The sequence below is a fragment of the Triturus cristatus genome, chromosome 11, assembly GCF_964204655.1.
Source record: "Triturus cristatus chromosome 11, aTriCri1.1, whole genome shotgun sequence".
Lineage (NCBI taxonomy): Eukaryota > Metazoa > Chordata > Amphibia > Caudata > Salamandridae > Triturus > Triturus cristatus.
In genome coordinates this window covers 105,764,589-105,867,829 of record NC_140594.1, presented here as the reverse complement: position 1 = coordinate 105,867,829, position 103,241 = coordinate 105,764,589, and the positions used below count along the sequence as shown (strand labels likewise).

The window sequence follows — 103,241 nt, the reverse complement described above, 5'->3', positions numbered from 1 at the left end:
GTTGAAGAAAGCACCCAGCATGCTTTAAACTGTCTGTAAAGCACCCTCCTGACATGGGACAGGTCACAGAGAGGGAGCTTCGTGATAGAAGGGAGGGACTTCTAATGGTGCACTAAACAAGCGCCTCGACTTACTTAGTGCAGTGTTCTGCGCTAGCTGGAGCCCCTTCCACAGAAGTTCATCTTTGTTCATTATTTGGTGGAATGGAGGGCCTTCTAATGAACACTAATCGGGCGCCCTGGCTTGGCACAGTGTTCTGCACCGGTCGAAGCCAATAACACAAAAGGGCAGCTTTGTTCACTGTGCATTTTCAGTGTCCAGGGGTAGGACTTGACTGGCGATTCCATGCCGAGTGATGAGGCCACAAATTCAAACTGCAGGTAAGAGGACCCCCAGGCTCACCGTGATCATATGTTGAGGATAAGAGCAATGGTCATAAATCTAGTATATGAGCCATGATCACATAATGATGACAAAAGCCTTTATTATGTATGGAGAGAGGAACAGGCCATGAATTAGGCAAGTCTTCTCAAGTCAAACTTTATTCGGCTGTGTCGACACCCATAAAAGTGCACAAGCAATATATAAAAACAGAGCAAAATGTCATAAAATCAGATAAAATATATATCCAAAACAGCAGCAAAATCACTATTCTAAAATTAATAAAAATAATGACAACCGTGTGAGAAGTTGGCCTGATGTATGCTGTCCACTAGTTTTAGTGGGCACCTTGTATCAGTCCAAACAACCCCTTATGGTGAATAGGTTGAAGACAACCTTTATTGAAAGCTATCCTAGTGGTAGCTATGGAGAGCAGCCTTCAGACTAAGTCTTGAAGGAATGTAAAGCAGCTTGTTTTACCAGTCTATAATCTCTTGAATGATCAAATGAAAGGACAACCACACCAGGTATATATTTAAAGTATATGTATTTAAGATAAAACACACCCCTCTAGTCTCTTTATGAGACTGGAGTTCGAAGTACTTAATTTACAAGTTAGCAATCAACAGTAATAGCACAAATACACGTTTGGGCCCTAGGGGCGTACCAAACCATATACCAAAAAAATGGTATAAGAACCACGACTGAACTAGCCACAAGGCCTAGAGCCTGTAGAATCGCTGGGACTCCAAGGAACCACCCAAGGTAGTGACACAGGGGACCCACGGGTGCCGTGTGCAATGTGTAAACACAACCGCGGTTTCCCGTTAGCTTCTATGGGCAATGTCGTGGTTGGAAATTTAAAGGTTAGGGACACTTAGAATCGAGTCAGGACCAAACCCTTTTGGAGTTAAGAAGTTCTAGGGCTAGCACCCACGTGAGCACCGGAGTACTCGTGTTACCTCACACAGGGAAGCCGGGTGCATAGGTGTCTTTTGGTGTTGGGTCGTGTCGTCGATTACAATGGAAGCTGGCGAAGAACTGCTGCTGCCCTGAAAAGGAGAAGTGTCAGAAGGGATCCAAGCCTTGATCTAGGATGGAAGGAGCCTGAAAGCAGAGGGGACAGAGTCTGGGTCACTAGCTAGTGACCGAGGGCAGGATGGACCAATGCCCACAGATGTCGGGTGCTTCAGATGAGTTGATGGGTGTCTTGACTCTTCAGCCACAAGGTCCAGGAGGTGCCGATGGCAACCAGGAGCTGGATTCAAGCTGTCCCACGAAGTCTGTCGAGTGCTACGGTGTCAGCGACCAGATTGGACCCAACAAGCCTTGGCAACGGCAAGTCACTGGAAATCAGAGAAAGGACTGCGGTGCAGACAAGCAAGGTCTGAGAGACTCACCCAGCAAGGGTATGTTGGGGCACATCTGGAGCAACCAGGAAAGCCCAATTAGAAAAGGAGTTGCCTTTGTGGAGACCTACTAGCCAATGGGCTAGCGATCGCGAAGGAGCCTCAAGCGGTCGCACTTGACACTGGCCCACGGGTCACTCGTGGAGTGGAGGCCAGCAATCTTCAGTGCAGGAGGTGCTCAAGGCTGGGGCTACTGGGAAGTCCAAAGCACAACTTCGAGGAAGACCAGGAAGATAGTGTTGCTGCAAAAGTTCACGGTGTCCAGGGGTCACGGTTCCATGTCACTCACGATATCCGCGCACCTCAGCTTTGCTGTGGACTCAGGGTAGCCTCGGGAAAGTCTGGAAATCCACCACTGGTGATGCAAAGGCTTCAGCGTCCGGCGGGAGCTTCAGCAATGCAGACCGGTCAGTTGCTTCTTTGGTGCCTGCCAAGCAGGGGACTCACTCCTTAACCCCAAGGGAGATTTCTTCAGTCTTCTAGTCAAAGTAGAACGTCGAAGGTCCAGGATATATGTTGCAGAGTTTCGTCCAGGGTAATCTAAAGTCGCAAGGACTGGGTTCCCATACTTAAACTAAGTTTGGGGGTTGGACATACTCTAGGGACCCACCTATGGGAGGGTTTGGAAAGAGGGGTGGTTACACCCATTTCCTTTGTCCAGTTGTGCGCCAGAGCAAGGGCAGGTAGCCCCTGCAACCAATTTGAACTGGACTATGCACAGGGACACCAAGTGTGCCCCCAGTGCAGGACTTCAAAGCACCAGAGAGTGCTCCCGCCCAGCCCCAATACACACCTGCATGTCTGGGGAGGTGGTTACACCTCCCTAGGACAGGAAACCTATTGTCCAGGCCTCCCCTGCTGGAGTTTCGGTCAGCAGCAGGAGGCCAGACCGGTGTCTGTGGCAGAGGCATCCATTTTGTGATGCCAGGGCTTTAGAAAGTCCTACCGGGCTAGACCAGTGTGAACATGTCTCTCCTTCTAGAAGGGTGGAATGCTACCCCCGCTGCCAGAATTGGCGGGGGGGGGGTAGTATTCCAAAGCGTTTGACACCAAACACAACAAGTTTCTGTGCAGCCATCCCAAAGTTAGCATTTACCGCGAGGTTATAATGCACTTAAGAGTATATGGTCAAGCTGCACCACAAACAGTATCAGAGGAGGTACTCCGAATGCTGCAGAGGGGCTCTGCTCAAGCAGGGGCAACCTCTCACATAAAAACCAAGCACTCTGCCTTCAGGATTGTTAAAGCCTGCCATCGGAGTGACTTATAGGTTTTTTATGTGTGTGCAATGGTAGTGATATAGGTAGCCTATACCACTGTAAGGGTGGCAAGCACACCCTTACCCAGGCTGCAGTAGCAGACCTGTGGTGCCATTTTGGAGTGCTTCCCAGGGGTGGCATAATACATGCTTCAGCCCCTGGTAGGCCTCTGAGGTACCTATGCCCTAGGTACATAGTATACCATATACTAGGGGCTGATAAGGCACTCCAGAATCCAATTAGATATGTACCTAATGTACATGGAAACCATTTTAGAGAGGAAGCAGCTAGGATGGGGTCCTTATTAGCAGGGCCACAGCCAGACTAAGGTCGAAAAACAGTGAAACTCCAGCAAAAAGTGGGGGTACCCATGTGAAGTAGATCCTACTCTCACAATCCCACAATCAAGATCTCTTCCTAGTCTGCAGACAACATGAGATGCAATTTAACACAGCGTAACACCACTCAGGAGTACCTAATTATTGCACGCGAGAAAAAGCCTCCTTAAGAGACCTAGCAGAAAAACTGGTAAAAGGGGCATAAGAAAACGCTTCCTGTGAGTTGTGTAAAGAGCACAGAAAAGGATAAGGTGCAACGTGCTCTGTTTAGATTTACCATCACATGGACTGGCGGGGAGGGCCAAGAACGATGATCCTCGAGTGGGGAACGCCACTGAGTGGTGAACGAGATGAAAGCGTAACCTTGTGAGAAGAAACCTACTCTATTCTTAGAGATAATTTGGAGGTACATCTCAGGACGGGGCTCCCAGTAGTACTCCCGGATCCCTCACCCACAGTTCTGCCCTATAAAACACTTTTTAAAAAACAAGCTTTTAACCACATCAGGACCTGGGTGTTGAGAACTCTCTGGGTTTAAGTAGGGTTCTGGAACCCCTAGCTTAACACATGTCAACTATGGTATTCTGGTAACATTATCTAAGGCAAGCCAATCCAATAACATTTCTTTGGTGACGTGGGCTTCTGGTTTTCTCCAAGCTCTTAACCATGTTAGAAGGGGTTTCAGTTTAATGTAGTCTTCAACAAAGCCCAACCCCACCTCAGCATGGCAACAGACAGTGGGCGAGGATTGTGGGACTGCCAGGAGCCTTCTTATAAATCCATGCCCAATCTTTTGTATGGAGCTAACATCTGCGTACCCCCAAACTCCTGCACCAGAAGTACCAACCAACAAACATTTGCTTTTATATATATAGACTATTTCCTTTACTGGTTTGTGGCCAAGCCTCCTAGCAAAACAAAAGACTCAATCAATAGATCTTTGAAATTGGAGTGCTCTGATTTTTAACAAAAATCTCCAGTTAGAAGTTGCATTCAACAAAATTACCAGATAGGTTAAATTAGGGACTTTAGCCACCTCTGTACCCGAGATTGTAAATGCCCAGGATTTAGAAAATTTGGGACCACATTTCATGATAAAGGATTTGGAGAGGTTTGTCTTCAGACCCAGATCAACCACAATAGGGATAAAATTAACCCAGTAGTATCTGTAGCCCATTAGCAATCCTAGCTAAAAGATCCACGTCGTCCGCGTACAAACAGACCGGAAAGAGGCGGGAACAGGAAGTCTTCCGAACCATTAATTTAAAGTAAAAAACGGAAAAGGTGCTACACACAGCTTTTATGTACCCCAACAGAAGCATGCATTTTAGGTGATAACTCTCCCTCTGCACTATATAGAATCTTGGCAGACGTATGACAGCGTAACAGGCGAAGCAGGTCGACAATACCCCTCTCGCACCCCACGCATTCCATAAAATCTTCAAGTTTAGGCCGTTGCATTGAATCAAAGGCACAGGTGAGATCCACAAATATTAGATGCATAGTTTCTCTCTTGGATCTATAATATTTTTTTGTAATAAGTTAGAGGTTAAGACTCTGATCCACAGTGCCAACTCTGGAACGAAACCCCCAGTCTTCAAGTTTCGACAATACCACCCTCCCCAAGATTTTAAAAGTGCTGTCCCGCAGTGAGATAGGGTGATAACAACTAGGTGGGGTCTTGTCTCCCCTTTTAAATATGGGGACAACTACCGCTTCCTGCCATCATGGAGCCAATGGGCCTATGTTGGCCGTTTTTGAAGACATTTGTATTGATGGGAGCCCAGAAAGAGAGATGCTCTGTACATAAGTGTTTTCCCTGAGAGGCTGCTTTCAAGGGCAAGTTTGACATCATTTATATCAATTGATGACTCAGGAGAGCAGCAGCCTCATGATCATGAGTAGGTGCCTCACTGGGGCTGACCCCCTAATTCTCACTACTGCCTGGGTCGAAGATCTTAGAGAAATGTTCGACTCAGGCAGAAACTGGCATAACATTATCAATATATGGTCTATCGCAACTGCAAAAGAAAGAGTGATTGACTACCCTTCAAAGAACACCAGAGTCCTTCAACTTTCTTGCGGTCTCCAGATCTTCCCATGCCCTGGTAGTTTATTTCTGTTTTTCTGGCTATGATGCCTACCTTATAAGCCTTCCAAATTGAACTCACTTTTGTCATGTCCGGCAGATGATCCCGTAAAGCTAATTTATGAGCAGAGGTGCATTCGCGATGAAACCGACCTGCATCATCGGGGCAGGAACATCTTTTCATAGACAATGTTTGCATGATGTAAGCACCAAGAGACATAAATGCATCAATAACAGCCCAGGGTCACCCTCCTGTGTTACACTATGTTGGATTGACACCTGGAACTCATTCCTTCATAAATTGGACCTCATACACCTGGTGCCACTTAATACGGACCCCCTCTTCTTTGGAAATTCAATGGCCTTGCATGAGGTGCCACTATCTGCAGTGTTAAGAAACTGATGCTGATGCAAAGTAAGGGATTATGATCGCTAATACAACAAATGACTACTTCAAGTTTAAAAAAAAGGGGGACCAAGTTAGAGGAAAACAAAATGCGATCAATAACAGTGCATGATCTTGAGCCATGAAAAGTCAGAGGAGAATTAGTAGTAGAAGTCTTAAAATCCTGAGCAAAAACTTAATTGTTAGTTAAATTATTCTATTTAAAGCATTCCCATTGGGAGTGTGCTTAAAGTGCGTACAGGGTAAATCCGGGTCATAGTAAAGCACCTAGACTACTGAATGATGAATTTTCCAGGTTTGTTATCACTAAGGGCATCTTACCCATAACTGGTAGAACCTTCTTTAGAGGGTCACGGGTAAGCAGAGGTTAATGGGCCCAAGAATGGGGGGCAGAGGGCTTTTACTCCTGCTGCCTGAATTTCTATGGGCCCTGAGTAACTGGGCCAAGTACCACCCCTTCAGCACTTGACTCTCAGTGGAAGCACAGGTCGAGCAGTCCAAGGTCCTTCAGGGGGCAGTAGATGCAAGGTAACTCAAAATACCCACTGTGGCCCCAATAATATCTTTGTCCAGCCCAAAACTTTTTTGGGGTGCAAAAAGCGGTATTTATTCTAGCACCTTAGTCCTGAATTGGTCCATGTTCCCCTTGTGGGTCTTCCCCCCCTTCCTCTACGCTAACCAACTTGTCTCTAGCAGATCTTTGCAGATGACCACACAGGTGCTGCCCACACTAGCGATGTGCATCAAAGTCTGGCTGCGTCCTTGAAAGTTTCATTTCTTCGGACTTTAATCCGCTGAGCTCATGCAAGCCCAAAGTCTTACTCACCCACGGCCTTCAGAAGACTTCTGGAGCCAAAGTGTCTTCCTGCACTCCAGTGAGGGGCAGCTCACTTTGCATCCTACCGCGGTTAGTGGGATGGCTCACTCAGGTGGTCGCAGGCAGTGATGGTTTCCAGGTGCAACAGCTTCTTATTCTTTACAGTTGCTGCCGGTAAGTTAATAGAGCAGCGGCAGTGCTGAAGGACAGCTTCTGACCTTGCTTCCAAGTCTCTCGTCTAGTTATAGGGACTCAGCCGGCACAGGTGACGGCCCCAAATGGTGCTAGGTGCCGCCTCATGGCATATATGAGTCACTGGCATGGGAAACAGTACAACTAGATTGGATGCACCAGGCGATGGCCCAAGCAGTCCTTGTAGACCCTCTCTGGCATATGGGGGTAATGGGAAAGTCAACAGCCTAGACCTTCTCAATTGCAATGGCCAACACCCCTAGCAGGTTCAGTGGCAACAGGTGGCAGTCCCAATTGACCAACCTCTGGTATATGGGGATACCACACATGGGCAATGGCCCAAATGCTGTCTGCTACACTTCATGAAGGCATGCAATTTCATGGTAGCCCCAACAAGGGTTACTGACTTCCTCCAGAGGGTTGACAGCTCTCTAGCAAGACTGGTCCCAACAGGACTAGTTGCCTCGTGCTCTGCTCTCTAGGATTCACTTGACAGGATCCCCGCTTGGCCTCATTGCCTCCAGGTTCTCTTCTCCACCTCATACGGAACACTGCACTGGCCTAAGCAGGCAGACACAAGGCTGGTGCTCCAGGCAGAGGACAAATGTTTTTGGCTTCCTGGGTGATGGCCCCTCACCCAGCTTGGAGACTGGCAGATCTTGGTCTCTAGTCCAGGTTGCAACAGTTCGAAGTCTTGGCAACCTTCTTTCTCCTGATGAAAATGTTGGACTCGGGGTCCCAATTTTATTGTCCAAATCCAGACATATATGTAATATAGTAGTTGAACCTCTGGAATTTGGGTGTTGGTGTCAGCCTTTTTTCACACGTTTCTTTCTCTGATCTGTCCATTCTCAAGAGAACCGTCGACTACAGCAGGAGTAGCTTTAATTCTGAATGACCCACAACACATGCCAAGGGAGTGACCGGGGATCATATCTAGCTGTCAGCCTCCAGTGAATGATGCCTCATAAAGCTGAGAAGGTGCTGTATTCTGCACCTTATAACTTAACATAACATAGCATGCATTTGTAAAAGCGCACATTCACCCAAGGGTATCTTGGCGCTGAATAACAGATGTTTATTGTTACCCAACTCCATGGTACTCATTTTATCGACCTCAGAAGGATGAAAGGCTGAGTGGACCCTCCGGGATTTAAACCTGTGGCCATTAGGTCAAACACAGGCCCCTACAGTGGACACTTTAGTCTGCTAAGCCACCAGACACGGCCTATGTTATGGAGGGTTGTGGAATTTAGAATGTTGGAGGGTATCATGAGAATTTGTGGTGTGAGAGTTGGAGCTGGTGTTGCTGAGCGGCTGTTTCCGTGTCTGCTTCTATTATTTTGGAATAAACTTACCTGCCACCAGACGTCCGATGTCTCTTCTTCACAAAGGGCCTAAACCTTCCTCTCTATCAAGATTCCCTGGTCGACAGTGCCAGCCCTATCAGTCCCCTCATCTCCCTGACAATGAGCCCAGGCCCCACTGACCAGTAACTCCCACTGGAATCAAAGAGAGCTTTGAAGTGCACAGCAGATACTCTGCTCTCTGCCCCCAGTGTGTGTGTTCCCATCCTAGCCATTAGGAATATCAGCAATGCACACCTCTTGTCTAGGGGTTGCAGTCCTAACTTCCACTAGCCTCTCAAGACCCTCAACTTCTAAAATGCAACCCACAGGCATACATGTTATGTACCATCCACATTCACACATAAATCTCAGCACACACACACAGAAGTATCAAGTGCTGTTTAGTGCTATGCACAATCCATGCAGACCAAGGGTGAGTTAAATACACAGCCATGGAACTTTACCCAAGTGGACTGGTGGGCACCACTCCAGTGATGCAGGTAGAAAGACCTGTTCACACTACTGATTCCTATGAAACAGAAAACAGATATGCTGCCACCACCGTGCTTGTGTCACTTAACTCCAGGTAAAGGGGACAGTGCTTGGTGCATCCCACCCGGTCTAACAAGACCACATCACCATGAGATAAGCTTAGGTCAAGATGCACACACACGCATTATCCGTATTCGCCTATGACCAAAATTCGGTACCAGGGATCCAGATAGTCAAGCAGCTGGGGTACTTAGGGCAAAGATGCACGTCCATTACCACGCAGGAAACTTTTCCATACCAACACTAACATTAGAACTTCTAAGGAGGTAGCTGATGTTTGGTTCAAAGCAGGGGGAAATACCATCTATGTGCATATGGAAAGTCTTTCCATAGCATTAAAAATTCTAGCCAAAAATAAAAGTGATACATACGCTTTAATTTCTATAGACAATTTTTTTTAGTTGTGTTTGTTCAGTCACTTTGCTAACTTAGGGGCATATTTACAATGAAATGTCAGAGTGCGGAGCTGCGCCAAATTTGGCAGTGCCGCGCTCTGACTTTCCAAAACACAGGGATGCCCTGAATTTACAACAATATGGCGCACCCCTATGTTTCCCTAGTGCATGCATTAAAATTAGCTGTCTAGCACCAACCCGGGCACTCTTGCACCATACTGCAAGGGCGCTTGCATTGCATGGAATGATTGTTTATGCGTAGGAAGGTGTCCATTCCTGCACATAAACAATCTATAATGGTGATTTGTTACTTCTATGTGTGCTACAGAATGCAGCACACATAGAAGTAGCAAATCGTCATTATATAATGAATGTTTATGTGCAGGCAGGGACACATTCCTGCACATAAACAATCATTAATGGTGTTTTGCTCTTTCTACGTGTGCTGCAGAATGCAGCACACATGGAAAAAGCAAAAACGAGGAGAAATAACAGTATTTCTCCTCATTTCGCCATTCTAACACCTCCTCCTGCATGGCATTAGTTTTTGGCGCTGCCTCAGATTTACACATCCTTCTACAACTGAGGCAGTGTCAATAGCAATGGGTGTTGCAGTGGAACACCCACAGCAACACCCTTTGACGCCCCTTTCACGCTAAGTGATGCGTGTAAAGGGAACGTATTCATAAGGCAGTGTTAAGCCACAAGAGGTGGCTTAATGCCGCTTTAAAAATATGGAGAAGGGCATAGCGTCACCAGAACGTCACTAAAAGTGACATCCTAGTGGCGCTATCCCCTTGTAAATATACCCCTTAGTTTTTAGCTATTGTTTTCAGGGGCCACTGAGTTTGAATGATTTTATTAACCCTGGAATACGCTTTAATTGTATTTAGATAGTTTTAGTTTATGTTATCTGTAATTTGATTGCTGGTGAAAATTTGTGCACAAAAGCATTGACGTTTTTTGTGTTGTGGTGGTTTAAAAAAAAAAAGAACCAATAAACTAATTCACGTTTAAACAACAGTATCAAAGGGTTCTATGATGGAACCACGCATGCCTATACCACACATGCCTTTGCAACACATCCATTACAACGCATGCATCTTTACCATAATTTTATTTTACCACACATATGCCTTTACCACGAATGTGTCTACCACAAAAATGTAAGTATATATATATATATAAAAGGTTTATACTTACCTGTAAAATACTTACATTTTCATGGTAGAGACATGCGTGGTAAAGGCATATTCATGGTAAAAAAAAAAGTGTGGTAAAGACACATGTATTGTATTGGATGTGTTGTAAAGGTAATGTGTGGTTCCGGCCGAGTTGTAAAGTATAAGTATAAGTATAAAGAAGCTTGTAGAGCGCTTGAATGCCAGGCGGCGTCTTGGCACTAAAGTGTGTGTGATCGGTGATGGAGGAACAGTACTAATGGATATTAAACAGCTGAGACTTCAGGGCCTTCCTGAAATATATGTAATTCTGTTGGAGTCGCATACCCACTGGTAGCTTATTCCATAGTTTGATTGCACAGTTGGCAAATGAGCGACCGTCCCATCTTGCTAGTCTGAATCTGGAGGTGCAGATGAGGCCAAGACTGGCTAAACGTAGATCACGAGAAGGGGTATAATGCCTAAACCTATCTCTTCTGTCAGTTGCACCCACGCCGAATCGTGCCCGGTGTACCAGACAGAGTGCCTTAAACTAAATTCTCTGCTGAACCGGGAGCCAATGTAATGATCTTCTTCCCTTAGAAGTGAGATGTCCCCTAAGTAAATTCAGAATGACACGGACCGCCGCGTTTTGCAGAGACTGGATCTTGCCAACCTGGTATTTATCAATACCCAGGAACATAGCGTTACAATAGTCCAGTCTGGACATAAAGAGAGCGGCCATCACCGTATTCTGCAACGCCTGCGGGATGAAGGGGAAGATTTTACGCAGTGTTTTGAGCAGAAGAAAACATGAGGAGGTTAAACTGTTGACCTGAGCTGACATATTCAGTTTATCATCAAAAATCACCCCCAGGTTCCTCACCTTAGTGACCGGTAAGGGACATTGCCCAGCCTCAGGTGACCACCACAGAGTGTTCCACAGCGGAGGACCCTTACCAAACTCCATGACTTCTATTTTCTCTGTATTTATTTTTAGGAAACTCTGGCGCATCCATTCCATCACATCCGTTAGACATGCATGAAATTTGGCCGCTATTAACTCAGGATTGTCCGTTACTGATATCACCAATTGTGAATCATCAGCGTAAGACACAAGAGTAAAGCCATGTTTCCTAACTACTCTGGCTAATGGCCTGACATATACATTAAAGAGGGTCTGGGAGAGAGCAGAACCCTGTGGGACGCCACACGGCAAAGTAAAATTAGCTGAGTGTAGGCCCGACCAGTTTAGGCTTTGCTTTCTATCATCCAAGAACGAGGAGAGGAGGGCCAAGGCCCGCTCCGTAATCCCTACCTCTTTTAATCGCTGTACCAATACCGCATGATTGACGGTATCGAAAGCGGCAGATAGGTCAAGGAGGACAAGAATTGCCCTCCATCCTCCATCAACTACTGACCGAATACCCTACGCTACCGTTATTAGGGCCGATTCAGTGGAGTGTTTAGGCCGAAAGCCATGCTGGGACCGATCAAGCAGACCATGTTTATCTAGGTGGTCAGTCAGACTTAAATTTATAGCCCTCTCCGTAACTTTAGCTATCAGTGGTAGGCCCGAAATGGGTCGATCATTTTTAAACTCTGACGGCTCCAAAGAAGCTTTTTTAAGAAGAGGCTTGATACTGGCCGTCTTCCAGGTAGCTGGATAGGTCCCCGCTGCCAGTACCTGATTGATCAGGGATGTGAGGGTGGGAGCAATCTTTTCAGCCACCAGATGCATGATGTGCGGAGGACAAGGATCGGTAGCTGAGCCTGATTTTATAGATCTTAACAGATCCCGTACCTCCTCTTTAGACAGAGGACCAAAGGAGGTGAGACTGCACGCCAGGTTCTCCTCCGTGCATGGTATCGGCTGCTTACAAGACGCAGATATTGAACTTGGTGAATTGGCCAAGTCATCATAGATTGTCAGCACCTTGTTTTGGAAGAAGGCAACCAGCTGATCACAAACAGCCTGGTCGGGACTAAACAAATTGGCCTGCTGGGGTTTGGCCAGGAAAGACACCGATTTGAAAAGTTCTTTGGCAGAGTTGCCAGCAATCGAAATTTTCCGAGTAAAATAGGCTTTTTTGGTGCTCAGAATAGACTGCTTGTATTTGTTCAGGGCATCATTATAGGCTGCCTTACTAACCCTACTATATTCCACTCTCCATTGTCGTTCGCGCCTTCTACACTCTACCTTCAACTTTTTAAGCTCTGGTCCATACCAGGGGGCACCCGGTGGGCGTCTATTACGTGTAGCAACCTGAAGGGGAGCAACATGATTAATTGCTCCCAAAATCCAGTCATTGAACTGAGTAGCTGCCACCTCGTTGTTGCTGTTCAAAGTTGGGGGAGAGTGGCCCAGAGCAGTCGTTAGGTCAGTGCAAGTAATCTTATTACATCGCCTGAACGTGATCTTAGTAGATTACTGTTTCCCGTGTCAAAGTAATGATTTTATATCGTGCAACAGCTAAAGATCTGCACACTTCACCCTTTGGCTCAAGCAATTTCTATCAAACAGTTGTTGTTGGCCATGTATTCCACTACAAGCTCTCTTTCACAAATTCGGAAAGCTTCCCTGGGAAAGCATTCTGCCTATTGCCTACCATTGGCTTTGTGTTTTGTAACTCACATTTGCTTGCTTTCTATTTGTTGGCTTTATTTGTTTTAGGCAGTCCAGCTTGAGTTCGCCCCGTCTGTGGCCCATACCTTATTTACTGTATTCTGACACCAGTACTCGCTTTCTGTAAACCGGCTTTTAAATCCTGCTCTTCTCTTTTCACATTCGCTGTTCCTTCAAAGACAGAGTTCAAATGACAGGCTCTGTAAGGTTTGGTAACGCTGGTGAAGGCACAGAACCTTCCAGAGTCAAGCGGGGGGAGCTCCAGGGAGGTGTCCTTGCTGCGATTCTCTTTTTCTCTATACAAAAGATCTGGAGAGGAAACTTATATCCGTCTGGGAAAATGTTCCATATGCGGAGCAAAAGGCCGTGCCTGCGTGTAGTAAATTAGGATCTGCTTCTTATGGTTACCCCCACTTTTTGCTTGATGTAACACTGTATTTGACTTGTCCGACTGGGATCCTAATATTCAGGACCCCAGTCTATCTGCTTTCTCCCTAAACTGTTATGTTATCTACTTAGGTGCACTCTAGATTGGATACTGGGGTACCTTTATCAGTCCCTAGTACATGGTAAACATGTACCCAGGGCATAGGTACCCCAGAGGCCTCCCATGGGCTGAAGCATCTATTATCCCACCCATGAGAGGCCATGCAAAATGGAACTACAGACCTGCCGTTGCAGCCTGTGTAAGTTGGTGCATGCACCACAACCATAAAACATAGGTTTACTATATCTAAGGGTCACTGCACTTAAAACCTATACGTTACCCATATAGCAGGCCTTTACAATATAGAGGGCAGGGTGCTTGGTTCTAAGTGAGAGAGTGCCCCTGCAGCCTATGCAATCCATTCGCCCGGATTGACAGTGAAGCAGCCATATTTTACTATAGAGGGGCATTACGGGACAGCGTGATGACCAACTCTAAAACGGCTAAAACAAACCCTATCGTGTTTGGTGTCATACATGTTGGAATCAGACCTCCCACACTGGTAACCGCTGTGGGAGGTATGATTCCACCCCTCAGAAGCGTGCTTTGTGAGGTCCCTGGTGTTCCCGTTACCAGCCTTCTAGCTCTGGACAGCACAAAATGGTTGCTGCCGACCAGAGACACATTTCTGCCCTTCTGCCAAGCTATAGCATGGGAAGGCAGAACAATAGGCATCCTGTCACAGGGAGGTGTGACCAACTCCCAGACAGGATTTAGTGTATTAGGGCTGGGTTAGGGCTGGGTGGGTGCACTTGCCAGCGACTGAAACTCTGCATGACGGGCACATTTGGTGTCCCTATGCATAGTCCAGTTCAAACCAGTCCTGGGAGCGTTGGCTCCCGCTCTGTCGCGGAAGCCAAAGGACTTGGGAGTAACCTCCCCTGTCCAGACCATCCCTTTTGAGGGTCCCTTGAATCTTCCCAACCCTCTCCCGTGGGTACTTAAGAGCTTACCTGGTTGTAGGGCCTTAGATTCATCATGGACAAGATTTACAACTGAAACCACTGCACTTCGACCGTCTGGGCACTCTGGACTTCGCTGGACTTCGTTTGGGCCGGACTTTGTCTCGCTCTCATGTTGCTGCATCGTCTGTGACTGTGCACCATACAGGATCCCTGTTGGACCTGTGGGGCATCCAAGACACCTGAAGACAATCTACCTTGGAGTGAAGGAGTAACTCCCCTGCATTCACAGGCACCGCAACACTGCTGACCGGTCTGCTGATCCTGAGCTCCTATGGACTCCGAGAGGCTCAGCAACACAGAAGGTGGGTTTGTGCATCCCTCAAGGTCCAAGCTGCCCTCTCACTGAGTTTGAGGTCAGGTTACCTCGTGGGGGCTGCAATACCCGAAACCCTGTGCACCATGTACTTTTGCAAGTGCATGTGCTTGTTGGCAATTCCTTAACAAGTGCATTGGGCTCTGTTGCCCCTACGTAATGGTGGCCGATGCGCCAAAGGCAAGCCCGTCTGCGCCCATACACAACCCGACCACGGCCAGCGCCAGGAACCCTGGACTTACCACTACCCATCGCTACGACACCACCACCCTCCTCGCAATTAACCCTGGAACACGACCCACGGCCAGTTCTCTTGCCTCCACTTCCGCCAGACCCTCACCGCCACCCCGGCCTCCAACACCGCCGACGCCAGCGCCGGTGACACCCTAAAATGCATCCTCCTCAACGAACACTTCGTACACAAACACGCCATAAAAATCTGGAACCTACTCGACTCTCTCTCACCCGACATCGCCTTCTTCACAGAGACCTGGACCAACGCATCTTCCGCCCCGACATAAGCACCGCCATCCCAGACGGATACAAGATCCAGAGGAAAGACCGCCCCAACCACCCAGGAGGGGGCCTCTCCATCACCCACAAGAGCACCCTCCACCTCACCACCTCCAACGAAACCTTCTCCTCTGCCGAACACCTGCACTTTCAGATCCAAACCCCCTACAAAGCCACACTCCGAGGAACCCTCATCTACAGACCCCCCGGCCCCCGAACACCCTTCGCCACCACCATCACCGACTTCATCGCACCCCACGCCATCGCCTCAACAAACCACATACTCATTGGAGACCTGAACTTCCACCTCGACAACCCCAGCGACCCTAACTCCACTATCCATGGTGACAACCTCGCCGGCATCGGACTTAAACAACTTGTCAACACACCGACCCACAGAGCAGGACACACCCTCGACCCCATCTTCGCGGCAGGAAACAGCATACATTTCAACAACACAACGCTGCCGCCATGGACTGACCACCACTGCGTACACTTCGCCATCAACAAACCCAAGGCACCCAAACCAGCCCTATGCCCACCACGAAGGAACTGGAGCAAGGTTACCAACGAGCAACTTAACTCCACCCTCACCCGAGACAACTACACCTGGGCACCCGATGCAAACAACACAAACGACGCAGACAGAGAACTCCATACCTGAATCTCCAACTGCGCAAACGAGCTTGCCCCGCTACGCAAACCCGACAGACAACGCCCCAGGAAAGCCGCCTCGTTCACCACCGCTCTCCAAGAAGCCAGACGCACCTGCAGATGCCTGGAGAAGAACTGGAGAAACACCAAGACAACCGAAAACCACACCACCTACAAGGACGCCATGACGGACTACCACAACCAGATCAGAGCCACCAAGAAGAACTTCATCCACAACAAAATCCTGGCCAACTCCACCAACTCGAAGGAACTTTTCAGTGTCATTCAAGAATTCACCAACCCACGCAGCGAAGCCACAGATATCACCCCATCCCAAGACCTCTTCGACAAGCTTGGAACCTATTTACACCTCAAGATCAAAAACCTCTTCGACAACTTCATTGACCGTCTACCAGGCGCCCCCCCCCCTCCCCAGAAACACCAGCCAATCACCCATCTCCAACTGGACACCGATCACGGCCGAAGACACCGGCTCAACCATGAAAAGCATCCACTCGGGGGGCCCCCACTGACCCCTGCCCCCCTCAAATTTACCACAGAGCCGTGGCCGCCATCGCACCCGAACTACAATCCACCATCAACACCACCTTCAAAACAGGCACCTTCCAAGACGACAGGAAGCGCGCATAAGTCAAACCCCTGCTCAAGAAGCCCACAGTTGACCCCACGACCTCAAGAACTATCGGCCCATCTCACTCCTCCCCTTCGCAGTTGCAGAGAAAACAGTCAACAGGAAACTGACATGATTCATTTAAGAGAACGCTGTCCTCGACCCATCCCAATCCGGATTCCAAAGCAACCACAGCACAGAGATTGCCCCACTCGCCACCACAGACGACATCCGCATCCACCTGCACCAAGGCCACTCCACAGCCCTCATCCTACTTGACCTATCAGTGGCCTTTGACACCGTCTCCCACCGCACACTAGTCGCCAGACTACATGATGCAGGCATACAAGGAACAGCCCTGGACTGGATCTGATCATTCCTCACCAGAAGAAGCCAAAGGATCAGACTCCCACCCTGTCTCTCCGACCCCAAAAAAATCACCTGAAGAGTCCCACAGGGTTCATCACTGAGCCCCACCCTCTTCTTCATCTACATGGCCCCCCTCATAGCCATCGTCCGACTACATGACCTCAACATTGTATACTACGACGATGACACCCAGCTCATCCTCTCCCTCACCAAAGACCCCATCACTGCCAAACTCAACTTCCAGAAAGGAATGCAAGACGTTGCAGTCTGGATGACCAACAGCTGCCTGAAGCTCAACGCTGAGAAGACAGAAGTCCTCGTCCTCTGTACCACCTCTTCTGCATGGGACAGCACCTGGTGGCTGACTGCCCTCAGAAGCCCACCTACCCCATCAGACCATGCCAAGAACCTTGGCATCGTAATCAACTCATCATGAACCGACAGGTCAACGCGGTCACCTCCAGCTGCTTCAACACCCTCCTCATCTTCCACAAGACCTTCAAGGGGATCACTTCTGAGTCAAGGAAGACAGTCACCCACGCACTCATCACCAGCAGACTGGACTATGGAAACGCACTCTATGTCAGCATCAACAAGTCCCTACTCCACAAACTCCAGACAATACAGAACACCGCCGCCACACTCATCCTCGGCATTCCCCGACACAAACACATCAGCCAACACCTACGAAGTCTCCATTGGCTCCCCGTAGAGAAAGAGTCACTTTCAAAATCCTCACTCACACCTACAAATGCCTACACAACAACAGACTCAAATACCTCATTGATAGAATCAACTTCCACGTACCTAAAAGAAACCTCCGAGCTTCCAACCTCGCAGTGGCCGAAACCCCGTGCATCAACAAAGCCAGAGCAGGCGGAAGATTCTTCTCTCACATTGCAGCCAAGACCTGGAATGAGCTACCGGCAGACATCAGACCCTCAAGACCTGGCTCATGGGTGAGTAGCGCGCTTACAATTCCCTGATTGATTGATTGAGTAGCCCTGACTGTAGTGATGATACCTATCTCCCTATGTACAATGCTAGGTTAGCACAACTGCGTTAGATGTTAGAAAGCCATCTTGCCGCTTTGCTGCTTTTGCACGCGACACTGTTGTCCCATGTTATTAATTGAGAAATGCTTACTCGACTTTGCTTCACATGAGAACTGTCTGTTGTTTAACATCCTTAACAGTAAGCAGCGACCTTGGTCTGTACATTGTGTAGAGAACCAGTCTGGGTCACTAGACGGTGCATGTTTTTGTGTTCAGGTTGATCGTACCACTATTTAGCCATAACATGCACACAGCTGCAGATACCTGAAAGACGAGTGCTTTTTAATATTGCAGTGCAGCATGTTTTAGAGTCAGTCGGCAGAAGAGTGTTCCCAGGAGAGAGCCTAGCTGATCCTGTGATGTGATTCCACTAAGCTGATCTATACGGTATGGGGTTCCCCATTCAAGCCTAGAGACCTTCTATTAGTCTAATAATAATACTATTAGTTTACTAGCGAAAGGAGGGTGGCTGATTTCCACTGTCATTTTATTATGATTGCTCCTTTCATTTTCTATGGTATTGTAACAATGCTGATGGTTCTGATCTTAACCATTTGTCTGCTTATGTTAGCCAAAGTACTGCATCTTAGAACACGAGGTTTATAAAATAAACTCTTTAAACTTTAACCGTGTCTCTGTTTATTCTGTTGTGGATTGATATGAGAATAATAACGAAAAGGTATTTCTGATTCCCACCATTCCTGAGAATATTCTAAGTCGCTTGTTCTGGGTTGTCTATACATTGCGACCGCCGAGCTAGATCTCGGATAACGAATGGGACACTAAGCTAGTCGGATAAGGGGTTCTGGGTTCTGAGGGGAGTTTTTGGTACACCACAATTCTCTGAGGTCCTGGGTTCCTGCGCATAGTTCTGTGCATAAGCAGAATCCCTGCAACATGGCGCACCTAACGTTTGGTCTATTATTTGAGATGCCTTAGTAGTGCTTATATTAGTCCACAACACCCTCACTCTGGTTTCCGGTTGACGGGAGTGACGGTTTAACCTACCTAGGTTTCGACTAATAGGTTCCTTCAAGCTTGATCATTAAAAAGGTTAGTTTTCCTGAACCCCAGTGCTACACTTGATATCGTTGTTACGCTTTAGTGTGTCCTGATGGCGGTGACATAGCCGCGCATAGTTGTGTACCTCTGCGCCGTCATTTGACGACGTATGGGGTGCCGGATGAAGGGATGGCTGTTATTTTTGTGGTCAGTGCTGATGCGTCATACCCGTATGAGTTGTTCTACTCATGGGTGACTTTTCTGGCGGTGGATGACGATGATACGTTTCACACCTATACTCCCACTCAGCTTCCTGCGGTCTATACCCCATATAGGACACAAGAAATTCCAATCTCTGCCTGGCAGCATACTATTTGGTTTAATGGCGCCCTTCCCCATGCGGTTACACCGGCGAGAATGGGCCCATTGTCTATTGCAGGGGCCACATGGCCGGTGCTAGCCGGATTTACGCCTCATCCCCGCTATCTGACGGTGGCTGAGTTGCATGTACTCCACACTGCCCTTATTACAGTGCATAGGGCTCTGGTGCAGTACGTGTCACGCACCGTGCAGGCGGGGGCACCTGCTGTTGCGGGACAACCTACAGAACACCACGCAGTGGTTATTAGTCCTGTTATGGTTAATTCGGTGGTTGGCAAGCACCCCACCAGTAAGGATGAATTTCCTTATTGGCTTGCTGAGAAATTTGATCAACTGGAAGCAGTTTTTCCAAATACTACTCCTGTGGAGAAGCACAGGATACTCACTATTACTTTTCCTAAAGACCTGGTCCCGGATATGGCCGATTGTGACAACTGGGGAAAGGTCTTTGCGGCGACCTATTCGAAGAGCTATGGCACTCCGTCTATGGCTGTACTATCCTCCGTCATCAAGAAGGTTCAAGAGAACCATGGTGCGGAGGCAGCTATTGAATTGGGGATGAGGCTTGTCGACAGCTTCGATGTGGTTTGTTCCATGGTGATGGGCAACCTCAAAGGAGATGCCATGCAGTTCCAAGTTGGTAATATGCTGGAACTTGTGGATGTGAACGACAGGCCCAGGGAATTCGCAAAAATTATTGCGAAAGCCTACAGAATGGTGGGCCGTAGCGCCTTGGGTGTGAAACCCACCGTGATCATTCCTGATGTAGTACAACAAACTAAGGTGAGTTCGTCTACTAAATACGAAAAACCCAACTTTCCGAAGCAAAGTAGGAGAGCGAAAAAACAGGGGAAACAGCAACAGAAACTGGGTTCTCGTTCTGCCTCACCCGATCGGTCGACCAGTGACCGCATGTATGATCTGCGCGATCGTTCTCGTATTAAGTCACCTGATAGATTTCAGGTTTCTGAACAACGCTCTCCTCGTTCTTCACAGGAAACATCGGCTTCACAATCCGGTGGCGGAGACCGTGGGAAAGGAAGGGGTGCTCAAGGTCGTGAGCAACCTCGCCAGACCGACGGTAAAGGCAAGCAGGACGAGTCTGCACGTCAATGGCCCCCGTTTCAGAAAAAGAAAGTTGCTGCGCTAACGGCGAGGTATGCCTCAGATGGTACGGACACAGCTTCTGAACCTGACATGGGCGCTAACGCTGCTAGACAGCGCGGCGGAAGTTACAGTAGTGCGGCAAGCACTGCGTCCATATCTGGAGGTGACAGCAACTGATACATTTGTGAGTGTTGAAACTGCTGATACCCGCGTAGCTCCCCCTGAAAGACTGTTTGAAATTGTCCTTTTAATTGAGGGTGACATACAACGCAAAATTAGAGTGGTTTTTTGGGATAATCTGACCTCCACCTATGATATTCTTTTGGCGGAGGCTGATTGGCCCTCGAGGGGAGGTCGTGATCCTCCCGTCCTTTGGGCACTCAGTGCCGACGGAACATTCTACAAGGTTGGCCGGGGAGTGGGCGCAGGTGCTTGCGCCTGCGTTGTATCGTAATCAGGTCGGCTGGGATAAATTTTCTCCCAACCATGAGATTCCGTTGCGGTCCACGCCCCAGCCACAACCCCAATATCCCATGCGTCGTGAGGCACGACCTGACGTCGCTTTCATCCTTGAACAATTGGAATATCAGGGAGTAATTGAAACATGTGTGTCACCTATGAATAATCTTTATTCACTGTGACGAAGCCTGACGGATCGTACCGCCTAGTTTTGGATTACCGGCACTTAAACTCACACTGCCGGACGTGCGCGGTGCAAAATACCCATGGTTCGGCTCTCGTCGATAGTCTCGTGAGAAAACGGTTTAAAACCACACTTGACATTTCCAATGGCTTTTATAGTCATAACCTGGCCCCTCTCAGTTATGAGTGGACAGCGTTCACCTCGGGTGGCATTCAAAAACAATTCAAAAGGCTCCCAATGGGCTATAAAAACAGTCCTGGGGTCTTTGCTGCTCGAGTGGTCTCTCTCTTAGAGATGGTAGACCCGGAGGCGTACTCGTATGTCGATGACATCTATCTAACGGACGACGAGTTGCTTCCACACCTTGCTCGTGTGGATAACATAATAACTATGTTTGCTGATTACGGTTACAAGTTTAACTTTGCGAAGTCCCACATTGCCGAGTATACAGTGTTGTTCTTGGGGTACGAACTCAACAATGAAGGTCGAGGATTGGCTCCGCACTTCCTTGAGAAATGCGCACGCCTCCGTGCTCCTACTACACTGAAAAAATTACAATCCCTGCTGGGCTTTCTGAATTTCGGTTGAACGTATATTCCTGACTATGCCCAGCGTATCAAGCCACTTTATGCCTTGGTACAACCTACTTTTTCCAAATCTTGCTGGCTGCCGGAGCATTCAGCTGCATTACAGTTATTGCAAGCTGACCTTCTTGCTTCCAAATACTTACAAACGCGTGATAATCACACTAACCTGTTCATTAGAATTGTACCGGGCGCAGTGGGTTTCACTTACTTAACGTTCAATGAGGGCGACACCGTACCCATTGCATACAAATCACACCTGTACACTTCGGCTGAGCTGCGCTTTTCCGCTGTCGAAAAAGTACTGACGGCAGTTCAGATGGCGATCCTGAAAGAACGAGCGCTATCACAAGGGAAACGTATGCTGGTGGTAACACCATATCCTGCCCTCGAGGCAGTGACGAAAGCTAGTGTACCAAATTCTAAGGGTTTGCATCCAAGGTGGATACAATGGGCTACTTCCTTGGCTTCGCCGGACGTCACATATATCTTTGACGCAGCATTTCAGACTCAGGAGTTCTTGAAATATGAATTCGTTCATCCGGCTCTTCTGTCTTTGCGCCCGCTCGAGGATTACCATTGTGTCATTTACACTGACGGGTCTGCGCAACCCGCAACTGGATCAAAGCACGCCTATTCAGCGGCTTGCGCAATTGTGGTTGGTACATTCGTAAATGGTGAATTCCAATCCGATGCTGTGCATACACAGTCATTGGGTGATTGTACCGCGCAGTTGGCGGAGCTTCGTGCTCTGGTGCTTGCACTGGAGTTTGCTGATCCTCGGGTCACGACTCTTATAGTAAGTGACTCGTTTTATTGTGTCCATGCATACAACGACGATCTTCATTTTTGGTCTCAAAATGGCTACCATGATTCCAAAGGTAGCACGATTAAGCATAAACTGCTTTGGGTTCGAGTGGCAGATCTTAAAGAACGTCTGCCTCTCGTGAATGTAATTCACACTCTTGGTCACCAACGTGTTGGCGTCCATGCTGTCAGTAACAGTTTGGCTGACGAGGCAGCAAAAACCGCAGTGGCGACATACTTAGTAGCAGCAGTTACAAGATCCAAAAGTAAGATCGATGATGACATCTTGGCAGCGGTTGCTGCTACAGAGACGGGAAAAGGTTATCCGAAAGGTTTCCCTTCTCGTTACCATTATCACTTAAGTCCTGATAACGTCTCGTTAGTGAGGATTAACGACGTTGGTGACAGATTGATTCCCAACGCGGACTGCAGACCATCTTTGATATCAGCAGCCCACTAGGACATTGCGTCCGCGCATGCCGGCGTTTCGGCTACGGTATCTTTATTACAGCAGCGTTACTGGTGGTTCGGCTTGTACAAACAAGCACACGCCGATGTTCTTAATTGTGACATTTGCCAGCAGATAAAACCTTCCTCTGCGGCGCGTCCACCACAGACGCAGTTGTATATATCTAATAAACCACTTGTTTATTTAGATCATTGCGGTCCATTTACCTCTGATACTGCGTACAAGTACATCTTAGTTGCAGTGGATTCGTGCACACGTTTTCTGGGGGTGTGGCCACAAAGGAGTGCTGATGCCCGTACTGTCATCAAGGATTTGCGTGTCTTTGTTGGAAGTTTTGCGTGTGGTACCTTTCATTCTGATCACGGCCCTGCGTTCGCCTCTAAGGCGTACAAAGAAGCCATGAGAAATTTGGGGGTCCAAGTCAAATTTTCGTCTCCATACCGGCCTGAGGGCAATAGTGTGGTGGAGCGAATGAACCGTGACTTAAAGCAATCTTTGACAGCCAGGGTTTTAGGTACTGGTCGGAACTGGCTAGCCCACTTGTATGACGTCCAACGTGCACTTAATAATCTCCCTAGAAGGTCTCTGGGTGGGCGGACCCCATACATGATGCTCTTTGGCATACAAATGTTTGTCCCGGACCTTGATGGTCTAGACATGGCGGCGTCGGCGGCACCCTTTGACCTAGATGATCACTGTGCTGTATTGCAGAATCTTCAAGAAGCCAGAGACACTCTAGCGAAGGAACACGTACCCTCAACACCTGATGCTGCACTTCAGATTCCGGTAGTCGGCTGGCTACCTCGAGTTGGTGACCTGGTCCGTGAGAAGGTGGAGAACAAGAAGGAGTTCGGCCCCTCTTATCGTGCACCAGTTCCAGTGCTTGGAGTACAGGGTACACGTACAGTCATTTTACCTCCACTTCCTGGTCGCAAGGATAACAGGTACATCTCTATTGACAATGTCAAGCTACAGCGAGTGGCCGATACTTCTTAGTATGACACCAGCGGTTTCTTGCCCTTCGATGCTGAGAAATTCTGTTGTGGCCCCAGCTTCTAACACCTTGCCTGATGTTGCCGTCGAGATGCATTCAGTTACTGGTCCTTTACTGCCACCAACGGCTGGTGGTCTGCCTGAAGATCCTGAGTATGCTTATCCTACAGAAGTCCCGGTGCCTCTTTTACAATCAACCGCAATTAACCAGTCACATTCTTCCTTTGACAATAATTCCATGACTTCTATTGCCCCGTCAAAAGTTTCCATTTTTGTTGCCTGGTTCAAAAGACATTTTTTAATTCCACCTTGGACTTACATTTGGCTGGTGCTCATATCTGTTTTTTTGTTTATGTCCATTGGCTTTGTGGTAGTGTTTTTTAGACTTATCAATGGACACTACCTGAAAGAAAGATCTACAATTCGTTTAATTGATGGAACTTTGGCCCCTCACTCCTCATCACATATCATGAAAAGGGACCAGACATTTGTGAACATTACCGCCTGGCCTGTACGTGATGGAAATGCTTGGGATGCTGTTAAATTTCAAATTCATGGCCCCACTGAAGTGATTAATGTGCCTAATGTATTTCGTGTTTCTATGGGTGATGTGGTTAAACAGAACATCCACTCAGATGATTGGGATGTCAAAGCCATTGAAGCACTGTTTTCTGATTTGAAATATTATGCTGCATTTGATGCTGAGGATTTGTATTTAGATACTGCAAATTTTGATGAGCAATTCTGCTATCAACATTATGGCACACACTTCCTGCACAAAGCAAATACGTTTAGAAATTTTGTAAATTACACGCAATGGGAACATTGTCCCGCCCCTAGGCTGGGTAGCTCAGCCACATTGGTGAACAAATACACTTATTTTTCAGATTTCAGTGTGTCAAATCCGGCCTCCTTTTATTTTAAGGTAGCGCCTGAGTCTGCTTCTAAAGTTAGACTGACACACACCAAATTGTTGTATTCCAAGTCCTTTATGGACGAGTTGGCAATTGGAGGATATGATCTGTGGAAAGCTACTATCGATCTTAAGTCCCTTTGGGGTACTAAACCATGGCAGGTACAGGGAACGGAAGCTGTGCATCGTGTCTGTCTTATCCCGAATCATATGTTATTTTTAAATTCTTCAATTTTTCAGACCACCTGTTTTGGATTGGGTACTACTAAAAAATTAAATTCTCCCTCAATTCCGGATCTGGGTGCTTACCCTGGTTGGGGTAATCATACAGATCTTCCCCTCTCTACGTTGCAGACATACGTGTCCAACACATCCTTCAACATTACTGATTTGAATCCGGAAGGGTGGTTGGTATGGCAGACGAGTTCAGATGTCTGTCAACATCGTTTTCTTGGTTTCGAACAGGGGTATACACAAGTTCGTGTGGACCCACGTTTTGAATCCTCTCATAGTGTAACTACCTACTCCGTGGGGAAGTTATGCCAATCCTGGCTGCAACATTCCACTTTAGCGTCTGTTAAACTGCATTTATCAAAATTAAACGACAAAATAGATTTGAATGATTTTGTTAAGGGTCCTGTTACAGGCAGGTCCAAAAGATGGGTGTATGCTATTTACAACAAAGTTTGGAAGCTGTCACAGATTGAGGCTGCGTCCAGGTTACGAGCTATTGACCAAGCCAATATGGAGAAGGTATTGGCTGTAATAGATAATAGCATTAACACCCTGTCTTCCAGAATTTATACCTTAGATAATATTGTATCGTCTGTGTTAGACATTGTGCAGGATGATTTGTCTGTATTGTATCATGGTCAAAATCAGTTACGTTCTATTATGCAGTTTGCGTGGACTTTGCAAACGTTAAAGGCAGGGAAAGTCCCCTGGGATTACATGAATGTTTCATCATTGTTCCGCCCTTTTAATTTAACCCCTTCCATGCTGGACGGATTCCCCTGCTGTGCTGATCTTTTCTGCGCGGGCGTGGTCATGACGGAACGGTTCCGTCATGAGCACAGCTCAACCGTGGCTCATGACGGAACCGTTCCGTCATGAGCACCGAAGGGGTTAACTGCAAAACAACAGTTTATGTTCATGAAAGATGCTACTTATTCACTACTGCACATTGAGAAATTAGAACCGTTACCTTTCTCTGTTGCTGAATTGAATTCTGCCGTGTGGCTTATCCACGGGCTGATCACGTTACCTTTTCCACTGTTTAAGTTTAGTTTGTGCATGAAACATTATGCTCTTGGCAGATATGAACAACTTGGTACTCCCTTCCTGCACGAAGTTTTGTCACTCCCATTTACTTATAGATGTGTGAGAGACGGTACAGAGGTTTACTTGAAAGGGGAGGAGTGTACTTCCACTCCAGATCACTCTGTGGTGTGTAGACACATTCAGTTACATGGTGCTTGTAATATACATGCCCCTAATTTAGCTTGCATCCTGAAAGGGATTCCGGTGCCAGTTATAACACCGTCCTTTACGCTGCTTGCTAACGGTAGTTATTTGATATTAAATAATGAAGCTTGCTGTGGGATGTTAGGGGGAATTCCTTACATAGTAACTGTATCACAGCGAGTAGTTTGCTGCAATAACGTCCTTTTCCCACCCCCGCATGGCCGGCTCGATGTCTCGATCTAGCCTTCTATTCCAACCTTGAAAGCAGAGTTCAACAAGATGAGCAGAATAAGGGCTCTTTTGTCTCAGAAAGAAGTTGCGTTGACTTTATCCCGTGAAACATTTGTCCTTCATGTAGCTAACACACGCACGGAAGTACAAGCCCTTTTGAATACTGATCTCCCCCTTCATTTTGGAACCCTGATTCAAACTATCTTTAATGCCTCGTCAACAAGTGGCTTGGTTCATTTTTTTTTAAATTGTGGGCTCCGTCCTCGTGACCTCCTTTCAAACTATTTTTGGTGTGATCCCCGCATTTCTTCATTCTATTTTTTCCAGCGTCTTCAGAGGTCTCCCTTTGCTTCTCGCCCTCGTTGCTGGGGTACTTCTCTTGATTTGTGTGCTGCGCAATGGCTGCACAACTTGCGTACCAAGCCAGCATGCCCCGCCTGCACCATCTGCGTAACCGGATGCTTGAATACTATGTCATTTTACCGTTGGCGACCTTAAGCAGCGCCTATGGATTGTCATTCCGGTTTCCCTTCTTTACTTGTGTGCAACCTGTCTTTCATTGCCTAGATTGTCCATTCCAATGGGCTCTGGATTTGTGCTTGTCGTCCTCGGTGTCTCCTGCCCCGGATTATGATCAGCTAATGAGCCCCTTAGTGGTTCATGAGTTGGACTGTTCTGGAATCGGGATTATGGCCTGTGCGGCTGCGCATGGAGTCCTTGGAAATTGGGACATCGGAGAGGCTGCTGCTGACTTCTTGGAATAAAGTTATCTTGAAGTGCCCGCCTGTTGTCCGCGCATGGTGCTTGAGGCTCCATTAGTCGAGGAACACGTGTGTTCCTTCCCTTTGCTTAACTGGATGGCAGATAATTTTGCGGAACGTTCCAATGATTTCCTCTTGGAAGCTGTTGCAACTTATTGTGCCTACACCTTGATGGATTGACTTTTTGCCCTCTTCCTTTCATGGTGCATCCATTGATGTTAAAAAAATTTCCCGTTTGTGAGGTTTTTTCCCTATAACATCATTTTCTTTTTTCTTTTTTCTTCGAACTTTTTCATTTACCTTATATGGACTTCCAGTTCATGTCCTTGGTTCCGTTCTATCAGACTTGAACTCTGCGTTCTTGAATGTGCGCCCCTAGTGGTTAGTGGTCCGATCATGGGGGGGTGTAGTGATGATACCTATCTCCCTATGTACAATGCTAGGTTAGCACAACTGCGTTAGATGTTAGAAAGCCATCTTGCCGCTTTTGCTGCTTTTGCACGCGACACTGTTGTCACATGTTATTAATTGTGAAATGCTTACTCGACTTTGCTTCACATGAGAACTGTCTGTTATTTAACATCCTTAACAGTGAGCAGCGACCTAGGTCTGTACATTGTGTAAAGAACCAGTCTGGGTCACTAGACGGTGCATGTTTTTGTGTTCAGGTTGATCGTACCATTATTTAGCCATAACATGCACACAGCTGCAGATACCTGAAAGACGAGTGCTTTTTAATATTGCAGTGCAGCATGTTTTAGAGTCAGTCGGCAGAAGAGTGTTCCCAGGAGAGAGCCTAGCTGATCCTGTGATGTGATTCCACTAAGCTGATCTATACGGTATGGGGTTCCCCATTCAAGCCTAGAGACCTTCTATTAGTCTAATAATAATACTATTAGTTTACTAGCGAAAGGAGGGTGGCTGATTTCCACTGTCATTTTATTATGATTGCTCCTTTCATTTTCTATCGCATTGTAACAATGCTGATTGTTCTGATCTTAACCATTTGTCTGCTTATGTTAGCCAAAGTACTGCATCTTAGGACACGAGGTTTATAAAATAAACTCTTTAAACTTTAACCGTGTCTCTGTTTATTCTGTTGTGGACTGATATGAGAATAATAACGAAAAGGTATTTCTGATTCCCACCATTCCTGAGAATATTCTAAGTTGCTTGATCTGGGTTGTCTATACATTGGGACCGCCGAGCTAGATCTCGGATAACGAATGGGACACTAAGCTAGTCGGATAAGGGGTTCTGGGTTCTGAGGGGAGTTTTTGGTACACCACAATTCTCTGAGGTCCTGGGTTCCTGCGCATAGTTCTGTGCATAAGCAGAATCCCTGCAACATGACCTATGACAAGCTTTTCCACAAAGATCTTCAACCACTTCACACTGGTTTCTCCGTGGCCTGTTGTTTGGTGAAGCTGCTTGAGGTCCTCTCGCGACTCCAGTGACTCCGGCCTATAGGTCCTATTGAGGGTCAACTTTACTTTAACTGGGCTCCCCTGGTTGCTCCAGGCATGCTCCAACTCCCCTGGCTGTGATGAGTCTCCTGGACCTTGCTGGTCTGAAACGTACACTTCCTTGACCTTCTGCTTGGGTTGGTGTTGTCAAGGCTTGTTGGTGCTCCTGCTGGACACCGAACCCTCAGCACTCGACATCCTTCATGGGGCAGCTCACATCTGGCTCCTGGTCATCCTCAACATCACCTGGTCCCCGCAGCTGCCGAGTCAAGGTCACCGTCAACTATCCTAAAGCACCCGACATCGGTGGGCATTTGTCTACCGAGCCCCTGGTCACTCTCAAGTGACCCAGACTCTGTCCCCTCTGCTTTCAGGTACTCTTCGACAAGAATCCACGTTTGGATTCCAACTGACATTCCTTTCCCTTCCAGCAACTGCTCTTCTTCAACTTCCTCCATTGGGTTCGACGGCGGTTTCCGACGCCTCTTCACACCTATGCACCAGGCTTCCCTGGGTTAGGTAACTTAGGTACTGCAGTATCCACGGGTGGGGTGGCTCTCCAACCTTCTGTCTTCCACGGGGTTTCTTCGTAGTCCACTAAAAAGGGTCCCTAATCTCTAAAACTCCAACCGTGACTTTCGCATAGAGTTGTACGGAGCACGCATTCGTGTTCCCACACTGCACCCATTACCCGTGTGGTCCCTATCTACACACCTTGGGTGGTTCCTTGGGGTCCCAGTGATTCTACGTCCTCCCAACATCTTCCTGACTCGAGTTGTGGTTCTATTACCATTTTTGTAATATATGGTTTGGTCCCCCCTGGGGCCCACTGTGCATTAGTGCTATTTACTGTCATTTCATTGCTTAAGTATTGTGTGCTTTGCCCTGAAACATACTAGAGATTATTATATAATAAATACATATTTTTATACATACCTTCTGTGGTTCTCTTTCATTTAATCCATACTATAAGAATGCATTCTGGTAAAAACAAGCTGCTTTACACTCTTCTAAGACTAAGCCTGAAGGCTGCTCTCCACAGCTACCACTTGGATAGCTTTCTAAGGTTGTCTGAGACCTCTAAAATCACCGTAAGGGTTTTCTGGACTGGTGCAAGGTGCCCACTTGCATTAGTGGACAGCATATGCCAGGCCAGCCTCTCACACCGCGCTTCTATATATGATGACGCAGTTCTCCTGGCAAGGACGGCCAATGGCCTCAAGAGCCTTATTTTTAGCTATGTTAGATTTATGAGAGATTTGGACCTGGAGACAAACCTAACGGAAACATTTACTATTGTATGTGACCCTAGAAATACAAAAACCCGTACCTTAAATATTGATGGTAAAACACTAGACAGGGTAAGTTCGTTCTCATAACTGGGTTTGGAGTTTGACAACAGGTGAACTTGGTCAATCAATCAATCAATATAAAACTTTATTTCGGTTTTGATTCAAACCATAAAATTATACATATAAACATCACAGTTAAGAAAAGCAGATCTAAAATTCCGTGCAGTGAGTACATAATTAATAAAGTGCAAATGGCGCAAGGCATAATATAGTCCATGTAGGTTCCTGAGATAAATGAGGCCGCAAAACAGCCTCATTGGTCCAAACAGTTTCTCAATTTAACAGACAATTTTAAAAATTCAATTACATGGAGAACACTGTCTTTGTGCAAAAGTTGTAGATACATAAGTGCTGGTCTGATCTGGTTAAAATTAAATTTCTTTAAAAGAGCTACCAGATAGCGTTTGCGCGGGTATTCATAAAATTTACATAAAAATATAAAATGCAGCATATCCTGTGGAGACTTTCCGTCGCAGCCACAGGGAGCTGCAGCCTTGTTAAAAATATCTTTTTTGGGTCTAATTAACAGATGATGAAAGATATTTAACCTAAACCTTGTCAGCAAGAACTTCTCGTGGGAACTAAATACGCCCATCAAATATGGCTCCATTGTCTCACAGGTTTTTAACATGACATATTTCCTGATACTGGGTTTCAGGAGCTCCTCTCCCTCTCGTTGAGCCCTTCTCCCCATATAAAAGACACGCTTAATTGCCGCCACATCCCCTTTTACAATCCCGCTAGGATTTTCAAACAACTCCAGACAACCAAGTCGAGAAAAACAGGATTTCAAATATTTTAACCAGGGGGTGCACATTGCCTTATCATGGGACAAGAGGTCTTTCACAATCAAATGGGTTAGTGGAATGTTCTGATTCAACCACAGTTTTACCCAACAAGTCAAAGGGCGTAGAGAGAATATGTCACATAAATATTGTGCCCCCAATTCTTCATGTACTGCCAAGTTAGATGTGCCAATTGGAACACATAGAAGACGCTTCATAAAAGCATTTTCAGCCACCTGTAGCTGTTCGACAGCCACATAGCCCCATAATTCACTGCCATAAACAGCAGTTGCCACTGACTTTGCATTATAAAGTTTCATCATGGCATTGTTGGGCTTGTTCCCCAATTTTGTTGCAAAGTTAAAAATAGTAGCATTAACCCTTGCCAGTTCCCCTTTCTTTTTAGCCAAATGGGGGCCCCAACTTAGTTTGGTGTCAAAAAGGACCCCCAGATACGAGAACGATTTTGTCACGGGGATGGGTACATCGTCTAATTTAAATACAAAGTTCCTTTTTGGCTGTAGGCCCACTTGCATAATAAATGATTTAGAATTGTTGACCATTAGGTCTCTGTCTGTCATAAACAATTTAAAAGCATTTAATAAGGCTTGGAGACCCTTCTCGGTTCTAGAAATTAAAACCGCGTCATCTGCATATAAAAGAACAGGAATACCCCGCCTACCAACTCTGGGACAGTCAGCCTGTACCTTTTGTAAAACGGTATCTAGCTCGTTAATATAAAAATTAAAAAGAAAGGGGGCAAGAATACAGCCTTGTCGCACACCCTTCTTAATGTCAAAATTGCCAGTGGTACACAGATCCAACGAGTACCTAACATTAGCGCTAGTGTTACTATGTAGGTCTACCAAAAAATTAACAATCCCACTATTCACACCCTTCTCCCTCATGGACTGCCACAGCCTTCCCCTGTTAACACAGTCAAAGGCTGATGACAGATCCATGAAGGCGAGATGGACAGTGCCCTTCTGAACGACAGTGTATTTACTTAATATTAAGAAAAGATTAAGGCACTGGGTTATAGTGGAACGACACTGCAGAAGCCATACTGGGAAATAGACATGATGTTGTTTTCAAGCGCCCAGTGTGACAATCTCTGCAACAGAATTCTCCCCACAATTTTGACCATAGAGTCAATTAATGAAATTGTCCTATAACAAGAGGGACTACCCCTATCCCCCTTCTTAAAGACAGGGACAATTGTTGAAACTCCCCATGAAGGGGGACAGCCAATTTCAGCAGCAGCGTTAAAAACAGACTCTAAAATGGGAGCCCAAAAACTAGGTTCAGACTTATATAAGTCTGGTGGGATCCCATCAGGGCCAGGAGCTTTCCTGGCTGTTAGTCCCACTATGCCCTCCATAACCTCGCCTCTATCAAATGTAATAATTCCACCATTATTACCAGGGAACAGATTTACATTTTCAATCGCCACACAACTATACAATTGTTTGAAGTGTGATTCCCATTCTTCTTTTTTTATGCAGCATTCTAAACCATCACCCGGATCCTGGACCAAAAATGTTTTTTTTACTAGCGTCCAGAATCTAGAGCTACATTTTAAAGTAGAGGGATCGAGAATCTCATCCCAAGCCTCCGCTCTTAACAACTCCTTGCATGAAGCAATGGCAAACTTATATTCTTTACGACACAACTTAACATTCGTTTTTATTCTAGCATTAGCTGCCAAGGCTATCCTTAGATTACGTGCTGCCTTAGAGCAAGCATGATTAAACCATCTCGGGCCCTCATTCTCTATGGTCTTTGCTGAGACCGTCATCAACTCAGACACCTTCTCCGTCAAGCTTTGAAAAGCACTAAGAACCTGATTTGGGTCTACCCCATCTTCAATACAGTTCTTAATATCCTGCGTGCAGTTCTCCCTAATATTTTTTATATAATAGGTCAGGAGTAATCATTGACCATCTTAGGCGCCGTCTCCCATCGATTGTGCTCAACCAGCCATTGAAGCATTTCCGATTTTCTTTAATCATCCAAGGACCCTTCAAGTGAACAGTGAGTGGGTTAGGATCACTGAATTCACTTTGTTCGATAGTAAAAGAGTCCACAAATGACTGCATAGGCAAAGAGAGTAACACATAGTCAATAAAAGTGCCCCTGCCATGGCCATTAAAAGTTGGGGTGTCAAAACGCTTTGTGGGATCCCTCAAGGCCATAGCCAAAGAAAGATCTAAACAGCACAATAAGTCATTAAAGAATTCCCCTTCTATCGTATGTTCCAAATGCAAACCGCCGAGGCGGTCACACTGCAAATCCATTAAACGTTTTGATAGGGGATCACCGCAAGGATGAACATTAAAATCTCCCATGATTATAAGGTTATGGAGGCAATCCCTCAATGAAGAGTTAATAAATTCATTTAATGCAGATATTTGGTTAGAACCCATGTTGGCATTGACAGCATTATAAAAATTGACCAAACCAGCCAGACAATTTTCTCCATTCAATACTAAACCTATAAGTCCAGTATTTGCTGTTAAAATTCTACGAATTTTGCAGGATAGTGTAACGGAAATAAAAATCACCAGGCCCCCCTTAGGCCTACCTCTACTTGATGCTATTGCAGGAACATAAAAGGCCTTATACCCTTCAAGGAACAAATCACATTCCACTGACCATGTCTCCTGCAGACAGATGATCATAAATTGCTTAATATACATAATCCAATTATCATCCGTCATCTTTGATGCCAGGCCTGCGATGTTCCAAGAAATAACATTATTACAACTAGCTTTAACCTGTATGGTCTTAATGGGTGATATTTCTGCTGGTATTGCATTACCCACACCCACAGACGCCTCACGTCAGTCGCATGCCTCCAGGCCAGACAGAGCATCAAATCTATTCTGTATATCCACGTTAAACCTATTATTGCAATGGCCAGCAACATTAAGTCTATTTTGTGTTTCTACAGAGAGCCCATACCCACCTTGATTAATATTGTACACATATGGTGCATCCAGTGCAGGGCTCTGAATTGAATTTGCTGGCCTAGTTCTCATTTGAAGACGCGGATCTTTATTCAGATATGCATAGAAATAGCCCAGTGGACGAACACATATACTATTCTTATTGCATAATAATAAGGATGCTCTTAATAAAATTGTTGCCACGTGTTGGGGATGCTTAAAATTGACAACAATACAATCCCCACTGCTTAATTTTCTGGACGGACCAACCCAATTCACCCTCCTTACTGCTATTATCTGATCCGAATATGCAACAGGAAAACCACAGTTTTTGGTGAGCCATGCAACTGTGTTGTTTTTTAATGAGGTATGGGATTCCCCATATGGTAAAGCTAGATGGTCATCACAAGGTGGTACATTAGACAGCACCACCACGTATGGTGCACACTCAGGAGGGAGATTAGGATAGTGGCTATTCCTCATATGTCTGGAATCATGTCTACCCTCCAGAGTTATTGTGGGACATGTAGACAGGGGAGGTATGGCTAGTGTCACAGGAGGAACTGTTACTGCTGCAGCGACATGCTGAGAAAGCTGCTGTACATTCTCTATCGTGATTTCCTGCCCCTTATCCACAACCTTAGCTCCAGCCATAATAGCTGGTGCCAAGTGTGTGGTTAACAGACCACCAAGTCTATCTATTTCCAATGCCAAAATGTCAAGCTTAGTTATCAAAGGTCTTAACATCTCCTCTAGTTTGGCCTCTAACTTTGCTTCCAAGGTGTTAATCAGTAAAGTAAATTGCTCTAGATTTATATTGGCATCGCCCTCACTATTTCTGCTAAGAGTAGAGGATTTTGAGCCATTACAAACTGGCTGAGTTGAATCAGATCGTTTTTATTATGCTTCCCAGTCCGTTTCATTTTTGCTTTCCTACAGGATCGCACCGGCCTTGGGACTGATGGTATCTCCTCTATTTCCTCAGTCGAGGTGTCCATTGTTTCTACGTGTGGATCTGCATGCACCTGGGCAACAGCCGGTATCTCAGCCCTCTCTCTAGTTTCCTGATCAATGCCCCCCATCCATGTCGGCGACCGGCAAGGGCATGACTTCTTCTACCACTAAAGTGCTCCCCAATCCCAAAGAGGTCCTACGATTGTTATTTATACGATTTACTTTTTGCACCAAGTAATTATCCAGGGTCCCCAGCACGGGAGCAGTTTTAACTGGTTTCAATTTAGACATTATATCGACTATATCACATGTAACTTAATGCAGGAAACAAATAACACTATACATTGAAAATAGGTATAAACAGGTAGAATCTCTCTTTACGAGTGAAGTCCGGCACTACAAACCCAGACTCTCCGGCCCAGTCCAGTCTCTTCAGGCCTCTGAGGGCCACAGAGGCCAAAGAGGCCATGCCCTTTGCCCGGGCATGGCCCGGCGCGTCCCGCACGCGTCCCGCAAAGCGGGCCTCAGCGATTCTTAAACGCTCCTCCGGGCGCAGCCGTGACGTCAGCCAAGCGCGCTGCCGCAAAGGACCTCGGGATTTGTGGTCCCGTAGCGGCGGCGCCGATGTAAGAGGCAGGGGCTCCCACTGAGCAGAAGCGCGCTATACAAGACTCTTGGCAGTGTCGGCAATAACAAGGGCTCCACCCGGTATCAAGTTCCAATGGCCTTTTGACTCCCCGCGCTCCGCCGGCCTCAGCGATTCTTAAACGCTCCTCCGGGCGCAGCCGTGACGTCAGCCGTGCGCGCCGCCGCAAAGGACCTCGGGATTTGTGGTCCCGTAGCGGCGGCGCCGATGTTAGAGGCAGGGGCTCCCACTGAGCAGAAGTGCGCTATACAAGACTCTTGGCGGTGTCGGCAATAACAAGGGCTCCACCCGGTATCAAGTTCCAATGGCCTTTTAACTCCCCCCGCTCCGCCGGCCTCAGCGGTTCTTAAACGCTCCTCCGGGCGCAGCCGTGACGTCAGCCGAGCGCACCGCCGCAAAGGACCTCGGGATTTGTGGTCCCGTAGTGGCGGCGCCGATGTTAGAGGCAGGGGCTCCCACTGAGCAGAAGTGCGCTATACAAGACTCTTGGCGGTGTCGGCAATAACAAGGGCTCCACCCGGTATCAAGTTCCAATGGCCTGTTGACTCCCTTGACTTGGTCAACTTGTATCAAAAACAGGATATTTCACTATACTCGAGCAGTAGGCATTACATCCTCGCTCGCCATGTCCATTGGTAAAAAAAAACTATTGCACCAATCCTGGAGATATATAACTGGAAATGCCTGCCAATACTAACCTATGAAATGGGCATTTGGGGATTTAGGGATGTTGACGCTATGCAGACAGAAGAGAATAGGTTCTGCCGCCGGTTATTAGGCGTTCTTCCCTCGACCCCGCATTTTTACCTGCACCAGAAGATAGGTATGGAGTATGTGAAGGATACTATTAATTCCACCCCTCAGGTTCTTTGGTGCTCAATTTGGGCTAATAAAGAACCTAATCGGGAAGATTTTAGAGATAGGGTTCACTGTGCCACTGGAATCAAGCTATTCTGGCTGAAGAGGGGTGAAACCCCGAAACCGGTCCTAGGATGCTTGTTTCCGGTCCAGGTAGGACCTGGCTTGGCAGTTCGGGCTGGACTGTTCCCATGAGGCACAGGGTCAAGACTGATTTGCATATGGCCAGGTCTAAACTGGGGTGGCATGGTGAGCAAAAGAATGATGGATTTAACCCAGATCTCTTGACAAAATGTTTTGATTTGTTCTGCATTCCGTCCATTAATTGTTTGTCTTTTACTATAATCTACTCAGCACCACTGCATTCAGTCAACTCCACTTCACTCTACGACACTGTACTCTATGCCACTGCACTCACCCTGCACACTCCATTCGACCATTCACCATTCTATTCTAGGCTACTTCACTCTGAAACAATCAGCTCTGGGCCACTCCACTCTAATGCTGCACCACTCCACTCTGCTCTACTCTAATCCACTCTGCACCATTCTGTGCTACTGAACTCTGCACTAACCACTGCACTCTATGCCAATGCAGTCTACTCCATTTTACTCAAAATCACTGCACACCACTGCGCTGTACACCAATATACTCTGCAACACTGCACTCCAGGGAAAAAGTGCACAAGAAGAGGGTGTAGAAACGCTGCAGTAAGGAGGCGGAGAGAGCACAAGCAGCGAGGCGAAGCAGGACACCGAGGTGAGGCGCGGCAGGCTTCGCTCCCTCCTTATCAACCACGGTCACCGCCTGCCTATTATTCTGCGGATTGGAGGCATCGTTGTGAAGCGGCTAAAACGTTCGCTGCCACTTCTGCAGCGGGAAATGAAAAAAGAACAATTGATGGACAGAATGCAGAGCAATGTCATACATTCATCCCAGTAAAGAGATCTGGGCTTAAATCCATCGTTTTTTTGCTCACCATGCCATTCCAGTTTGGACCCAGCCACATGAAAATCAGTCTTGACCCTGAGCCCAATGGGAACAGTCCAGCCCGAACTGCCAGGTCAGGTCTTCCCTGGACTGGAAACAAGCATCCTAGGACCGATTTCGGGCTTTCAGATCTCATCAGCCAGGATAGCTTGATTCCAGCCAGGATAGCTTGATTCCAGTGGCATGGAGAGCACAGGACCCATGTCTGGGCATACCCGTCCCACTCGGGGTGACAAATGCAAAGAGAACAATTGATGGACAGAATGCAGAACAATGTCATACATTCACCCCAGTACAGAGATCTGGGCTTAAATCCATAGTTTTTTCCCTCACCATGCCATTCCAGTTTGGACCCAGCCATATGCAAAGCAGTCTTGACCCTGCGCCCAATGGGAACAGTCCAGCCTGAACTGCAAGGCCAGGTCCTCCCTGGACTTGAAACAAGCATCCTAGGACCGGTTTCGAGCGTTCAGCCCTCATCAGCCAGGATAGCTTGATTCCAGTTGCATGGAGAGCACGGGACCCACGTCTGGGCATACCCGTCCCACTCGGGGTAACAAAGGCAAAAAGAACAATTGATGGACAGAATGCAGAGCAATGTCATACATTCACCCCAGCAAAACACACAAGATGATGGACGGAATGTTGCACATTGGCAAAACATTCATCCCCAGTCACAGATCTGGGTTTAATCCATCGTTATTTTGCTCACCACGCCACCCCAGTTCAGACATGGCCATATGCAAATCAGTCGTGACCCTGTGCCTCATGGGAACAGTCCAGCCCGAACTGCCAAGCCATGTCTTCCCTGGACCGGAATCAAGCATCCTAGGACCAGTTTCGGGGTTTCACCCCTCTTCAGCCAGGATAGCTTGACTCCAGTGGTGTAGTGAGCACGGGACCCACGTCTGGGCATACCCATCCAACATAGGGCGAACAGCAAAACACACAACATGATGGACGGAATGTTGCACATTGGCAAAACATTCACCATCACTAACAGATCTGGTTTTAATCCATCGTTAAATTGCTCATCACGCCACCCCAGTTCAGACATGGCCATATGCAAATCAGTCTTGAACCTGTACGTCATGGGAGCAGTCCAGCCCGAACTGCCAAGCCATGTCTTCCCTGGACCGGAATCAAGAGTCCTAGGACCGGTTTCAGGGTTTCACCCCTCTTCAGCCAGGATAGCTTGACACCAGTGGCACAATGAGCACGGGACCCACGTCTGGGAATACCCTTCCCACATAGGGCGAACAGCAAAACACACAGGATGATGGACGGAATGTTGCGCATTGGCAAAATATTCACCCCAGTACAGAGATCTAGGCTTAAATCCATCGTTTTTTTCCTCACCATGCCATTCCAGTTTGGACCCAGCCATATGCAAATCAGTCTTGAACCTGCGCCCTATGGGAACAGTCCAGCCCGAACTGCCAGGCCAGGTCCACCCTGGACTGGAAACAAGCACCCTAGGACTGGTTTCGGGCTTTCAATCCTCCTCAGCCAGGATAGCTTGATTCCAGTGGCATGGAGAGCACGGGACCCATGTCTGGGCATACCGTCCCACTCGGGGTGACAAATGCAAAAAGAACAATTGATGGACAGAATGCAGAACAATGTCATACATTCACCCCAGTACAGAGATCTGGGCTTAGATCTATCGTTATTTTTCTCACCATGCCATTCAAGGTTGGACCCAGCCATATGCAAATCAGTCTTGAACCTGCGCCCAATGGGAACAGTCCAGCCCGAACTGCCAGGCCAGCTCCTCCCTGGACTGGAAACAAGCATCCTAGGACCGGTTTCGGGCTTTCAGCTCTCATCAGCCAGTATAGCTTGATTCCAGTGGCATGGAGAGCACGGGACCCACGTCTGGGCACACCCGTCCCACTCGGAGTGACAAATGCACAAAGAACAATTGATGGACAGAATGCAGAACAATGTCATACATTCACCCCAGTACAGAGATCTGGGCTTACATCCATCGTTTTTTTGCTCCCCATGCCATTCCAGTTTGGACCCAGCCATATGCAAATTAGTCTTGACCCTGCGCCCTATGGAAAAAGGAACTGCCAGGCCAGGTCCCCCCTGGACTGGAAACAAGCATTCTAGGACCGGTTTCGGGTTTTCAGCCCTCATCAGCCAGTATAGCTTGATTCCAGTGGCATGGAGAGCACGGGACCCACGTCTGGGCACACCAGTCCCACTCGGAGTGACAAATGCACAAAGAATAATTGATGGACAGAATGCAGAACAATGTCATACATTCACCCCAGTACAGAGATCTGGGCTTAAATCCATTGTTTTTTTGCTCCCCATGCCATTCCAGTTTGGACCCAGCCATATGCATATCAGTCTTGACCCTGCGCCCAATGGGAACAGTCCAGCCCGAACTGCAAGGCCAGGTCCTCCCTGGACTGGAAACAAGCATCCTAGGACCGGTTTCGGGCTTTCAGCCCTTATCAGCCAGGATAACTTGATTCCAGTGGCATAGAGAGCACGGGACCCACATCTGGGCATACCCGTCCCACTCAGGGTGATAAACGCAAAAAGAAAAATTGATGGACAGAATGCAGAACAATGTCATACATTCACCCCAGTACAGAGATCTGGGCTTAACTCCATCATTTTTTTGCTCACCATGGCATTCCAGTTTGGACCCAGCCATATGGAAATCAGTCTTGACCTTGCGCCCAATGGGAACAGTCCAGCCCAAACTGCCAGGCCATATCCTCCTTGGACTGGAAACAAGCATCCTAGGACCGGTTTCGGGCTTTCAGCCCTCATCAGCCAGGATAACTTGATTCCAGAGGCATGCAGAACAGGAGACCCACGTCTGGGCATACCCGTTCCACTCAGGGTGACAAATGCAAAAAGAATAATTGATGGACAGAATGCAGAACAATGTCATACATTCACCCCAGTACAGAGATCTGGGCTTAAATCTATCTTTTTTTGCTCACCATGCCATTCCAGTTTGGACCCAGCCATATGCAAATCAGTCTTGACCCTGCGCCCAATGGGAACAGTCCAGCCCGAACTGCCAGGTCAGGTCCTCCCTGGACTGGAAACAAGCATCCTAGGACCAGTTTCAGGTTTTCAGCCCTCATCAGCCAGGATAGCTTGATTCCAGTGGCATGGAGAGCACGGGACCCACGTCTAGGCATACCCTTCCCACTCCGGGTAACAAATGCAAAAAGAACAATTGATGGACAGAATGCAGAACAATGTCATACATTCACCCCAGTACAGAGATCTGGGCTTAAATCCATGTTTTTTTGCTCACCATGCCATTCCAGTTTGGACCCAGCCATATGCAAATCAGTCTTGACCCTGCGCCCAATGGGAACAGTCCAGCCCGAACTGACAGGCCAGGTCCTCCCTGGACTGGAAACAAGCATTCTAGGACTGGTTTCGGGCTTTCAGCCCTCATCAGCCAGTATAGCTTGATTCCAGTGTCATGGAGAGCATGGGACCCACGTCTGGGCATACCCGGACCACTCGGAGTGACAAATGCAAAAGGAACAATTGATGAACAGAATGCAGGACAATGTCATACATTCACCCCAGTACAGAGATCTGGGCTTAAATCCATCGTTTTTTTGCTCCTCATGCCATTCCAGTTTGGACCCAGCCATATGCAAATCAGTCTTGACCCTGCGCCCTATGGAAACAGGAACTGCCAGGCCAGGTCCTCCCTGGACTGGAAACAAGCATCCTAGGATCGGTTTCAGGCTTTCAGCCCTCATCAGCCAGGATAGCTTGATTCCAGTGGCATGGAGAGCACAGAACCCACGTCTGGGCATACCCGTCCCACTCGGGGTGACAAATGCAAAAAGAACAATTTATGGACAGAATGCAGAACAATGTCATACATTCACTCCAGTACAGAGATCTAGGCTTAAATCCATAGTTGTTTTGCTCACCATGCCATTTCAGTTTGGACCCAGCCATATGCAAATCAGTCTTGACCCTGCGCCCAATGGGAACAGTCCAGCCCGAACTGCCAGGCCAGGTCCTCCCTGGACTGGAAACAAGCATCCTAGGACCGGTTTCCGGCTTTCAGCCCTTATCAGCCAGGATAATTTGATTCCAGTGGCATGGAGAGCACGGGATGCACGTCTGGGCATACCCGTCCCACTCAGGGTGACAAATGCAAAAAGAACAATTGATGGACAGAATGCAGAACAATGTCATACATTCACCCCAGTACAGAGATCTGGGCTTAAATCCATGTTTTTTTGCTCACCATGCCATTCCAGTTTGGACCCAGCCATATGCAAATCAGTCTTGACCCTGCGCCCAATGGGAACAGTCCAGCCCGAACTGACAGGCCAGGTCCTCCCTGGACTGGAAACAAGCATTCTAGGACTGGTTTCGGGCTTTCAGCCCTCATCAGCCAGTATAGCTTGATTCCAGTGTCATGGAGAGCATGGGACCCACGTCTGGGCATACCCGGACCACTCGGAGTGACAAATGCAAAAGGAACAATTGATGAACAGAATGCAGGACAATGTCATACATTCACCCCAGTACAGAGATCTGGGCTTAAATCCATCGTTTTTTTGCTCCCCATGCCATTCCAGTTTGGACCCAGCCATATGCATATCAGTCTTGACCCTGCGCCCAATGGGAACAGTCCAGCCCGAACTGCAAGGCCAGGTCCTCCCTGGACTGGAAACAAGCATCCTAGGACCGGTTTCGGGCTTTCAGCCCTTATCAGCCAGGATAACTTGATTCCAGTGGCATAGAGAGCACGGGACCCACATCTGGGCATACCCGTCCCACTCAGGGTGACAAACGCAAAAAGAAAAATTGATGGACAGAATGCAGAACAATGTCATACATTCACCCCAGTACAGAGATCTGGGCTTAACTCCATCATTTTTTTGCTCACCATGGCATTCCAGTTTGGACCCAGCCATATGGAAATCAGTCTTGACCTTGCGCCCAATGGGAACAGTCCAGCCCAAACTGCCAGGCCATATCCTCCTTGGACTGGAAACAAGCATCCTAGGACCGGTTTCGGGCTTTCAGCCCTCATCAGCCAGGATAACTTGATTCCAGAGGCATGCAGAACAGGAGACCCACGTCTGGGCATACCCGTTCCACTCAGGGTGACAAATGCAAAAAGAATAATTGATGGACAGAATGCAGAACAATGTCATACATTCACCCCAGTACAGAGATCTGGGCTTAAATCTATCTTTTTTTGCTCACCATGCCATTCCAGTTTGGACCCAGCCATATGCAAATCAGTCTTGACCCTGCGCCCAATGGGAACAGTCCAGCCCGAACTGCCAGGTCAGGTCCTCCCTGGACTGGAAACAAGCATCCTAGGACCAGTTTCAGGTTTTCAGCCCTCATCAGCCAGGATAGCTTGATTCCAGTGGCATGGAGAGCACGGGACCCACGTCTAGGCATACCCTTCCCACTCCGGGTAACAAATGCAAAAAGAACAATTGATGGACAGAATGCAGAACAATGTCATACATTCACCCCAGTACAGAGATCTGGGCTTAAATCCATGTTTTTTTGCTCACCATGCCATTCCAGTTTGGACCCAGCCATATGCAAATCAGTCTTGACCCTGCGCCCAATGGGAACAGTCCAGCCCGAACTGACAGGCCAGGTCCTCCCTGGACTGGAAACAAGCATTCTAGGACTGGTTTCGGGCTTTCAGCCCTCATCAGCCAGTATAGCTTGATTCCAGTGTCATGGAGAGCATGGGACCCACGTCTGGGCATACCCGGACCACTCGGAGTGACAAATGCAAAAGGAACAATTGATGAACAGAATGCAGGACAATGTCATACATTCACCCCAGTACAGAGATCTGGGCTTAAATCCATCGTTTTTTTGCTCCTCATGCCATTCCAGTTTGGACGCAGCCATATGCAAATCAGTCTTGACCCTGCGCCCTATGGAAACAGGAACTGCCAGGCCAGGTCCTCCCTGGACTGGAAACAAGCATCCTAGGATCGGTTTCAGGCTTTCAGCCCTCATCAGCCAGGATAGCTTGATTCCAGTGGCATGGAGAGCACAGAACCCACGTCTGGGCATACCCGTCCCACTCGGGGTGACAAATGCAAAAAGAACAATTTATGGACAGAATGCAGAACAATGTCATACATTCACTCCAGTACAGAGATCTAGGCTTAAATCCATAGTTGTTTTGCTCACCATGCCATTTCAGTTTGGACCCAGCCATATGCAAATCAGTCTTGACCCTGCGCCCAATGGGAACAGTCCAGCCCGAACTGCCAGGCCAGGTCCTCCCTGGACTGGAAACAAGCATCCTAGGACCGGTTTCCGGCTTTCAGCCCTTATCAGCCAGGATAATTTGATTCCAGTGGCATGGAGAGCACGGGATGCACGTCTGAGCATACCCGTCCCAGTCAGGGTGACAAATGCAAAAAGAACAATTGATGGACAGAATGCAGAACAATGTCATACATTCACCCCAGTACAGAGATCTGGGCTTAAATCCATGTTTTTTTGCTCACCATGCCATTCCAGTTTGGACCCAGCCATATGCAAATCAGTCTTGACCCTGCGCCCAATGGGAACAGTCCAGCCCGAACTGACAGGCCAGGTCCTCCCTGGACTGGAAACAAGCATTCTAGGACTGGTTTCGGGCTTTCAGCCCTCATCAGCCAGTATAGCTTGATTCCAGTGTCATGGAGAGCATGGGACCCACGTCTGGGCATACCCGGACCACTCGGAGTGACAAATGCAAAAGGAACAATTGATGAACAGAATGCAGGACAATGTCATACATTCACCCCAGTACAGAGATCTGGGCTTAAATCCATCGTTTTTTTGCTCCTCATGCCATTCCAGTTTGGACCCAGCCATATGCAAATCAGTCTTGACCCTGCGCCCTATGGAAACATGAACTGCCAGGCCAGGTCCTCCCTGGACTGGAAACAAGCATCCTAGGATCGGTTTCAGGCTTTCAGCCCTCATCAGCCAGGATAGCTTGATTCCATTGGCATGGAGAGCACAGAACCCACGTCTGGGCATACCCGTCCCACTCGGGGTGACAAATGCAAAAAGAACAATTTATGGACAGAATGCAGAACAATGTCATACATTCACTCCAGTACAGAGATCTAGGCTTAAATCCATAGTTGTTTTGCTCACCATGCCATTTCAGTTTGGACCCAGCCATATGCAAATCAGTCTTGACCCTGCGCCCAATGGGAACAGTCCAGCCCGAACTGCCAGGCCAGGTCCTCCCTGGACTGGAAACAAGCATCCTAGGACCGGTTTCCGGCTTTCAGCCCTTATCAGCCAGGATAATTTGATTCCAGTGGCATGGAGAGCACGGGACGCACGTCTGGGCATACCCTTCCCACTCCGGTTAACAAATGCAAAAAGAACAATTGATGGACAGAATGCAGAACTCTGCCGTACATTCACCCCAGTACAGAGATCTTAGCTTAAATCCATGTTTTTTTGCTCACCATGCCATTCCAGTTTGGACCCAGCCATATGCAAATCAGTCTTGACCCTGCGCCCAATGGGAACAGTCCAGCCCGAACTGCCAGGTCAGGTCCTCCCTGGACTGGAAACAAGCATCCTAGGACCAGTTTCAGGCTTTCAGCCCTCATCAGCCAGGATAGCTTGATTCCAGTGGCATGGAGAGCACGGGACCCACGTCTGGGCATACCCTTCCCACTCTGGGTAACAAATGCAAAAAGAACAATTGATGGACAGAATGCAGAACTCTGCCATACATTCACCCCAGTACAGAGATCTGGGCTTAAATCCATGTTTTTTTGCTCACCATGCCATTCCAGTTTGGACCCAGCCATATGCAAATCAGTCTTGACCCTGCGCCCAATGGGAACAGTCCAGCCCGAACTCTGGGCCAGGTCCTCCCTGGACTGGAAACAAGCATTCTAGGACTGGTTTCGGGCTTTCAGCCCTCATCATCCAGGATAGCTTGATTCCAGTGGCATGGAGAGCACGAAACCCACGTCTGGGCATACCCGTCCCACTCGGGGTGACAAATGCAAAAAGAACAATCTATGGACAGAATGCAGAACAATGTCATACATTCACTCCAGTACAGAGATCTAGGCTTAAATCCATAGTTTTTTTGCTCACCATGCCATTTCAGTTTGGACCCAGCCATATGCAAATCAGTCTTGACCCTGCGCCCAATGGGAACAGTCCAGCCCGAACTGCCAGGCCAGGTCCTCCTTGGACTGGAAACAAACATCCTAGGACCGGTTTCGGGCTTTCAGCCCTTATTAGCCAGGATAATTTGATTCCAGTGGCATGGAGAGCACGGGACCCACGTCTGGGCATACCCGTCCCACTCAGGGTGACAAATGCAAAAAGAAAAATTGATGGACAGAATGCAGAACAATGTTATACATTCACCCCAGTACAGATTTCTGGGCTTAAATCTATCTTTTTTTGCTCACCATGCCATTCCAGTTTGGACCCAGCCATATGCAAATCAGTCTTGACCCTGCGCCCAATGGGAACAGTCCAGCCCGAACTGCCAGGTCAGGTCCTCCCTGGACTGGAAACAAGCATCCTAGGACCAGTTTCAGGCTTTCAGCCCTCATCAGCCAGGATAGCTTGATTCCAGTGGCATGGAGAGCACGGGACCCACGTCTGGGCATACCCTTCCCACTCTGGGTAACAAATGCAAAAAGAACAATTGATGGACAGAATGCAGAACTCTGCCATACATTCACCCCAGTACAGAGATCTGGGCTTAAATCCATGTTTTTTTGCTCACCATGCCATTCCAGTTTGGACCCAGCCATATGCAAATCAGTCTTGACCCTGCGCCCAATGGGAACAGTCCAGCCCGAACTCTGGGCCAGGTCCTCCCTGGACTGGAAACAAGCATTCTAGGACTGGTTTCGGGCTTTCAGCCCTCATCATCCAGTATAGCTTGATTCCAGTGGCATGGAGAGCATGGAACCCACGTCTGGGCATACCCGGACCACTCGGAGTGACAAATGCAAAAAGAAAAATTGATGGACAGAATGCAGTACAATGTCATACATTCACCCCAGTACAGAGATCTGGGCTTAAATCCATCGTTTTTTTGCTCCCCATGCCATTCCAGTTTGGATCCAGCCATATGCAAATCAGTCTTGACCCTGCGCCCTGTGGAAACAGGAACTGCCAGGCCAGGTCCTCCCTGGACTGGAAACAAGCATCCTAGGATCGGTTTCAGGCTTTCAGCCCTCATCAGCCAGGATAGCTTGATTCCAGTGGCATGGAGAGCACGAAACCCACGTCTGGGCATACCCGTCCCACTCGGGGTGACAAATGCAAAAAGAACAATCTATGGACAGAATGCAGAACAATGTCATACATTCACTCCAGTACAGAGATCTAGGCTTAAATCCATAGTTTTTTTGCTCACCATGCCATTTCAGTTTGGACCCAGCCATATGCAAATCAGTCTTGACCCTGCGCCCAATGGGAACAGTCCAGCCCGAACTGCCAGGCCAGGTCCTCCTTGGACTGGAAACAAACATCCTAGGACCGGTTTCGGGCTTTCAGCCCTTATTAGCCAGGATAATTTGATTCCAGTGGCATGGAGAGCACGGGACCCACGTCTGGGCATACCCGTCCCACTCAGGGTGACAAATGCAAAAAGAAAAATTGATGGACAGAATGCAGAACAATGTTATACATTCACCCCAGTACAGATTTCTGGGCTTAAATCTATCTTTGTTTGCTCACCATGCCATTCCAGTTTGGACCCAGCCATATGGAAATCAGTCTTGACCCTGCGCCCAATGGGAACAGTCCAGCCCGAACTGCCAGGCCAGGTCCTCCCTGGACTGGAAACAAGCATCCTAGGACCCGTTTCGGGCTTTCAGCCCTCATAAGCCAGGATAGCTTGATTCCAGTGGCATGGAGAGCACGGGACCCACGTCTGGGCATACCCGTCCCACTCGGGGTGACAAATGCAAGATCAACAATTGATGGATGCTCACTTTGCCACTGGATTCAAGCTAGCCTTGCTGGTGATGGCTGATTAGCCAGAAACTGGTCCCAGGATGCTTGTTTCCGGTCCAGGGAAGACATGGCTTGGCAGTTCGGGCTGGACTGTTCCCATGAGGCACAGAGTCAGACTGATTTGCATATGGCCATGTCTGAACTGGGGTGGCGGAGTGAGCTAAAGAATGATGATGGATTAAGCCCAGGTCAGTTGACTGGGGGTGGGTGCTTGCAGTGTTCAACACTCCCTCCATCATCCCTTTTGGTTTTGCTCACATCTGCAGCGGGAGGCAGCAGCAGGTAACCGGGCGAATGGCAAGCGTGGCCGCAATTTGCGGGTGGCAAGAGTGAGCCATCGGTAGCATCACAGATGCTGCCCAACTAGGCTTGGGTGCGGCCTGTTATTGCGCCCTGCAAGCCCTGCTCGCCCTTACCCTTTGGGGCCTCCCGGTAAGGCTCCCTTCCTTCCTTCTCTCTACCTGGTCCCTTCCATCATCAACTGCCATCCGCCACTGCACTCTACGCCACTTTACTATACACCATTGTTCCCTAGGTCACTGTATTCTATGCAACTCTATTCTACTCTGCACCACTGTACTCTACACCACTGATCACTATGCCTCTCTACTGTGCAGTATTATACTCTATGCCACTGCACTCTACGCCTCTCTACTATACACCACTGAACTCAATGACAGTCTACTGTGCAACACTGCACTCTCTGCCACTGAACTCTATGCCACGGCACTCTACACTACACCACTATACTGCACTCTACTCTACACTACTCAACATAATTCCACTCTACCCTGCACCACTTCACTCTACACCCCTTCACACTACTCCACTCTGCTCTGCACCAGTGTATTCTACTCTGCACCACTCTATGCCAATGCAATGTAAATTACTGTACTCTACGCCACTCTGCATTGCTCCAATCTATGTCAATCCACTCTATTGTACTCTGCACCACTGCACTTTATGCCATTCTACTCTTTTCCACTGCAATTTCTGCCACTTCGCTCTATTCTAAAACAATCCACTGCACTCTGTCACGCTATTCCACTCTGCACCATTCCACTCTATGCCACTCCACTCTACGCCACTGCAATCTAACCTGCTCCACTCCACACCACTCTATGACACTGTATTCTATGCCACTGCACCATACTCTGGAACAATCCACTCTGTACCACTGCACTTTACACTACTCTATTCCACTCTATGCCATTGCACTCTACACCACTGCAATCTAACCTGCATCACTCCACTTCACTGTACTCTGCACTACTCTATTTTATGCTATGCAGCTGCACTCTACCCCACTGTACTCTATGCCAATGCACTTTACTCACAACCAATACACTCTACACCAGTCTATTCTGCACCACTGCTTTATAAGTCACAATACTCTACTCTGTCACACGCCAGTCTACTTTACAACACTGTACTCTACATCAGTGAACTCTACTCTGCACCCCTGTTCTCTATACCACTGCTCTCTATGCCACTCTGCTCTATGCCACTCTACTCTATGCCACTGCAGTCTGCACCACTCTACCCTACACCACTGTGCTCTATGCCACTCTACTCTGTGCCACTGAACTCTACTCTGCACCACTCTAATGCACGTTATGCCAGTGTACTCTATGCCTCTCCAATCTACTCTGCACCACTGCACTCCACGGCATTACACTCTACGCCACTCTAACCTACAGTGCACCACTGCCCTCTATGCCTCTCTACTCTACACTATGCCAAAACACTCTATGGCACTCTGCTCTACAAAACTGCACTCTATTCCACTGCACTCCCAGCCAATGCACTCTACTCGGTACCACTCCACTCTACGCCAGTGTACTCTATGCCAGTACTTTATGCCACTCTAATCTACCCTGCACCACTCAACTCTATGCCACTTCACTCAATTCTGAAACAATCAACTCTTCGCCACTGCACGCTATGCCACTGCACTCTACACCACTCTACGTCGCTGCACTCTATGCAACCGCACTGTATGCCACTGCAGCCTACGCTGTGCCACTTCACTATACACCACTCTCCTCTACTCTATGCCACTGCACTCTACACCACTGTCACTGCACTCAAGGCCAATGGACTCTACACCACTTTACTCAAAACCAATGCATTCTCCGACAATCTACTGCAACACTTTACACCTCTTCACTGTAGGCCACTCTTCTCCACTCTATGCCACTCCACTCTACAACACTCCATTCTATGTCACTCTACGGCGCGATATGCAACTCTCTCTATGACAATTTACTCCACTCTAGTCTATCACTCACTACTCCACTCTACTCCACTACTCCACTCTACGACAATCAATTCCAGTTTCACCACTCTGCTCTACAACACTCTATGCAATACGTTCTATGCCACTTCACTCTGCTCCAGGACACTCCACTCTATGACACTCTGTCATTTTAGTCTGCCTCACTCTACTTCCCCTCAACTTACTGACTCTCTACTCCACTCTACACCCTTCCCTACACAACACTCCACAACACTCTACACCACTCCATGACACTTTACTCCACACCACTCAACTTTACACCACTCTAAACCACTCCATGTCGCTCCATAACAATCCACTCTACTCCACTCCACGCCTATCTTCTTTAGGCCGTACGCATCTGACCATGCTGAACTGCAGCCACGTTGGTGTACAACAGCCCCTGGTGCTTGCTTGTGTGAGACATATTTACTGGCTTTGCCAATACTTGTTTTTTGTTGTTGCAGTTTTGTGAAGGGCAACCTCAACCCGAAGATATTGGAGCTCTTTACATGAGTACCAGATACACTACACAAGGACACATTCAATTTTGTTATTTAAGGCATGGCGAAATTAAGCCATGTGCCCAGAATCACAGGCTGTTGAGGCGACGCTGAGACTCGAACCTGGTTTCCCAGTTCCAAAGTCAGCCGATCTGGCAGTAACAACACATACGCTCTATGATTCAAGAGCCACTTGATAGCCTAGAGGCCAGCTGAAAGTGGATACCGAGAGCCTCGTTGGAATGTGGCTCACCAAGCTCAAAGGCATTGTAGTGCTGTGTTGAAACAGAAAAACTAGGAAAACCACAAATACGAGTTTTTTGAGTGAATGTAAAATGATAAGCAAGGGGAAGAAGTCAGCAAGAGAAGTGAGGACGAAGCAATGGGGATGCTTTCTTACAAATAAGCGTGGTTGTAGTTTCCAGTTTTGGGGGTGTAGTTTGCGACTAATGGTCGTAGAGCAAACCAGAAAGTCCTGGAGACCAGAATCTGCCAGCACTGAGCTGGCAGGAGCTCCAAGCTGAAAGACACAGTGATTTGCAAGTCAGAGTTCGAATCCTGACAAGGCCGATTCAGCCTCCGCCCTATATTGGTAAACTAAGAACCATTACATTGGGTAACAGAAACACTTGGGGAGGGATTTACTAAGCTTTTGCGCCGTGTTTGCGTCACAAGAGTGACGCAAAATGTCACCATTTTTTTTTTATTATTTACTTTTCAGCGCTAAACTTGTTCAGCGCTGGAAATAACGTAAAATGAATGTGAAGCAGCACATTGCATTGCTTCGCGTTACTTTGCGCCATAGGGGCGTACCGAGGGTGCTGCATGGGAGTTCCCATGCAACCACCCAAGGTTTCTCCCGCTAAACCCGATTTACTAAAAACAGTAGATTGGCTTTAGCGTGAGAAAACTGCGCCCTTTTCAACTAGGCTCAAGGAAGGAGAAATGCCTTCATTTCTCATTCCTTTTCTGACTTTGCATGCGTGCTGCACTGTGCAGCATGCATACAAAGTGGGAAAAGCTTTCCCTCGTGACTAGCCATAGTATTTTGTACAGGAACAAAACCTATGCTGGACTCATGCACACACCCTAGCGCTGGGGCGCTAAGGTGTGCGCATGGCCACACCCTAGCACTGGGGCGCTAAGGTGTGTGCATGGCGCATGGCAGCTGTAATCAGTGCCAGCGCAAGGGAAAGGGGAGGAGAGAGCCATGTCTTTGAAGATATGGCGCTCTCCTGCTCCCTCCCTGACGCGCAACGCAGCGCAGCCTCGCGGGGGGCTGCGCTGCGTTGCGTGACATTTTCTTAAATCTCCTCCTTGAGGGGAAATTTATGAGCCCTTTTGCGTTGCTCTTCCACCACGCAACATGGTGCAAGAGCGATGCAAATAAAAAAAGAGATTTCTGAAGCCATGCATGGCCACCTTGCGTGGCCTTGAGTGGCTTCATAAATTTCAAGTAATGCAACCAGTGCTTAATTTGTAAAAAACATAAGTGCCAGGGCCCTCGTCAGGAGGCTACCGCAGTTTGCACCACACATTTCCAATGTTCTTACACAACTAATGACCATCAGACTGCTACAAGTGTGACAATTCAGACTGTTCGAGGCCGCCAAAGCTTTAAGAATGGCTTAAGTGGCCGGTATTTTTAATGTATATTAAATTAACAAGCAACTATTTTTCTATAAATTGCAAAAACAGTGCCACCATGTGGCAGCGGTCATAAGTGCAAGTTCCAGCAATTAAGTGCGGTGCTGGCAATTAAGTGCCGGTGCTGAGCACCGGAAACCACTGGCTTAAATTAAGCACTGAATGCAACACAGCACAAATTGCTGAGTTGCATTATTCTGCACCAGGGAGGCGTTTCCATGGGCATTGCGTTGGTGTTTCTACGCAACATCCATGGATTTTGACCCATTCCCAAATTTACTAGAAGTGGGAGACCTGGGAATGTGCCAAAACCTGCGCCTCCCCAGGCATTTCGCAGCATACAGAGAAAGATGAAAAAGCCTCCTGGATTATTATTGTGCAGGAAGGTGCGCCTTCCTGCACAAAACTATCCTGTTTACAATGCAGGTATCCTGGCACCAATGTGTAAGGGTGCTTGCGTTGGGGCTAGGCAGCCAAAAGGGTGCCAACGAGGGGGAAAAGGCCAGGAATGCACCGTATTGACTTAAATCGGATGCATTCCTGCCCTTTCTCTGCCATGTAGTGCAGCTCAGCAAGGTGACATGCTGCACAGCATGACTTGGCCATAAATATGGAGCATGCTGTTTTACAGCACTTGTCATCATCACCCTTATTCGGCTTAAAAGAGCATAAAAGCCAAGTGCAATAACAGTACAAATCCGGCAATCAGTGACTGCACAACACAGCTCCCTCCTGAACTCTGATTATAAGACCCTCAGCAGGGTTCTGGCTAACAGGCTGGTTGTGGTACCCCAAACCCCAGTGCATCATGACCAGAACGGCTTTATACCTGGTAGAAACACCTTCCTAATCCGGCGTAGACTTTTTATGTTGATGGACTAGGCTCGTGCAACAGGTGAACAGCCTTGGGTCGCCTTGCTCTATATTGGGAAGCTTTTGACACCTTGGGGTGGTGCTATTTGCAGAAGCTGCTTACTAGGTTTGGATTTGGGCCTCAGTTTCTTAAGTGGATCTCCTTATTATACCACTCACCAGTGGCACGGCTGAAACCCGGGTTTACAGGTTCGAGTCCCTTTCCCATTGAACAGGGCACCCGGCAAGGATATTCCTGGGCCCCTAATATTTTTGGGCTGGTATTGGAACCACTTGCTTGCGCGCTCCGACAGCAGGCCACAAACCGGGGAGTACTGGCATACAACCAATGGCACACAATATCATTATATGAGGACGACGTGCTGATACACCTGGTCGGAGACGCAGTGATTCCTCCAGGACTTATGGCATAACTGGAGTAGCATGGGCGCGTATCAGGCCTGAAAGTGAACTGGAATAAATCCCTCCTATTCCCTATGACTTGATTAACTCCTGAACGAAAGAGCACGCTCCCACCCATGCCACTCCCACGGTCGTGCCACTCCCCGGGAATCCCGGTGTATCACTCACCTGAAGATTGATTGGACAGAAGCCTGGGGAAGGCGACAGCCAGCGCTCAGTCCTCTTTACCTTTCTGGACTGAGTTACCACTCTCCCCATGGGTCGTATAGCCATATCTAAAATATTGGTCCTGCCTAGATTGTTATATTTGTTTGCTGCCCTTCCCATCTTGTTTATCAGAAATTATTTTGGGATCTTAAAATGTTTCTGACTACCCTAATATGGGGTAAGAATAGAAAGCGGTTTCTATTACGAATTAAAACCTGCTCTGATCTCACTCGGAGCTCCTTCATCGTTGGGGAGCATATGTATTGCCTCTGTTTTATGTGCAACAGTGCTGCGAAATAATATTGATTTAGGAACCCTCTTCCCACTTCTGTAACATGCCTTGGATTTTAGTAGCAACTGGAGGTGAAGGTAACCTACAAAACCTTGTGGGAAATTCACTGCAGGGGAGACACAGAGCAGGTAAATGCCCTGTCCTGGGCCTCAGAGCCAGAGCAAAAGCTAAGCATCCGCTGATGGTGAAACGAAACCGATGATACTGCGGCAGTAATTAAGAGCCTGCCCTTAGGATTTATGGATAAAGTGTGTTACAGGTTCACCTTGAGCATCAATTGTGCAAAAGTTGGTCGCACACTGCTCGTCACACCAGCAAGTTGCCCCAAAGGACTGTGGTAAATGTAGTGGCGACGGCGGGTACGCCTATGCCACGATGTGTAAAAAGAACAGTATGTGTTGCGTTAGCCATCCCTGGACACGTGTTTCGAGGTAGTTGCCTCTCGTCAGCAGGGAGCAGGTCGGTGTAAAGGGGTGCCGTGTGGACTGCCAAAATGTAATTAAAAACAGGTCAAGTACCTCTCATGGCGCGCAGGTGCAGATCCAAGGCTCGTCAGCCCGTTGGCTCAAGGGAGCCATAATAAATTGTGCAAAAGTTGGTCGCACACTGCTCGTCACACCAGCAAGTTGCCCCAAAGGACTGTGGTAAATGTAGTGGCGACGGCGGGTACGCCTATGCCACGATGTGTAAAAAGAACAGTATGTGTTGCGTTAGCCATCCCTGGACACGTGTTTCGAGGTAGTTGCCTCTCGTCAGCAGGGAGCAGGTCGGTGTAAAGGGGTGCCGTGTGGACTGCCAAAATGTAATTAAAAACAGGTCAAGTACCTCTCATGGCGCGCAGGTGCAGATCCAAGGCTCGTCAGCCCGTTGGCTCAAGGGAGCCATAATAAATTGTGCAAAAGTTGGTCGCACACTGCTCGTCACACCAGCAAGTTGCCCCAAAGGACTGTGGTAAATGTAGTGGCGACGGCGGGTACGCCTATGCCACGATGTGTAAAAAGAACAGTATGTGTTGCGTTAGCCATCCCTGGACACGTGTTTCGAGGTAGTTGCCTCTCGTCAGCAGGGAGCAGGTCGGTGTAAAGGGGTGCCGTGTGGACTGCCAAAATGTAATTAAAAACAGGTCAAGTACCTCTCATGGCGCGCAGGTGCAGATCCAAGGCTCGTCAGCCCGTTGGCTCAAGGGAGCCATAATAAATTGTGCAAAAGTTGGTCGCACACTGCTCGTCACACCAGCAAGTTGCCCCAAAGGACTGTGGTAAATGTAGTGGCGACGGCGGGTACGCCTATGCCACGATGTGTAAAAAGAACAGTATGTGTTGCGTTAGCCATCCCTGGACACGTGTTTCGAGGTAGTTGCCTCTCGTCAGCAGGGAGCAGGTCGGTGTAAAGGGGTGCCGTGTGGACTGCCAAAATGTAATTAAAAACAGGTCAAGTACCTCTCATGGCGCGCAGGTGCAGATCCAAGGCTCGTCAGCCCGTTGGCTCAAGGGAGCCATAATAAATTGTGCAAAAGTTGGTCGCACACTGCTCGTCACACCAGCAAGTTGCCCCAAAGGACTGTGGTAAATGTAGTGGCGACGGCGGGTACGCCTATGCCACGATGTGTAAAAAGAACAGTATGTGTTGCGTTAGCCATCCCTGGACACGTGTTTCGAGGTAGTTGCCTCTCGTCAGCAGGGAGCAGGTCGGTGTAAAGGGGTGCCGTGTGGACTGCCAAAATGTAATTAAAAACAGGTCAAGTACCTCTCATGGCGCGCAGGTGCAGATCCAAGGCTCGTCAGCCCGTTGGCTCAAGGGAGCCATAATAAATTGTGCAAAAGTTGGTCGCACACTGCTCGTCACACCAGCAAGTTGCCCCAAAGGACTGTGGTAAATGTAGTGGCGACGGCGGGTACGCCTATGCCACGATGTGTAAAAAGAACAGTATGTGTTGCGTTAGCCATCCCTGGACACGTGTTTCGAGGTAGTTGCCTCTCGTCAGCAGGGAGCAGGTCGGTGTAAAGGGGTGCCGTGTGGACTGCCAAAATGTAATTAAAAACAGGTCAAGTACCTCTCATGGCGCGCAGGTGCAGATCCAAGGCTCGTCAGCCCGTTGGCTCAAGGGAGCCATAATAAATTGTGCAAAAGCGCACACTGCTCGTCACACCAGCAAGTTGCCCCAAAGGACTGTGGTAAATGTAGTGGCGACGGCGGGTACGCCTATGCCACGATGTGTAAAAAGAACAGTATGTGTTGCGTTAGCCATCCCTGGACACGTGTTTCGAGGTAGTTGCCTCTCGTCAGCAGGGAGCAGGTCGGTGTAAAGGGGTGCCGTGTGGACTGCCAAAATGTAATTAAAAACAGGTCAAGTACCTCTCATGGCGCGCAGGTGCAGATCCAAGGCTCGTCAGCCCGTTGGCTCAAGGGAGCCATAATAAATTGTGCAAAAGTTGGTCGCACACTGCTCGTCACACCAGCAAGTTGCCCCAAAGGACTGTGGTAAATGTAGTGGCGACGGCGGGTACGCCTATGCCACGATGTGTAAAAAGAACAGTATGTGTTGCGTTAGCCATCCCTGGACACGTGTTTCGAGGTAGTTGCCTCTCGTCAGCAGGGAGCAGGTCGGTGTAAAGGGGTGCCGTGTGGACTGCCAAAATGTAATTAAAAACAGGTCAAGTACCTCTCATGGCGCGCAGGTGCAGATCCAAGGCTCGTCAGCCCGTTGGCTCAAGGGAGCCATAATAAATTGTGCAAAAGTTGGTCGCACACTGCTCGTCACACCAGCAAGTTGCCCCAAAGGACTGTGGTAAATGTAGTGGCGACGGCGGGTACGCCTATGCCACGATGTGTAAAAAGAACAGTATGTGTTGCGTTAGCCATCCCTGGACACGTGTTTCGAGGTAGTTGCCTCTCGTCAGCAGGGAGCAGGTCGGTGTAAAGGGGTGCCGTGTGGACTGCCAAAATGTAATTAAAAACAGGTCAAGTACCTCTCATGGCGCGCAGGTGCAGATCCAAGGCTCGTCAGCCCGTTGGCTCAAGGGAGCCATAATAAATTGTGCAAAAGTTGGTCGCACACTGCTCGTCACACCAGCAAGTTGCCGCAAAGGACTGTGGTAAATGTAGTGGCGACGGCGGGTACGCCTATGCCACGATGTGTAAAAAGAACAGTATGTGTTGCGTTAGCCATCCCTGGACACGTGTTTCGAGGTAGTTGCCTCTCGTCAGCAGGGAGCAGGTCGGTGTAAAGGGATGCCGTGTGGACTGCCAAAATGTAATTAAAAACAGGTCAAGTACCTCTCATGGCGCGCAGGTGCAGATCCAAGGCTCGTCAGCCCGTTGGCTCAAGGGAGCCATAATAAATTGTGCAAAAGTTGGTCGCACACTGCTCGTCACACCAGCAAGTTGCCCCAAAGGACTGTGGTAAATGTAGTGGCGACGGCGGGTACGCCTATGCCACGATGTGTAAAAAGAACAGTATGTGTTGCGTTAGCCATCCCTGGACACGTGTTTCGAGGTAGTTGCCTCTCGTCAGCAGGGAGCAGGTCGGTGTAAAGGGGTGCCGTGTGGACTGCCAAAATGTAATTAAAAACAGGTCAAGTACCTCTCATGGCGCGCAGGTGCAGATCCAAGGCTCGTCAGCCCGTTGGCTCAAGGGAGCCATAATAAATTGTGCAAAAGTTGGTCACACACTGCTCGTCACACCAGCAAGTTGCCCCAAAGGACTGTGGTAAATGTAGTGGCGACGGCGGGTACGCCTATGCCACGATGTGTAAAAAGAACAGTATGTGTTGCGTTAGCCATCCCTGGACACGTGTTTCGAGGTAGTTGCCTCTCGTCAGCAGGGAGCAGGTCGGTGTAAAGGGGTGCCGTGTGGACTGCCAAAATGTAATTAAAAACAGGTCAAGTACCTCTCATGGCGCGCAGGTGCAGATCCAAGGCTCGTCAGCCCGTTGGCTCAAGGGAGCCATAATAAATTGTGCAAAAGTTGGTCGCACACTGCTCGTCACACCAGCAAGTTGCCCCAAAGGACTGTGGTAAATGTAGTGGCGACGGCGGGTACGGCTCCCGTGAGCTATCGGGCTGACGAGCCCTGGTTCTGCACCTGCGCGCCATGAGAGGTATTTGACCTGTTTTAATTACATTTTGGCAGTCCACTCGGCACCCCTTTACATTGTCCTGCTCCCTGCTGACGAGAGGCAACTACCTCGAAACACGTGTCCAGGGATGGCTAAATGCAACACATACTTTTTTCTTTTTACACATCGTGGCATAGGCGTACCCGCCGTCGCCACTACATTCACCACAGTCCTTTGGGGCAACTTGCTGGTGTGACGAGCAGTGTGCGACCAACTTGTGTTCACCTTGAGCATCACTTAACCCACAGGACACTGTGCCAACCGGATCACAACATCGAGTATTACAATCTCCCATCCATGATAAGGACTAAGACGCCTACCTCGGCGTTGGTGCAAGATCTCTTTAAATCTGTGCCCACAGCGTTAACAATTTCACGATTAGAAACATCAAAGCAATTATGATAATAATTGATGGGCAGAAGTTCCTTGGACTGGTACTCCAGCCAAACTCGTTGAAAATGACCGGAAGCAAGATCCGCCCTAATCACAGGACCAGGAAATGTGGCGGGTATCAAGGCTGATAACCCCCCCTTGGCCCTGCCAGCATCCCCGGGCTGCAGGTGTAAAATAAGACATGTGACAGACCAAGTCAACCTGTGTCCAGAGCAAAGGTTGGTCTTCGGTACCCCAGGCTAATAAGCCTCCTCTGCATGGTCAGCATGAGTGCGCATGTGCGTTTAAAAGCCTCTTTCAAGCTGGAAGCATTTCACGGGTTAAAAATAAGCATCTTAAAATTAGTGGCTCAAAATATAAAATTCTTATTTTCAGTGGCAGCTCCCGCGCTCTGGCGGAAGGCCATCGCCCACTGCTAATATGGTAATACCTTGAAGTTATTACCATTTTATGGGGTTTTTTGCCGTTGGGTGGGTGGGGCTACTCTGCTTACAGAACAGGGCAGGAGAGGAGTAGTTTGCCCTCTCCTGAGTGCGCAATGACTGTTTGGTCAGCTTTCTTGTGCCGCCCGAACCAGCTATGCGCACTTTCCTCTTCTGCATGCAGACTGCATTGCAGCCTGATTGGAGAACATGCCCACCCCTCCAACCCCTGGCTGAGCGCCGTGTCACGGGGCTCAGACCAATCACTACGCTGCAATGCAGCATTGTGATTAGCTATGGGGTGGGAGCCTGGATGTCTGCTTTTTGTTCCGACCTGGAGTCAGACACAGGCGAGCAGGAGAGAAGACGCGGGACCTCGCAGCGGCAAGATAAGTGTTATTTTTGTATTTATTTTTTAATGCAGCAGCGCAGCCGAATCCCCCCCCCCCCACATGCCCGCCCCCACACATGAGCAGTGCCGGACGCCCCTGCTTATTTTTTAGAAAGAGGAGTTGATTACTTTCAGTTGCAACCCCGTGTGTCTGAAAGACTTATCACCTACAAGTGTTCCTTCAAGCAGCGCCTTATAGCTGCACGGGAGCATAGATTCTACGCATACCATAAGCTTGCTAAGGGACTTGAGGGTTTGCTACAGAACTCGCATTAAAGTACACCTCCCCTAATCGCTACACAAAAGAAATGCTTAGTTAAAGTAAATGCTTCAGAGTATATTTAGTATTTTAAAAAGTTAGTCAGACTGAAGTGTCTGAAGTGCATATTATTCTATTGCAAATTACGTACTAAATCTGGAGTTTGATGGACATCGTTTTCATGATGCTTGTGCACAGGCAAGAACAAGGGGAAAGTGCCAGGGCAGACACTCAGTTACTTTTATATCATTTCCTTAGTTCAACAGTGACAGACACAGCCCAAAATAAACAAGCATTTGCAATGCAATCGGTCTCGGAATTGTGAAAGTTAGAGCTATCGCTTTGTAAATGGTAACGTTTTTACTTATGTTATTTTGTTTGCAGTGCAGTAATTTTTTGGAAAATTAGAGTTAGAGTTTTGAGGCTGTAAATCAAGTGATCAGAGTTCAGGAGACAGCGGCAAGGGAAGTAGTTCAGGGTGGAGGAGGGGTGGGGAGATGAGAGGCTGGGACAGGAGAGCAAGTTGGATTAACAGTGAACACCGGGAGGGAGGTGATTGGGGAATGGGAGAGCAACACCGGTCAGCTCAGCGCCTTAAAAAAATTAAATAAATTGGTTTGCCAGTGTGAAAATGAAATGCAAAAACGCGTAGTGAAAGCAACTCGTTCTTAAAAAATTAAAGGGGAGCTTAAAGTCAAAGCAGCCCCATTCATAAATAAATAGAGGTGCGAGGCCATGCTACGTGTTTAAGTGCAGCGCTCATCTCTGCAACATCTTACATTTCATTTGAAAGTGGTACCATGAAGAAAAAATAAAGAAAGACGTACTGCAATGCCGGTGCTGTGCAGAAATTTAGAAAAGCATGTGGCATTCTGTGTAAAGCAGCAGCAAGCCACCAAACTAGATGCAACCTAATAAGAAAAGAGTTCTGGCAGAGCACCATGAATAACAGTGAAACTAAGAACACATGTAGCAGGGGCAGTCCTTTTGGGAGGATACAAAAGTGTAAAAGGAGGGGGCATGGCTATGCGGCGCAGGGTGATGGCCGCCGTTTAGTGTAGCTCCGGTGAACCCAACCTAACCCGCATATCCGTCAGACTAATCTGCTAAACAGAAGAGGGAACTGTAAACCGGAAGATACCTGGATCATCATCCACGAGAAACGGAGTCCGTATCTCCTTCCAGGACCGAGAAAGTGCGACCGATGAGTTGGGGCCTGCAGGGAAGTGAGAGCCGGGACCTTGAGTGAGGGCGAGCGTCAATTGCGTGCTGACGCAGGCGAATGGATCTGGTGCCCGGCTCCGGCCGCATAACCCGATTTCCACATTGCTGTTTACCCGCTACGGAGCGCGACCGGACTGCCAGCTTGGGGGTTCCAGAGGGGAGGCTGTGACGCTGGAGCCTCGATACGGGGCGGACCGGCCAGAGGTGCCTAAGCTCACGGAGTGAGTGCCCGGATCGTACGTTTGGAGGGGGAAGTGCCTGGGGGCCGGTGCCGGCTTGAACAGTGGTGAGTGGGGCCCCCCCTTCCCCCGTCGGCGCCATTGTGCAGACTGAACTGTCTTCTCCTCCGCATTACCTGTTTTGCTCCCCCATGGAGTCTTGAACGTTGCCACCACGTCACATCAATAACACCTCATAGTGTGTAGAACGGAGATCCGGTGACAAGAGCGGTAGTGGTGAACCGGGAGGGGGAGGCCCCAGAAGACAAGCCATAAACTGCCCTACGACTGTTGAAACGAGGCACATATCCGCCTGCACAAGATCCTGTTGAGGAGCAGGTCGGATTGAGGGACCTGAGGTGTGGGTGCGCACTTACCGTTTCTGGTCTTCCTCCGGTGCTGGGAGTGTGGTACATCTTTTTTTTTTTTTTGAAACCTTTATTACAAATTTCAATAGATATACAGGTATGGGCCTACAACCTCCGGGCCGGCCGCTAGAAAACAATAAGGTCATAAACATATAGGTATAAACACAAGCAGCAAGCAGTGTAGGTCCCAAGGATCCGAAATATCATTTGCGGCTATAGGCCTTGACATCCCACATGACGGTTTCATTTTAAATGAAAAAAGAAACAAACCCCACAAGGCGGCAAAAGTCCAGGTGACATTATGCGCTCCCCTCGGGAGGGGCCTACCAAACTACAATGGAAGGAGGGGGGGAAGGGCAGGGGGCAGAGACAAAGTTATCCCGATAACACAGAATCCTGGAGATGCGCAGACTAGGGAGACAGGGCCTCAGCAGAGTCACGCGTTAGGGGCGGGGCGCAAATCCCGCCACGATAGGAGTTCCAGGGGCCCCACACCTTTACCCATTTCCCAGGCTTGCCTCTCGCCACATACACAGTCTTTTCTCGGAACATACACCAATCCATATTTTCCTTCCACACCGAGATCGTGGGTGACCTCTGGGAGCCCCACAATTGTGCTATGTCACGCTTGGCCACCATATATCCCAATGCCACCCACCACGTTTGCGCCGCCGTGTAATCAGTCGGCTCCCAAACATTCAACAAACACCTCCTCGCCTCGGGGAACAACGCAACATGCGTGACCGCCTGCAATACTGCATGCACGCCACGCCAGAACCGAGTCACCTCCGGACATTCCCACAAAACATGGAGGAAGGTCCCAATCATACCACACCCACGCTTACACATCCCATCCACCGCATATCCCATACGCATCAGGCCAGGACCCGTAACGTACACCCTGTGGAGTATCTTGAGCTGGACGAACCGAAGGCGGGCCGGTATGGCCACCTCTTTCGGGGAGGCCACCGCAGACACCCAATCCTCGTCATCCAGCTCCAATCCATCAGCGACCCATGCCTCACGAAGGGCGGCCAGCAGCCCCGAGCGATCATTGACGAGCTTTTTGTAGATTAATGAAATAGTGCTATCCGGCACATACCCATCTAGTACTCTATCTTCCAATGGGGAGCACTCCGGGATGGACGCGACCTCCGGGAATACGGAGAGCAACGCATGACGAACCTGCGCATACCGAAAGTACTCCCTGTCATGCAGTTGGTACTCCGCTTTCAGCACATCGAACGTTTTAAATCCCCCCTTCGTCCAGAGATCCCCTACCCTGCTAATGCCGATCGTGTCCCACTTCTCAAAGCCTTTCGTCGTCCACAAACAACCCAATCGCTCGGAAGCATACAATGGCGTCGCCCGGGTCAACCGATCCTTCCACCCCATCGCCGAGTTTGCCGCGTGCCACACACGTACCGCGACCCGTGTCGGACCCGTCAACCGCGCGTCGAGCGATCTGGAGTAGAGCGCCCTATTGTAGTCGCCACCCGGCAACAACAATTTGTCCATCTCAAAAGCCGGATTAAGGGCAGGCCCATAAAGCCCGTGATTTATCGCTGCCAGCTGGGAAGCCCAATAATAACGTTTGATATCGGGGAGGGCGACCCCCCCGTCGTACCACGGGAGCGTCAGCTTCGCGAGGGCGATCCGCGGCCTCCCATCCCAGAACAGTTGGCGCTGCAGACCCTCCACCTCCCTAAAATAGCTAGCCGGCACGACATCCATTGTGTTTTGTAAGGCGTATAAAAACCGCGGCAATGACATCATCTTAAACAACGCCGCCCGGCCAAGCGGCGAGAGCGGCAAGCGCCGCCAACGCGCCACATCTGCCTTCAAACGTTGGAGAGGGGGGAGTAAATTCTGTGTGTATCGGGCCGCTGAGTCCAGGGTAATAAAAATTCCCAGATACTTGAATCCCTGGTGAGCGACCCGGATAGGGCAACCCCGCGGGAGGATAGGAGCCTCTCCAAAAAGAACATAAACACAGGACTTAGCCCAGTTGATGACTAGGCCGGAGTTACGGCCAAAGGAGGACAATACATCCACCAACACAATCAACGATTCACGCGGGGAAGCGAGATACAAAAGAATATCGTCCGCATAGAGAGAGACTCGGTCCTCATACTCTGGGGTCCATCGGAGACCACGAATCGATGGGTGCCACCGCAGCCACTCCGCCAGGGGCTCCAAAGCGAGCGCAAAGAGGAGAGGCGACAGCGGACAACCCTGACGCGTGCCCCTGCCCAACTCGAAGGGAGCCGACACTCTACCATTCACCACCACCTGCGCCAGCGGTCTAAAATATAGCAATTTCACCCAACCGATGAATCCCGGGCCAAACCCAAACTTCTCCAGCGTCGCCCAAATATATGGCCACTCAAGCGTATCAAACGCCATAGTGGCGTCCAGGGACGCCAAAATGGCCGGCTCACGTATAAACGGAACCCTCGCGAGCACCCCATGCAGACGCCGTAGGTTAAGCGCGGTGTTGCGATGAGGAATAAAACCGGACTGATCCTGATGGATCAGATCGCACACCACGCCAACCAGTCGATTAGCCAGCACCTTAGCAAGGATTTTCGGTTCCGCATTCAAAAGCGAAATGGGCCTGTAGGACGTGACTCGATCCCGCGGCCTCCCCTCCTTATGAATAACCACGATGGTGGCGAGACGTTGGTCCAGCGGGAGAGAACCCGCCGCCCGAGCCGCGAGAAACATATCATGAAGATGAGGCGCTAAGGTATCCGGCCGCAACTTATACAATTCAATGGGAAGGCCATTAGGACCCATGGCCTTGCCAGAAGCGACTGAGCGTATGGCCAGGGCGATCTCCTCAGACGTCGGAGTCGCGTCCATCAACAATTTATCCTCCTCCGAAAGGGAAGGCAACCCAATATCTTTAAGCAGCATGCGGGAATCCTCCTCTGGGCGAGAAGAGACCGGGGAGTACACCCCGCGGAAATACTCTGCAAAGCAATCAACAATTTCCTCGGGATCAGTAACACACACACCATCCACTCTCTCAACCAGCGGCACAACTCGACTCGCTCTCTCCTTTTTATCCAGCCACGCAATCAGTTTTCCAGCCTTATCCCCCATATCATACAGTCGCCCCTGTTGCTCCCTACTCATGCCCTTGGCCGCTTCAGTGACCAGGGCCTTGTAGTCTGCTTGTTTGAGTCTGAGAGCATGCAATTTGTCCTCCGTGACACCACGATCCAGGTCACCCTCCAACTCAGTAATTTCAGACTCAATACGAGTCACCTCCTCCCGCTCGCGCCTCTTGGAATGGGAAATGAGGGACAGGGCTTCCCCCCGGAGTACCGTCTTGAACGCCTCCCAAAGAGAAACAGCAGACGAGACCGATCCCACATTATCTTCAAAATATTGCTCAAGGGATTTAATCAAATCTGCACGAATTGTGGGATTACGCAGGTACCAGGAGTTGATCGGGACCACCCTCCCCTCCACCCCCAGGACAATATCGAAGTGTAACAGAAGCGGGGAGTGGTCTGAAATACCCCGGGCCAGATATCGCACCTCCCCGATCCTCCCCGACTGGGCCGCTGGCATAAGAACATAATCAAGTCATGAAAGACTACCATGGGCCCCGGAGTGGAACGTGTACTGTGTCTGTGCAGGGTGTTTTAGCCGCCAACAATCCACCAATCCCAGGGTGTCCAAGAGTCCAGACAACCAAGTTTGGGCCCGGGGGAGGTCCCTGGGGGGGTATCGATCCTCGGCTCCGGAAACCACAGCATTAAAGTCCCCTCCAACCACTAGAATCCCCTCTGGTAGCCCAAGAAGAAGGCGCCCCAAGTCGGCAAAAGTAGTAGTCTGCAAACCCGGCGTGACATAAATAGAAACCAAAACAATCACTTTACCCTCCCATCTGCCCACCAGTGCAGTTTAGCGCCCCCTGTCATCATGGATCACCTCGTCAACCTCCAGCGGGAGCGAGGTTTTAACCATTATGCCCACACCCCTCGAACCAGAGGTGAAGCCCGAATGAGCCAGAAGGCGATAGCCCCGCCTATTCATAGCACGGAAGGAATTACCAATGAGGTGTGTTTCCTGCAGAAACACGATATCGGGTGAGATCCGTTTTAAAAACTGCAGGACCACCCCCCGTTTTATCCTGTCCCCCAGTCCGTTAACATTCCAGGAAAGAAGTCTCAGTCCCCTACCCCCCATCACAACCAGCTCCAAGCACCACCCTCCCAGAGAGCACTTCAAATATGAAACAACAATAATCCTGCCTTGTGGTACGAACAAACAATACCCAACCCCAACCCAACATTCCAAACAAAACTCCCCCCACCCTGCACCCCTGCATGAGCCCAAACAGCCCCCCCAAATTGCAGTGTGCCTGTCGCCCTTGCATGAACTAAACTACAAAAAGACCCCCTGGAGGAGGAAAGAGAACCCCCTCAAGACACACCACAACCTCCAAGCGAGGGAGGACAAAACACGACAGTCAAGGAACCTTGAGCCCCACAAAGAAGTGACATCATCAGAAAGTAGCCCCAGTGGCAATACATTAGGCCCGGTCCGGTGGGCACTCCCCACTCGCGGCCCCCAGTCCCTCTCGATCATGTCCCCTAGTGTCCAACCAATCCTCCGCCGCCTCCGGACGGTCAAAGAAATGAGAACGACCCTCGGATTCCACCCGCAGCCTGGCCGGGAAAAGCATGGCGTACTTCAAGTTCATGTCTCTGAGCCGCCGTTTGACGCCCATGAAACCCAGCCTCTGCTTCTGGACCGCTTGCGTGAAGTCAGGATAGAAGTTCACCTCAACGTTCTCTAGCTTAAGCGGCCCCTGCACTCTAGAGGCTTGTAAAATCGCATCCCTATCCCGAAAATTGAAGATACGTGCAATAAGAGGCCGCGGAGGAGCTCCAACCTTCGGCTTGCCACCAGGAACTCTATGGGCCCTCTCCACAGCGAAGAATTTACTCAATCCCCGAGGCATCAGACGATTGGAAATCAAGTCCTCCACAAAGAGATCCGCAGCCGAATCCTCCAATCCCTCAGGCACTCCGATAATGCGAACGTTGTTCCTCCGGGCCCTACTCTCGGAATCCTCCAGTCGCCGATCCGTGAGAGCACTGGCCTGCCGGAGCCGACGTACCTCCGTTTGGAGGGCAGCCACCTCAGTCGTGAGGCCCGACGTGGTGTGGGCCAAAGAGTCAACCCTATCATTTGTCTTGGAAAGATCAGCCCTGACAAGGTTGACATCGATGAGAACCGCGTCAAGTTTGTGCGCCAAGGTGTCAAACTGTTGACCCACCGAGGTCTTCATCTCCGCTATGGCGCCCATGATATCCTGCAAGGTCGGGTCCGTTGGCAAATCCGGGGCATCCGCGGGCCGCTCCGGAGACTTATGCGACCCGCCGGGAGAACCTTTCGGCAGGGTGTAGCGATCCATAACGTTGGCCTGGGTAGAGGCACCACGCCGGGCAGATTTGGCCTTCAGCCTCTCTCCATCCTGCTTCGTCGCCATCGCCCTGTAATCCGTGCACCCACGAGTCCAGCGACGGGGGGCGAACAATCGAGGCCGAAGACCCCAAAGGTCGCCTCAGGAAGGCGGAACGGGTCCCCTCAGAGTAGGCAGGGTCCCCCAGAGAGCCAACCACCACACTCCGCGAAAGAGCCGAGATCCCACTTGTGATGATGGCGAGAGGGCTCAAAAGCGAAAGTGAAAGTGAGGGGTGCGCGCCCCGCCAGGCTCGTCCCGCCGTTGTTATTCACTTCACCACTGGATCACCCCTCAACTCAAGTCCGGGGTCAGAGGAGAAGCAGGCCGCAAACTTCAAGCGAAGCCCATCACGGCACCCGGGGTCCGATTCGAAAACGGAAAACGGGCACCACCTCGGCTCAGGTTCACAAACAAAGTCCCCTCAACCAAATCAGGATGAGGAGAGGATAGATGTAGGAGGTCGTGGAGGTCCTCGGGAGCCTCGCACCTACGCGGCCATCTTGGTTGCGCGCTAGGCTCCTCCCCCGAGTGTGGTACATCTGAACTTTGCCCCCTCACCTTGGGAGCCCCCGAGGACAGCATCACAGTGCCGCTCCATCCTTGCACCTCTGGAGACATTTATGTAAAGCGCAGCCATCTAGCGGAAGAAAGTAACATGGCGTCAGCACGGGGCCTCAAGTCCGCTCAAATGAATAAACTCAACAAATATGCCTTCACTAGAGAGAGTGTGCAGGACCATTCCCCCAAACATAAGGCAGCTGGTGATCAGGGGAACCGGACAAAGACCCCACGCTCAAGGATGTCATGGCGGCGATTGCAGATATTAAATCCTCCCTGGAACACAAAATGGTCACTATCACTCTTGAAGTCAACCTCATTCGAGCAGATCTTAATAAGAATAATGAAAAATTAAAGCAGGTAGAGCTTAAGACCAACAGCCTGGTGGAGAACACATCCCAATTACAATCTGACATGGGGGAACTGCAAGCCTTCAAGAAAAGCGCTGAGGCAAAAATGGATGATTACGAAGGACGTCTATGCTGGAACAACGTTCGAATTTTAGGGGTTCCGGAGAAGGCAGAAGGGGAGTCAGCGGACCTATTTGTGGAGGAACTCATTCTTCAGCACCTCAAGCCCAAAGGCCTTGGGAACCTCTTTGTGGTGGAGCGGGCCCATAGGGTCCCGGGAGGACGTCTGAAGCCGGGGGCCCCCCAATGTCTGATCCTGGCCAGGATCCTCAACAATGGGACCGCGACGCCATACTTCAGCGAACCAGAACGGGGGCCCCACTGCGCTTCGAAAATGCAGACATTACCTTTTTCCCCGACTTCAGAAAAAACGTCGCTCCTTTCTAGGTGTCAAGAAACATCTCTGAGATAAAGGCCTCAAATATGCAATGCTTTTCCCGGCTAGACTTCGAGTGGAGGCAGACGGAAGGGCCTGGTTCCTTGATCTTCCTGAGGTAGCTGCTCACTGGCTGGAGTCCCGTAAGGCGTAAGTTTGGCTGTGATGGGGCTAGGAGATCTTGTTCCAGTACACTGAAAACAAGCTGGATTGGTTTAAATGACTGGGTACCCCACAAAATGACTGGTGGTCCGTGATACAACCTTATAGAACTGATGGGGTTTTTCCTGACAATGGTAGAAAGGTGGGATGCTGACCGAAATTTTGTAACTCTAAGTGACAGACGGTTTCCTTTCAGAGCCTAGTGGAATGATTGGGGGGGGGGACCGAGGATTTGCACTCCCCAATTTACTTCTTTTAGTACTAGATGTTGGGCGACAGGCACTCTGCCAATTTGTTATGGGCAGTTGCAGGTCCAGAGGGCAGGGCAGCAGGGAAGGGGGTCATTGGGGGGGGGGGGGGGTGATTTGGTTTCTTATTGTTTTGTTTTTCAACAGGTGCAGTGAGCGATTGAAAGGCTTTCAACACTGTCAATGCATACGCAGTGGGATAAAAGTGTTAACATTTTGAGCTGGAGTGTTAATGGGCTTGGTGACAAAGTTAAACGAAGTATCGTACTCCAATATGTCAGGAAACAGGCACCTGATGTTGTACTTCTCCAAGAGACACACTTGATGGGCCACTCCTGTAGAGCGTTGAGCAGGGGTGGGTATAAACTGATTGCACACGCAGGATTCACGACTGGTTCCAGAGGGGTGGGCATTATGGTAAAAACTCACTTTCCCCCTTAGCGTGGATTCCACTTGGACTGACGACAGGGGTCAGTACGTAGGCATCACTGGGTCCTGGGAGGGGCGCGTCCTTACGCTATTATCTGTGTATGTTCCACCGGGCCTCCAGAACACCACATATCAAGATCTCCGCACCACTCTTCTCTCTCTGCCGGTGGGATTGTTAGTGCTGGGAGGTGATTTTAACTCTGTGGGCTCAGCTGCATTGGATCGTCACCCCCCTCGTGAATTGGGGCCCTCTTCACGTTGGCTGCCTGACTTCCTCGAAGTTATGTGACTGGTAGATAGTTGGCGCACATGCAACCCCGAGAAAAAACAATATACTTTCTACTCCGGTGCTTACCACAGCCTTTCTCGACTTGACTACATATTGGTGCCCAGCTCCCAGATCTCACATGTCTATGAGATCCGACACTTAGCCAGGGGCATATCCGACCACTCACCAATATGGGTACACATACTCCTGGACAATGCACAGGTGGGCAGGGTGGCCCCGGTCAACCCCTGGTTCCTTTGTCTCCCCAAAATTCATAAGGGTCTTCTAACTACTATAGACAATTATTTCAGTGAGAATGATGGTTCTGTGCCCTCAGCCCAGACGCTCTGGGAGGCCTTTAAAAAGGTGATTAGGGGGGAGGCCTTGTCCCTAATGTCAAGTCACAAGAAAGAACGGCAAAAGGTGGTGTCCGACATAGAAGATGACATTTATAGATTGGAGAGAGAGTTGGAGGGGCGAGATACCCCCGAAACACTCCACCTGTTGCGACTTAAACAGGATGAATACAAGGCTCTAGTGACAGACGCAGCTCGAACACTGGGGAGAGAAAAGCTTGGGAGACTCTACGACCTTGGCGATAAAGCTGGGACACTAATAGCCTGGCTTTATAAATGGGAGTGGGCAAGTAGACTGGTCCCGGCCCTCCATGACGCAACCAATCCCAGCATAGTGATCCCCCAAGAAATCGCAAATCAATTCGCTACTCACTTCAAGGCAGTGTATAGATCGGCAGCACCTTATACTGAAGACGACTCCGCAGAATTGTTGAGGGATATCACTTTACACACCCTTTCCCCGTCTGATAGGCACTTCATGGACTGTTCTCTGTCCACAGACGAAACAGCACAAGCAATAAGATCGCTACACTCAGGCAGGGCCTCTGCACCTAACGGGATCCCGATAGAACTGTACAAACGTAACCCTGATAGACTTGCAGCCCACCTAAAGCTATGTTTGAAGAGAGCAGGGAGAGGGGGGAACTACCACTGGATCAACGTATTGCTAATATCGTTGTTATTCACAAAGAAGGCAAACCCAGGACAGACTGTGCCTCATATAGGCCTATTTCTCTTCTTAATGCCGAGCCTAAAATTCTTGCAAAGGTCCTCGCTAACCGTTTAATTAAAATCAATCCAGACCTCGTACACCCCAATCAGTCAGGTTTTATCCCTCATCGTAACACGGCGTTGAACTTGAGCCGCGTCCATGGAGTTCTTGGCAGAGTGGACACTATACGTGAACCTGCGGTTCTAGTATCCCTGGACGCCACAAAGGCGTTTGATATGGTCGAATGGCCCTATCTTTTCGCAGTGCTCCGGAAACTAGGGTTTGGCTTTGAGTTCATTCGGTAGATACGTCTTTTATACGCAGCACGGGTGGTGGTCAACAATAAACAATCGGATACTTTTGCTTTGAGCCGAGGCACCCACTAGGGATGTCCACTTTCCCCTCTCCTTTTCGCATTGGCACTTGAACCGTTGGCAGCCTGGGTAAGACCCAGTGATTCGTGGATTCCGGTGGTCTTCGGACTGGGAGGACCGTATTTCACTTTATGCTGAAGACGTTCTTCTCTACCTGACTGACCCCCGAAAATCTTTGATTGCCCTAATCGTCATACAGGCGGTGTACAGGAGATATTCGGGGTTCAAGATTAACTGGGCTAAGTCATACCTGTGCCCTCTTTATGGGGGGGTTACCAGCCCTACCCCGTAATTGTCCAATACCTCAGGTTTTAAATATCTAGGGATATTCATCTCCCTGGACTCCACACTCCGCTACAATAATAATCTTCTTCCCCCCTTGCAGCGCTTAAAACGTGACATAGCCAGTTGGAGAACCCTTCCTCTATCCCTCCTGGGGAGGGCGGCCCTTTTTTAAAATGATGTCCCTCCCCCGCTTCCAGTATGCCCTAAAAAACTCGCTCGATGCCATCCCGCCGACCTATTTCAAAGAAATTGAGCACCATCAGAGGGAGTTGCTGTGGAACGGTACACCGTGAATAGCACTAAAAAAACTCACCCTGAAGTGGTATGATGAAGGCATCGCTCTCCCTAACATTAAACATTATTATTGGGCTGCCCATATGGCCCCCATTAATCACAGTACTTACGGGGCCCCTGGGGAACCGGGCTGTCGAATGGACAGGTGGCTTCTCCCGGGTGGGAATTACAATAGATCACTATACTCGAAACCAGCAAGGCCTCCGCTGCCTGGCCCTACCGGGCACTCGGTGGCGGTTTGGCATGCAGTCAACAGGTCCCTGGGATGGGAGGGTAGACTGACGTTGGCCACCCCCCTCTGGTACTCTGCGCGGCTGGGGAATCTGTGGACGACAAATGGATTTGATAAGTGGGATATGATTGGCATCTCTCGCATCCAAGACCTATGGGAAAGAGGCAACATTAAAACGTTTGCTGCCCTCCAGGGTCAACATGAGTTAGCCGACACTGAGCATTTTCGCTACGACAAGTGCGGCATGTCATACGCTCGGTCTTCCCCAAGGGTTCCTCTCCTCCTGAGTCCCACTGGAAAGTAGGCTACTAGATGGGCATCTTCCAGAGAAGACTATCTTGCTGATCTATAACAAACTAATTTATAATATGGAAGACCCTCTTACTTCGTTACGGCAAAAGTGGATGGCTGTCGGTATTGAGATAGATGACGAGGACTGGCATGTAGCTGTGTCGACTCCCAGGGTGGTGACGATACCAGCAAGACTGCGACTAGTACAACTTAAGATCTTGCATAGGATTTATATGACAGGGCCCAAATTGGTGCAAATGGGAAGGGCTACCACCGGAGACTGTCGTAGGCACTGTGGCCAATTGGGGACTTTCCTACATATCATCTGGGAATGTACACACATTCAGTCCTACTGGAGGAAGATACACGATGTGGTAGAAACGGAGATGGGAGTGCCTCTCCTTCCGGAGGCGCGTAGATGTTTACTGAACATATGGGAATCAACAGATCTGAATACACACCAAACACAATGGGTCGCACTGGGATTCATGGTGGCAAAGAAGAACATTGCCCAAGCCTGGGGGGCCTCGGCTCCGCCTACTCTGGAAGCATGGAAGTCGGATATGGACTGGTGCATGTTCCGTGAAAAAACTGTATTCGTTGCTCTGGGCTGCCACCAAAAGTGGTCCAAGTTGTTTGGACCCTGGAACTCCTATAGAGGGGACATTTGTACTCCACCACAGCAACTTGCCCTAGATGAACGGCTCTCTCCTTGATTTGTCCTAACTATGGACACTGTGGGTATTTAATGTCAGAAACGGCTGCGCCCGAGCAGAAATTGTATTGATGCAATGTTTATTTGTAAGTCGACGACTGTTAATGAAAAGATTTATAAATAAAAAAAAGTGTATAAGGAGGGACTACTAAGCCGCTTGACGAATGAAAAGCCAGCATTTACAAAGGACAGTAACAAAAGCCAATTGAAAAGATGTGCGGAAAATGGGCAGAGCTTAAAGTCCATACCTAGGTGAGACCTAAAAATGCTGCTCTTTCAGGGACGACCAGTGCGACGCTCCTGGGTGGGGTTAGTGATTCTATGCCACATATGTGGTATAGGTGAGAGTAGGGTATGACTACCCTGATTGGCATGCAGCCTCGGAACTTCATGGATGAGGCCTGAAACGTATGGGGTTGACTTTAGGAGCGACATCATCTGGGGAGGCCCTTCACTACAGAGAGTCAGGGTTTTGCTGAGCTGATGACCCCAGAGGCCCCAGGGCTGAGAGATGATCAGCCCAGTAACTTTTGGCTCAAGAGGCTGGTGCAAGTGCACTAGTGCTTAACATTTGCCTGCCTGACACTGGCCTGTGACTGCTGCCTGACCCACACTCGGAGTGATGATCACTTTAACACACAGACAGCTGCAGCAGGCTGTCTATTGGCATTTGTTTTATAGGTCCTACAGTACCTACAAGCAAATTAGAGGCAGAAAACACAGAGTACACAGCCCCAGTGCCCTAAAGAAAGAGCGACCGCTGCTCGTAATAACCCGAAGTACCATGCTTATCATTAGTTTCATCATGGGAACTAACTGGAGCGGCATAGACCCCAGAAAGGAGATCTGTTTTCATGCTATCTGTGGGGTAGTAGGTTATTTGTCAATCCGCATATTCACTCTTGGCAGGGGCTGCATACCTATTTTGAAGAGGAATTTGATGTGCTAAAGTAGTAGTGCCCCGGAGCTGCTGTACACTGAAAGCAGTTAATGGGTTAAAAACCCTCCTTGGTCTATAAAAAAGCCCACTGGGTCACTTCCGTTTTGCTACGACTATTATATAGTTTTTAAGTCTCGGGAAAATGCATAAAATAAATAATGACACAGTCACTTTCATCTAGTTTGGGGCTGTTGCCTATCTATGTTACTCTTTGAACCATACTAATGTTCTTATGCAAAGTGGTTCTTTCTATGTAATTAGGAATTAAACCAATGGGTGACCATATTAAGTAATTATTAAGTAATTGATCGTGCCTTTCCAGTTTTCCACGACCCAGAAGAGGTATTCCTTTCAAAACAATGGTATAAGGATTAGCTATAGGGAGAAGATTCAAAACATGTTGGTTCTTATCCCGCAGAGTAGAATTCTCCAAATTCTCATGTTGTGCAGGGGCAGTACAGGCAGAAGTACCCAGACTAAAGTGCATAGCCTATCCCTTTGTATGAGTGCTGACAGAGACAGTGTCTTGGCATGGTTGCCTGTCTTCCCTCTTGTTGCAGTTGATACATACTTTTTGTCTTGCTTAGATCTGCTCCCCGGATTTGAGTGAAGCTCCATTATTAGATTTTCAATTGCCCCAAGACAACTTGTTACGGTATCCATCAACGTGACCAACAATTCCTCCAAGCACAGATTTAAAATCTCTTAGTTATAACCTGTTTAGCAGAGGTTTTACTGTTACAGGTGGACTGTGATGGGGACAAAGTAGAGCCTTTTTAGAAGCATCATTTGCTGAAATGCCCATACCCTTTTGCTTCTTTGCTGGATGTAACACGCAGGATAAATCAGAGCTTTTCTTTGGGCCTGGTTAACATCCTCCTCTATTAGCAAGGGTACATGGATTGCACAAGGATTTGCACTTACCACTCTTCTATTTAATTCGCCTGGAAGCGACTCAGCTGTCAACAGAGTATTAGCTTTGCTTGAGGCGACAGTGTCTTTACTGGTGGTGACCCCAGGAATATCTTTAATGGGCCCTGTGACATTGTTTCTCTGGTCTGTTACTGCATCAAGTTCATGTTCCTAGTAATGAAAAACTCTCATATTCGTTTTTCACTATTGGAGGGCCTACCTCTCCCATAGGATATAATTGGGTTACCTCATTACATTTAATACATTATAACCTTTTATTGAGAGCAGGAAGATGAGTCATGTTTGGTATCTGAAGAATTGTAATTGAAACCCAATTTTTAATGGTAAAGTCAAGTTTGTCACAGTTCTGAAAATCCCACTTTCAGAAAGTTTACATTTTCTTGTCCTAATGATTTGATGCCTGCAGTCTGTTCCTGGGTAATTGTCTAGCTGTAGTTGGCAGTTGACCTTAGTATATTCCTCTTTACACTGCTTTACAATAGTTGATCTGGGTTTTGGCAGAATGGGCTATCTCTGACTTGATGGGGGTGTGGAGCTGTCACCTAACACACGTTTACTTCAAAAGCACTGGCACAGCTCACACACAAAGGATTTCACACTAGCCTATTGTGCCTCCAGACAGACTGGGACCTGGGCAGAGAGGCATAACATTTCAGACACACCTGTAGGGGCAAAACTCCAGAAGCTGCTTTCACTTCAAAACCGGCACTAGGTATAAATATTGGACCCTCAGACCCAACTCTTCAGAGGACTTTTGGACATATGAAAGGTTCAGAAGGACTGCTCTGCTGTCCTGCTTCTCTTCCAAGTGGTGCTTCCCCAGGCCTTGATGCTTGGGAGTGGGAATAAAGGTGCACTGCCAGCCCAGCTGTGGTCTCCATCAGAACTGACAATGTTCAATGAAACACAATGTAATTCTTGCAGCTCTTCATGGAAACCGACATAGTGCGATTAACTCGACGCAGGATCTTTGATTGCAGCCCTCACAGCTCCCAATCGGAACCGATGCAGCACGACGTAACTCAAAGTGGACCTCCCTTTGCAGCCCTCATAGCTCCTCATCAGAACTGACATACTGCAACGCAACTCAACACAGGACCCCCCCATCTCTCATCAGGACCGCCATTGTGCTGCACAATACCCTGCATCCAGACCATATGGTACAATTCTCAGAGAGCCTAACCTGGTCCCTGTATCTGGCCTACTTTTCATCATGGTCGACCTGAACTTGTAACTTTGTCCTTGTCTGCCACAACCAGATAACCACAGTTGGAGCTTGTGCTTTAAGGCACTATTTTTACTTAATTTCCTACCTCCAGTTCTACCGATTGGCTTTTTGTTATTTTGGTGTCAAAGCATTTATTAAATGTTACTCTATTTTCCTAGATTGGTGTGGGATTTTTCTTGTGTTGTCTTTTTTATTACTGTTTGTGTGCTGCATAAATACTTTGCACATTGCCTCTAATTTAAGCCTGACTGCTTTTGTGCCAAGCTACTAGATGGCTAAGCACAGGTTTATTTAGTGATTTTTTGTGGTTGTTCCTTGAGTAGAGTGTCATCCCCCTCGAACAACAACCCAATTCATCAAGGTGGTCCACGGACGTTTATAGGCTGACTACGACTTCACAAATGCTGTGAGCTGTTTTGAGTTCATTGTTTAAAATTGCCGTTTCTAGTGACTTGTGGCCTGAATATAAGGTTGCAGTCGCTCGATCAACTGAATATCCGGCTAGGGTTGGTCCTAATAATGCTCCTTCTGAAGAGATAGCTAACAAATATAGACAGGTGATTAAACATTGTACAAAGAATGTGCATGAAAAAAGTATAAATTGGGTAAAATGATTGAGAACCTAACAGGAGCTGAAAAAGTTAGTACATGCGTAATATGAGAGGCTTATGCAGATTTTCAAGAAGCATAGCGGGGTCTATGATCCAGAGAAAGATGGTGTCAGTGGTTTAATTCCTGCTTTCGCTATAGTTTTGCATCCAGAACTTAGTAATCACACACAGCAAAGTGAAATATGCTGGCAAAGAGTATATATGAGATTTTGAAGCTGGGTAAATACAGTAGTGATTGGTTTGATGTGAAGCAGAAGAAATTCAAGGAAAAGCTTACGGTTGCCCAGACAAAGCATTTTGACGAGGTTTCTGATTTGGGTTATGTGCAATCTGGAAATGCTGGAATTAATGGAATGTCTCGGAAAGGTGTGAGAATGGGAAATGGGTCAATGCACATACAAGTTCGTGGGAGAGGGATGGTGAACAATTATGGAATTAATGCAAATGCTGAAATATTGAAGAGGAACACTGCTTGTAGTTTCTATGGTAAAATTGGGCACAGAAAAGGGAATGGAAGACAAAAAATCAGATAGAATCTGAATTAATTTATTCCCCAGAGAAAAATAAATACATTGAAATGGTCCCAACTGACTCCTGTTCAGAGTATGCATGATCAGAATACGTTTTGCGTGACTATACCTTCAGCCCAAGTGTTGCAGGAAAACATTAAAAGCAAAATGCCATATAAGCCAAGGTACCAACAAATCTTACTTGGAGCAGTCCTAGAGGTAGACCAAAGTGGCCCATACATTGACAGTGAAGTCAATGGCCACCCTTTTTCATGTTTTATTGATACAGGGCTAGCCGTTCTACAGTTTATTTTCTTGAAGTCACAAACCTACCCCTCTTAGGAAAAGAAGTCCAAGTTGTAGGGATCAGTAATAAACAAATTGCTGAGTGAATTACAGCATATTTCCCAATTACAATTGGCCACATAGAGAATAAACATCAGTTTATTTTGTGTGATTTAATTCCTGTGAATTTGGTGGCAGAGGCTTGCTATCCAAAATAAATTGTATGATTTACTGCACACAGGATGGTGTTGCGTTTGAAACACAGAATGAAGATTTGGTGTTGAAAATTAAATTACAAGACTCAAAGGTCCAGTTGTTTCCAGTCTTAACAAAAGATGACCTATCTTTGGATTTAAGACATGCTGTCAAAGAAGAGGTGTGGGATTTCTGTGGTAAAGAGATATGACTGATAAAATGGGCTGAAGCAGTTAAGATTAAAGGGAAGGCTGGTGCAGTTTTCTCCAGAATTAAACAGTATAAACTTTTAAAACAGGCAGAAGAAGAAATGAAACCTGTCACTGAGAAAATAAAGGAGCAGAGAATTCTTCTGGAAGCACTTGGTAGCCCTTGTACCTCTCCTGTGATGAGGTAAAAAAAAGCCAAATGGCAAACTCCATACTGTGCAGGATTTAAGAAAAAATAATAATATTGTCATTTCATGTTGTCCAAAGGTACCGAATCCAGCAGTAATTTTGTTCCAAATTCCATTAGATGCCGAATGGTATACAGTCACTGACTTGCGCCAAGCGTTCTTCTTCTTTCTGCTCCATGAGAAGAGCTAATTTCTATTTGCATTCCAGTTCTGAAATAAAGTGCTTGTTTGGAGTAGAATTCTACCAAGGTACACTGAAAGACCTTCAATCTTTACTCTAATCTTGAAGAAAGATCTAGAAAATGTAAGATTGCGCTACAACTCAGTCCAGGTGCAATATATTAATGAGCTCCTGGTGGCTTTAACGACAAAGGACAGTAAATGTGAGACAATTGCTTTGCTCAATCATTTACCTGACAGTGATCATAAGGTTTTCCAAACAAAGATGCAGTACTGTAAAAAGGAAGTGTTAGAAACGGGGCCTCTAGTTGACAGAGGTTTGCACCTTGTCCAAGTTGAGAAGACAATCCTCATCAGGGTAAGCTAGATACACACTTTAAATTAACCTGTGCTCACCCTCTTGTAGCTTGGCACAGAGCAGGCAAGCATAACTTAAGAGGAAATGTGTAAAGTATTAGTGCCATTCCAAATAAAGACGGGAGTTACCCCAATGTGCACCACACAGAGGGACGGGGTATAAGTAGTAGGAAAATACACAAAGTGTCCCTATTTAAAACTTATCCAGGTTGCTCATGGACCAAAACAGAGGACTGTTATTTGTAACCAAACTATCAGGGTCTACCAAGAACACTGTATGCTATATCTGCACTTAGAAAAGCTCTATCCAAGGCGGGTTACCCGCCTTGGATGTTCCGCGAAAGCAGGGAGGCCGAATCAATTCGATAAGGTCTTTACAAAACTTAAGAAGAAAGAAACATCTTCAATTCAAAACATTGGCATCTTTTTAAAAATTGAAGATAAGGACAAGGACCTTAATCTACTTAACATTGCGAGAGTTAAATTCCCAATGATTTAAAGTGGTCTCTGTTCTCCTGTGAAAAGAACACAATTACTGTGGCTTTTGCGGAGCAAATATACAATCCTGATTATCAATAAGGCAAAATAATTACCTGGCAGAGAAATTAAATTCAGGAAGGTCATCCTCCTCTCAATGCCTCTCCAATCGTAAGATGAGATTTGAAAAAAACAATTTTTAGTCCTAAAGAAGGTGGAAATATTACAAATATCACCGAAACGCTGCGTCGACTTTTAACTTTGTGGTTTTAATGATCTGGATTAATTCCTTTGTAATACTTATAGAGTGTAACCCAATTTTGGGAGGCATAGACACATGGTTTTAATGTTTTTTTCATGATTTGTAATAAATGATTATGTTTTAAGTAATACGCCTCTGATAGAGCTTTTCTAAGTGCAGATATAGCATACAGTGTTCTTGGTAGACCCTGATAGTTTGGTTATAAATAACGGTCCTCTGTTTTTGTCCATGAGAAACCTGGATAAGTTTTAAATAGGGACACTTTGTGTATTTTCCTACTAAAGTATTAGTGCAACACACACACACACAGTAACACAATGTAATAGACACACAGTAACTCCAATCAGGTCTAAAAAAACATAGAGAATATTTTATGAGTTAAATAAGACCAAAATGACAAAAATCCAATCTTTAGAAGTCAACACATGATTTTTTTTTTTTAGATATATGCAAAAACCGTGCTTTGAAGTCAATTGCGCTAAAAGGTTACTTGAGGTCACGAGGGACCATGGTAAATCCAAAGTGAAGACCAATCGCGATGGAGGGCAGGCCAGCTAGAGACGCCAGCTAGAGACTCAAGCAGGTCCTGCTGAAAAGTACCTTGAATGGAGCAAAGCGTCAACACTGAGGCCACGATGCCTTGATTTTTTGTACGGACAGTTGGGCCACTACGTCGTCCAGCTCTGTTGAGATACAGGCAATGCATCATCGTCCAGCCATGCAGAGCGGCAGGGGCGGGTTACACAGGCTGTAAAACCATTCTCATCAAACAGCCTCTGCGTTGGAGTCGAAGTGCGATGCATCAGTTCCGATCGGCACCATTATATCTAATGTCGTAGGCCTGTACAAATGGACCTATTCTGAGCCGTTAGAACTAGAGCTACTATGCCCCTTTTGGACATCATGCCGGAAGCTTTCCAAGAATTTTACTGTCGCAATTTAAAACATTGAGAGCTACCTATATGCTTGATAAGCTGTAGGATCCTTACCTTGCTTGTGCAGAAGTATAATAGTCACCTCTCTCATGGTTTTGAGGGCAACACCCCTTTCCAGCACCTCTTGGTACACTGCTAAGAGCTTCTACAACCATGCCTCTGTGAATGTTTGAAACCATTTTGCTGGGAGGCCATCTGACCCAAAGGTCTTAGATTTGTTTAGGTCACTAATCCCACCTTGACCTCGGCTTGTGTAATCAATGCCCGTATAAGCCTATGTATTGCCAGCGTTCGCAACACTGGATATATGTCCTTTTCTTAGAAGACCGGTGGCTGTGTGTAAAATGTCCTTTATTATGACTAAGGCTCCCGGTTTTCCGTTTTTACAGATTTTTACAGATGATTACAGACAGAAAACAAAGTGTTTCCTGACTGTATTTATTTTTAAAAGCCGAAAAATACACAAAAGTGTGCTTCTTGCGGGTGACTCTCCATGCTGTTTTATGTGATTTCTAGGACAACAGCTGAGCAGATAAGGAAGTTAAAAATAAGTTGTGATAAATGCAGGTGTATGGTAACATATTTGTATTATGATGCTCATATTTACCTGAAGGTGTAGAGTTTTGCTATTTTTTCTGCTTAATTTGCTAAAACGCGACAGGCAGCAAAGTATGAGTGCATGTTTATCAGTTAAATAAATGTGGAAATATACCATTTTATGACTCCATATATTCGCAAAACACAAAATAAATATGGATAAATACCAGTAAGATTGGCAAAAAATGAATATGGATAAATACAGACGGAAATGTTAAAAAAAGAAATACCATAAAACCGGGAGCCCTAATTATGACTAAACATCTCGATGGAGTAGTTGTCTGCACTGTATATTATGTAGTGACTCTTTATCTGTCATTTTTCACAACATTTTCCCCCCTCAGTTCCTGCTTTTGCCAGTTTGTCCCGCCTCCTGGGGCCGGGTTTGTCTGGACAGCCTAGATCCTCTGATCAAGAGTACTAATTATCACTGTCTAATGCCCTTCTTGTAGAAGCAACCAGAGATATCATCATGACTACTTTCATTGCTGCCCATTCTGTTGCAATGTTATTGTTCTGCCTAAAGTATTATTCTACCTCGTCGTGAGGCACAGGTGCATGTACACCGTCCTGCATGATGGCCACTGGCAGTCACCACGTGGGGATCCGAGCCATATGTGAAAGCCAGCAGGGAAAACTCTGCCTTTACTGGTTTAAAGTGGACAGAAGCCCTTTCTCTTGTTTTGATGAGCATCAGATGTACTCTAGATAGAAAGAGTGGTATGTCGCCCCATGAGCTGACCATGGGAACAGCAATGAGAATGGCTTACACTCCCTCAGCATTATTTGTTTCAATAACTGATGACACTGTGCTAGATTACTGCAAAGGTCCGGCTGATATGATGAATTCTCTTTCTCATCTGTTTCTCATCAGGTGAACATGACAACAAAAGCAACAAAAGAAATACAGTGTCATGGATTGAAACCTGGAGACTCGACAGTGGTCCAAAGACACGTGAGGAAGAGTGTCTTTCTCCGCAAGATCTACAGATGGATCCCGACAGACACAAGAAAAACAGTCACCCAGGCCCTAGTCAGCAGCAGACTCGACAATGGAAACGTCCTCTACGCTGGCGCCCCGACCAAGCTCATCAACAGACTGCAAAGAATCCAGAATTCCTCTGCACGCCTGATCATCGACGTCCCGCGCCGCGACCACATCACCCCCCACCTCAGTAACCTGCACTGGCTCCCTTTTGACAAAAGAATCTCTTTCAAACTCCTGATCCACGCACACAAGGTACTCCACAAGACCGTCCCAGCCTACCTCAACAGCCGACTCTCCTTCTACGTACCGAACAGGTAACTCCGCTCCGCAGACCTCTCCCTGGCCACCGTCCCACGCATCCGTAGAACCACAGCCGGAGGCAGATCCTTCTCCCACCATGCCGCCACAACCTGGAACACCCTCCCCCTCATCCTACGACAAACCAAAGACCTACTAACCTTCAGGAGACAACTCAAGACCTGGCTGTTCGATCAGTAGCTACAGCACCCCCCTTCTCCCCTCCCTCAGCGCCTTGGAACCCTTGCGGGTATGTAGAGCGCTCTACAAATTATTTGATTGATTGATTGAAGGAGCGTTGGAGGGGACCATGACAGGTGATTTTGACGAGAACATTGCTGTGAAGTGTGCTAGAATCCCACAGTGGATCCACGCCGCTCACACGAAAAGAGTAAAGACGACAGATGAAGAAGTGGTGAAAACAATTACTTATTCATAAGGTCAAGCTCAAGTTCGCATCTGGATCCAGATAATGGTGACAATTTTGAGAATTTTGAAGCTGGTGAAGAAAACGTAATCATAAAAGTCCAGATCATTGAAAGTGAACGTTCTGGTGAAGATCCTGGTACCTCTACCAGTGGTGCTGCTGTCCAATTTCAAAATAAGGATCAGACTGTAGAGCTGCTGCATGTGAAAGTTAGACATGATTGGCAGTGAGAGGAAGTAGCCTCTGATTCAAACATCGAAAAGTTGTAAACTTGAATCACGAGAAGACCCAGAGAAAGAGAACAGTTCATAGTGAATTGTACAGTCGAAATTGATCAAAGACTTAACAGTAAAAAGAGAGAACAGAAGAAAATGCCATTGAAAAAAACCTGCAAAAAAAGCATTGAGAACATCAGAAACTACAGCCAATCAATGAAGAATCGGAAGTAATTGAATAAGATTCAATAAATCTTGAGTGACTCGCCTGTTGATAAAAGACAAGCAAGAAAGAACTCTAAATAAAAAGTATGCATTAACTTAATGGGTATATTTAGCCACAGTGTCAGAGGAGGCAGAGTCAGAGATCAATAGCCCAATGAATCGTTGCCAACATACCTTTGAAAGTGAACTTGAAAGTGAATCGGAAATTGACAAAGAATCGCTTTAAAAGTTTTCAAAAGTCTGGAAAGACTGAGTTATAATGAAACTTCCTACAGAAATAAAAAAAGAAAGAGACTTTGGAGAAGACAAACTGAATCGCACTTTTGAAAACAAAAAAATGTGGAAGTTTTGTTTTGAAAGAAATAAGAAGAAAAGAAGACACCTATTAATGACAAAAAAAAATCTATACCTACTGTACATGATGAAGTGAAACATAACACACTGATACATAGGGATCGTTTACTTAGTGTATTTCAAGGTAATATTTATACTAAATTGATACAGGAATATTCTGATATAATGAAAGTTAAACAGTGTTCCAAATGTAAATTTCTTCTCTGTTCTGAAGGCGAGGGGTCCACATAAATGTAACTTCCTATCTCCTATGGCCTCTCAAGTAGAGCGTTTGTTTGCATTTTTAATAACCATTTATTTTTGTCTCCTTATTTGTCTGATTTAAACGTGTCGTTAAAGGACTTGCCTGTCTTGGAGAACGAAGAATCTGATGGTATTAAACATAGTACATTTCTGAAAATGATAGGTGTGGCTATGAATGTTGTGGAATTTAGACATGTATCTAATTTAGTGGATAGGCTTGCCATAAGCACAGCTGGACCAGTAATGCAAATGAATTAAAAAATGATTGCCATAAGAGCTATGGTAATGCAAAACCTCTTAGCTAGATATCCTTCTTTCAAAGGAAGGCAGTGTTTATAGGTATTGAAAGTTAATCGGTGCTGCACTTTCGTACCTGATAATAGTCCTATTATTATGTAGCAAACATGACTAATATCCCTTGTGAACTTCAATCTTTAGAAAAGCATGGCTTATGGGAAACTATAGGTTCCCAGGTTAGTGAGACAGGGAAGGGCTTTAGCAAGTTTGGTGAATGGATTGATAATTTAGGTGGGGGACCTTTATGTGTTACACTAACCCCCGTAAGGAACATAACGTTTTGTGCAATTGTTTTGTTTCTCTTGCTGACATTTTTTGGATGTCTGATTAAAAATTGTAAGTATACATATAAAAGGAAATCATAAAAAAGAGGAAAAATGATGAGGAATATGTAATGGAGAAGATCAAAGATTGTGTCTACAAACAGCTAAAGATGATGGATAGGAATTCCAGAAAGAAGCAGGAAGTGATGCAAATTGGATGAGTTCCTGATTAATAAAGTTTTATTATTTGTTTTAGTGATTATAAAATAATCAGAGGGATAATGGTCAAAATAGTTTGGGTGGTTATATTTTGTACATCAATAATAATGTATATCATGCATTTCCATACATGATTCTATATATAGACCGAATTAAATAATTGCAATTGAAGCACATTTTTTAATGATGTACAGAAATTAAGGGCCTCATAACGATGGTGTTCAGACTGACCGCCAGCTGCTGTTGCGGCAGTCAGGAGACCACTGACAGCCATGCGGGCAATCAGACTGCCATATCATGATGAGACAGCTGGGCTAGTGGTCAGAAAGTCTCTGTGGCATGCTGCAGCCACGGTAAAGGGTTGCAGCACAAGCCGACTCTCGGCTGCAATTCATTGAACATCCGTGCACCGTGTGCCATACATCATGTCATGCATGGCACACGGTGTATGGAGGTGAGTGGGGGCATTATATGAGCCCCCAGGACTACCTTTAGGTGGCCTAAAACCTAAGTGGGCCCTTGTTTGGGTCCCCTCATATCCCTTTCCAACCACCTTATAATGGCGGGATTCCCGCCATGACAATTTGTCAGAAAGGGATATTGTAATCCAGACAGCGATGCTTTCCTCGACACCGCAGCTGTTCAGGGATGGTCTGACCAACGCCCCATCAGGATCTGTGATCCCGGCGGAGTTGGCGGTCTTGTATTCGACAGCTTAGGGTCCGTCCACCATTAGCAGTATACAGCAGTCGGACCGAAGGGCTGTCGGACTGAAGGGCTGTCGGACCTCCACCAATGGCTTGTCGGTGGTTCGACCGCCATCATTGTAATCAGGCCCTAAATTATTCATGTGTTTTAATTAGTCAATATATCTGTGTAAAACTCCATTTTGAAAAAGATGGCTGCCATCTCGGTGACTCCCTCCTGCTTCTCCTCCTGTGTACTTCCCCTCCTTACAGGCTCTGTAGAGCACAGTCAAGCTGATGTCATAATAGTTTATTTCCACTTGCCCTGCTAGTGTTGAATCTTGCATGCTGTGGAGGTAGAATTGCAACATGTATCAATGTTTTTCGTTCTTTCACTGGTGTTATTCATTCAGAGAAAGTCTTATTGTTAAATGTTTCATATTTGTTTGGAAATCTTCGATGACATTAGCATAGAGGGAGTTGAATAATTATTCAACAGGTTTGGGACGGTGCTTAAGTGTTAAGGTAATGGCATTTATTATTCCTGAGCACTGATTTGGTAAAGAAACTATACTTTCGTCACACTATGATGAAACAGCAAAAATTGCTAATGTTGAATGCAAGAATTATGTCTAAAATTCCTCGATTTGTGGGTGAGCCAGATTTTGTGAAGACTTTCCTATTGCACTAGGGATTATCCCAGACTATTGATTTTGCTGCTCATTTGGAACTCAGAATAATTTCTGCTTTTTACATACTCTGTATAACTCTGCTTCTGAGAGACTTCCTGGCCTTTACTGTGTACTGCGTATTTTGACTTTTTGCAATACAACTCTTTAACTCTTTATTGATCTAGAAATCAGTTATTGAGTAGGGTCCCTTACTGTTAAAATTGTTTTACTCTGATAATTTGATTATTGGAAAGGTGCCTTAACGCGGGGACACCTTGCCTCATGGAAAGGATTTACCACCGTCTCTGATCCCATAACCTGAAGGAGAACTGAATGAAGTAACTTTTGGGGTGTCTACAGTTTGGGGTATAGTTTTGCTCCCACACTTTCAATGGGCGCAACAGAGGGGATGCCTTTCGTACAGCATCCGCATATCGAACAAACCCATTTCTGATCTTAAGTGGGGATGGCTGATGCCAACTTAACATACAGCAGGGTGTTCGTGCCTCCTCCAGAACTCACAGAGTGAGAGACTCAAAGTCTGTGGGCTGGAGAGGTCGCTTGGATGACATGAAGATCAGAGGGCTCTGACTTCTGATGGACCACGCCACCACAACAACCTTCTGCACGGGCGCATCATCTGTCAATCAGGGACAGCTCTGTTCAGGTCCTAACACCGTGACCTCCATATCGTACTGAAACAAGGGCAGGGACACATCCCAATCCTCTGTCTGGAGGCTCTCAGGCTCTGGTTGCTTACTCAAGGCACAGCCCTAATGGGCAATCATCTGGAGATATTTGGGAATGTCAGGGCGGATGAGTTCAGCAGGTGTCATATTGCCAATCACGAGTGGCATCTGCTCTCTGAGTTGGCACAGGGCACCTTCACTGGTCGGTGTGCCCAAGATAGATCAGTCCATGACTTCTGAACAAGCACAGTTCTCAGCCTTTTGCACAGAGGAGTTTCCTCCTTGGGGTTTTCTAGGAGATGCATTCCGCCTTCAATAGGACTCTGGCGTCCTGTTTTATTTTAATCTCTGCCACCGATTTCTTGGGTCCTGCAGAACGTCAGCAGGGACCGAATACTTGCTCCTAGCATTGAGTTTCACCTGGAAGGTCTGGTACCCGACCTGCAGATTCTGAGCATATGCCTTCAACCACAGCAGCAGGGTAGAGATGTGCATCCAAATCTTTACTGTCTGCACTTCCTTGCATGGAGATCGGTCGGGATCCTCGAAGCAGCCTTGATCTTCTATCAGAGGGGTTGGATTGTATTTTGGCTACTAGCAGCCCAGCCAAGGTCTGTCTTTTCTTGCTGTGGGTCGAAATGTGTCACCTGCTACGAGGAAAGACAGGTCAATCCTCTACAGGAAAAGCTGCCCAATGTTCCTCTGATTGTTTCATCTTTGGCCACACAAGATCTTACTGTGGCTACTGCTGAAGGTTACATTTTGGCCATTTGCAAGATCAGGCTCCTTCTCTCACGTCACTCATTGTGCTGTCTATTACAATGGTTCTTATTTGTTCCACACTGCTCTGTTTATTGTGCCGCAGTGGGATCTGAATTTGGTTCTTACCTTTCTAATGGGTGCAGCCGTTGAGCCTATACACAGCTTCAACATGAGGCTTTTGACTATCAAGACTGTTTTTCTTCCTGTCGCTACATCTGCGTGTCGGTCAACAAACTACAGGTGTTGTCTGTTCAGCTGCCACATACCACCTTTATTTCTGACAATTGGTTCTTGGGACTCAGGCATCCTTTCTACCTAAAGTGGTGTCACGTTTTCATTTGAGTAGATAGTGAGAGCATTTCGACATAGACTACAATGAGCGCTATGGAAAGTCTTCCAATGTCCAGCCGGACAGAGAAACATTTATTCAAACAAATACACAGGGAATGAACGGAATAAAGGAAACAGCAAAAGGTGGAAAAAAGGCACAATCCTGTACCGAGCTTGGAAGGAAAGGAATTGAAAGAATGGAAACAAGAACGAAATAACAGGCAAAAAAATTAATTAAAGAGCAAAAGGTGGCTTACATTACACAATAATCTTAAGTAAGCTCATACCAGCAAACATCACAATGATTGGCAACATCGATTTGGCCATTACAAGATCTGATCCTTTGGCTATAATAGCCTTGGACGCGGCCAAAGCATTTGATAGGGTTTGCTGGGTATATCTATGGGAGGTTTTGGCAGCACTAGGGTTTGGCCCAATTTTTATCCATACCCTGAGAAATTGCTACCAAGGCGCATCTGCCCGTATTCTATTGAATGGGAAACTTACCTCAAGCTTTAACATCCAGAGAGGGACCCGGCAGGGCTGCCCAATTTCTCCACTCTTGTTCAATATCTATATTGAACCATTAGCGCAAGCCATCAGATTAGATAATCATATCCATCCTTTCAAGTCTCAGCTTTATAGCTGTAAGTTAGCTCTATATGCTGATGACTTGACAGTATATACAAGCAATCCTGCGGAGGCTCTTTCTCGTCTAGAGTCAATTACGGAGGGATTTGGGGCTCTGTCAGGCTACCTAGTAAATAAATCCAAGACAGAGGTGATGAGCTGGAATGTCGATCATGGGGGAGGAGCCGATTCTTTGGAATTAAGATACTTGGGTATCTATATAGTCAAAGATCTGGCAAGAGTCCCCCTTGTGAACTTGTCTAGAGTTACCAAGGAAATTGATCGCCTCTTCTCTAGATGGAGGAACCTCCCTTTGACCATATACGGGAAAGTTAATCTGGTGAAGATGATCATTCTCCCTAAACTTTCCTACGTCTTTTCTGCTATCCCTCTATCCTTTCCCCAAAATTTAATAAGTAAAATCCAGAGTAAGATTGGGAGTTTCATCTGGGGGGATAAGGGCACCAGATTATCCTGGAAAAAGCTGAGGCGTAGGCTTGTCAAGGGGGGTTTGGCTCTCCCGGACATAAGCTGGTACGCAGTAGCTTTCCAGTTTAAAGCTTTCCGCATGTTACTGATGAGACCCGAGAATTCGGCTTGGGGGAGACTCCTGGGAGAGATGGCGAGAGCGGAGGCGGGGGGAGGAAGCGAAGAGGCCTTTTTGTACAAGTTTGGTGCTCCAAAGTTCTTCAAGAAAGTTCGCCTAAAGGTTTTAAGGGCAGCTTTGGTTCTTTGGTATAAAGTCAGAACAACATGGGGGATAGGGTATTATTCACACTATGCCCCCATATGGGATTCCCCCGGGACACCTCTCTGTTTAAAGGATGGCTTGGCTCTACCTATTAAGAGGGCTGGAATTACAATCTGGTCAGAATTGGCAGACCCAGAGGGGATACTCCCTTGGGAGGTTTTGAGGTCTAGGATTGGCACCGGTTTCTCTAGGTTTAAATTCCTACAGCTAGCCTCGTGGTTTGAGGCTGAGAAAGAGCAATTGAAAGGAAATTGGGAGATAGAAAGGTTATGTCACTCTACCTTGGCTATAAGAAAAGAGATATCGGTGTGGTACAACCTAGCCCTAGAAGCTGTAGATCCAAAGACCTCCCCAGCGACCAAAATTTGGGAGCAGTCCCCTTTTGAGCCCACAATAGAAGTATTGTTTGAGCCATCACTGAAGCTGTTGTATAAATTCATTAAACCTGCGGCTTTAAAAAAGAACCACTTCTTTGTCATCAATAGGCTCTACTACACCCCAGCAAGAATTGCGAAATTTGCCCCAGCGCCAACCCCGAACTGTCCAAGGTGTAAGTTTCCTCTAGCTAACGACCTCCACATATTTTTTGAGTGCCCAGAAATAAAGACCTTCTGGAAGGAAATTGGAGTCATCCTCAAAGATGTGTTTAAGTCTAACATCGAGGTTAATATGTCATTGATTTTCTTTGGAGATGATGGCTCATTTTGCACAAGGGCTTTACAACAACAAAGAGGTCTACTGTTATATTTGGTTCTGCTTGCACGCAGAGAAATATGTAAGAGATGGAAGGACCCTCATCCTCCTAACAGAGAAGATTGGCTTAAGGCTACCTTTGCTATGGCTAGTCTGGAATATGGCGGAGTAGAGGAAAAATCTACCAATCTTTGGCATCCTTTTATGAGCTGGGGCCATAACGTACGGCTAAATACTTAGGTCCAATGATTACGCCAGATACCTACACTAAACATGGGACTGGTCGACCATTGGAAACATATGTGGTAAGCCGGGCGGTGCCTTCCCCACAGATCGTTTAAGCGGCTTCATAAGATCCACAGGTGTTTATGGGTGAGATGAGGACCTAAAAAAAAAAAAAAAAAAAAGAACGAAATAACAGGCAAAAAAATTAATTAAAGAGCAAAAGGTGGCTTACATTACACAATAATCTTAAGTAAGCTCATACCAGCAAACATCACAATATGATTTACACAGTGGTTAAATTGCGGTGTTGCTAAACAAGTCGACGTTTTGATCCCTAGCTCTTAATACTGTGGGATCATCATCAGGACTAGAATTTGAACTGTTGCCTGATAAGTTTTAAAAAACAGCCTTGCAAGCGGCTCTGCTGGTGCCTGATACGAGGAGGGAGGCATGGGAGTGTCTCAGGACGGACCTCGAGGGGAGAGAGAGGAGTCCGGGTCCGAGGATTGCCGGACTGGCAAGCCCAAGTGGGCGTAGGTGGAAGCCCTACTTTTAGGGCTTCCGGCTACTACATTAAGCTCCGGCTCCCCACAGCCCTTGCTTGTTGGCTCCTCCCTGCTCCATTCCCGCAGTGCCTTCGCCCACTTGGGCTTGCCAGTCCGCCACAGTATTAAGAGCTAGGGATCGAAACGTCGACTTGTTTAGCAACACCGCAATTTAACCACTGTGTAAATCATATTGTGATGTTTGCTGGTATGAGCTTACTTAAGATTATTGTGTAATGTAAGCCACCTTTTGCTCTTTAATTAATTTTTTTGCCTGTTATTTCGTTCTTGTTTCCATTCTTTCAATTCCTTTCCTTCCAAGCTCGGTACAGGATTGTGCCTTTTTTCCACCTTTTGCTGTTTCCTTTATTCCGTTCATTCCCTGTGTATTTGTTTGAATAAATGTTCCTCTGTCCGGCTGGACATTGGAAGACTTTCCATAGCGCTCATTGTAGTCTATGTCGAAATGCTCTCACTATCTACTCTTATGCTAAGGTCCTTTGTTCTTCAAAATAAGTAATTACCCAAGGTCCTTAGGCTACCAGATCGGGTCCCCCTGTTATTTTTACTCACGCTTTCATTTGAGGCAGTTCAGCACGCTCCCTGGTTTCAGTTCTCCACCACATCCTTTTAAGGAAGACAAGGGACTACCCATTTGGATTGGATTCCAGGTGGGCCACCAGCTTCTACATTGGTAGAAGTAGTTGACAATCAGCTTTTTCTTTGGATTGCTAGTGCGGAGAAAGGGAATGCAGTCCAGAAATGGAAATTTGTGTCCAGTACCATTCTTTGCCCATGAAATAGTACCATGAAAAATAACTACCAAGTTACGCTTTATTATTAAGAAGGGTATCATCACATAAGCATGATTGGTTCAAAACAGTTCATTTTCCAATGAGTACTAAATAATCAGAGCGCTAATAAAAACAAGGATAATTTAAAAAGAATACGTATTTTCCCAAAAATAATCGTATTTATTATTTGGGCCCTAATAACGAGTCTGGAGGCCCGAGGACTGCCAGACTGCTGGGGGCCAACCGCCCTATTAGGATATCAACAGTCAGACCGCCATTGCACCACTGCAGCTGCCCGTGGTGATCTGAGGGCCGCAATATGCTGGGTGGTGCCCCGAGATGCCACCCAGCATATTCTGACCTTCATCCCCGCCAGCGCTGTCATGGAGGGTCTTTCTCCATGAAAAGGCTGGCAGTGAGGAAAGAAAGGCACCTGTGCACAGGGGTGGATGCAGAGGGACCCCCTGTTTCTGCACCCCCAGTTCCTGCACAGAATGAAATGCCCCACAGGGTGGCATTTCTTCCTGTGCAGGAACGTGCACTGGTGGTTCTGCAGCAGTGCTGCTTTAGACTCACCATGAACCTTTTAAACAGCCCCACCGTGGGACCGCCACGCAGCCCACCTGCAAGACTATAAAAAACATGTATTCTAGTGGGCGGTGGCGACTTTTGGCAATGCGGCGGCAAATCGCCCACCTTGCACCGCCTAAAGTCATAATCAAATCCATTAGTGTTTATGAGAAACACACAGGAAGGAAACAGTCTCCAACAAGTGAGTGCAAGTTAATAAGAAGGGTTGATTAACGCAAATCAGTTTATAAATGCATTGGAAAGTTTTTCATCAAGAGGGTTACATTAATTCAAAAAAGGTGAGTATAACACTAATTCATGCAACTTTCTTAAGGAAAATATTCTGTAAACGTTCATTGTAGTAGTGTCTTATTAGGGAAAACAGTTGAATAGAAGAATGACGTGATGGAGGTCACATTCTGTCTAGGTTTTTTTTAGAAACATCTGCTATTTATCTCGGAAATGTAACAGTGTTTAAAAAGTGTGGATCTTTAGTGCCTATATAGCGCTGATGACGTGTTGCGACCTCGTATGCTTTTAGAGTCTACTGAGGGCAGTGATCAGGTGATGTCTTAGTTAAAGGAAGATGGGGTATTATTGCAGATAGATGTAGAATATTAAAAAGAGAATGGAAAAAATGTATCTTTAAGATGTTTTCTGAAGAGCTTCGCCAGACTCAGCTGCCATCCCAAGCTCCGGAAACGCCAGCCAGCCCACCATCTCCTCCTGGACACTGATCACAACCGGAGAGACCACTTCAACCATGAAAGAAATCCACTCAGGGGCCCCCACAAACCCCTGCCAACCACACATCTACCATAGAGCCACCACCGCCATCGCACCCAAACTACAACGCACCATCAACACCACCCTCGAAACCAGCACCTTCTCTGATGACTGGAAACGCACAGAAGTCAGACCCCTGCTCAAAAAGCCCTCGGCACATGAGACGAACTTCAAGAACTACCGGCCCATCTCGCTCCTCCTCTTTGCAGCGAAAGTCGCTGAGAAGACCGTCAACGCACAACTGATAAGGTTCATCGAAGACAACGCCGTCCTCAACCCTTTTCAATCCGGATTCCGCAGCAACCACAGCACCGAGACCGCCCTACTCGCTGCCACAGACAACATCTGCACCCTCCTCGACCATGGCCACATTGCAGCCTTGATTGTCAGCAGCATTTGACATCGTCTCCCACCGCACACTTGCTGCCAGACTACACGACGCCAGCATACAAGGAGCCACCCTCGACTGGATCCGATCGTTCCTCACCGGCAGAAGCCAAAGGATCAGACTGCCACCCTTCCGCTCCGAACCCACGGAAATCAACTGCGGAGTCCCACAGGGATCATCGCTCAGCCCAACCCTCTTCAACATCTACATGGCCCACCTCGCCACCATCATCCGACAACACGGTTGCAGCATAGTAGCCTACGCAGACGACACCCAACTCATTCTCTCTCTCACCAAGGACCCCACCACCACTAGACTCAACTATAAGGAAGGAATGCAAGACATCATAGCCTGGATGAGCAAAAGATGCCCAAAACTCAACTCGGAGAAGACAGAAGTCCTCATCACCACCCCACTGGCATGGAACAACACCTGGTGGCCCACTGCCCTCGGCAGCCCCCCGACCCCGACAGACTACGCCAGAAACCTCGGCATTGTACTCGATTCCTCCCTCTCCATGAACCGGCATGTCAATGCCGTCGCCTCCAGCTGCTTCAACACCCTCCACAACCTCCGTGAATCTTTCAAATGGATCCCCCCCCCGAGTCAAGGAAAACAGTCACCCACACACTCATTACCAGCAGGTTGGACTACGGAAACGCCCTCTTCGCCGGCATAAACAAGTCACTACTCCGTAAGCTCCAGACGATACATAACACCTCAGTATCCCTCGACACGAGCATATCAGCCAACACCATCGGAAGCTCCACTGGCTCCCCGTCGAGAAGAGAGTCACTTTCAAGATACTCACCCACGCCTACAAATGTCTACACAACACCGGACCCCAATACCTCAACGACAGAATAACCCTCCACGTACCCAAAGGAAACCTCCAATCCACCAGCCTCGTCCTCACCGAAACCCCATGCATCCGCAGAGCCAAAGCAGGGGGGAAGATCCTTCTCCTACATCGCGGCCAAGACCTAGAACGAGCTCCCGATCAACATCAGATGCACCCCCTCCCTGAACGCCTTCAGGAAGACTCTCAAGACTTTGCTCTTCGGCTGAACGGAACTGCTGACCCTCCCACCCCCCCAGTGCCTTGAGACCCTCACGGGTGAGTAGCACGCTTACAATTTCCCTGATTGATTGATTGAGAGGAGTGTTCAGATTTTTCTGGAAGAATAACAGGTTGGGTTTCAGTCTGACGTTTTGACGTTAACCTGAGTCAATTTAAACTGAGCACTGGGGGAAACCTTCATACCATGTAGCATGCCCTCTCCATTCTGTCTCAGTCAGCGGTTACGGTTAAGCCGTGTTACGTTTAACCAGAGTATCTAAAGCTGGATGTGGGCACAGACCCCTCGGTACTCTCTAGCACTGACCTTGCCCTACCCCTCTCTGCACATAATGGGATTTCCCAGAGTAGAATGGATTCATCCTGCGTATTGGTGATATCCGCATAAGTCAGTTGTGATGCTTTTGCAAGTCGCTCATAGAAAAGGATTTGCGCCAGCTGGACACAGAACTGGACGTGTGCCCCTACCACTGTCAGAAATGTGTCCTCTAACAACAGATCGAGCAGTGCTGCTTTTGTGAATTAGCACTTGTAAAGTGAGCACTCTGCATTATCAGGGCTTCTCATACAGTGCAAGAGGGCCCTTTGACTTACTTCAAATGGAATACCCTGCTTCCCGGGTGTAAGTGGACACCATAAGGCAGTTTCCTGCAGGTCTGGTAGAAGGAACGCTGCAGGCCTGGCTTGGCGGCATTCTTGGTGTTGTATTGTGGCTGGAGAAAATGCAGAAACCACAACTACGAGTTTAAATGCTGTTTTTTTGTAAAAGGGCGAGTTAAGGGGCAGTGTAGAAGAGCTGGCAAGACTGGAAGTCTGCCCTAGGGTGCAATCAGGGTCGGACTGGGAACTTAAAACAACCCTGGGTGCAATGTGTATATATTCAGGCACAAAACTCTTACCCAACGTTTCCAGCAGAAACAGACCATTGCTTCGGCTTCTGAGACAGTCCCTTTTGCAAACAGAAAAAAGTCCTTTGGCCCAAATTTCAATGTATCTGAAGTTGTTGCATATGGCGTTCATGATGCTGCTAAGAAACAGGACAACGCTTACAGCAGGCGAAGAAACACAGGGATGGGCACAAAAGAAGAGGCTGCTGGGGCACAATAGCAAAGCCAAGTCTTCACTTGGGATGCAAAGCTCGAGACAGGAAGTGCAAGTTCGCCTCGGATGCAGGAAGTAAACAGTGAGCATGCTAAATGTTCTATGAGAGGGCACAGAAGCAGGAGGAGAGGCCTATAAGCAAAGCTATCAGATGACTCTATATCCTCCAGACAGCCATGATCTAGACGAGATTTCTCCCTTTTCTACCATGATTGCCGAAGGTTTATGAGAACCAGAACGAAGACCCCAAAGAGTCAGCAAATGAGGATCTTCCAAAATCCCGGCCAGCTGTGTGTTCATGGCCTTTTCTACCAGCTTAGCTGGGAGGGGGAGCCTGGAGATGGGCCCACAACTATTCGGGTCCAATACATTTAAGTTAGATTTCTTCAGCAGTGGAAGAATCAATGGGTTCTTCCAAAGTTTAGGAAACACTCCTGAAATGAAAATGGCATCGAAGATCGTGGCCAGGGGTGGGTGGGGGGGGGGAGGGGGAGGGAGGGGACAGGGGGGGATGGGCAACTTAGTCAGGTAGTTGGAAAGGAGCAAAAAAATTGAATAAGGATTGTAGAACTGCTGTCAGTCTCTTCCCAGTTACAATCGCCCTGAACTGAGGCTTTACCCCCTCTTACACCACTTGCACCTTTTGTTAGGCCTAATGCCCATCAACAGAGAATGCAGGTCTATATTTTCCTGTCCAAGCAACCACCGAAGTTCTTGTTTGATCCACCGTGCTACTGGAATCATTGATGAGTAGCTTCCGAATGTTGAGGACCACCCCTGAAGATGATGAACCAATAGATGAAGTTGCAGATTGTCTCATGGTAGTTTCATCATCAAGCTGCTGTGTGGTTCTCCGCTATCAACCTGTCGCATGCTTAAGCCTCTGTTCTCTTTATTAACTTTAGAGCACAGCAAATGTTTTTGTCTTCTCATGTTGGTAAGGAATAGACCACTTATAAACATTTGGAAAAGTGATCTGCAAACCTGCACTTGCTGTGTTGGCAGCTGCTGTGCCTTCTGCATGTTGAGAAGAGATCCATATGACTGGAGAGTTTTACATATTTCTTGCACATCCTTGCAGCCCCTAGAAAAATAGGAGGAACAAATGATCTTGTACATTAAATACAGATATACTTGGAAATGACTAGAGTGTAATAGCTGCCAATGTTGCCATCATTTTTTTTAAAGAATCTTGGAGCCAATGTTATGCAAAATTGGAGCACTTCAAACTGGAAATGTCTTTCAATGACAAAGAATATTAGAAATCTCAGAAATTTCTAATCAATTGGAACATGTAGGTATCCATCCAGTATATCTAACAATGTTAGATAATACCCCAGCAATATAATTGGAATTATTGCTGCAGAGTCACCATCTTAAATGATTTTTGATGCACAATGTATTAATTTCTTCAAGTCCAACCCTGAATCAAAATCCCTAGAAGGATTTTGTACTAACAATCATATTGAATATCAACCTTGGATCTTTTCCTCCTCTGGTACTGGGATTACTGAAGCGTAGTGTATAAATGTTTGCAACTTATGCAGCGCTTGATGATGAAGAGGGTGTTACGGAGTGGCATTGAAAGCTTCTATTGGTTGCTCTCAGAATTGGATCCAATAGCCTACCTTTATGACATCCAATACTAATTTGGCTGAAATTGTGGCATTCCAGACCATGAGCAGACCCTCACTCTATGAGATGCACTCCTGATCTAGTCAGGATTTTGGGGGAGAGGTGGTCTGGGAAGCAGAGGCTTGCCAAGACTTGTTAGAAGTAGTCGCGCCATGTCACGAGCCCTTCCCAGGTACAGTTGCGATGGTTGCTTTCTTGACAGCAGCCAGAAATATTTCCTCTTTATAAATGTTAAGTAGTCCGGCACTCAAAATTAAACAATCATGCTAACACATAACGTGTAATTGGGCAGACCCACAGCCGGGTCAGAGTAAGGTTTACAGTTGGAGAATAGGTTTTTGGAAAAATGCCTGCATTGCTATGAACAGAGGCCTGAAAGCTTAGAACATTTTGACCCCTGATTCAAGGTTCATCTTCTAGGTAAGCATAATAAAGAACCCTGTAAGCATCTGTTCATCGCGTGTAGCATTGTAGATTCACAAGCCCTACAGACTCATGCCACCTAGTGTTAGGCTCAATTGATTGCAACTTGTTTTTGTTCGAAGAGGTCTTTTGAGTCACAAGATATTGTGTGACTCCTTTACCTGCCAATGTGCAGGGGCACTGATTTTATTGTTAGATTGTTGTCCACACAGAGTAAATATGGAGCAGACTAAGTATGGAGTAGTAAGTTGGATAGTATGGTGACAATGCATGTGATGTGTATATAAAAGAGAAAGTTAAAAGTGAGGATATGTTGCAACCACAGGCTCCCGAGGAGGAGGGTGCATGTGGATCTACAGCACTATCCTCTACAAACAGATGCTTACAGGGTAAGTAACACACTCCACCATTGTAGCCTGTGTGGCTGAATATACACACCCCTTGAATAGATTGTAAAACAGTACTCCCTATATTGGTGGTCAGCCAGTGATGGTGCTGCTGTCTGAAACCGAGCCCTTAAGACAATTTGTCTTATTCTAACTTGTTGGTGTGCCAGGATGTCCACACAGTAATGTTTTGTGAAGGTGTGTGGAGTTCACCATGTATCTGCTTTACAAGTGTCAGCTATGGGGCTACTCTGCATTTTTCTTTAGGATAGCCCTGTCATGTATACCATATTTGTACATACATTGTCCCATCCACATGTCAATAACGATTCTAAACAGGTGACCTTTTACCTAGTAGCTTGCTCCTGTCTATTGAACACCAGGCTCTAAGTATTGTACCATAATCCCTGTACCTGACGTATATAAACATGCCCTCTGGCACAGTATAATTATTATGTATAAGGGCCACCACTTTTTTCATCCTTGGCCAACAGCCAGCTGTACATGATCGCATTTGTTTGGGAAAACATTCATGATTGTTTCAAAAACATTTATGGTTGTCTTCAAAACATATCGATTCTATAAGAAACCCTGAAGTGACCACTTTAGTATAAAAGACCCTCACTCCCCTCTACAAATTGGGGGAGAATTCCTTCCAAGCTGACACAAGGTCCTACATGCTGAATCTTCAACACGCAGCGGTCTGATATCCCTTGCGGGTAGTCATCCTCGAGGCGGAGACGGGGTCCTTCATTCTCACCTACAGAGCACAAAGCCCCCAAAACACAAACTATTAGGAGCTACAGACAGTGGCACAAACTGACTCCCACTCTCTTCCAAGACACCTTTGTTCCACCACAGTATTCCAACTCTGTCACGGTAGAAAAACGTCTAATAGCCTTTGAGGCAAGCATAAAGACCCCATTAGATATGCTGGTACCTCTGAAAATATCTCCCGAGGCCTCCAAACAACCTCAGACTCCTTGGTACACCCCTAATCTCTGGACTGAAAAAATCCAGTGCAAGAAATTAGAGCGACAGTGGCGACGCACACATGATCCCCACGACAAAGAAAGATTCAAATCTGCTCAGATCAAATAACATAGCAGCCTGAAAATCTCCCGAAAAATATATATTGCAAATCTACTTGATAAGGCAGATAGCTCTCCCAAAGCTTTATTCCAGGTCCTCAAATCATTCACCAACCCTAAAGCGAGCAACACAGAAGAGGTGCCATCTCAGACTCTATGAGACAATATTGCAGAATATCTCACATTAAAACTAGATAACATCTACAAGATCACTGCGGCCAATGGCTCCCGATCAAGCCACATATCCGAACCTCGGCTAACACATATAAACTAGAGGAATTTCCCATGCTCTCCCCTGTAGAAACTGATTCTTTATTAAAAATGACTAAATCTGGTTCCCCTTTAGACCTGATCTCAGCCAAGACCACCGGCTCGCTCGCCCCCATTTGTTCCATATTAAATAGCTCCTTAAAGGAAGGCAGGCTCCCCAAGGAATGGAAAGCAGCTCAGATCCTGCCCCTCAGGAAAAATGCCAAACTTCCACCTGATGACATCACTAACTACCGCCCAATTTCACTACTCCCTCTGCAAAGTAAACTACTGGAGAAGCACATTAACAAACACCTGTCCGAATTCATAGAAATCTCCAACTGCCTCGACCACTCACAACCAGGATTCCGACCTAGACACAGTACGGAATCAGCACTTGTGACCGTCACAGACAACATCCGAATGCTAGCAGACAATGGTCAGGCAGTGATTCTTATACTGCTCGACCTGTCTGCAGCATTCAATACCATCTCCCACCAGATCTTGCTGGAGAAACTCAGAGATATAGGCATTCAGGGGAATGCACTAAAATGGTTGACTGACTTTCTGGCGGACAGAACTCAAACCATCATCCTCGGTCCTTTCAGATCACAGACCACCAATCTTTCTAAAGCTGTGCCCCAGGACTCATGTTTGAGCCTACCTTATTTAACATTTATGTTACACCGCTTGCGCACCTACTGAGAAACATAGGGTTCATACCAATTTCCTATGCCGACGACACATAACTGCTTCTCTCTTTTGACAAGAATGACATAAGCACTCAGATTACCTTCTCGGAGGACATGAAAGCCATCACTGATTGGATGAGGAACAATTTCCTTCAGTTGAATGCTTAGAAAACAGAAATTATGTTATTCAAAGAAGCAGTAACAAGATGGTCACCCAACTGGTGGCCAGGAGTACTAGACCCACCCTGTCCCCAAAACAAGTGTTAAAGAACCTAGGGGTCCAAATTGACCAGAAGTTAAGCTTGGAGTAGCATGCTACCTCAAACAATAGGGCCTGCTTCCACATACTAAGCCTTCTTCACAGAGTCTTCCCCCTACTCCCATTATCCACACGAAAAACCCGGATACAAGCCTTGGTCTTAAGCCATCTGGACTACTGTAATGCTCTTTTGATCTCAGCCAAGGAATCTTCCTTAAACAGACAACAAGTGGTCCAGAATACAGCAGCCCGATTAGTGACCAACGCCCCACCCAGAACAGCTTCACTTCCCCTACTCCGTAAACTGCATTGGCTACCCATTCACATTTGCTGTATGGTCTTTAAAGCCCTAAACAACATGGGGCCTAGGTATTTGACGGACAAGCTGGTCAGATACACTCCCTCCAGGACCCTCCGCTCAGCGTCCAAAGATCTCCTACACATACCTCGCATAAGACAGGCAAGGTTGGGGGGCAAATCCTTTTCCTATTTGGCACCAGTGCTGTGGAACCAACTGCCCATCCACCTACGTCCCTGCACCAACTACCTACCCTTCAGAAAAGTTAAAAACCTCACTGTTCTGATCTTTACCGTTTTGGTTGTCTAGGGCTGTTACAACGCGGAGACACCCCGGTTGGGGTGTGCGCTCTATAAATTATATAGATAAATAAATAGCTAGATATACGCATATACATGCTACACACACACATCTAGGCTAGGTACATTCAGGCAAATTAATTAGGGCGCACATTTTATGAATATGCAAGTGCTACTGTTTTTTTCTGACCTGCTTATGTTCATCTTATTAGCACTATGGTAGAAATGGATCTACTATTTACTATATTGGTAGCAGCAATCTCTTTGTATGCTACTGTCTCCTGATTGTTGCAGCACATATGCTTTACACAAGGCTGTCGCTGGATCAATAAATACTTATTGAAATGTCCTAATTGTCATCCTGTGTATTTTCTAAGAGTAAGCAGGCACGAGTGTCTGAGAAAAACGTATTGTACTGTTTTCTATGATACCCGATTCCTCAGGGATGTCATGTTCAGTGGTTGCCAGAAACTGCCTACACCACTGTAAGATACAGGGGGGTGGTAGTGGCACTGTAGATCTAGCTGGTCTAACGGCTGACATATCCTGTGGGGGTGTCTGGAAGCGGTCGGAACACCAAGCCCTCAGTTTAGGTCATCCAAAGGCAACAAAAAGGATTAGTTACTTACCTGTAATCCTAGTTCTCATCCAGGGGTATACTCATCAAAGTCATAATCTATGAATAATCCCCGCCCATGTGCGGGATCCCGGAGCATATAGAAAATACATATATATACATATATATGCATATGTGAAAACATATACATGCAGCCTAAAAATGTTTCAAACATGGCAATGCTGTAAATTACATAGGTTTGCATAGCAGTGCCCCCTAACCCATAAGGAAAAAAGGAAGCACCAAGCCAATTGTAACACAGCAATGCTTTATTGCCATAAAGCAAACTTTTAATTGTAGGCATTCGCCTGTAGGCTGCAGTAGAGTATCAAGAAACAAAGAAAACTGACACCTTGCCTTTAAGGCATTAGAGTAGGGGGCCCGTGCCTTTAAGACCTGCAGGAGACCCCCTGCTCCCATGATGCACTACAGGTGGCAGTTGGCCCAGTTCTTTTTGGCGGTGCATTCGCACCTGAGCATATCTGCATTCCATAAACAATACCTTAAGGAGAACAATGCTCGTCCGGGGAGGTGGGTGGGTCGCTTATGACTTTGATGAGTATACCCCTGGATGAGAACTAGGATTACAGGTAAGTAACTAATCCTTCTCATCCAGGGGATACTCATCAATAGTCATAATCTATGAATAGAGTAGCAAGCCCATACCCAAAGTCTCGCGGACGAGCACTATAGCATTTAGAACATGTAGTAAAATCACATTAACATAGCAGACATGCAAACAAGTTCCTCAAAGAGGACTGCCCCACCTGGGCGTCGGCCTGTGCGTCTGAATCTAGGCAATAATGGCGTGTAAAAGTATGTACTGAGCGCCATGTAGCCGCTTTGCAAATTTCAGACATGGGAACGTTGCGAAGGAGAGCTACAGTCGAAGCCTTCCCTCGAGTAGAGTGTACTTTAGGTCTACCCTCCAGAACCTTACGGGACAGTTGGTAAGACAGAGCTATACATGAGACAATCCATCTAGAAATGGACCTCTTGGAGGCAGCCAGCGCGGTATTCGTGGGCCCGTAATTAACAAAGAGCCTGTCGGACTTTCTAAGTGGAAGGGTCTTAGCCAGATAAAATTTCAATACCCTCCGGAGGTCAAGACAATGTAAGGCTCTCTCCGGGGGGAGTGGTTGGCTGAGGAAAAAAGGTGGGCAACTTGATCACCTGATTAATGTGGAAGTCCGAGACCACCTTGGGCAGGAAGCTCGGATGAGTACGGAGCACCACTCTATTAGCATGGAAAACCGTGTAAGGTTCCTTGCAGCAGAGGGCCTGAATTTCGCTCACCCTGCGGGCAGAAGTGATGGCTACCAAGAAGGCAGCCTTCCAGGTCAGATGCTGCAAGGATGCCTTATGAATCGGTTCAAAAGGGGCTCCCATCAGCTTAGAGAGAACAATGTTGAGTTCCCAGGAAGGGGAAGGAGACCTCACTGGTGGAAATACCTTCTTAAGCCCTTCTAAGAAATCCTTAACCACTGGCACCTGGAAGAATGAGGTCTGGGTAGGAGATTTCCTATAAGCTGTGATAGCAGCTAAGTGGACTCTGATGGAAGAATACTTTAACCCAGACTTCGCCAAGTACAGTAAGTAGGGGAGAATAACCTGTTCTTGACCCCGGATCGGATCAAGGGCGTTATCACTACACCAAATGCAGAATCTCTTCCACTTGAAAGCATAAGACTTCCTAGTAGAGGGTCGCTTTGCTTCCCGGAGGATGCTCATACATTCCGGTGGAAGATCTAAATGTCCGTAATGGATGAATTCAGGAGCCATGCCGTCAAGCGAAGGGAGGGGAGGTTGGGATGGAACACTCTCCCCTTGTCCTTGGTCAGCAAGTCCGGTAGGCAAGGCAACCTCCGGTGTGGTACCTCTGACAGCTGGAGTAGGTCCGGGTACCACCACTGACGTGGCCACTCCGGGGCTATTAGGATCATCCGAGTCCTGGCCCTGTAGAATTTCTGTATCACAGCTGGGATGAGGGGGAGAGGAGGAAAAGCGTATAGCAATGTCCTTGACCAGCTGATCAAAAGTGCGTTCCCCTGAGACCCCTGTTGGGGGAACCTGGAGGCGAAGACGGGGCATTTTTTGTTTCCGCGTCTGCGAAAAGATCGATGTCCGGTACTCCCCACAGCCGGAAGATCTCTTGAGCGACGTCTTCGTTGAGCACCCAGTCGTGCACTTCGACGAAGTTTCTGCTGAGGACGTCTGCCTGCACGTTCAGGGTCCCTGGCAGGTGAACAGCGATGATTGACAGGTCTCTCGCCAGAAGCCATCTCCAGATGGACTGAGCCTCCAGAGACAGGACTCGTGATCTGGTGCCTCCTTGCTTGTTCAGATAGAACATAGTTGTGGTGTTGTCTGTCTGAACCTGCACATGGTTAGTTTGGAGGGACGGATACAGGGATTTGAGAGCGAGATGGACTGCTCGTAGCTCCAAGAAGTTTATGTGATAACTCTGTTCGATATTGGACCAGAGACCTTGTACTTGAAGCTGGCCCATATGAGCACCCCAGCCCTGCATGGAGGCATCTGTGACCAGTGTCTGTGTCGGTGGTGCTTGAAGGAAAGTGACGCAGTGAAGTAGATTGGAGCGTTTCATCCACCACCTGATGGAGTCTTTGGCCGCTTGGTGAAGGGAGATGAGATCTTCCCAGCGGCCGGACCTCTGTGACCACTGATCCTCTAGCTCTTGTTGCAGAGGTCGCATGTGAAGACGTGCATTGGGCACCTTGTAAATGCACGAGGCCATCGACCCCAGAAGAGACAACACTTGCCTGGCTGTGGGAAATGCGGTGTTGAGAAGCTTGTGGCATTTCTGAAGCATGGATGATAACCTCTCCTCCGAAGGACACATGCTTGCCTTTGCGGAGTCTAGAGAGGCACCCAGGTAGTGAATCCGCTGAGTGGGATTGAGGACCGACTTCTTGTAATTGACCTGTAGACCCAGTGAATGTAGCAGTTTGAGGCGAAACGAGAGATGGCTCCGAAGAAGAGCCGGCGTGGAACTTTTCAGGAGCCAGTCGTCTAGATAAGGGT

The 103,241-nt window shown here is 47.5% G+C and overlaps 1 protein-coding gene across 1 annotated transcript; it reads left to right on the top strand.

Moving 5' to 3' along the window:
• Positions 1-11,927: 11,927 nt before the first annotated feature.
• LOC146783426 (uncharacterized) lies at positions 11,928-98,737 on the top strand. Its single transcript, XM_085632833.1, has 5 exons — positions 11,928-12,005; positions 21,787-22,866; positions 77,115-77,209; positions 81,747-81,871; positions 98,130-98,737. Exons 1-5 carry the CDS (start codon positions 11,928-11,930, stop codon positions 98,735-98,737), a joined length of 1,986 nt encoding a protein of 661 aa, XP_085488959.1.
• The last annotated feature ends 4,504 nt before the right edge of the window (positions 98,738-103,241 follow it).

Excerpts from the sequence above, each read along its gene's own strand:
- LOC146783426 (XM_085632833.1), top strand. The coding sequence starts at position 11,928 with ATGGGTCGATCATTTTTAAACTCTGACGGCTCCAAAGAAGCTTTTTTA. Across the intron at positions 12,006-21,786 it reads TGATACTGGCCGTCTTCCAG|TTATTGCAAGCTGACCTTCT; the intron begins GTAGCTGGATAG and ends GCTGCATTACAG. Across the intron at positions 22,867-77,114 it reads GTCCTGATAACGTCTCGTTA|GCAGAAGAAGAAATGAAACC; the intron begins GTGAGGATTAAC and ends CTTTTAAAACAG.